Below are 144,179 nucleotides of genomic sequence, written 5' to 3' on the forward strand. Positions count from 1 at the left end.
CACTGACGAGTCAGACGGACGGAACAGTTGTCTGATGCAGCATCACTGATGAGTTATAGACGGACGAAACATCTGTCTGATGCAGGTTTATTCATTATTTGTCTCTACTGTATGTAATTCTAAATTCAAAGATGGTATTCACTTGTATGTCGTTTGTACAATATTACACACTTTTATATCAAATTTACGAGCACAGCTACCTTTATTTTTTAGAGGAGAAACTGTTTCTCTAGATAACCCGTTGAATTGTTCAGTATACTCCAACAATGAATAATATGCTTGGAACCGTTTACAGAACCAAAATTGTTTGCTTATTTACTTGTTTGTCGCCCGTTGATAAATTTATATATCTCACAAAACAGATAAATAAATTAAAACCCATAAAAAAATAGTTTTTATTATATCAATAAATATATTTCAATACAAATTAATAAGTTGACATACATTGACCCCGTTCAATTTATCTAAATGTTTATATATATAATACACATTTATTTACGGTATGTAAGTCATAAGTATGTAATTATATATTGAAAAGATAATTTTATAAACTGAATGTCGCATGGCGTATAATGTTGTTCATTAGGTATATATTGAAAAGGTATTTGGAAAGTTTTCAAAAAAACAACTCCTTGACGCCAACGATGTCGTGCAGGTATATCTATCGCCTTATGCAACTTAACCTTGCAATAACAGTACTGTACATTTCATCAAAATATGATAACTTCAACTGAAGACAATTAATTTTGAACACCCCCCATAAATAAGATATTTGATATCACATCTTTAGTGACTACAATAACTCATTAACATATTATCATATATCGATGTAAATAATACAAGAAAATGTTAAATTTAAAAATAGAAATTTCGGATATCTTCTACTTGACCTTAAGAATAACAAATTAATATATAGAGACTTAATCATCTGATATTTTTCGTTTTTTTTTCTCTAATAATATTTACGTGTTAAAGTACAAACCAATTGATGTCTGAACTGTTTTCATTGCTAAGTACTTCAATAGATATGTTTCGTTTCACACTCTGTTAAACTCAAACACTATTCGTTTTACGAATGAATAACGTTGTGTAACATTTTCAAGAGAACAATTTACAGCAACACACATTATCTACCTAGTCGTCCGTACCGTCGACAGGCTGCACCATACATTTAATTTTCTTTTTAAAACGTTTCTTAGTTATAAAGTAAAGATCTGAAGGATTCGCATTGACCACTTGACCACATAGTCGTGCAGATAGCTCCGTCACTTACATGGTCAGTCTCTCTTACCCGATATGACATGAAATAATACGATATGATTTTATCTGCCTGCCCAAGTGAGTCTCCGTGGGTATCCAGTTTTGTATCAGGGTGCTTTTCCGATCGGGAAAGACATCAAAAGGTTGGTATATTTTTTTACAATAAAAATGCGACTTGTTCATTGCTCGTTTATATGCAACGTGTTAATGTCCCCGACGTTTGATTTTTATTGCCTGTTTCTCTTTTAGAGAACGTATCATTTCTTACATTTTTCAACCTAAGTTTGACATTCAGATATCATCGATGGAACGGAAGACGCTGATACACATTGTTGTGATTGCATTATACTTAATTTGATCAATCTTCAGTATACTATTGTTATTTTTGTGCCATTCACCGTATTTAAATATCTTCAGCCTTTCACTATGTAAGGGAATGTACTAAACGTGTTTTAGCCGTGACAGGAGTCAAAGTGTTTGTTTTTGGATATAGGCTAACGCTAACAAGTTTTGTTGTATTCTGTTATTAAAAGAACGTGTTTAGTGAGCTTCTCTTATTGGATTCTACCTCTAGTGTTTTTCTGAAGTTGGAGATGTACTTTTAGTGTTTTTTTTTCTGCCATTATTATCATGTATTCATTAAATGCTTTTGTGTAAATACAGGGACATTTTGTACATTTCTGTAAGCAGCGAAATGTGGTTGCTGCGTTTCTGTAAATTGATATAAAAATTGATTGTTTTTCGTAGATTGGTTGTATAATGTATACGTTTAGTGCTTTTTACTCAACACCGGAATATGTTTCATTTATTGATGTAAATGGAGAAATGTATTGCGTGTTTGTTTGAAATTGGATAAATGTGTTTATTGTATTTCTTTTATTGAATAAATATGTATTGAATTTCTGTCTTTGGATAAATGTTTAGTGTATTTCTGTCATTGGATAAATGTTTAGTGTATTTCTGTCATTGGATAAATGTTAAGTGTATTTCTGTCATTGGATAAATGTTTAGTGTATTTCTGTAAATGGCGAAAGATTGTGCTTATTGTGTTTCTATAAAAAGGAGAAATGTATTTCTATAAATAATGTGTAGACGTTGGTAGTGTTTATTTTATTTCTGTATAGGAAGAAGGTGCTACTTGTATTTCTGTATTTGGAGATAAATATTTAAGTATTTGGAAATAATGTATCTTTCTATATTGGTGGTATCATGTATGCCTTTATCGATTTTCAGTAAAAATATTTAGTGTATTTCTGTAAATGTTAGTATTTGTGTAATTAGATGAATGTGTTTATCGCATTTATGTGATTGGAGAAATGTGAATATCGTAATTCTGTAATTTGAGAAAAGTATTTATAATATTTTTGTAAATTGAGGAATTTGTGTCTCGTGTTTCTGTAATTCGAGGAATGTTTTTATCGTATTTCTGTAATTTGAGGAAAGTATAGTATTTCTGTAAATTAAGGAGCGTGTTAATTGTATTTTTGTTAATGGTGGAGGAATATGTTTCATGCTTACAGTTTCCGTTTCTATTTTTCTGAATTTTACGTCAAGAAATTGTACATTGCTGTTTGCAAATGAAACTAAGACCATAGTTTTGATTTCATGTTTATTAGCTTTACGTAAAGTTATTCTTAAATTACAATGATGCTGGCACTTTTATTCAAAACAATCTCAATAGATAATCTATCACACGGTGGTTGTATAATGGTTTGTGTACTTCAGGCTCACTTTCTCTCGCTCACATGGTGAAAAAGACTACATATTACATTGTTCCCAGCAAGTCACTAGTTTGTGAAGAATCGACAAGCGAAAGACATGTATAGATTTTCCTTGTTTAAACGCACGGGGTTTTAAATAATCGTTTTGAAAAAAGTATAAGAATATGTAAAAAGTCAATATACATAGAGATTCACGCCATGCCGTCATTGTTCCCTGCAAAAGATGAAAGACAATGTACTTTTCAGTGCTGGTCGTGTGAAATTCGCTTTAATCGATCGCGTCATTGCATGTCCACGTATCAAACACTCAAAAAACGGAAGTTCCTGTGGGGAGCCTTTCTCACGACGCGCAAAATTATCTCGGTTGGGGCTTTGAACATGTTGAATTCCAAGCTCAGTTTGACATTCAAACGTTTCATGGGGATAATTCTTTATAAGATACGATGGTAATCGCAGCGCAATCATTTCTTTTATTGTTTACTGGGAAGCCTGTGATTTTGCCTATCTCATTGGCTTGACTTACAAGAGTACGAGCTGTCATGTTTGCCTTCGTTTCGTTTAAATGTCGGAAGACGAGTACGGAGTCACTGATCTCATCATGTCAATCATTGCTAACGAAATCTTTAGTAATGCGGATTATTCCACCATAAAATATTGTTAACCAACTGATTGATTTCTACCTGCGGTTCAATAAATTGGATGATCGATCACCTCTCTAAATTTTCTATTTCACTATTGAAAAGGAAATCGAGATTAGTAAAGGTTCCCCGAAATCGGCAATAAAAAAAATCTAATTTCTCTGATTAGTATAAATCGTTTCATCTAAGTTCTCGTCATCCTTAAATTGTACGTAAACGTTAATGTTCTTTGTTTTCGACAACATGCAACCTTGGTGGTAATTTTAGCTCTTTTTAGTTTAATTAATATTTACATAGGGTTCTTATGAATGTAATTATCAAAAAGACGTACTTCTTCGGCTGAAATTTGAATAAATACATCATTTTTCATCGCGATACAAGATCTACATGTCTTCTGGGTTAATATACGCTGTTGTACAGTGTTGTTCGTTTTGTCAATGACAAATTATAAAGGATAAATAATTGATATCTTTATTTTGAAAACGTGACATAATTCGTACTTTTGTGCAATGTAAGATTGTATAAAACTGTATATTAATATTTCGCTTTTATTAGTTATGACATCGTGGGACGGTAAAATTAATTACCATTTTAAAATTCCAGACGATAAAACCGTCTATATTCCAGCTGTTATTGTAGAAAAGTGAATTAGCATAACAATATATACAACATAGTTTGCCTTAACTTTAGTGTGTGCATTGGTGTTCTGTAATACATCGTCATATCATATTTCTATCACAAGCACAGTCATCAATCAGATGTTTCTTGTTCCACCATCATCATGATAATCTTCTAATATTTCTGGGATTAAAACCAAATGATAATGGCTTTGCAATTCTTTCTTTTCGATTGAAGAAAGACATCATCAGACTGACAAAAGTATGGTTTATCGATATTCATGTCTTGTCTTTCTGTAATTACTTATATAAAGGATGGGACAGAAATGAGTGGTGTACTTTTCTCAGTATCAAGGTAGGTCAAAACCCAGTTAGATTTAACATGAAGCCAAAAAGTATAATCATATTTTTACCGACTTAATTTATTAGGATCTTAACCTCATAATTAATTTCCAAGTTTATTCACTTATAACTTATAAGTTCGTTATTATCTGTGTTCTTTTCTTCACCACAGTGCAAACATACGGATTACATGGCTGATATAGAAACCGTCCAAATGTCATATGAACCAAACTTATGGTAATTTGTCACACAGGAAACATGACTTCAATTTTCATTTCAGTTCCCGAATGATGTCTGAGATCATCCGAATTCTTAATCCGAATTATTCTGACCTTGCGTCGTTCTGATCGATATACTGAAATAGAACGTCAGAATAATCCGGACTAACGGTACCTCTGACATTAGCGATAGGAAATCTTATGTGTAACACGTGATCAGACAATATGCAGGAAACGGCCATGTTTTACTTTCAACAGGAAGGGAGAGATACAGTGACGTAAACAGACAGGATATAACTCAAATTATTTCACTCTTCAGAGGAGGGCGACAAGTATGGAGACTCGTGTATCAGAACATCGACTCTGATATATAGCAATATAACGAGGCAGGTTTCGTGCTGAATAAATACTTCGGAACCGCATTGTTCTTTGCGTGCAATTTTCCTACAACCAAATATAGAGAAAATAATTTGTCTGAAGAATACAGTAGAATATAAGCGACATATCTTCTCGAGCGATCGACATGTTTTCTCGAGCGCTCCAATTTTATCATTTATAGAGTTTGAAATATCTGCTCGATTTTCTATGAATTAGTGACTTTAAACTCGTTACGATCGTTTGATGGTAAGTAAAAGTAATTCATATATATATATATATTGGTATACTTTACTAGTCTATATTCATAAGAAGGTGGTTGTAGAGAGTCGGTTATAGTTATATTGTAGAGCGCTCGAGATTACATAAAATAATAATGTTTATGACCTTACTTTACCACAATAGAACGTCCGATATGACAGACGTTTGTGCTCTATTCTGCAGTGTTACATATAATTTTTAAGATTAAATACTTTTTCTTCTGTAAACTTGAACATTGACTCGTTTAACTAGCGTTCGTGTTTTTTACAAGATTTAAAAGCTGATTAACCCGTATTTTCATTTCTGTCAAAAGCTAATTTTTTATGTTTGGTGTAGTGAGTGATGGTTACCGACAGTCCTCGTATTGTTGTTTAACGTTGTTTAATTAATCTAACTATGGTATATTATCGACTACACTCATCTCATCCACCAGGTATACACTATCTTCATAAAGACAAGGAATTAAGTCTGAGGTGGTAGTTTAACATCTGTTCCATTCATACTAACACATTCAGAAAGTTTATACTGTTTAATAAGTTCATGCGCTTTGTAGCGATATTAAGTACGAGGCAGATCCACATGTGACCATACATAGGCATCCCAGGACTGTCGACAACAATGGCCCGATCAGAGCGATGAATAGGTAAGTTTGAAAAAATGGAAGGCCCAAGATGTACATTTGTCTATGTTTCGAGTATGGGAATCGTGTTAAATTTCTAATTTATTTTCGAAATTTGAAAAAGGTTTGAAAAACCCTTCACTATACTCCCCCTCTACCCCACACCGAAGGTCGTACTTCTAAGGATTAACATTAACAAGAAGAGTTCGAGAAAACGAAAAAAATGAAAGGCATTCAAAATAAATAAAAGGCAAAACTAGGGACTTTGGAGACACCAGAATAATTATCAGTGACCAAGACGTTTGTTAACTCAGTTACTTGTACGAGATCATTAAATGGAGAGAGAAAAAACAAAAACAAAACAAAAACAAACAAAAAACAACAGAAGGACTTACAAAGTTGTACAACCCATAACATTAAAATTAAAAGCACATGAATTTAATTTCTCTATTTTTCACAACAAATTTAGTTGAAGAGGGAGTTTTTTAACTGCCGTATTTAAGGAATTTCTTAGTTTATGTTTTAAATTAATTACATAAAAATTCAGAATCTTGACCTACCTTAAAACTGTGGAAGTAAAATATCTCGTGTGCAGTTCAGTGAGACAGACTTCAGGGGGAAAACACGTGACAGTTGTAGACACACCCCTTTCTCATGACCTACTTCTGTTATTGATATGAAGCCCTCTTTGAGTCAGCCCTATTAAAGGTAGGTATGTAAGCCTTCATTAAAGGTGTAAATATATTCTTTCAGGCCAGGTGTGCGACTTTACAAGGAAGCTATACAATTAACATGTGTGACCATACATCTGAGAAGTGCCAACTCGAAACCCGTTTTTTTTCTCCCAGCAGATGTTTGACCCCATAAATAGACAAGATAGACAGTGTGAGGTTAAGTCTACAGGCAGTGTCAGAACACGTCTGAGAAAGCCTCTAATGATGTTACAGTGAGATATTCCATATTGTTAAGACAGGAAAACCGGTGTGTGTAACATCCGTAAAACCTTTGGTCACGATTTCCCGGTTAAAAAGTGCTCGTTTCAGTTTAATGTTTTTAAAACATACCTGCCAGACAGCGAGTAACAAAAAAGGCACTCGTTACCATGATTATCTTGCCATAGAAGTTTACCAGGAACGGAGTTAAGTCATACAATGACCGTTTTCTTCCTTTACAATGACCTTCCTCCGTTACCACGACCTTCCTCCTTTACCTCGGCCTTCCTCCGTTACCACGACCTTCCTCCTTTACCTCGACCTTCCTCCTTTACCACGACCTTCTTCCTTTACCTCGACCTTCCTCCTTTACCATAACCTTCCTCCTTTACCATTGCCTTCCTCCTTTACCACAGCCTTCCTCCTTTACCAAGACCTTCCTCTTTTTACCATAACCTTCCTCTTTTACCATTGCCGTCCTTCTTTACCTCGACTCCTTTACCTCGACCTTCCTCCTTTACCACGGTTTTCCTCTTTTTACCATAACCTTCACCTTTACCATTGCCTTCCTCCTTTACCACAGCCTTCCTCCTTTACATCGACCTTCCTCCTTTACCACAGCCTTCCTCCTTTACCTCGACCTTCCTCCGTTACCACGGCCTTCCCCCGTTACCACAACCTTCCTCCGTTACCACGGCTTTCCTCCGTTACCACATCCTTCCTCCGTTACCACATCCTCCCTCCTTTACCATGGCCTTACCCCGTTACCACGACCTTCCTCCAGCCTTCCCACATAACTTTTCAGTATCAGAACCATGCAGTAACCGTGTGGCTTAAGGCTGGAGAAGGCCATGGTGAAGTAGGATGGCGGCCATTGTATGGTGTTTGTTCCTTGTCATGTCCTTTCTACATAATTTACACTACCAGTACTACACAATGGCAACCATCATACTTTACCATGTGCTTACCTGAATCAACCTTACCACGTCCTTACCCCAACCTACCTTACCGTGTCCTTACTATAACCTACCTTACCATGTCCTTACTCTAACCTACCTTACCATGTCCTTACCCCAACCTACCTTACCATGTCCTTACCCCAACCTACCTCACCATGTCCTTACTCCAACTTACCTTACCATGTCCTTACTCTAACCTACCTTACCATGTCCTTACTCCTTACTAGCTATCCCCAACCTTTGTGTCGCCTTACCCCAACCTTACCATGACTGTCCCCCAACCTTTGTGTCGTCTTACCCCAACCTTACCATGACTGTCCCACAACCGTTCTATCGCCTTACCCCAACCTTACCATGACTGTCCCACAACCGTTCTATCGCCTTACCCCAACCTTACCATGACTGTCCCTCAACCTTTCTGTCGCCTTACCTTCACCTTACCATGACTGTCCCCCAACCTTTCTGTCGCCTTACCTTCACCTTACCATGACTGTCCCCCAACCTTTCTGTCGCCTTACCCTCACCTTACCATGACTGTCCCTCAACCTTTCTGTCGCCTTACCCCAACCTTACCATGACTGTCCCTCAACCTTTCTGTCGCCTTACCCTCACCTTACCATGACTGTCCCTCAACCTTTCTGTCGCCTTACCTTCACCTTACCATGACTGTCCCCCAACCTTTCTGTCGCCTTACCTTCACCTTACCATGACTGTCCCCCAACCTTTCTGTCGCCTTACCCTAACCTTACCATATATATCCCCCAACCTTTCTGTCGCCTTACCCTCACCTTACCATGACTGTCTCCCAACCTCTCTGTCGCCTTACCCTCACCTTACCACGACTGTCCCCCAACCTCTCTGTCGCCTTACCCTCACCTTACCATGACTGTCCCTCAACCTTTCTGTCGCCTTACCCTCACCTTACCATGACTGTCCCTCAACCTTTCTGTCGCCTTACCCTCACCTTACCATGACTGTCCCTCAGCCTTTCTGTCGCCTTACCCTCACCTTACCATGACTGTCCCCCAACCTCTCTGTCGCCTTACCCTCACCTTACCATGACTGTCCCTCAACCTTTCTGTCGCCTTACCCTCACCTTACCATGACTGTCCCCCAACCTCTCTGTCGCCTTACCCTCACCTTACCATGACTGTCCCCCAACCTCTCTGTCGCCTTACCCTCACCTTACCATGACTGTCCCTCAGCCTTTCTGTCGCCTTACCCTCACCTTACCATGACTGTCCCTCAACCTTTCTGTCGCCTTACCCTCACCTTACCATGACTGTCCCTCAGCCTTTCTGTCGCCTTACCCTCACCTTACCATGACTGTCCCCCAACCTCTCTGTCGCCTTACCCTCACCTTACCATGACTGTCCCCCAACCTCTCTGTCGCCTTACCCTCACCTTACCATGACTGTCCCTCAACCTTTCTGTCGCCTTACCCTAATCGTACAATGATTGCCCCAGCCTTTCTGTCGCCTTACCTTCACCTTACCATGACTGTCCCCCAACCTCTCTGTCGCCTTACCCTCACCTTACCATGACTGTCCCCCAACCTTTCTGTCGCCTTACCTTCACCTTACCATGACTGTCCCTCAACCTCTCTGTCGCCTTACCTTCACCTTACCATGACTGTCCCCCAACCTCTCTGTCGCCTTACCCTAATCGTACAATGATTTCCCCAGCCTTTCTGTCGCCTTACCCTAATCTTACCATAGCTGTCCCTCAACCTTTCCTCGCTTTACCCTAACCTTACCATGACTGTCCCCCAACTTCTCCATCGCCTTATCCCCTTGCTCTTGTCGAAACACTCGGACGACAGAATTATGAAGATTTTTTTTCCAATATGATAGAAACAATCATTTATAAATGACAGGTATCGTACTGATAGAACCTTTCTGAATGTGTGACATTGAATTATCATGTTTACTTGATTGATATCGATACTGTTGTTACAGATAACATCACAAAAGAGTTTGTTGACAAATAATCACACTGTGGACTTTTAATTATACGCCGATATAATTGTGTGAATTACACGATTAACAGTCGGATAACAGACATCGACAAGAATGAAAAGTTAAGATAGAAATAAAGTTCCTTCCTCTATTTAATTATCATTATCAGAAACGAATGTCATTATAGGGTTTTCTCATCTTACAACGAAAACATGTCGCCACGTTTCTGCATCCTAACAATCTTTACGTTAAATAAAAAGAACAACACAGGCACTTTTCCAGGAAAGATAAACTATCATTACTTGTAAATAGCATTACGGCGTTAAAGGATTTAACGAGATGAAAAGCAACAATTTAATTTCACTGTGAGTTTTGCCTGCAGCAAAGGTTAGATGGGAAATGTTCGTCTCCAGTACAGAAACATGTAATTACTTAGGAGATTTGTCTACTTTCAAAATTACCGCGAGCGGACAATGGTACGTATAAATCAGAATTACGTGGTAGTGACGTAATGGTGACGACACGCCTTCGGCATGGTTATTAAATCACGACACTTCCGTTATCAACAACTTAAATTGTATTATTGATCCTTAAGCATAATGAGAAAGGGAAGTTTTAACTTTTGATATGTTTGTTGAAGCATATACTTATACGGTAAAATTACTCTTGTGAAAACCGACAGATAATTTTTATTTCTTTTGAAAAAAAAAATTGGTTTCGACATAATTAAAAGAAACTTTAATGCCGAAATAGTCATTACTCTTCAGCTTTGTGTTTAATTTTTATAAGGGCAATTTGTTTTATCTCGAATTTGCATAAAAGATCATACGAATTGTAAAAATGCCTTCATTTTTCTTGTAACATTTTCCATGGCATAAGGAAGAAGTGTCATGTTTCTGACGAATTGGAAAAGTATATGCAAGTCTGAATTAGTGTGGTCTATACAAGATAATGGTGACAAAATACCAAAACAACCAGATTGCGGCGGCTGTAAAACCGATAATATTCTCTCAAGATAAAAAATGGGGAGTTAAGGATCCTCTGTCGCCTGTATGTGGTTCTGTACCATATATCGCCCGAACGTGGAAAGAAACACCATTATCGACGGAAGTGAAGAAGAGAAATGTAGGAAATAATAAAACAAAGTTAAAGCCACGATGACGGAGTAGGACACGTGTTTGGATAACACGTGTAGTGAATATAGAGTACGAGAGAAGGGAGTAAAACAGGTGAGTAGTATAATACCAATAACAGCAAAGAAAATGAAAATACAATTTCTGGATACTATCATGACTGAGATAGATATACATGTAGGTAAAAACAGCTAACGGAACATTCCAAAACGAAACAATTACTCTGGTAAAGAAAAGTGAGGATCTACTTAATTAGATTAGAGAATATAAAAAAAACTATGAAATGGCAAAACTGCATAGTTGCACGGTCAGGTAAAAACGAGATTTGTTCCGTAACATAAGCAACTTGCGTAATAATGACGCGTTCTTGGGTATAAATGCCAGTAACGACACGACCCGAAACGACAGAAAAAAAGTAAGATACGAAGCTAAAGAGGAAATTTATCTTTAGTGCACGCAGGTCTCTGTGGCCAAGGAGAATAGCAAAATTGAGGAAAAACTTTAAAACGAAGAAACATCAGGAAAGTTAATGCAATGAAAAAACCCAAAGTAAGACAAAGAAAATCCAGACGGTAAAAAGACGGAGTAAGACAAAGGAAACCAATGTGGTAAAACACCCAAGTAAGACAAAGGAAACCAATGTGGTAAAACACCCAAGTAAGACAAAGGTAACCCAGGCGGTAAAAAGGTGGAGTAAGACAAAGGAAACCCAGACGGTAAAAAGACGGAGTAAGACAAAGGAAACCAATGTGGTAAAACACCCAAGTAAGACAAAGGAAACCAATGTGGTAAAACACCCAAGTAAGACAAAGGTAACCCAGGCGGTAAAAAGGTGGAGTAAGACAAAGGAAACCCACACGGTAAAAAGACGGAGTAAGACAAAGGAAACCCGGGCGGTAAAAAGGTGGGGTAAGACAAAGGAAACCCGGGCGGTAAAAAGGTGGAGTAAGACAAAGGAAACCCAGACGGTAAAAAGGTGGAGTAAGACAAAGGAAACCCACATGGTAAAAAACCCAAGTAAGACAAAGGAAACCAATGTGGCAAAAAACCCAAGTAAGACAAAGGTAACCCAGGCGGTAAAAAGGTGGAGTAAGACAAAGGAAACCCAGACGGTAAAAAGACGGAGTAAGACAAAGGAAACCCAGGCGGTAAAAAGGTGGAGTAAGACAAAGGAAACCCAGACGGTAAAAAGGTGGAGTAAGACAAAGGAAACCCAGGCGGTAAAAAGGTGGAGTAAGACAAAGGAAACCCAGGCGGTAAAAAGGTGGAGTAAGACAAAGGAAACCCAGACGGTAAAAAGGTGGAGTAAGACAAAGGAAACCCAGACGGTAAAAAGATGGAGTAAGACAAAGGAAACCCAGGCGGTAAAAAGGTGGGTAAGACAAAGGAAACCCAGGCGGTAAAAAGGTGGAGTAAGACAAAGGAAACCCAGACGGTAAAAAGACGGAGTAAGACAAAGGAAACCCAGACGGTAAAAAGGTGGAGTAAGACAAAGGAAACCCAGACGGTAAAAAGACGGAGTAAGACAAAGGAAACCCAGACGGTAAAAAGGTGGAGTAAGACAAAGGAAACCCAGACGGTAAAAAGGTGGAGTAAGACAAAGGAAACCCAGACGGTAAAAAGGTGGAGTAAGACAAAGGAAACCCAGGCGGTAAAAAGGTGGAGTAAGACAAAGGAAACCCAGACGGTAAAAAGACGGAGTAAGACAAAGGAAACCCAGACGGTAAAAAGGTGGAGTAAGACAAAGGAAACCCAGACGGTAAAAAGGTGGAGTAAGACAAAGGAAACCCAGGCGGTAAAAAGGTGGAGTAAGACAAAGGAAACCCAGACGGTAAAAAGGTGGAGTAAGACAAAGGAAACCCAGACGGTAAAAAGACGGAGTAAGACAAAGGAAACCCAGACGGTAAAAACTGTTGAGGAAACATGCCCTTGCCAAGAATCTTCAATTAAAATATTCGAAATTCTTAAATATTGATACGCACTTGCCTATCAAGTTTTCAATGAAAACAAACCGTCGGATTGACGCTGAGAGTTAATGAGATCGATCCTGAATCACCAAAGAAAAACCAATGATCACTGGAACTCTCTATGAAAGGAGTTAATCATTACACGACATTAACAATACTATTAGGAGAGGTGGACTACTTTACGTACATAAAATACTCTCAGCGAAAAAAACAGTTCTTAAACTTAATAAAAAGAATTTAAGAAAACATTTTCAACGAAATATCACATATACAGATCAGACTGCGGGACCGAAAAGACCAGCAATTGAAGACCACGTTTTACTGGCAGTCTCAAATATGGGAAACTCCCATTGCTGGTTGTTGGAAACTTAAAGTACCCGGATATGAATTGGTATACATGGAACACAATAAGGGACAGATAACACAGGAAAACAGCAGTACTCTGTTTACAAGATTAACGGGACTGCACATTAACGGGACTGCGACTGCACCATCTTTCCTCGCTGGTTTTCTTCCTGAACATATTTGCAATCTCACTAGGTATAACTTAAGAAACGCAGATCAGTTACGACAGCCAACTTACCGTCTTCAATCTATGTGTAACTCATTTTTCCCTTCTACAACTGAACTCTGAAATGGATTAGATGAGTCTTTAAAAACTGTTGGTTCACTGAATTTGTTTAAAACAAAACTATGCACAATAAGCACCAACAAGCTTAAATCGTGTTTTTATCATATGACCCTCGTCAGCTAAATATTCTTCATTGTCGTTTGAGAAATAGAGCAAATTCACTCAATTATGACCTGTTCAGAGCTAATCTCACGAACTCTGCATCTTGCTCCTGCGGGCATCCTCCGAAGACTCCTTTCATTACTTACAACACTGTATCAACTATATACAAATTCGTAACACCCTATTTACCGAACTGTCGTGGTATCCGGGTGATATTTCGATAAACGTTCTTTTAAACGGAGACGTAAGGCAAAGTTCAGCTGAGAACTCGCTTTTAGCTAGAGCTGTTCAAAAATTAATTGATGTATCTGACCGATTTGACTAGTTATCTGCCTTCCCAACTTTTCCTCCTTTGTACTATATACTCCTTTCTTCCCTCCTTAGCTACCCTCCTTCCTTCTCGTCAGTCCTTCCCTTTTGTTTCAATCAAAAATTATTACTATATATATACTGTTACATTGCTTGTTGTTTAAGTATTGGTGTATAAACTATGTAATGGAGAGGGCTTTATAAGTTGGTAAAACTTGTGCCCAATTCTATTGTACGAACTTTCTGCAATGAAATAATTATTAAATAAAAAACAAGATAACTTTTTATGACAAGTCATAGGTAGAGAGGAAATGACATACTAAATATATAGGACTTGTTCGTACCCAACAAAGAAAATACAATATCGTCATTGGAATACCACAGCCTATTAGGGACGAGTAAACATTACGTATTATTGGGAAATCAAGAAATCTGTAACCATCAGATCCGTAACTAAGAAACGCTACAGCAAACTTAGAAACAACAAATGAAGAAATGCGTAAAATCGATTCGGATCCAAACTTGAAGAGAACAATAAAATTTGTGAAAACTAGCAGATAATCAGGAAAATAAAACACAAATAATAATAATTGAACGAAATGAAACAATAAACACACATTTCTGGTCGAACTTGGAAAAATAGATTGAAATTCCCACTGTCGAAACAGGTCATACAAACTCATGACCTTGATGTGAATACTACTGACCCGGATGTGAATACTTCTGACCTGGATGTGAATACTTCTGACCTGGATGTGAATACTTCTGACCCGGATGTGAATACTTCTGACCCGAATGTGAAAACGCAGCATAGCAATTTGAGAAAATTACCAAAGGATTTCGAACAATTTTTGGCCTTTAAGGTTCATTTAGACCCAAAGATGATGTAAAAGTATATAAACTTAAAATAAAAAGTGTAGAAATTGGAGACCTACCAGAAAACCCACTTGATACTACAACGGAAACATCACTACAGGCAAAATGAAAGCAGACTTTGTAACTCCCTTAACACAGATAGTATTTGTAACGGAAGAGGAATGTGTAGCTCCAATCCTGTCAAATAAAGAAGTAAAGACATCCATTCCTTATTTAGACCGGTGAAATTGACGTCACGATAACGATAAATTTAAAACCTAACAATTCACCAAGATTACATCATATGCATCGGGAATTATTTTTAAATGTAAACAGTATAAGCATTCCCGTTTATGATCATATCATATCAAACTTTTAAAAGAGGAGTTCTTCCCAACGCATCGAAACAAGCGCCGGTAATGTGTAGTATATATACAAAGGGGAAACAGGACTATTGCTGGAAACCATCGACCTGTCGGCTCTACATTGGAAGCATGTAAAGAAAACGACAGCTCGAGTATACACCAACAATTTCGTGAGAGCAAACAATGTTTTTTTTAAAAAAAAAAAAAAAAAAAACAATATCGATTAAAATCGGGGAGATCAATGTCACAACAGTTTCTTGAAGTTCTGGACAAATGGATCTAAGCAATAGACAGAGGATTTCGGATTGACTGCAAATTCATGGACTTCCAAAGCATACAAAGCCCTATCATCGTCTGGCAAAACAAGTTAAAAGATTTCTGACAATTTATCAAGTTGGTTACAAATTTTCTATATGTAGGAAAACAATGAATATCTCTAAATGAAATGAATTCCGAATGCTGCATCGGGAATTCTCCCAAGGATCGGTTCTATGACATTCTCTTCTTTTCGTAATATTTGCTAGTTAGATACATGTTAGCGTTAGATGATAGAAAGATAGTTAAGAAAAAAGAAAATAGCAAAGACGCGGAGATTTTACAGAAAGACTTGGATACCATGGGTGTCTAGAGCGATACTCCGTTATGAGGAATACATCCAGATGATCTTAAGCACATGCACATCGACCGTGAATTGAAAAAAAAACAGGAAACACCATGGGGACATCTACTGTAGTAAGAAACAACCTCCACAAGAACTAACGAGGAAAACAGTATTGGCATATCTATCAATTCGAAATTTAACTTCCAAATTCACATAAGCAAGAAAACTTAAATAAGCTAATACACTTTTTCGCCCTTTCAACAATATGAATCACAAACCATTTCCGTTATTCCGGTAAGAACGCACTTGCATTAGACCAATTCTGTTTGGGTTCCGTTTAAAACAAAGGTTATATGTATAATTGATGCTGTGCAATACAGAGCAACGAAGAGTTAACCGGGAATGTATGATATACTCTTCCCAGAGAGACTATCACAACTAAACCTTCAACGTTAGACTTACAGAAGGATGTGAGGGGATATGGTTGAATTTCATAAAACGATACTTGGATTTATAGGATAAGAATTTTGCAGTTTTGTAAAGTTATAGAGATTTAGCATCAATGCACATCAACCGATGAAACTGCAAAATGTCAATGGACGAAGCATGGAAAAAATATAGCAAACTTTAGTATGCACGATAGAGTCCGATGTATGGACGATAGAGTCTGGTGTATGGACAAATGAATCTGGTGTATGGACGATAGAGTTCTGTGTGTATGGACGATAGACTCCGGTGTAGGGACGATAGAGTCCGGTGTAGGGACGATAGAGTTCTGTGTGTAAGGACGATAGAGTCCGGTGTATGGACGATAGGGTCTTGTGTATGGAGGATAGAGTCTGGTGTATGGACGATAGAGTTTTGTGTGTATGGACGATAGAGTCCGGTGTAGGGACGATAGAGTCCGGTGTAGGGACGATAGGGTCTGATGTATGGACGATAGAGTTCTGTGTGTATGGACGATAGAGTCCGATGTATGGACGATAGAGTCCGGTGGATGGACGATATAGTCCGGTGTATGGACAAATGAGTCTGGTGTATGGACGATAGAGTCTGGTGTATGGACGATAGAGTCCGGTGTATGGACCGGTGAATGGACGATAAAGTCCGGTGTACGGACGATACCGCGCGGTGTATGGACGATATAGTACGATGTATGGACGATAGGGTCTGGTGTATGGACGATAGAGTCTGGTGTATGGACGATAGAGTTCTGTGTGTATGGACGATAGAGTCCGGTGTAGGGACGATAGAGTCCGGTGTAGGGACGAGAGGGTCTGATGTATGGACGATAGAGTTCTGTGTGTATGGACGATAGAGTCCGATGTATGGACGATAGAGTCCGGTTTGATGGACGATATAGTCCGGTGTATGGACAAATGAGTCTGGTGTATGGACGATAGAGTCTGGTGTATGGACGATAGAGTCCGGTGTATGGACAATAGAGTTTTGTGTAGGGACGATAGAGTCCGATGTATGGACGATAGAGTCCGGTGAATGGACGATATAGTCCGGTGTATGGACAAATGAGTCTTGTGTATGGACGATAGAGTCCGGTGTATGGACGATAGGGTCTGGTGTATGGAGGATAGAGTCTGGTGTATGGACGATAGAGTTCTGTGTGTATGGACGATAGAGTCCGGTGTAGGGACGATAGAGTCCGGTGTAGGGACGATAGGGTCTGATGTATGGACGATAGAGTTCTGTGTGTATGGACGATAGAGTCCGATGTATGGACGATAGAATACGGTGTGTGGACGATAGAGTCTGGTGTGTGGACGATAGAGTCCGGTGTATGGACGATATAGTCCGGTGTATGGACAAATGAGTCTGGTGTATGGACGATAGAGTCCGGTGTATGGACGATAGGGTCTGGTGTATGGAGGATAGAGTCTGGTGTATGGACGATAGAGTTCTGTGTGTATGGACGATAGAGTCCGGTGTAGGGACAATACAGTTTTGTGTATGGACGATAGAGTCCGATGTATGGACGATAGAGTCCGGTGAATGGACGATAAAGTCCGGTGTACGGACGATACCGCGCGGTGTATGGACGATATAGTCCGATGTATGGACGATAGGGTCTGGTGTATGGACGATAGAGTCTGGTGTATGGACGATAGAGTTCTGTGTGTATGGACGATAGAGTCCGGTGTAGGGACGATAGAGTCCGGTGTAGGGACGATAGGGTCTGATGTATGGACGATAGAGTTCTGTGTGTATGGACGATAGAGTCCGATGTATGGACGATAGAATACGGTGTGTGGACGATAGAGTCTGGTGTGTGGACGATAGAGTCCGGTGTATGGACGATATAGTCCGGTGTATGGACAAATGAGTCTGGTGTATGGACGATAGAGTCCGGTGTATGGACGATAGGGTCTGGTGTATGGAGGATAGAGTCTGGTGTATGGACGATAGAGTTCTGTGTGTATGGACGATAGAGTCCGGTGTAGGGACGATAGGGTCTGATGTATGGACGATAGAGTTCTGTGTGTATGGACGATAGAGTCCGATGTATGGACGATAGAATACGGTGTGTGGACGATAGAGTCTGGTGTGTGGACGATAGAGTCCGGTGTATGGACGATAGAGTCTGGTGTGTGGACGATAGAGTCCGGTGTAGGGACGATTGAGTTCGGTGTAGGGACGATAGAGTTCGGTGTAGAGAACTATGTACAGTAGGGATATAGCCATAACTAGATGTGAGCCCCTCGGGTCCTAAAATTCAGAGTTTTGGTAAAGCACATTTAGATCATTCCGTCAACGGAGATATATGATTCGGCACGTTGTATGACATCCGCAAACATAATCATTGTACCCAACAACAAAGTGATCATAGTGACTTACATTGTTCGATATCACACATTTCCTGAGAGTTACAGGTACATTGCAGGATATCACCCTTACTACAAAGTTATTAAAGTATGATACATTGTTCAATATCTGCAAATGTTATTTTTGTTCTTCACTACATAGTTACCAAAGCTAGGCATATTGTTCAATATCTCACATAAGAACAGTCTTTATTATTTTACCGGACTTCTCAATATATTTAAATCTGCGGACCATGTTCCTATCCCTGCAAGGGGCCTCGTCTCAATTTGATATTTAAATGAGCTGGCCGTGGTCCTGTACATACAATACTATCTGCTTATCAGAGCCAGTGAAGTCATTGTCTCCCGCACACCTGCGAGGTGTTCCCGTCTTTGTCTTACCTGTATACCGCCAACACTACCAATGTTTAAAACACCTTTATTGAAAATTCCACTTTGAAGTCCCTTTAAAGGATTAATGTATGAGAGAAAATAAGGACGGAGTTTTCAAGTACTAATCCGATTTCAACTTGTGTATTTTGGCCACGAACAATACATATTCAGAAGAGCTAGAGGCTAAGGAAACATTCCGAATGACACATTAAATAGTACGCATTCTGTGTTAATACTATTTGTAGTCACACTGTAGACAATACAGTACCTACTGTTACATTGTATACGATACAGTATGGGACTGTCACAATGTAGACGTTACGGTACTCGACTGTCACACTGTAGACGTTACGGTACTCGACTGTCACAATGTAGACGTTACGGTACTCGACTGTCACAATGTAGACGTTACGGTACTCGACTGTCACACTGTAGACGTTACGGTACTCGACTGTCACAATGTAGACGTTACGGTACTCGACTGTGCCATGGCGGATACAGCAAACAGTATTCGAGTAGCACTCGACTATTGTAAAATTGTAAAGTTATATAAATCACACTGACTTTGAATCTTTATTATTCGAGAGCCATGAAATACTTTATTTGTTTGGATTTGTGAAAAAAAACACCTTCCTTACGTACAACTCAGGAGGCCGTCAAAGTTAAATTCCTCCGTTGTCAGCTGGCAACTCGTTATTACTGTAAACATGTCGATATTCATTTGATATCGCGATGATTGTATTTTAATGAGTGAAATAGAACATACAACATATAACTTATGATGGTTGTAGATAGTATAGATCGTTATACATTTCCGATATAAGTATATAATATATTACCTATTTATGTTCCTATGACAGATTTTGTTTTCTTTAATGCAACGTAACGTAGCCAACAGTTACACTATATCTACGTCATTAAGTGATGACGTCATACCGACCGTCAGTTGTCAACAATACACCGGCAAAGACGCTTTCCATAGAATTATCGTCGGTTAACACCGAAATAGTACTTAGTTGTCATCTGGCGCGTTCATTTAGAAACCAATCTTCACAAAACCCAAGCTATCAAATAATGACGGCAAAATAACACAAGGCTTGTATTTAGCATGCCTCTGATTTTTCATAACGAGTTGTGAAAGAGATATATCCCTACAGTATCTGTAAAAATGACATGTAGTTATACATCAGCGACATATCTGTTGTCCTTAGTTATCACAAACAAAGCATACGAAATGACAAACATTTTATCAGTGAGATATGTAATCAACATACACGTGTTGACGTCAGTGATGATACAGGCAGGTTAACACGGGTGATAGCGGGAATATCTCGTGGATTATCAGCAATGTCTCGTTTATCTCGATGTGATCGATTGCTGACTGTGATAAGATACTGATACCCATACTGATTTGGTCAAACGATAATGTTTAAATAATCATTTTGATGTTACCCGTACATAATGGGGAAGAAAACGTAAGCGGATGAATGTTACGAAACTCTGACGTTAAAGAAAAGTGGACAACATTAGATGGTTCCTACGATACCCAGATACAAGGAACGCACAAAAGGGTGGCTGTTACGATACCAGATATCAAGGGAGACATAACACTATAGGGATATTGTGTGTTCGGGAGGTGGGTTTAAACAGTAGTAGGTAATCATGCGGAGGTGGGTATAAGGAGGAATAGGGTATGATGTGGAGTAGGGTATGATGTGGAGTTGGGTATGATGTGGAGTTGTGTTTGAAGAGGAGTAGGGTATGAAGTGGGGTTGGGTATGAGGAGGAGTAGGGCTTCATGTGGAGCTAGGTATGACGTTGAGTTGGGTATGAGGAGGAGTTGGGTATGATGTGGAGTTGGGTATGACGTGGAGTTGGGTATGACGTGGAGTAGGGTATGATGTGGGGTTGGGTATGACGTGGAGTTGGGTATGAGGAGGAGTAGTGTATGATGTGGAGTTGGGTATGAGGTGGAGTAGGGTGTGATGTGGAGTTGGGTATGAGGTGGAGTAGAGTGTGATGTGGAGTTGAGTATGTGGTAAGTAGTGTAGGATGTGGAGTTGGGTATGAGAAGGAGTAGGGTTTGCTGTGGAGTTTGGTATGACGTGCAGTAGGGAATGATGTGGAGTCGGGTATAAGGAGGAGTAGGGTATGATGTGGAGTTGGGTATAAGGAGGAGTAGGGTATGATGTGGAGTTGGGTATAAGGAGGAGTAGGGTGTGATGTGGAGTTGGATATGAGGAAGAGTTGGTTATGATGTGGAGTTGGGTATAAGATGGAGTAGGGTTTGATGTGGAGCTGGGCATGACGTGGAGTAGTGTATGATGTGGAGTTGGGTATGATGTGAAGTTGGGTATGAGGAGGAGTAGGGTATGAAGTGGGGTTGGGTATGAGGAGGAGTATGGCTTCATGTGGAGCTGGGTCTGATGTGGAGTTGGGTATGAGGAGGAGTAGGGTATGATGTGGAGTTGGGTATGAGGAAGAACAGGGTATGATGTGGTGTTGGGTATGATGTGGAGTTGGGTATGACGTGGAGTAGGGTATGATGTCGGGTTGGGTATGAGGAGGAGTTGGGTATGATGTGGAGTTGGGTTTGAGGTGGAGTAGAGTGTGATGTGGAGTTGAGTATGTGGTAAGTAGTGTATGACGTGGATTTGGGTATAAGGAGGAGTCGGGTTTGACGTGGAGTTGGGTATGAGTAGGAGTTGGGCATGATGTGGAGTTGGGTATGAGGTGGAGTAGAGTGTGATGTGGAGTTGAGTAAGTGGTAAGTAGTGTATGATGTGGAGTTGGGTATTAGGTGGAGTAGGATATGATGTGGGGTTGGGTATGAGGTGGAGTAGAGTGTGATGTGGAGTTGAGTAAGTGGTAAGTAGTGTATGATGTGGAGTTGGGTATGACGAGGAGTAGGGTTTGATGTGGAGTTGGGTATAAGGAGGAGTCGGGTATGACGTGGAGTTGGGTATGAGTAGGAGTTGGGCATGATGTGGAGTTGGGTATGAGGTGGAGTAGAGTGTGATGTGGAGTTGAGTAAGTGGTAAGTAGTGTATGATGTGGAGTTGGGTATGAGGAGGAGTAGGGTTTGATGTGGAGTTGGGTATAAGGTGGAGTAGGATATGATGTGGGGTTGGGTATGAGGTGGAGTAGAGTGTGATGTGGAGTTGAGTAAGTGGTAAGTAGTGATATGTGATGTGGAGTTGGGTATAAGGTGGAGTAGGATATGATGTGGATTTGGGTATGAGGAGGAGTAGGGTATGATGTGGGGTTGGGTATGAGGTGGAGTAGAGTGTGATGCGGAGTTGAGTATGTGGTAAGTAGTGTATGATGTGGAGTTGGGTATGAGGAGGAGTAGGGTTTTCTGTGGAGTTGGATATGACGTGCAGCAGGGTATGATGTGGAGTCGGGTATAAGGAGGAGTAGGGTATGATGTGGAGTTGGATATGAGGAAGAGTTGGTTATGATGTGGGGTTGGGTATAAGATGGAGTAGAGTTTGATGTGGAGCTGGGCATAACGTGGAGTAGGGTATGATGTGGAGTTGGGTATGATGTGAAGTAGGGTATGAGGAGGAGTAGGGTATGAAGTGGGGTTGGGTATGAGGAGGAGTAGGGTATGAAGTGGGGTTGGGTATGAGGAGGAGTATGGCTTCATGTGGAGCTGGGTCTGATGTGGAGTTGGGTATGAGGAGGAGTAGGGTATGATGTGGAGTTGGGTATGAGGTGGAGTAGAGTGTGATGTGGAGTTGAGTATGTGGTAAGTAGTGTATGATGTGGAGTTGGGTATGACGAGGAGTAGGGTTGATGTGGAGTTTGGTATGACGTGGAGTAGAGTGTGATGTGGAGTTGAGTATGTGGTAAGTAGTGTATGATGTGGAGTTGGGTATGAGGAGGAGTAGGGTTTGCTGTGGAGTTGGGTATGAGGAGGAGTAGGGTGTGATGTGGAGTTGGGTATGATGTAGAGTTGGGTATGAGGTGGAATTGGGTATGGTGTGGAGTTGAGTATAAGGAGGAGTAGGGCATGACGTGGGGTTGGGTATGAGGAGGAGGAGTAGGGCTTCATGTGGAGCTGGGTATGATGTGGAGTTGGGTATGAGGTGGAGTAGGGTATGATGTGGAGTTGGGTATGAGGAGGAGTTGGGTATGATGTGGAGTTGGGTATGACGTGGAGTTGGACATCAGGTGGAGTAGAGTGTGATGTGGAGGTGAGTATTTGGTAAGTAGTGTATGATGTGGAGTAGGGAATGATGTGGAGATGGGTATCAGATGGAGTAGGGAATGATGTGGAGTTGGGTATCAGGTGGAGTAGGGTATGATGTGGAGTTTGATATGAGGAAGAACAGGGTATGCTGTGGAGTTGAGTATGTTGTAAGTAGTGTATGATGTGAAGTTGGGTATGAGGAGGAGTTGGATATGAGGAGGAGTAGGTTGTGATGTGGAGTTGGGTATGAGGAGGCGAAGTGTATGATGTGGAGTTTGGTATGAGGTGGAGTTTAGTATGACTTGGAGTTGGGTATGAGGAGGAGTAGGGTATGACGTGGAGTTGGGTATGACGTAGAGTTGGGTTTGAGGAGGAGTAGGTTGTGATGTGGAGTTTGGGATAAGGAGGAGTAGGGTATGATATGGAGTTGGGTATGAGGAGGAGTAGGTTGTAATGTGGAGTTGGGTATGAGGAGGAGTAGGGTATGATGTGGAGTTGGGTATGAGGAGGAGTAGGTTGTAATGTGGAGTTGGGTATGAGGAGGAGTAGGGTATGATGTGGAGTTGGGTATGAGGAGGAGTAGGGTATGGTGTGGAGTTGAGTATGAGGAGGAGTAGGGTATGGTGTGGAGTTGGGTATGAAGAGGCGTAGAGTATGATAGTAGACACTCTTTTCAACTTCTTGACCGTCTATAGGTCTTCAAAGTCATTCAAATTACATTTCACTAATTATCACTTTGAAAACGCCCCAGAAAATTTATTCTGAATTATCCAGTCTTTGAAATTAGAATAGAACAATAAATTCGGGACTTTGTGTGATATACAGCAGCGGTACAGAAAGATGAATCAGATTATTACAAACCAAGATATGTTATAAAGTCAGTCAAACGGAAAGATTTGCAATCTTGATAAATTAAAAATCACATCTTTATTAAGAAAATATCCATTTTATATGATATATCGTTGTTATCATTATTGCGAAATTCATAAAGCGTTATCTCAATATTTTTCTTTATTATCAGTGGAGTGTATATGAGTCGGTGATGTTTATCTGGGGTGTGAATATGATGTGTATATATGACCATCTCTCTACTCCATTGGTTAAGACGCAAAGTAATTGTTACCAGTAGTTGCGCATAGCTAATTCTATATTTTAAAAGTTATTTAAATATGTCTAGTTTTCATATTGAAGAAAACATCCTCTTTTCATATTTCTTTCTAACACCAGAGTAAAAGTATGCAGAACAATTTTGCAAGATGAAATTGTTGATTAAATCTTTGTGAGATTATCTTCACTAAGCATCTATTAGAAAACTGCATATCACGTTTGAGATAAGAGAATTGTATTATAATTTGTGGGTACGTTTGTGTCCATATCGCCATTTACTACACCCGTCCTACAGCTGGGGTTCTGCTTTTCAGAAAAACGTCCCGTAAGATATTAATATTGTAGATAAAAAAATGAAAAGCATGGGAAAGTGTTGATAGATCTTCCTCCATGAACGTTTATCATTTTGTAAAAAAGAATGAAAAGAAAGAATAATAGAATGAAAACATCATGAATTCAAAATCTCATCAAACACGAAAATTGATCAAAATTCGTGATGTTCCGAAAATAATTTATGCCAGGACAAAAGTAAACCAATTGAAACTTGGAGATGTGTGTACTTGCGATATAAAGATATTTGTATAAAAGATATCTTATACAAAATTAGATATATCAAACATAAACAGCAATACTTTCTTTCTTAAATGGATGGAAACATCTCTACAACTTGGACACAGCGTCTCCGTTGAACATATTTAAAGAAGAAAAAGCCAAAGGTGCCACGAATAAATATGTCCGGGTCAAAAGGCTGTCTCCTAAGAGTCCATTCGGATCTTTTGATTCAGCACTGAATACCGACGTCACGACATTATTGGACATTAAATTACTTCTGTCACGTTTTTCTAGAACTTTACAAGTATTCCCTTGTGCATTCATATCGCTACCATTTATGATAACGCCACATTGAAAAGCTTGCAGAAGAGTGTGTGTGGTCAACACAGTTGTTCTAGTCTGCCCATGACAACATCACCATATATTTTCATTCAAGGAAAAATATCTTTTTTTTTAAACAGTAAATACTCGTACTGCTCCGATGAATAATAATCACTCTGTACACTTACCATTTTAACACTATAGTAAACAAGTATCGTTCGAACATACACATTACCAGCTTGAAACGATTTGCCCTCAATATAACTTGAGGTCGGTCTCTCTATATCACCGGAAGTGACGAAATGGTATTGAAAAACGAACACGTCAAACAGTTGCAGCTCAAGGTTTCTGTAAGTAACGATATCTTATGGGTCCAGTCTTTAAATATATTTGTCAGGGAAATTAAATGTTCATTTACAAGCATTTTTTTTTAATGGTTCGTTCACTTTTTGAAGTGTTTCTACATCAGGAATCGACTGTTTGGGTTTCGGTAAACATGTCATCAAAACAAACAGTTTCATCGTTTGGTTGTGTAAGGCTACAGATTATCTGACCCGTCACCACGGACAGCAAAGAAGATGAAGAATGTTTTAAATATCCTGTTTGTACATAATAAAAAAGTACAAATAAACAAACAAAATGTGAAGTTTGGAGAAGTACAGTATAATATTGTCATGTAATGTCACAACGTGTAAAGTCGGAATAATTTCAACAAAAAATCAAACAAACAAGACATGCAACTGTAACTCCGAAATGTTAAAACCGATAATTTAGTCGTTACATGATATTTAGCAATCGTGTGTTTGGTTGTTCAAAAACCATCTTGGATTATCGATCGGGTCTAAAGGAGAGACCAGGATGATATTACACAATTTCAATTAATTTTTTAAACATTTTTTTTTCATAATGGACACTACTCATCGACAGAAAAGTGTGTTATTTATGCTGTAAGGCGTGATCGGTGCTAACCTTATCAATATTTACCATCTCACGGAACTTGGAGGTCTTAACCCAAAATCGAATAGTTCTTGTTATAAAATAGCCAAAAAGTGGAATGTATACGTAACAAAGATAATGTGTTGTTTCATACAGTTTCAGACTCATTATAAGCATGAGATTTTCATCTCGCTAAAATTACATAGTCGAGACACACATAATTTTAATCAATGGAAGTTACAGAGCTCAACCACATCCAGTTTCAACTAACTAAAATCATATTGCTGAGTCACGTGTGTTTTCAACTCTAACAAAAATTAAGGAACCGACAGACAAACAATTTGAACTGACTAAACTTAAAACGGTAAGACACATACAGTTCCAACTTAGATTTTGGGAAAGCAATTATAAACTGAGCCGAGACACGTAAATTATCCTCCTTAAATTACAGAGCCGAAACACGTGATATCATCCCCCTGAAATTACAGAGTCGAGACACGAAAAATCATTTTCCTTTAATCACAGTGCCGAGACATGTAAGGTCATCCTCCTGAAATTACAGAGCCGAGACACGTGATATCATCTTCCTGAAATTACAGAGTCGAGACACGAAAAATCATTTTCCTTTAATCACAGTGCCGAGACATGTAAGGTCATCCTCCTGAAATTACAGAGCCGAGACACGTGATATCATCTTCCTGAAATTACAGAGTCGAGACACGAAAAATCATTTTCCTTTAATCACAGTGCCGAGACATGTAAGGTCATCCTCCTGAAATTACAGTGCCGAGACCCGTGATATCATCCCCCTGAAATTACAGAGCCGAGACACGTGATATCATCCTCCTGAAAGTACAGAGCCGAGACACGTGATATCATCCTCCTGAAAGTACAGAGCCGAGACACCTGATATCATCCTCCTGAAAGTACAGTGCCGAAACACGTGATATCATCCTCCTGAAATTACAGAGCCGAGACACGTAATACAATTTTCCTCTAATAACAGAGCCGAGACACGTTATATTATCATCCTCAAATTACAGAGCGGAGACACCTAATATCATCCTCCTGAAATTACACAGCCGAATCACGTAAAATATCTTCCTGAAATTACAGAGCCGAGACAAATACTGTTTTCGGAACTCACTATGCAGATGCGATTTCGATGTCTTTTCCTACCCAAAAAGCGGACTTAAGACTCCATCCAGCTCACCTGAATTTTAGAAACGGGAAACACGTAAGTAGAACATCTCTTATACGTAAATGTAACCGTTCTGCTCTGAAATGAGCATTTGCCTGTGTGTTTTTCATTTCATGGCGACAATCGAAGGTTCTTGACACTTTGCAGACGAGAAAAGGAGACTACCATTGAAAAGAGTAACGAGCTCTCGCTAACCTGTGATCTCTTTGATAAAGATAAAAAGGAATCACATGACATCATGCAAGTATTGGTCGGTGAGTTAAGTGTAGTTCCTTATTTATCTTCCAATGAAAGCTCTCAGGGATGTAATATATATACAGAAAATTCAGAGAAGATGAATGAATAGAGAACGAAACCGATGCAGTTCAAAGATGAGACAAATTTAGTTTACACCGTGTGCCGAGCAACCATTCTAACCATGCACAGGTCCCACTTTCAATATACGTATCTATACTCGGAATGAGAAGTGACGAAAGATATGATATCGAGTAGATAAAGGACTTTGTCTGAAAATAGTTGTACAGTATCCTGTATGCTTGTGCTCGGTTTAATACAAGACATAAAGAACCACGTTGTAATGACCAGTTCTGGTCTGTGTACAGAACCCTTGAACTCTATAAAGCACTGATATATCATCATCAACCAAGCGATTGGTCAGTTTATGTCACGATAAAAATTTAGACCATGACGAAATTTCTGCCACTAAAGATAAATAACCGAAACCTAAAACAAGTTTAAGGCTGTCTATTCTCCAGCACGTTTAGATTTATCCTACCTACACTGAGGACCGCGTGAGCTCTTACCTGGTGTAAATGTTATCGTGTTTACGGTTCTATTAATTAAGACCAGGTGTGAAACATGTGTGATATGTTTCACCACGTCTGTAAATCCCATGTTCAGCGTTTGTTTATTCTGTCACCGTGTGGAATTACCATATCAAATCGGACACGGAACACACGGACCCTGCTCAGGGGTCCTCACGTGCTGCTTTCTAAGGGAGATCACTGTACAGGATACAGACACGGAGATAGTTACTGAGCGAATTGATGAGAGAATCACTGTATAGGATATAGACACGGAGAGAGTTACTGAGGGGGTTGTGGAGAAAATACACTGTTGGGGATACAGACACGGAAATAGTTACTGAGGGGGTCGTTGAGAGAATCAATGTACGGGATAAAGTCATTTGTACGGGATACAATCACTAAGGGTCACTACACGGAATACAATCACTGTACGTGATACAATCACCTGTACGAGATACAATCACCTGTACGGGATACAATCAAATCACTGTACGGGATACAATCACCTGTACGGGATACAATCAAATCACTGTACGGGATACAATCACCTGTACGGGATACAATCAAATCACTGTACGGGATACAATCACCTGTACGGGATACAATCAAATCACTGTACGGGATACAATCACCTGTACGGGATACAATCACCTGTACGGGATACAATCAAATCACTGTACGGGATACAATCACCTGTACGGGATACAATCACCTGTACGGGATACAATCACCTGTACGGGATACAATCAAATCACTGTACGGGATACAATCAAATCACTGTACGGGATACAATCACCTGTACGGGATACAATCACCTGTACGAGATACAATCAAATCACTGTAAGGGATACAATCACCTGTACGGGATACAATCACCTGTACGGGATACAATCAAATCACTGTACGGGATACAATCACCTGTACGGGATACAATCACCTGTACGGGATACAATCACCTGTACGGGATACAATCAAATCACTGTACGGGATACAATCACCTGTACGGGATACAATCACCTGTACGAGATACAATCAAATCACTGTAAGGGATACAATCACCTGTACGGGATACAATCACCTGTACGGGATACAATCAAATCACTGTACGTGATACAATCACCTGTACGGGATACAATCAAATCACTGTACGGGATACAATCACCTGTACGAGATACAATCACCTGTACGGGATACAATCAAATCACTGTACGGGATACAATCACCTGTACGAGATACAATCACCTGTACGGGATACAATCAAATCACTGTAAGGGATACAATCACCTGTACGGGATACAATCACCTGTACGGGATACAATCAAATCACTGTACGGGATACAATCACCTGTACGGGATACAATCAAATCACTGTACGGGATACAATCACCTGTACGGGATACAATCACCTGTACGGGATACAATCAAATCACTGTATGGGATACAATCACCTGTACGGGATACAATCACCTGTACGGGATACAATCAAATCACTGTACGGGATACAATCACCTGTACGGGATACAATCACCTGTACGGGATACAATCACCTGTACGGGATACAATCAAATCACTGTAAGGGATACAATCACCTGTACGGGATACAATCACCTGTACGGGATACAATCACCTGTACGGGATACAATCACCTGTACGGGATACAATCACCTGTACGAGATACAATCACCTGTACGGGATACAATCAAATCACTGTAAGGGATACAATCACCTGTACGGGATACAATCACCTGTACGGGATACAATCACCTGTACGGGATACAATCACCTGTACGGGATACAATCACCTGTACGGGATACAATCACCTGTACGGGATACAATCACCTGTCTGTACGGGATACAATCACCTGTACGGGATACAATCACCTGTACGGGATACAATCAAATCACTGTACGGGATACAATCACCTGTACGGGATACAATCAAATCACTGTACGGGATACAATCACCTGTACGGGATACAATCACCTGTACGAGATACAATCACCTGTACGGGATACAATCACTGTACGGGATACAATCACCTGTACGGGATACAATCAAATCACTGTAAGGGATACAATCACCTGTACGGGATACAATCACCTGTACGGGATACAATCACTGTACGGGATACAATCACCTGTACGGGATACAATCAAATCACTGTAAGGGATACAATCACCTGTACGGGATACAATCAAATCACTGTACGGGATACAATCACCTGTACGAGATACAATCACCTGTACGAGATACAATCAAATCACTGTACGGGATACAATCACCTGTACGGGATACAATCAAATCACTGTAAGGGATACAATCACCTGTACGGGATACAATCACTGTACGGGATACAATCACCTGTACGGGATACAATCAAATCACAATCACCTGTACGGGATACAATCAAATCACTGTACGGGATACAATCACCTGTACGAGATACAATCACCTGTACGAGATACAATCAAATCACTGTACGGGATACAATCACCTGTACGGGATCACCTGTACGGGATACAACTGTACGGGATACAATCACCTGTACGGGATACAATCAAATCACTGTACGGGATACAATCACCTGTACGGGATACAATCACAGCACTGTACGAGATGCAGTCGTAAGAGAAACAGTGACGGAGAGAATCACTTTATGGGATACACTCGCGAAAAATATGACTAAGCTGGTGGTGGAGAAAAAACTGTAAGGGATGCAATTACTGGGAAAATCATCGTACGGAATAAAACTCGAAGAGATATACGGGATAGTTAGAAAGAGAATCAACGTACACAGTAAAAACCCAATAAATTATTGTACGGGACGCATTCGTAAGGGAAACAATAACGGAGAGAATCTCGGCGCGGATCGTGGAAAGTAACACTGTGCGGGATACATTCATCGCGAGTCACTACAAATCCTTGTGGTATATGATCGTGTGAGTAATTACCACAAGGAATGCAGTCTTGGGGAAAATATATATAATCAGTATTATTATTTATCAAAACAGCGAAAGCTATTAACATGTTATTTCTGCGACATAAAGTTAGAGTTATCAGAGAGAAACAACGGTTTGACACAGGAATTATCGAACGCCTGAAAAAAATGGTAACTATATCACACATTACTTAAGTATATCACTAATTACTTAATTTGAAAATAAGATCATTTAAAATGCACATGTACAAAAATGTAATAACAGAAGGTTAAAGTAAAGCTTACAACATTATTTATAGGGAACTACACGAATTAAGAAAATCGACAAATAAGTTTGAACTACGCATTATTCCAAGCTACTTTCACTGATAACGATATGCATGTCAGTCATTATAATGTAACACAATAAGAATATTTATTGGTTGGTATTTAGTTCATGTTCCACCTTACATGAATAAATCTATGGGGTTAAATCTTTCATTGTAAGAAAATAAATATCACCGAATTCGTTGTATGAATTCAAAGGTGTAATGAATTTGACATCACACAAGGAGACTTGAGATGACTCAAAATTTATTCAAACAAGTAAAGCAGAGGTTACCATCTATACAGTTTATTTACCAATCCTCAAGGATTCCACCTGTGTGGTTGGTCGTATGTGGCAGCAGTAAAACAGGACTATTATGTCATTACTACAGCCAGTTAGGGGGCGGGAGGAGGGGGTGGGGTAAACGGAAAAAGACGAGGGAGACACTTTTTATTAACACAATAACCAATTATCACAAATTCTTGATGACTGACTGGAGTGGAATTTGTGTCTTGTATCAGTTGGTGACAGATGTGTTACCAGTCATGTAACTTGTATAAACATATATGTTCACGGGTGGGATTAACGGTACTGATAAAACACACATCCAGTGGCTACTCTTTCTAAATCGTCCAATAAAAATATTCATAAACACTCCTGATATTGAAATTTCAACTAAACCTTAGCTGGTTGCCTCACCCTGAGATCTGCTGATAAAACTGGGATTTCTCGCATATTACTGGATGCAGTTTTGTCACGTGTTTTTTTCATTTTTTTTTTGTCTTCTGTACTTGCCTCAAAGTGTATGTTCATTAGGGTAACTACGTATCATTAACACACATCAGGTAAAATACATAGTTAAGACAATATCCCAATGTATGTCTACAATGAACTAGCCAATTAACATTTTTGCATTAATTGATAAAAGAGTACCTATATGGTTAATTACGGTGTTTATTTACAGTACACCCCTAACCCTATCTGTAGACATATAAAATGCTGTTAAATACAAAGAGATATGTAAGACATCCAGATGTAACGTTGCATGTTTATGTATCAGTAAAATTTCAACGATTCGCTCCTGCAGTTATTTTGTTGATGTTGGCGTTGTGAATGACACCCAATGGCGCCACCTATTGCTTCCGATATAATTAAGCTGTTGATGTGTATAAAGTAATTAGTTTTTGAAATGTTTTTTTTTTTAGAAAATGTTTCCTTATAAAATGTAAAAAACAAGGATTGTTATATAAGATTCATTTTCTGTACCTGTATGTATATTTACAATAGGATAACAACATGTTTTACTTGGTGTGCTAACGTACAGGTGCAGAAAATGCGGATGTCTTTCTAATGATATACATGTACATAATACCGGGGATGGGAGTGTCTCTACAGGATATTAACGAATTTCATATCTGTCAAGAAATAAAGACTACACGAAAGAAACTTTTATAAACTGTATATCTCTTAATTTTTCTCTTTCAAACAGTATATAAAATCTTCTTTGATATCGATATTACTGAAGAAAGTCTTACAATCCAGTTGTACACAATGGTTACGACATCTAAAATAAGGAGCTGAGACCCGTGTGAAACCGTTGACTTACAATTACATGTATTCCTATCCCCACCAGTGACATACCTGCCTCACACAGGTGAGTATTAAAGCCTTAGTTAGCGATTATTCGCACCTGGATTGGATATCGTCTGATGTTTTTGCCTATATATTCACTAGATATGGGCTAACCCCGTGTCCTCGTTTGGCCCACACCGTGAGTGTACCATAAAGATAACTCGAGCTTTCGGCTCAACATATGAACAATAAATCAATAGATTTTGGCAGGTCTTGCTGTGTTCTACCAATGTCCCTAGTACAGCTGGAACGCTCATCTTGACATTTTTTTTCTTTCACCTCAAATCTAACCTTTAGGTGTCGGTCGTTATCTCAACAAGCAGAGTTTGATATATGATATCAAAATTGAAAAATACCTTATCAATGTAAAAGCGTTTGGTATTTTTTCGCCAGTCATAGCGAAGAGTATCACAACGATGTACAGAATAAAGCTCATGGAAGACAGCGAACACACGTTCTATATTCCAATGTCGAGTTTTAAGTTAAATATCAAAGAAATAGAAAAAAAAAGTTAAAAAAACAGTTAAACTCAGAACATAAACTGACATTTTAGAAGCGAAGTGCGTACATTCTAAGAGTTACCACATCTCCCCCCCTTCCTCATGTAAGTTTATTCAAATTGACTTTTAGTCAGTTTGGAGCTGTAAATCTCGAGCCATATAACTTTGTTTTCTTCTTAAGGTGTTGAAGTCATTTAAAAGTTTTCGGCTACACACACCGTTTTAGACAGCGAATCTGTTAAAATGAGGAAGTGTTCAAGTGGTCGTATAAACCTGACCCGTCACTCAACAGCTGTAGCGCGCACGACACAAACATTCTATATATACTAACGTGATTTGGCTTTCTATGTTGACAGAAAGTGTACATTCACACATTCATTACTTGTCAACATAGTTTTTAATTCAGTTTACATATAAAATGCAATATGTTATACAAGTGTATTAACGCTAATGTTATGGAGTCAAAACAGCTAACACGGAACGATGGGTTTTGTATCCGTTTGCAATTAGAAGTAGAAAACTTTACAAATTTAAAAGAACAGTAGTATGTAAAAATTACAAAAAAAGAAACATGGTTTTCCAATGGCACACATTTTTATTGACATTTAAATAACAATAATGTATTTTACAATGGGAGAGACAAAGATGATGACGTTTACATTCAGACGAGTTAAAAAGAGAAAAATGTTGTGACGTTGTGTTACACTGAGAGAGGTAATGTTGTTGTGACGTTGTGTTACACTGAGAGAGATATGTTGTTGTGACGTTGTGTTACACAGAGAGAGGTATGTTGTTGTGACGTTGTGTTACACAGAGAGAGGTATGTTGTTGTGACGTTGTGTTACACTGAGAGAGATATGTTGTTGTGACGTTGTGTTACACAGAGAGAGGTATGTTGTTGTGACGTTGTGTTACACACAGAGAGGTATGTTGTTGTGACGTTGTGTTACACGGAGAGAGGTGTGTTGTTGTGACGTTGTGTTACACTGAGAGAGGTAATGTTGTTGTGACGTTGTGTAACACAGAGAGAGGTATGTTGTTGTGACGTTGTGTTACACAGAGAGAGGTATGTTGTTGTGACGTTGTGTTACACACAGAGAGGTGTGTTGTTGTGACGTTGTGTTACACAGAGAGAGGTATGTTGTTGTGACGTTGTGTAACACAGAGAGAGGTATGTTGTTGTGTTACACACAGAGAGGTATGTTGTTGTGATGTTGTGTTACACAGAGAGAGGTATGTTGTTGTGATGTTGTGTTACACAGAGAGAGGTGTATTGTTGTGACGTTGTGTTACACTGAGATATGTTGTTGTGACGTTGTGTTACACAGAGAGAGGTATGTTGTTGTGACGTTGTGTTACACTGAGAAGTGTGTTGTTGTGACGTTGTGTTACACAGAGAGAGGTGTGTTGTTGTGACGTTGTGTTACACAGAGAGAGGTGTGTTGTTGTGACGTTGTGTTACACTGAGAGAGGTATGTTGTTGTGACGTTGTGTTACACAGAGAGATGTGTTGTTGTGACGTTGTGTTACACAGAACGAGGTATGTTGGTGTGACGTAGTTGTGCTACACAGAAATGCATGTTGCTGTAGTGTTGTATTACGCGTGTAAGTATATAACACATATTAATGAATCTCGTCAAGCTAAGTAGAGACTTTTTCATGTGATATTAACCATGTTTTTTGTGTTTTTAGGGCAGTATCATTTCCGTTAATGTTCAGTAATCAAATAAAGGAAAACATTTGTTGTGTCACACGAAAATACCGTGATCAATATAAAGTATTGCTGTGCGGAGAGGACATTTGGTACCTCAACGACTTTAAAACCTCTCTGCTGTAGTTATAAAACGGTCCTGGGTCACGAGAATACTTTGCTGTAAAGCGTCTTGTGAATAAAACTTCTTTAGGGAAAATTACGTCACTAACTTAAATAAGGACATTAATTTTAGCCATTACTGCACTAATTAAAGACTAATGTGGCGTGCACTTGCATACGATGTTGATCAGGCTGTATGGTTCAATCCCTGTGGTTCAGCGCGGGTAGCTCTGACAATGTAAACACCATATCGCTCGTCTATAAAACATTTGATCACCTCTTATCACGACCAGGAACCATTTCCAGGTCTTCTTCACTTAGGCTACTTCCCTGTAATAAAGGTTCGGAAGTTATCATCAATACTAACTCAACATATAATTGATTTTTCGTTTACAGTCCTTTCCGCCCCTTTTTTCTCTCTAACATCTATGGCGTGTCAAACGTTGATGAATTATATAGTAATGTTTTGTATTTATGTTGTTGATATTGAATAACTTGTTATTTATTTTCCATGTTTCGATATTCTTCTTGTATCAAGTCACAATAAGAATTTCGAAACACACAACACGAATAAGTAATATACAACGTGAAGTATTAATTTCTTTATTAACCCTCTATCATTTTAAACATACTCGGCTTTAAAAAGAAAACAAGAAAACGCTACCATATCAACATAATTGTAATTCAATCTCAAATTCAATAAAATCAGTGTAAAATATTATTTACAAGGAGATTCCTTAAAAAGTACAGGAGAATACAACCTTATATCATATCTTTCAAAATTTTATTTCGTAATGCATAATAATTAGGACATTTTGAAATAAAATGGATTCCACCTTCGACAACTTTTAAATACAAACGGTACAAACTTTGAAATTTTTCTGTATTTCAGTATCGGCGTTTATCTCGATTTAAGTTTCGGGTTGATAGCCTAATTTGAAATATAAGGATATATATCCAACAAAATTACTGATATTATAATCATATAACGTGGATAATATAAATTAAATCCCCATGTAAATTTATCATAGTAATATTTGAATCGACTTCCTCGTCGCAGCGCCGTCAACACGTCTGAAGTCCGTGTGGGTTAATATCTGAGGCTGATTGTCGAAGCATATTGGTGTGGTTTTATAAGATATGTGTCTAATTAAGTTATCCTGTCATTAAGAAATCTGATTCATTACCACTCTCGAGGAAACGACGTATTATTAAAAAGCGCATTTTGTATGTAAACATAAACAGCACAGGGTAATCATCCTATTATTTTCGTCAAACGTGAACAGTTCGTTAAACCATGTACAAATCTATGCTTCCTCAGAACGGATCCTGTCAGGACCATGTACATGATTCCATCAGCTCTGTTGATATTTACCGTCTCTATTCAAATAAGACAAGTGACAAAAACGACGTAGTTTGACGTCACGCCGTTCTCTGTAACCGAGTCACCGCACATGTCTAACATAGATGTACTTACACTGCCAAGAGTTATCTCCCCGATGCCGCTATTGATAAGAGTTATCTCCCATTTGATCAATTCGCTTGATCAGATTCGACCTTCCCACCTCAAGATCGCCATTCCGTGAAACAAAGTCATCGTTTTAACATTAGTTTTGGCAGAGTACAGAAACTCGATTGCACAACATAATAGGCGTGAATCTGACGTTCGAAATAACGAAATGAAGCAAAACGACTATCATGTGAAGTAGTGCATTCTGAAATATGTATGAGAAAAACATCGTGCGGCATTAAATTCCAGAACTGATCTAGATACAAAATACCAAAGGTAATAGGTGAGACCTCGGGCCGTATGCCAATCCAGGTGGCATTTTGTACCTGTCATTAACCGATCTACTTAAATCATCTCTGTCAAATACTCGACCCTGTAATCTGTTTTATAATTTAGAACGGAATATGTTAGTCACCAGCTTCCTGGCGTCTGCTTTGTACCACCATGTATAACGTATTTCTTTGATATAGAATATATATTTCTTTTTCATCTGAAAATGAATTGTACATACTAAAATCACTAAAAAAAGACTGTGGACACCTGTTATATTAAATGTTAATTGTTTTTTTTATTAATAATATTACACATAGAATTGATGATTTACTGTTGTAAGCCACCTTCTTATTTGATGCTTCAGTTTCGTATCATTTCTCAGAATCTACATCAGAACATTAGTAGGGTGCACGTGTTTCTCCTGATGTTTGAGAGTCGTGTACGTGCAGGATGAAGGATGCGGTGAGGACGTATCATGTTGAGTTCCCAAGACCAACTCGAAGATTATAGCATATCTATCCATATCGGTCCAGAGAATTATGCAAATTTTATCGACTTGTACCACAGTGACAAGATCTGTATTTTCTTCATTGCTCTACCGTGATAGACCGTTAAAGACGTTCAACAGGCCCCGGTACTGCTCCACGCGATTAAACATCGCACGCCAACCGTCCGTACACCTGCGAGATGTGATGTAGTGGCAAATAACGCTGTTTAGATGAAAAGTCTCGACGTGAGACCCACAAAAAGACTGCTTATTTTGGGCGATATTGCATGAATGTGCCACTCCAACACTGGTGAATGTCTGGGCGCTAGCAGGAGAATGTATGTAAGTGTTATCTGTAAGCATCTGTGTGGGAGCAGCGCCCACACCACCCCGCACTCCCGCGAAACATGTCCATATCTCCCATATCCATCTGTATAAGTTGTAGCATTAAGACCCTTGCATGTCTATTTGAACACCTCGGTAACGAACCCAAAGATATAACAGGGAACTGCACGTGGTGATGGACTGGAGTCCCGGATAAGTTGTCGTTCTTTGATGGGGATTCTCGACAACCTTCGTATTGAGACAAGAATATAAACTATTTCCTTGTGTTAATCTGAGAACCAGGTCTGACAGAATGGATGCACACGTAAATATATTTAGAAAAGCATTCACTTTATCGCGCTTTTTCTAAATATACACATGTTCGTGTTTTGCACAAAAAAAACACTGGGCTAAATTAACGACACGAATGTCTGTGGTGACTAAACATGCAGGTGTATGGTGCCCGCGTTGTTGCGTGGACGTATCTTTCTATATACAAACTCAACCTATCGTCCGCCAGCTTTTCTCTATAACCTTGACATTAGACAGAAAAGATATGTAAAACCCAAAAATGCACGTGACAAGTTTATGAATGGAATAGGTTGCAAATGTCACAACTGACTCTAACCTTTGACCTCGCAACCTTATAAAACTTCTTGGGTGATCAGTACTACAGAGATTATTAATTAATGAAAAAAATATTTTGAATATCTAATATGCAGAACACATTTGTTACTGTGAAATTGACAAAAGCAATCAGTCATTGTGAAATTAGACCTACCTAGTAAGTAGATGTCCTCATCACTGGTAATGAAGAGGTAAACAAGGGCAAGAAATGATGGAATAGAGCAAAAATAACATTTACATAATTTAATTTAAGATAAACAAATTTACCTGTACAATGGTGGCTTACCATGCTTTACATTACAACACAACATTTTGAAATCATTAATTAAAACATTTTTTGTTTTTTCATTTCTTTTCGTTTTTAATACAATTTTTAACTCCCACGTTTATGTCCTGGCGTGGCAATCTCGATGGATGCACTTAAGCACAATAAACGATTATTTTTTATATTGCATTGTCCAAACTGGACAATCTTATTTACGACCCTATGTTGTTCCCATTAAAGCTGACTGTACAGCAGAGTTAGACTTTGAGTTGGAACCATCGAGCCTTGTATCTTCATCTTGTTGTCCTTGTACAAACGTAATATGAGACAGGCAAAGATAAGACCAACGATTCCTTATTTTGCTTTCATGAATTCCCGAGTTGTTTAGATGGCCGAGATGTGTTGCTATCACTGCCACCCCTGGTCCTAGTTGAGCACGCCAATGCTACTACAATAGTTTTATCTTTTATTTTCAGGAATATATGAGAAGCCAGAATCCCGTGTGCCTCTACCATTCTCTAGAATCGTTTTAAAATGTAAATTAAAACCAGGCGACTGTTGAGCGGGGAACCCTCGCTACCGTGAATTGATGTAATAGTTTAAGAGCCATACTATTGATCTGCTATGCGGAAGTAGAAAACCTATTATTTTAAAATTTTCATATTTTTGATGTGTTATAATAGAGGAACACAGATACATGGGGAGGCCTGCTACTTTGATATGGTTGTCAGGGCCCGCTTATCCTCTGTAATCGGTATTTTAGCTCAGGTTAATTTTAGTACCAAAATTGTCAATTCTAGTTACGCAATTCTTGCAGCTTGCATCTGACAATCAAAGTGAGATTTTCGTGGGTAATTGACGGGTTTCACTTTACTTGCTACTTAAGACGGGTAGTTAGAACAAGATTATATATTTAGTCGTAAATGAAGATTTTGCAAAGAAATACTGAGAAATGAGGTTCCTAAAGGAGGTCCAATTCGTGCTCGGGGGTGATAAATGAAAACAGAAATTGTTTCCTCAAGTGTAGTCTATCCCATTTCAGATCAATACCTTTAGAATACTTTAAAAATCGTAGAAAACGAAGACTTGGAAAGTTGTCTATAATTGGAGGCTGCAGATAGCTTTGGAAAAATAAAAATATGTCCTACAAAGCAAGGAAGCGGAGACCGTAATATTTGCGGACGTTAGATAAATGAATGATTGAAATCAAGTAAAAGGTAAAAAGGAACACTGCGTTAATAGGCCTTACTGAACCACCAAAAAGAGGGAAAAATACTGATGTTTTCATTCAAAACAAAACGAAAAAAATACCAGACCATCGTACATTTAAATATAAGCATGTTAAAAACATGTATCATTACTTGATAAAATCATAGTTTTTTTAAAAAAAACTTCCGTCTCATCGGGTGTACGAAAGCTATTTTCATATTGCACAATCTCCATGTTGGAGAAACATGGCGAGGGGAGACAACTCTTTATGTTAAATCTAGAATGTGCAAAGTTGCCCTATCTATATGATAATACCAGATATATACAACAATATCAGTGATTTTAAGTGTCTTATTAACACATCTACTTTCTCCAGAAAAAAGATCCGCCTAGAAGTTTTTCTCGCTTGAAATAAAAGTTTATTTTCGCAGTGTTTAAATTCACCTCACAATACATCAACTATCTCAGCTTTAGCATCAAAATTTGGTCCACATTTTATTTTCGCCGTACTAATGAAAAGGCGAAAGAACAACTATAGTGAAAGGTTCTCTGTGCACAGACTTCTGTGATTGTTATAACATGAGTGAAGCTCATCATTTTCGATTGGAAACACCGATCACTGAATCTGTCGCCCCACATTTGCGATCCGGATTTTAAAACTCGCCTACCCTTTGTTAACTCTTCTCAAACCGGACCAAACCCAATAATACGCTGCAATGAGTTACTGGACTATCTCTAGTAACAATAAACTAAACTGAAAATATGATTGCTGCATAAAGTCACGTGACGTATTATACACCAATCAAAGTTCGATAACTCATAACACGAGGCATATAAATAATAATTTCAATGTATTTTATATTAGTTTTGTAAAGTATTCATCAATATCTATATAGAACAGGATCTAAGAACGCGAGGAGAAAATAGGCAGTAACGATGCTGGTACAATTACACTTTAACAACCAATGTAGAAAGGCACACTCAACAGAATAACAAATTTAAACAATTATTTATATTAATGTGACAAGTTTACGATTCAGAATGAAGTTCTACCAGTATATCTGACAGATGTATTCCGAAAGTGGCATTGCTAATTTAAATACTGACAGATTCCAATGGTCTATGACTCACGTGTCGTCATATAACACCGCGTGACGCCATAACATACATTTCCTCAATTTTGATTGCAACACAAGGTCGAATAAACAGCTTTCCTCTGATAAATCGTCCGTCTATACATCCGTATCGCACGTGAATAGTTGTTTCTGACTTAGGTAAAACCCGTGAGAAGCTGAATAGTCTGAGTTTTAATCATTTAAGGTACTTGTCTATTCACTCAGTATCGATTTGCTATTTCGAGTTTTGCTAGCAGACATGTTACGATCTTGAGATGTACAGCATTACAGATCCAGCCGTATTGTTAAATTAATATGTTTTATACCGGTTGCTCACATAATACAGCGTGATGGTTCCTCTCACTGGAAACACTGAACGTCCCGATACGTCCGACATTTTACAGTTTCTGGATCTGGAAAACGGAACATGTTACAAATTAGATTACGTCGATTATAGCTTAATTGTAAGTCTTAATCTATGTATTAGTCTCTTAAATGATAATCCAAACCACTCATCTTTTCTTTCATTTTGGTCACACTTTCTGGTATTTTATAATTTTCCCTTAATTAAACCTAACGACGTATCTCTTACCTATCTTCAACCATGTAGTTGCATGTTTTCCATTAAAAGTTTCTTTTTTATCGAACTTAATTCTCCTATATAATAGTTTTTTTTTTCAATTCCGTCTTTCGACCCATTCTTGCGGCGTTCTCCGTGTTATATGTTTAATTCTGTTTCCTCGCCGTATAGTACGTCCCTGTGGGACCAGCTATAGCGTACAGGTCGCTGGAGGCCTGCTGGTTAGTGCACGGAGAAAATAACTTACTCTGCATAATGACAAAATACCACTTAATTTATCAAATTGCGATATATCAAATTATTCTCACATTATGAAATAGAGCATACTGAAACTCAACACTACTCCTATCGCTATGGGAACATCAACTTCAGACAATTCGCAACCGGAAATTAAACGAAAACAAACTATTTGATTTAGCCTAAAGTATCTAAGTGTTTTGTCCTGGGCCACTGGTGAGTATATCAGCTATATATGTCGGAGACTGCAGTTAGTATATCAGGAAACGAACTACTCGAAGGATTTAATGTTTTATCCGGGTAACCGGAAGATACTGCTCCCATACTGGTCTTTGGAAATTTATGCGTGATTCGCCGGAAGTATGTGGCACAATGCAATAGCAGACTATATCGTAACTTTTTACGGCTGGCTCATAAGAGCGTATTACATTTACTTCTTAGAATATTCAAGGAAATGTCGATAAATATAATTTTCATGGCCTCAAAATATGTCTACTGTAAAATGGTTAACTTTCGTTTATTTTCGTTTGTCTTCTAAATGACTATCTGGTCGAATGTCAACTAAAAAGATTGAAACGAAGTAAAGACTAGACATCGTTTTACCAAGCATTGACAATGATACTTTGTAAATTACGCATTAAAAACATATATATGCTTCCTTTGAAAATCTATACTGATTTTTCATCATCGTCGCCGTCGTCACCGTCACCAGGTACAGTATGGTTGTGTCTAATATTCCATGAAGTTAGGGATACGCATTCTTTGTGACTGTTTTCAGGACAACCTCGGGTTTGGCCAGAATCGTTTTGGGACATGATTGATTGGTTCTGGGAGTTCTCGTATCCATGGTCACTGATCACCTTATCTAAATCCAAATATACCTAACCTCCTGCTTTGATCCCATCCTTTACTCTACGCAACCCAAATCCCTCAGATCGTATCCCATCCCTCACGCACACCAGCCCCTAACCCAACATTTATTCAACCATATACCCAACTCTATCTCGAACCCTTGCCCCATCCTCACCAATTAGTCTTTACACCTTAATCATAATCCATCCACACATGTGTCTATCCAAACCCCAAATCACAAACCCTAAATCTTATCCCGTCCTTTACTCATCCCATCCCCTCCCCAGAACCTTATCTAATCTTTTAGTCAGTTCAACCCCTACCCCAGAGCTTATCAGTTTGTTTTCTCAACCCAAATCCTACCCCAGAGCTAATTACATTCTTTTCTTAGCCCAACCCCTACCCCAAGCCTTTATACCATCCTTTTCTCAACCCAACCCTTACCTTCATACCTTTTTCAGCCCATACCTAAATCTACCCCTAACTTCATTGATACCCCCGCCCTTATCTCATCCCTCACCTAGCCTTACCCCTACCGATGACTTCGTTAACTATATGGCTGTATTTTTGGTTGTGTTCTGATTGGTCGAAATACTTTTCACAGATAAATACTTGGTCAAGTATTCACTCAAATTTGCATATCAGGTTAACGAAGTTGCTATAGAAATAGAACACGAGAGATTTCCGAAATGATTTCGCAAACCTCAAGTGAGAAATCATTAACCTAGGCCTAAAAATAAACACCGGAATTCCTTTGTCAGCCAATGAAATTTTGCATGACGTCATATGTACAACTTCCGGTGTTCCTCTACGAGTCACAAAGATGGACGGGAAGAGAAGGTTCGCTACTTTAATATGAATTGAAGTGAAATTTTATACTATTGTTAAAATGTGCATATTTGTGGAATATATAATGAATTTATATTCATATTGAATAAATATAATTTTTGTTTCATATCAATGTTTTGTTTTGTTATTACAGTGAGATAATGAGAGGCGAAACATACAATAAAATAATCATAGACTTATGATATAATAATTATATTATTATTGGAATATAGGGTAAATCATACCACCATCCCTTATCTCATTCCTCATCCAGCCTTACCCCTACCGATAAATTTATTCATACCGCTGCCCTACCCTCTCCCACGCCAAGCCTTACCCACACCTATAAATTTATTCAATACCCCTAGCCCTGCCCCGCCCCTAACCCAGCCCCTCCCCTGTCCATATTTCCATGCCTATCCCTTACTATGACCTCCCCAACCTCACATGACTTACCTAGTACATGAAGCCGTGGTAACCGGTCAGCACAGTTAAGTTTATTGTAAAGTGACCATAAAAAACATCTTAATAAGTGAATGAAGCACATGGCCTACAATAAAAAAACATTATGTAATATTAACGTTTTTCACGCTCTACAAGCACAAAATGTGCATGGGTTGTTCCGTAATAATGTTCTATCATTTTCTTAGCCATATCTATTGTACTCAGCGGTGTATCGCAATGATGGTTTATGGCTGGGAAGACGGAATATCTCGTGTGCCGTCTCGGATAATAGTACAATGATTTTCTTCATGGTTGCCGTGATGTTTGCTTCTCAGGTTCTCGTGTGTAGTCATTTACAAGCATGTCAAACACCCCGTATCGATTCTTTCCTAGAAGATTATCAAAGAGGCCCCAAAGGGAAAAGTCCTGAAAAGGATAAGACATTTTTGTACACTTCTCTTTCTAAGGCAAAGTTATATCAGTGTCATTACTTCTCTTGTTTAAAATACGTATTTGTCTGTTCAATAATCAACGCGACAAATGTAAAAATGTGATTATATTGGCTAATTAAATGAAAGGCGATATACCGAAACATCACGTGCAGAGCAATAAACATGTCCATTATTTACTCATGACAACCTTACCATTTTATTTAGATATTAATACATACTTTGCTACAATTATAACAAGTCAATGATTACTTTATTATCGCGATTTCATTCCTTTATTTATGATTTTAATACGCTCTCATCCCTACATTATCTTATGCAGCGCACATTGGATTCAACCAGGTGACCGAGGTTCGATTCCTGATTGAAAGCTTCCCATCCACATGGTCTTTCTCTTGGTACACCAGTTCTCTTACCCTCTCCGCCTTCCCTTCCTCTCCACCACAATACATCCCGAATACTCCATACATCATCTCCAGAGTGAATAATTGAAATGGATATGTACTTTTTTAACTTCAAAGTTAATGTCAATATAGTAGTTATGTCCCTTTGCCGGAAGTCATATTACGTCACAGATTGAGTGACATTTCAGCCTCCAGCAGCATAAAAAATGAGTTCTTCACACAGCAATAATCTTTAATTAGACAAAGTAGAAGTCGTTTTATTGTTGTGCTGGAAGGTTCATTTAGTTACTTACTTATATTTTTGTTTTCTTTAATGGACTGAATGACTTCAAAATTTTGGCAGAGAGAGATTCAGCTTCGAAAAATGACTGTTGCGTGGTTCCAAACTTAGTGCAGATGCTCATATTGAGTCCCGCCTAAGCCTTGCTATTATTGGCGTCCGTTCAGCGTTCTGTGGCCCTGTATTGAAGTTTGAAGTTAACCTAAATATGATTTCGTTGATAATGTTGAACTTAAGCGAATCGTAAAAGACAATCGATCATGTTCTGCTGCTCTAGCACAAGGCTTGAAATTACAATTTCAGTCAACATCTACTTATGAACAATAAGTTCAAGGATCATTGTTAAATGTCTTGATGTATACTACCATTGATTATCTAGTGACAACTATTTAGTTTAAACAATATCTTTATTCAATATTTAACAATTAAACACATGCGTTTGATTCGTACGGAAAAAACATGCTTAGACAATTACTTAAGGATTAACTTTCTGTATTGTTTATCTCAGGATAACTTCAATCAAACTTGAGTAAATTGTGTAAACCTCGCCTAGTTCATTTTATCCTCCGATAACCTAAACAAACAAAAAAAGTTAACCCTTCTGTTTTTAGTTTTTCTTGATTTGAAAACAGTTTCACTTTCATCCATTCCAAGGTTACAGACAATAAAGGACAAAACCATTCAGCTTGCCGGCCTAAAAAACACCATCATTGTTTGAAACATTGATTTTCGTTTGCTAAAGGCAAAATTCAAAAGTTTAAAAGGTTCGACAAAAGGATGTTCTTTCTTACAGACTGTATTTCTTGGAAACATTTTGAAAACGCCCAATAACCAAGCCTTGTGTGTGACACGATGACGTTATGCGGGAGAACTTTATTCATAGCATAAAATATGAGAGAGACTATCTTTATCGATGTATAATGATAATAAACATTTCAAATGTTAAATAACAACGGGTTAAAACTACATAAGACATAAGTCTTAACTGACAACAAGATACAACTATGGTTAAAGAAACATAAGTCATAAGTCTTAACTGACAACAAGATACAACTAAGGTTAAAGAAACATAAGACATAAGTCTTAACTGACAACTAGATACAACTAAGGTCAAAGAAACATAAGACATGTCTTAACTGACAACTAGATACAACTAAGGTCAAAGAAACATAAGACATAAGTCTTAACTGACAACTAGATACAACTATGGTCAAAGAAACATAAGATACAAGTCTTAACTGACAACTAGATACAACTGGGTTAAAACTACATGAGGTGTTATAAATCTAATAAAATGAAATCACACTTCGGGTACATTTTTATCACAAGACTCAGAAAAGTTAAATTTTGAAAAAAAGCCACCTCTAAATTCAAAACGTGGAGGACAAAATCAGATGGAGGCAGCCATTTTTCTGTGCGATTTTCGATTCATTACGTCATTGTCCATATGACATCACAGTCGATTTCTGAATGAAATACGCTCCCGTGTATAACACAGGATACATAGGTATACAAATTTGTGTTCAAATTATGTGTATGAAGAAGTGCAATAGGTCGATTATTTTCATCATTGAAAGATCAAAGAATTCTAAAAACACTCAGTGCAAGGTGTTTAATATTACAAATGTAAGGGGGAAAAAAAACAATGCTTGTGTTAATTCGTGCAGTTAACTTAAAAAATTATCGGAACTGCTTAAAAATCTGTTTTGAAATATCTTTTTGTGCATATTTTTTTTTTTTTTTTGTTTTTTGTTTTTGTTTTTGTTTTTATTTGTTTTTTTGTTTTTTTTTTTTGTTTTTCAGACCGGAATATGATTATGTTCGAATGAAATATCCTAGTACACAATGACATTATAATGCCCGTATATTGTACCTATTGTAGTCGTGTTGGTAAGATGTTCACATGGTACTGCGGTCCTCATTCTTGGTTCATAGAAAACGTGATATTACAATAACAAATAATACATAGTAACATGTGTTTAAATATTTCAAATGTTCAAAGTCGATCATAGAAAAAAACTTTTACATGTAAACATGTTATCATAGATTTCTAAGCCTATACAGGAGATTAAATTATTGTGTTTTCGCCTGGAAGATGCCTATATGCGGTGTACAGAAGAATCTTCTATTTAAATATGGAAACCCTTCTCAGGCCTCCACAAATTGCCCAATTCCCCTCTCCGCAAAAGCAGTCCACTGATTTACTGTCGGAGGGTTTAAACGTTTCAATCTCATACCAATTTAGATTATATTCAATCGCAAAACATATTTCTAAATTCCATACCTCCACTTTGATTTATTGAGATTCCTGATTATCGGCTCGCCCAGGACGACGGTTCTAATGTACGCGCGGGACATTTAGCTATAGATTTTCTTGGAATTTCCGCGTGATCCCGCTTCATGTTAAACGGGAATACTAAATAATGGGTTTCAAATATGTTTCAGAATGGTGATGGTTATAAAAAGAAAAGTTAAACGATAGTTTTTTACTTTTTCTTACAGTTCGTGAATATTTATGAATGTTTTTGTGCTGAATTCGTTTAGAAATAAATCCATGATTTTAGAAATAGCGACAATGAAGGAGAGAAGTATAGAATCCAGCTTGTTATTTTCATTGTATATTATCATTGGCAATTCTCCATTTACTGTGAAGTACATCTTCAAATTTGAATAACAGAATCTTTTAACTTAACCAGAGATCGAACAGTCTGGTAGATGTACGACACAAGAGGTCATTTTCTATTTTACATGAGATAGAATGGTGTAATTGTCTTGCCGCTTATTTTTTTTTCATTTCATTCATGTTTAAAGAAAGTAAAGCTGAATATAGATGAAATACCAGTGTCAAGAGAAAAGTAAATTTACTGATACTACACCGGACTTATCAGATCGACATTAAATTCTATGAGATACTACAGATGCGTATGAAATTTAGATTATCGTATCCTCTGCACGCAGAACAAGAATAAGGCAACCTTCTATCAAGAGATCACATTAGTCGCCTCAAATTATTCAAAAATTGAAATGACCACGTGACCATACAACTTGTCTAAAATATTAAAGTGGTCGTATTAGAGGCCTCAAACGATCACATGGTCACATCGGTTGTCTAATATGATCACGTGATATAATTTTCTACCTCATAAATCCTGTTATCATATCGTTCTAAGTGGACACAGGATGTTGATATTTTTTTTCTCTAAACCTACTTTGTTGTAGAAGGAAATCGAAGAGACGAGATCAGTCTTAAACAACGGACCAGACAGTGTTAATTTACACAGAATATCGTCATTTTATCGAATTTTAGGGAGCGTTTATCTGTGATTAACACAAGATATTAAAATATAAAAAGGTGATTTGATCGAATTTATTGTTGATTTATCTTTGAACGTCAAGTAATCAATATTGTAATTATGTCACCTGTTACAAAACTTGTAAGTAAACGTGCATGGGAACGGTATTGCGACTAAAGGCTATCAACAGTTATATTGGAAGGAAAATGTGATAACATGTTGTGTACAAATGTGTGGGAAGGATTTTTTGATAACATGTTGTGTATACTTGTATAAGAAAGGTGTTGTGATACCATGTTGTGTACACGTGTATGGGATGGAGTTGTGACACATGTTGTGTTCACGTGTATGTTACAGTGTTGTGATACCATGTTGTGTTCACGTGTATGTTACAGTGTTGTGATACCATGTCGTGTACATGTGTATGGGACAGTGTTGTGATACGATGTTGTGTACACGTGTATGGGACAGTGTTGTGATACCATGTTGTGTACACGTGTATGGGACAGTGTTGTGATACCATGTCGTGTACATGTGTATGGGACAGTGTTGTGATACCATGTTGTGTTCACGTGTATGTTATAGTGTTGTGATACCATGTTGTGTTCACGTGTATGTTACAGTGTTGTGATACCATGTTGTGTACACGTGTGTGGGACAGTGTTGTGATACCATGTTGTAAGCACGTGTATGGGACAGTGTTGTGATACCGTGTTGTAAGCACGTGTATGTTACAGTGTTGTGATACCATGTTGTGTACATGTGTATGGGACGGTGTTGTGATACCATGTCGAGTACATGTGTATGGGACAGTGTTGAGATACCATGTTGTGTTTACGTGTATGTTACAGTGTTGTGATACCATGTCGTGTACATGTGTATGGGACAGTGTTGTGATACCATGTTGTGTTCACGTGTATGTTATAGTGTTGTGATACCATGTTGTGTTCACGTGTATGTTACAGTGTTGTGATACCATGTTGTGTACACGTGTGTGGGACAGTGTTGTGATACCATGTTGTAAGCACGTGTATGGGACAGTGTTGTGATACCGTGTTGTAAGCACGTGTATGTTACAGTGTTGTGATGCCATGTTGTGTACATGTGTATGGGACGGTGTTGTGATACCATGTCGAGTACATGTGTATGGGACAGTGTTGAGATACCATGTTGTGTTTACGTGTATGTTACAGTGTTGTGATACCATGTTGTGTACATGTGTATGGGAAGGTGTTGTGATACCATGTTGTGTACACGTGTATGGGAAGGTGTTGTGATACCATGTTGTGTTCACGTGTATGTTACAGTGTTGTGATACCATGTTGTGTACATGTGTATGGGACAGTGTTGTGATACCATGTTGTGTACATGTGTATGGGACGGTGTTGTGATACCATGTTGTGTACACGTGTATGGGAAGGTGTTGTGATACCATGTTGTGTTCACGTGTATGTTACAGTGTTGTGATACCATGTTGTGTACATGTGTATGGGTCAGCGTTGTGATACCATGTTGTGTACGTGTGTATGGGACAGTGTTGTGATACCATGTTGTGTACACGTGTATGGGACAGTGTTGTGATACCATGTTGTTTACACGTGTATGGGACGGTGTTGTGATACAATGTTGTGTACACGTGTATGGCACGGTGTTGTGATACCATGTTGTGTACATGTGTATGGGGCAGTGTTGTGATACCATGTTGTGTACACGTGTATTGGACAGTGTTGTGATACCATGTTGTAAAACATGTGTATGGCACGGTGTTGTGATACCATGTTGTGTACATGTGTATGGGACAGTGTTGTGATACCATGTTGTGTACACGTGTATGGCACGGTGTTGTGATACCATGTTGTGTACAGGTGTATGGGACAGTGTTGTGATACAATGTTGTGTACACGTGTATGGGACAGTGTTGTGATACAATGTTGTGTACACGTGTATGGGACAGTGTTGTGATACCATGTCGTGTACATGTGTATGGGACAGTGTTGTGATACCATGTTGTGTTCACGTGTATGTTATAGTGTTGTGATACCATGTTGTGTTCACGTGTATGTTACAGTGTTGTGATACCATGTTGTGTACACGTGTGTGGGACAGTGTTGTGATACCATGTCGTGTACATGTGTATGGGACAGTGTTGTGATACCATGTTGTGTTCACGTGTATGTTATAGTGTTGTGATACCATGTTGTGTTCACGTGTATGTTACAGTGTTGTGATACCATGTTGTGTACACGTGTGTGGGACAGTGTTGTGATACCATGTTGTAAGCACGTGTATGGGACAGTGTTGTGATACCGTGTTGTAAGCACGTGTATGTTACAGTGTTGTGATGCCATGTTGTGTACATGTGTATGGGACGGTGTTGTGATACCATGTCGAGTACATGTGTATGGGACAGTGTTGAGATACCATGTTGTGTTTACGTGTATGTTACAGTGTTGTGATACCATGTTGTGTACATGTGTATGGGAAGGTGTTGTGATACCATGTTGTGTACACGTGTATGGGAAGGTGTTGTGATACCATGTTGTGTTCACGTGTATGTTACAGTGTTGTGATACCATGTTGTGTACATGTGTATGGGACAGTGTTGTGATACCATGTTGTGTACATGTGTATGGGACGGTGTTGTGATACCATGTTGTGTACACGTGTATGGGAAGGTGTTGTGATACCATGTTGTGTTCACGTGTATGTTACAGTGTTGTGATACCATGTTGTGTACATGTGTATGGGTCAGCGTTGTGATACCATGTTGTGTACGTGTGTATGGGACAGTGTTGTGATACCATGTTGTGTACACGTGTATGGGACAGTGTTGTGATACCATGTTGTTTACACGTGTATGGGACGGTGTTGTGATACAATGTTGTGTACACGTGTATGGCACGGTGTTGTGATACCATGTTGTGTACATGTGTATGGGGCAGTGTTGTGATACCATGTTGTGTACACGTGTATTGGACAGTGTTGTGATACCATGTTGTAAAACATGTGTATGGCACGGTGTTGTGATACCATGTTGTGTACATGTGTATGGGACAGTGTTGTGATACCATGTTGTGTACACGTGTATGGCACGGTGTTGTGATACCATGTTGTGTACAGGTGTATGGGACAGTGTTGTGATACAATGTTGTGTACACGTGTATGGGACAGTGTTGTGATACAATGTTGTGTACACGTGTATGGGACAGTGTTGTGATACAATGTTGTGTACACGTGTGAGGAACGGTGTTAAGATACCATGTAGTGTACGTGTGTGTGGGAAGGTGTTGTGATACCTTGTTGTGTACACGTGTATGGGACAGTGTTGTGATAACATGTTGTGTACACGTGTGTGGGACGGTGTTGTGATACAATGTTGTGTGCATGTGTATGGGCCAATGTTGTGATACCATGTTGTGTACATGTGTATGGGACGGTGTTGTGATACAATGCTATGTACACGTGACATTTTATGTGTACCTGGTTTGGTACAGATATAATAAGATTGTCCCAGGATTATGTTTACTTTCCTATATATAACGGTTTTTATTCTAAACAGGCTGACAGGAAATATCGAATTGTACTCTTTACATTTCAAACAGAAGAGCGCTTAGTTCGTGCCATAGCGCTACCAATCGTCATTATTCCTTGTCAAACATTTACTTTCCTTAATTTATGTGATTTCTTTTACAACCCTGGTGATAGAAGGTGTCTGGTTACAAAATTGCAAAATTTCCAGGATCATCTAATCAGAATTGATGAACACGTCGGTTGGAATGTAGGAATTCCGTTTATTTTTTGTTGAATTCCCAAGGATTCAATATAACGGCAACCTAGAAAACTACAACACGGATATTGGGCAGGTTACATTTTTGTCCACTTCCGGTTTGAAAGATATAGTGTTCATGATATTTGGCTACATTCCAAATGTTACATTTCCAAACGACATTCAAATCTACAAGATAGTCTTCCTTTGGATGATTTGTGACGATTTTAACTTCCATATCTTACAGAAAACCACCCATTAAGCGGAGACATCACATTGCTAAGCACAATTGAATTATACACTAAAGTATCCTAAACAATACCACATGACTGAGGCAATGGGGTTTTGATAGCGATCCTCGACCCTCTCTTCCATGTAGTTATCCATTTATCACAGTTTATTGTCTACGTTTGTCTCCGTGGACCCGCTTACATCAAAGTCGATTTTTCAATGTACAAGCCATAGCTACGATATACCCTCAACAGCGAGCATTAGAAACATTCAATCCCGTAATGCCCCCGATACGTCACGATAGAGGAACGGATTTGAAATTTACACGTTTTTATATTTTTTTCTGGATACTAACCTGCAAAACAGCTTTCAGCGATTAGTCAATTATTGCGGACGATGTGTCTGGGGAGGGTTCATTGTGGCCGTCGTGTCTAGGGAGAGTTTATTTTACTACGCGCCGTGTCATTCTAGAAGAGAGGTGTGCCATGTTTGTTCTGAGGCTTCGAAACTTGCAATGGTGGATAGAATTACTGACTGACGAGAGATGAACCAGCGGAGGTCCAGGACGAATATCACTCGGGTTTGGTGGCATATTTCAGACACCAGTTATTTTTTACCATTGGCATAGACATACGGGACACTCCGTTCACACAAACTTCAGTGTCTGTAAGCAAACATCCCATGAAGTATTTAATTTACACACAACCAGATGCTTTAGGAGATTTTAGGAGGGAACCGAAATGTTATTTCGGAAATGTTCTTAGGATGGGTATCATTACTATGTAACATCGGCTTCCTTTGTTTGGAATAGTCGCCTTGATTGGGTATGTTACAAACGAACAATATTGTACTAATCAATTTTCATAGCGATAACATTTCATTTCTTATATACCCATGGTAAATTTGTGGCCAAAATAAACGTATAAGGGATCCTAAGCGATCATATCAGGGAATATTCATGATTATTATATATGATAGTGCGGACCGTTTGCGATATTTCAAATTAAAACTAAGAACCGTTCGTGATTGTTTATATTGACACAAAGAACCGTTCGTGATTGTTTATATTGACACTAAGGAGCGTTCGTGATTGTTTATATTGACACTAAGGAGCGTTCGTGATTGTTTATATTGACACTAAGGAGCGTTCGTGATTGTTTATATTGACACTAAGAACCGTTCGTGATTGTTTATATTGACACTAAGAACCGTTCGTGATTGTTTATATTGACACTAAGGAGCGTTCGTGATTGTTTATATTGACACTAAGGACCGTTCACGATTGTTTATATTGACACTAAGGACCGTTCACGGTTGTTTATATTGACACTAAGGAGCGTTCGTGATTGTTTATATTGACACTAAGGACCGTTCGTGGTTGTTTATATTGACACTAAGGACCGTTCGTGATTGTTTATATTGACACTAAGGAGCGTTCGTGATTGTTTATATTGACACTAAGGAGCGTTCGTGATTGTTTATATTGACACTAAGGAGCGTTCGTGGTTGTTTATATTGACACTAAGGACCGTTCGTGGTTGTTTATATTGACACTAAGGAGCGTTCGTGATTGTTTATATTGACACTAAGAACCGTTCGTGATTGTTTATATTGACACTAAGGAGCGTTCGTGATTGTTTATATTGACACTAAGGACCGTTCGTGATTGTTTATATTGACACTAAGGAGCGTTCTGATTGTTTATATTGACACTAAGGAGCGTTCGTGATTGTTTATATTGACACTAAGGAGCGTTCGTGATTGTTTATATTGACACTAAGGACCGTTCACGGTTCTTTATATTGACACTAAGGACCGTTCGTGATTGTTTATATTGACAAGAAAGAACCGTTCGTGGTTGTTTATATTGACACTAAGGACCGTTCGTGATTGTTTATATTGACACTAAGGACCGTTCGTGGTTGTTTATATTGACACTAAGGAGCGTTCGTGATTGTTTATATTGACACTAAGGAGCGTTCGTGATTGTTTATATTGACACTAAGGAGCGTTCGTGATTGTTTATATTGACACTAAGGACCGTTCGTGGTTGTTTATATTGACACTAAGAACCGTTCGTGATTGTTTATATTGACACTAAGGAGCGTTCGTGATTGTTTATATTGACACTAAGGACCGTTCACGGTTGTTTATATTGACAATAAGGAGCGTTCGTGATTGTTTATATTGACAGAAAGAACCGTTCGTGGTTGTTTATATTGACACTAAGGACCGTTCGTGATTGTTTATATTGACACTAAGGAGCGTTCGTGGTTGTTTATATTGACACTAAGGACCGTTCGTGGTTGTTTATATTGACACTAAGGAGCGTTCGTGATTGTTTATATTGACACTAAGAACCGTTCGTGATTGTTTATATTGACACTAAGGAGCGTTCGTGATTGTTTATATTGACACTAAGAACCGTTCGTGATTGTTTATATTGACACTAAGGAGCGTTCGTGATTGTTTATATTGACACTAAGGAGCGTTCGTGATTGTTTATATTGACACTAAGGAGCGTTCACGGTTGTTTATATTGACACTAAGGAGCGTTCGTGATCGTTTATATTGACAGAAAGAACCGTTCGTGGTTGTTTATATTGACACTAAGGACCGTTCGTGATTGTTTATATTGACACTAAGGACCGTTCGTGATTGTTTATATTGACAGAAAGAACCGTTCGTGATTGTTTATATTGACACTAAGGAGCGTTCGTGATTGTTTATATTGACACTAAGGAGCGTTCGTGATTGTTTATATTGACACTAAGGAGCGTTCGTGATTGTTTATATTGACACTAAGGACCGTTCACGGTTGTTTATATTGACACTAAGGAGCGTTCGTGATTGTTTATATTGACACTAAGGACCGTTCGTGGTTGTTTATATTGACACTAAGGACCGTTCGTGATTGTTTATATTGACACTAAGGAGCGTTCGTGATTGTTTATATTGACACTAAGGACCGTTCGTGATTGTTTATATTGACACTAAGGAGCGTTCGTGGTTGTTTATATTGACACTAAGGACCGTTCGTGATTGTTTATATTGACACTAAGGAGCGTTCACGGTTGTTTATATTGACACTAAGGAGCGTTCGTGATTGTTTATATTGACACTAAGGAGCGTTCGTGATTGTTTATATTGACACTAAGGACCGTTCACGGTTGTTTATATTGACACTAAGGACCGTTCGTGATTGTTTATATTGACACTAAGAACCGTTCGTGATTGTTTATATTGACACTAAGGACCGTTCGTGGTTGTTTATATTGACACTAAGGACCGTTCGTGATTGTTTATATTGACACTAAGGACCGTTCGTGATTGTTTATATTGACACTAAGGAGCGTTCGTGATTGTTTATATTGACAGAAAGAACCGTTCGTGATTGTTTATATTGACACTAAGGACCGTTCGTGATTGTTTATATTGACAGAAAGAACCGTACGTGATTGTTTATATTGACACTAAGGACCGTTCGTGATTGTTTATATTGACACTAAGGAGCGTTCGTGATTGTTTATATTGACACTAAGGAGCGTTCGTGATTGTTTATATTGACACTAAGGAGCGTTCGTGATTGTTTATATTGACAGAAAGAACCGTTCGTGATTGTTTATATTGACACTAAGGACCGTTGGTGGTTGTTTATATTGACACTAAGGACTGTCGTGATTGTTTATATTGACAGAAAGAACCGTACGTGATTGTTTATATTGACACTAAGGAGCGTTCGTGGTTGTTTATATTGACACTAAGGACTGTCGTGATTGTTTATATTGACACTAAGAACCGTTCGTGATTGTTTATATTGACACTAAGGAGCGTTCGTGATTGTTTATATTGACACTAAGAACCGTTCGTGATTGTTTATATTGACACTAAGAACCGTTCGTGATTGTTTATATTGACACTAAGGACCGTTCGTGGTTGTTTATATTGACACTAAGGACCGTTCGTGGTTGTTTATATTGACACTAAGGAGCGTTCGTGATTGTTTATATTGACACTAAGGAGCGTTCGTGATTGTTTATATTGACACTAAGGAGCGTTCGTGGTTGTTTATATTGACACTAAGGAGCGTTCGTGATTGTTTATATTGACACTAAGGAGCGTTCGTGGTTGTTTATACTGTTATTGGTGATTGTTGGCGATAGTTTGATTTCAGTGACTATTGGTGACAGTTTACATCGATAACAATGACATCAGGGAGGATACTGACCAGACTACAACTTGATCATGCAACTTACAATTAACAGTCATCTAGTGAAAAGTTTACATGAAAACATATTTACATATTATAACCAGTTTATGGTTACATATGTACGGCAGCGGTCGTCTATAGGTCTAACCGACAAATTAAACTGCCATTGAACATATCCATTCTCACCTTCCCCTATAAAATTGTTAGAGCCTGTGGACATTCAAGTCTGAAATGCCTCTTAAGTATCATTATTTCCGATCCTTCATACTAATAATCACCGGAAATCATCACCGCTCGAAATCGTGGATTTTTTCCCCGGAATCAGTTGTTTTATAATTATCACTGTTGTTATAAACACCCATACGTGTTTCCGTAGAATATCAGTCTGTCATATGTCCGTCCGTCCTTGTAATAAGCTATCGATAATATTCCGTACCCAGCGATAACAACCCACAACGCCTGATGATATCGGTCCGCACCCACCGATATCGGTCCGCACCCGCCGATATCGGTCCGCACCCACCAATATCGGTCCGCACCCGCCAATATTGGTCCGGACCCACCAATATCGGCCAGCACCCACTAATATCGGTCGTACCCACCAATAACGGTTCGCACAACAGAAATATTTGAATCGATATATCAATTGATTCAGAATTAATTGAAATGAAAATAATTAAAATGAATTGTTATTGATTGTATTTTGTGAATCTTCTGTAGTGTTCGGAAAACGCGATCTCTGGTATATACAATACCTTGTAGCAAAATGGATTGCATAAAATTGTGTAATGTGAAATTCAATTACATTGATATCTAGCGAAGATATCAATATGATAATGTTATCATACAATATGTGCCGTGTAACCACATGTTCCATGTAACCTTGAGTGACGTGTTACCCTGTGTGTCGTATAATCATAGGTATCTTGTAAACCTATGTGTCGTGTAAACCTGTGTGCAATTTAACCATATGTATCGTATAATCATATGTGTCGTATAATCCTGTGTGCCGTGTAAACCTGTGTGTCGTGTAATCCTGTGTGCCGTGTAAACCTGTGTGCAGTGTAACCCTGTGTGTAGTGTAACCCTGTGTGTCGTGTAACCCTAAGTGTCTAGTAAACCTGTGTGCAGTGTAAACCTGTGTGTAGTGTAACCCTGTGTGTCGTGTAACCCTAAGTGTCTAGTAAACCTGTGTGCCGTGTAAACCTGTGTGTCGTGTAACCCTAAGTGTCTAGTAATCCTGTGTGCAGTGTAAACCTGTGTGTAGTGTAACCCTAAGTGTCTAGTAAACCTGTGTGCAGTGTAAACCTGTGTGTAGTGTAACCCTGTGTGTCGTGTAACCCTAAGTGTCTAGTAAACCTGTGTGCCGTGTAAACCTGTGTGTCGTGTAACCATAAGTGTCTAGTAATCCTGTGTGCAGTGTAAACCTGTGTGCAGTGTAACCCTGTGTGTCGTATAACCCTAAGTGTCTAGTAATCATGTGTGCAGTGTAAACCTGTGTGTAGTGTAACCCTGTGTGTCGTGTAACCCTAAGTGTCTAGTAATCCTGTGTGCCGTGTAAACCTGTGTGTCTTGTAAACCTGTGTGCAGTGTAAACCTGTGTTTCGTGCAAACTTGTGTATCGTGTAATCTTGTGTGTAGTGTAACCTCGTGTGTAGTGTAACCATGTGTGTCGTGTAATCCTGTGTGTAGTGTAACCTCGTGTGCCGTGTTTCCAGTTTTCGTATAACTCTTTGTGTTGTGTATACCGAAACCTTTTGTAATATCATGTAACGTTTTGTAGGTTAAATGTTTTTTGTGTGTTTTTTTCCTGTCACCATATAGATCTTGTAACGTGGGTAATCGTGTGTCCTTCGTCTCTGATAATTAAGTCTCGCACATCAAAGTTTGCAGAATTACAGACTTTACCCCAGCTATTCCTTTTTCTGATTATCATTATTACAAAGTAACCGGTAATACGTATGTATTAAATGTGTAATAGTTGAAATCTTGCATTTTAATTGAATGAAAACCATTGGTCGGGATCTTCAACGTTGGATACAGACACAGTATTATAGATGTACATACTGTCAAATACAAATTCCGCTGGCAGTGGCCGGTGACTACATTTAGCCATTACTGGATTTTGGTATTACATTCTATATCTTTCATCAAACCATAAAGAGTTTACATTGTTAGCAACACCGGAAGCCGCAGCACGGTTCCATGTTTAAAACTATACGATGGGTGGTCGGGTGGCGCAGTGGTAACGCACTCGCCTTTCACCTTGCCGACCGGGGTTCGATTCCCGGAACGGACGTGAAAAGGGGTCACCTGCCCGACCAGGTGGATTTCCATCGGATACTCCGGTTTCCTCCCACATTAAGACCCCTCGCGCGCTTACATCCGGGCTAACAAGAGTGATTAATGTAAGTTGACATAACTTGTTTCGCAATTGTGGTTAAAATAAATAAAGTTTATATTACCTAAACCGCTACGGGACCGTAAATTTATCGACTGTTTGCTTAAAACCGTAAATTTATCGACTGTTTGTTTAAAACATGCCTTCGTGTGGTCAGATCAGTTGTTGCCGTAAACGTTGCTGATACTTTTCATAAAAGCAGTAAGCTAGATTTTCATTTAACGTTGAGGGGATTATATTGATTGCATCTAGGTGTGCAAATAAAGTCCAATTTCTGATTTGGCAAGACGACCGTCTTTTTCTGGCTCCTGGTTTTCTGCCACATTTCCACTTATAACTTTTGCTCTGTTTCAGCGCATCAAGGTGAAAAAATGACATTGCCACTAAAATGGCTGCCAAAATGAGGCTTAGGAGTGGTCAAAATTTAAATATTAAATATATGTAGGTGACGTATGGCATCTGGAATACCATGGTGTGTCTGTTTTCTGATTGGACAAGATGGCAGATCAAAGTTTTTCATTTTATAGACGTACTCGCAGTTCCCTGCCAATGTCAAGCTTATTGTTTTAATTTTATAGATGTACGTCAGTCTGTGCCGCAGATCCTCCTTATGTTGAAGTTTTTTAATGACCATGACTGTAAGATTAGTTCGAGTGATTTATGCAAAGGGTTACGTTACAATTCATATTTGCGTTATATTGTTACCAAGCCATAACAAAAAAAGTTGTCAAAGTGTGGCAAAAAATACACATATCATCAATTGTATCGATATGGAAACCAACATGATAAAGCAGAATTAACCGTAGGTAATGTGCGATATCGTTAACAAGTCAAATGTAAACGAACAGGACATTGAACATGGCGGAATGCTATCAGATAAAGAACTGTTTATACTTCGTGTCATTTCCGAGTAAATATAATAACTCAGCTCTTCCAAAACACCTTCATATGTATAGGGTATTTATTTATAAAATCCCGAAATCATCTTGATTGATATAAAAGAAGAGTGTGTTTGAGATGTTGTTCTGCTGTGAGTAACCACGTCTCTGTTATATGTACATGCTCCATGTCAAACATACAATGTGTCTAGCAGGTTTTTTAAAATTTATCATATATCTTTAATCAATAAACATGTCTCCAAGTGTCGGAATTATTCACTACTTATCTAAGGTTATCATTGCATGTCAACGCACATGCATTTCATCTACACGTGCGTATAAACACTATGATAAATGATACATATTGTACACGGTCGCGATAGCTACATTTGTTATCGTCCATGATTTCGACTGGAACGGGACCACACCCGAGCTATTACAGGATGGGGGAGGGGGATATGAGCAATGACGATGGGGAGGGGGAAGCACGTGAGAGATCAACTCTGACGTCATCAGGTGATTGTTATCGGTGTTTTACATTCACAACTTATGTAAGCAATGTGTTCAATGTACGTTATTTATCATGAAACCTTGCAAATGCTGCGTACGCGAATAGCATGTTCGTACATAAAAATGGAGGATATTTTTTCTGATTTTCAGCTATTTCTATTTTCTGGTTATTTTTATCATCGGTACACGTATTCGGCAGCTTTTTATTTACATCTTCATGCACTCTTCAAAGGTAATTCGAGAGGATAAAAATCTTGCGTTCAGTTAATCAAAAACGATATTTTTTTCCAACATGATTACATCATTTAAATTTTTGCTCCAGATAGCATGTATATCATTTCATGCAGAACGATAGATTAGTCCCGAAGATATATATACCAGTTAACTTTCCCCTGTAAATTCTCATTAAATCAACTGTTCATCTACCGCCTACCGATACCTAGAGCAGGATTAATGAGCACATATCACCATCTCACACTGTTGGTCATAAGTAAATTGATAGCATGATGATTTTCATCGAAAGTAAATCAATTAATATATAGGACATCACACATGTCTCCCTAAAAACTGAATCAACCCGTGATACTACAGTAAATTGTTTTCTTCAGTACTGTAGTGTGTGTAAGTCTCCCTACACTTCATCAACCCGTGATACTACAGGAAATTGTCTTCTTCAGTACTTCTTCAGTGTGTGTAAGTCTCCCTACACTTCATCAACCCGTAATACTACAGGAAATTGTCTTCTTCAGTACTTCTTCAGTGTGTGTAAGTCTTCCTACACTTCATCAACCCGTAATACTACAGGAAATTGTCTTCAGTACTGTAGTGTGTGTAAGTCTCCCTACACTTCATCAACCCGTGATACTACAGTAAATTGTTTTCTTCAGTACTGTAGTGTGTGTATGTCTCCCTACACTTCATCAACCCGTGATACTACAGGAAATTGTCTTCAATACTGTAGTGTGTGTAAGTCTCCCTACACTTCATCAACCCGTGATACTACAGGAAATTGTCTTCAGTACTGTAGTGTGTGTAAGTCTCCCACACTTCATCAACCCGTAATACTACAGTAAATTGTTTTCTTCAGTACTGTAGTGTGTGTAAGTCTCCCTACCCTTCATCAACCCGTGATACTACAGGAAATTGTCTTCTTCAGTACTGTAGTGTGTGTAAGTCTCCCTACCCTTCATCAACCCGTGATACTACAGGAAATTGTCTTCTTCAGTACTGTAGTGTGTGTAAGTCTCCCTACCCTTCATCAACCCGTGATACTACAGGAAATTGTCTTCAGTACTGTAGTGTGTGTAAGTCTCCCACACTTCATCAACCCGTAATACTACAGGAGACTGTCTTCTTCAGTACTGTAGTGTAAGTCTCCCTACACTTCATCAACCCGTGATACTACAGTAAATTGTTTTCTTCAGTACTGTAGTGTGTGTAAGTCTCCCTACCCTTCATCAACCCGTAATACTACAGGAAATTGTCTTCTTCAGTACTGTAGTGTGTGTACGTCTCCCACACGCTGTACCAAACTGTAGTTTTCTATCGTATATTGTCTGGAAGTCTTCCTAGCACAATATCAACACGTTGTATTCTGTTGTACATTTGCATCAACTATAGTGTATTAGGGCATTGATTACACGGCTTCTTGCTTAGTCTGTGAGGGCCTCCATAACACGGCAACGTAATTAGTCTGTGAGGGCCTCCATAACACGGCAACGTAATTAGTCTGTGAGGGCCTCCATAACACGGCAACGTAATTAGTCTGTGAGGGCCTCCATAACACGGCAACGTAATTAGTCTGTGAGGGCCTCCATAACACGGCAACGCACTTAGTCTGTGAGGGCCTCCATAACACGACAACGTAATTAGTCTGTGAAGGCCTCCATAACACGGCAACGCACTTAGTCTGTGAGGGCCTCCATAACACGGCAACGTACTTAATCTGTGAACGCCTCCATAACACAGCAACGTACTAAGCCTGTTAGGGCCTCCATAAAACGGCAACGTACTTAGTCTGTGAGGGCCTCCATAACACGACAACGTACTTAGTCTGTGGGGGCATCCATAACACGGTAACGTACTTAGTCTATCAGGGCCTCCATAACACGACAACGCACTTAGTCTGTGAGGGCATCCATAACACGGCAACGTACTAAGTCTGTAAGGGTCTCCGTAACACGGCAACGTACTTAGTCTGTGAGGGCCTCCATAACACGGCAGCGTGCTTAGTCTTAGTCTGTGAGGGCATCCATAACACGGCAACGTACTAAGTCTGTAAGGGTCTCCGTAACAAGGCAACGTACTTAGTCTGTGAGGGCATCCATAACACGGCAACGTACTAAGTCTGTAAGGGTCTCCGTAACACGGCAACGTACTTAGTCTGTGAGGGCCTCCATAACACGGCAGCGTGCTTAGTCTTAGTCTGTGAGGGCATCCATAACACGGCAACGTACTAAGTCTGTAAGGGTCTCCGTAACAAGGCAACGTACTTAGTCTGTGAGGGCATCCATAACACGACAACGCACTTAGTCTGTGAGGGCATCCATAACACGGCAACGTACTAAGTCTGTAAGGGTCTCCGTAACAAGGCAACGTACTTAGTCTGTGAGGGCCTCCATAACACGGTAAAGTATTTAGTCTGTTAGGGCCTCCATAACACGGTAACGTACTTAGTCTGCGAGGGCCTCAATAACACGACAACGTACTTAGTCTGTGAGGGCATCCATAACACGGCAACGTACTTAGTCTATGAAGGCCTCCATAACACGATATAGTACTTTATATGTAAGAGCCTCCATAACACGGTATGTACTTTGTATGTGAGGGCCTCCATAACACGGTATGTACTTAGTCTGTGAGGGCCTCCATAACACGGTATGTACTTTGTATGTGAGGGCCTCCATAACACGGTTACTTACGTAGTCTTCTACAACACCATAAAGCGTCCTTAATATTTGAGGTTCTCCACAGCACTATAAGGTCCATGGTCTGTGAGAGCTTCCATCTAAGAATTGATTTTGCTTTGCTTTTTTAACCTGCATATAAGTTTATTAAAACTTGGGGTAAAATATAGCTTGAACGATATACTTCGATGCAGGCACAAAAACGAAACAAAAACAAAAAACAATATAGAAAAAAAGATAGATAGGTATTTACACTAGCCTCATGAATGAATAATTCCGTAATTTCAACAGAACGTCAAGTACATGTGCTCCATATGTTGTGTTTGTTACAGAAGTAAGTAGGTGGTATGTAAAAAGTCTCCGTAACAGTAAGGTTTACTAAGTCTTAAACGGCTTCCATAAAATCACACTGGAGGCCACCCTGACAGAAATGTGTGCTAGTGATAAATGAGCAATCCTGCTTCGTTTGAAATTAGTTAAATACTTATCCTAGAGAAATGAACCATCTGCTGTTGAACAACGTTTGTAAATTTTTATTATAACTTCCCTCTGAATAAAAAATGGGCATCTTAAAGTTTTACTGCATAAGAGAATATTTGCAATGATTTTTTATTCTTTAAACAGATCTTTAAAGTCTTCAGGGTTAACTAATTATTAAAGACGAAATCTGACAGCCTAGGTAAAAGATCTGAAGAACAGCATCATATTTAAGATTTAATATGAAAATATCACCATTATATTTCACATAATTTTCTTTTGTATTTTAGTGTAGAGGTTGAAAATTCCAAATGCTTCATAACGCACAAACGACGGGCAAAGAGAAATCTCAATATTCGTTAGAGGTGATTTCAAATATACCGATTTTAGTGTAGAAAGTGGGTGATTCGACCCGCGTTTAACAGTATTTCAACGGTTGTCCTAACGCAGGAGGGGTTCTATCTTACAAATAAGGTATAGTGTTACCAAGGTTGTACTGACAAAACTCTTATGAATGGATGTGGTTCCATTAAGACTAAGGTACAAGGTTATCCAAGTTGTACTGGCACAACACTCTATAAATGGAGGTGGTTCCGTTAAGACTAAGGTACTGTGTTACCCTGGTTGTACTGACACAACACTCTATAAATGGAGGTGGTTTCGTTAAGAATAAGGTACAGCATTCGATAAATGGATGTGGTTCCGTTACCACTGAGGCAGTGTTACCCTGGTTGTACTGGCACAAAACTCTGTAGATAGATGTGGTTCCGTTAAGACTAAGGTACAGTATTACCAGGGTTGTATTCTCACAACATGCTATAAAATGGAGGTGGTTCCGTTTACACTGAAGTACAGTCAGTGTTGGATTGGGGTGTTTTTCTGCGAATTAAGGACTACGATTGTCTGACGAAATTTGTAAATACAAACGGGAAAACAAGGATTTACATTTTATAACCCAAACACTGTACGAATGTTGAAAAATGCTTCCATGAGCGAAAAGAAACTGTATTCATGCCGATAGATTCAATACATTGTACGGTCTAAAAAAAACACGCGAAAGTCGTCGGTGAGTTCCGAAGAAAATAAGAAGAAAAAAAATGAAATATTCGCAAGTTTTCATGATTGTGTAGTCAATAACCACAAATAAAGCACGAATCCATGAAAACATACCCACGAATCGTTCTGGTAGGTCGGAAACAATGTAACTATGACGTGCCAGGGAGGCATCGGACTACAACAGCTGTCAATTTCAAAGGAAACTCAGATTTTTTATGTGTCTTGAAATCGATAAGTACAGAAAATTGAATATGGCAGAAGAAAGGAATTCTGACAGCTCTTGGAATCAATCGAGTTTTGTTGGTAAAATGTATTCACCTCAATATTGTATATGTCCAAATGATGATCCTTATGCCACATAAGGAAGGATCAATAAAATGTTTGTATGAAAGGAGAAAAAAAAACAGAGATTTCATACACATGTCTAAAGTAAGTCACGTGACGGTGTGACACAAGTGCTTTGATAAATCGCTTTAATCAATAAACCTTGCACAACGTGGATTTACGAGGGGAAGGTGGGATATCTTGGAATTATTCATTGACAGAAATTAAAATTCTTTCCGTTCTGACAAACTGCGCAGCAGTCTTGCACACCGATCCGTATAGATTTGATCAATCTACAGTGATTTGCGTTGAACATAACATATGAACAGTACCAAGCGAAACATGCCTTTAAGACTATGATCGCTTTTGGATCAATGTAATTTTGATGTTCAAACTTCTTCCATAATACGAATTAAACATTTAAGTGAGAACATATTTTAAATGGCTGTTCGATCTAAATGTAAGTATTCCGAAGGCCAACTAGATATATATTTACGATATCGTGCATGGCTACCAAAACTGCCAACTTTCGAGAAACTAATGTTGATGATGGAGTGAACTTACAATGGTGTACAGTGTATAGCAGATGTAAATAAGATACCATCTCGCAGAAATTATTAAAAAAAAAAAAAAACAAGAAAGAAAAAGAAGAAATCGGACGGGTCGGTGTGTTATATGATATCATATAAAATCCTCATATCCTTAGCATTTTCATTAATTGACAATTATGTTAGATGTTAACAAATGGCACATAAAGATACATTTTTGAAAATTTAAGATATAGTAAAACTCATAGATAAATATTCCCTTGATTGTTTTAGGATACTTGATATGATTACGTACCAGGTTGACATTACTAGTTAAATGTTAAGTTGACATCCTACAGTTTAATGTGTAAATTATACGACAGAATCACATTAACCATGCTCAATGTAAAGTACTACACATTATTTATACATGTAAGGGTTATTACTTTTGATAACAGCATGCATTTCCTCTAAACACCTGTGGTGTATATCTCACAGCTTTTACATGCAATTTTATCGATTGAAGCACACCAAGGATATTTCTTAACGAAATGAAAAAAATCGAAACCCAGGTCTGCTTTAAATCAACGTCTTGTGCATACAACGCACCGACTCTTAATTCTGTAAAAACACTCAGATCAATTTCTAAACCATAGCGTCACTAATTCCAAAGTTTATTATTCAAGACGAAACTATAAACACGAACAAGGTAGATGGCGCTTCCCCCTGCCAATAACAACTAACATTCGGACGACCTCGGCTCTCACCATTGCAAGAAAGGTCAAGAGGGAAAACTCTGTTTGCCAAGCCTGTTGTTCCAATTCGGAGTATTTTGATCTATTTTCACCGTAGGAGCGAACATCGCTTATCAGTTTGACGCTTGTAAATCGGGAGGATCGCCGTGGGGATATCTTATAATTATATATCAGAAATCTTACTTATGCAATCTGCTTAGAAAAGAAAATTCATCGATATGCGCTCAGTTATGAAAGATTACATGTTTTTTTTTCTGCATAATACTGTTGATACATATTCATATCATATTAAAAAGTATCATCGATATGGATGCATTGAAAAATGCACTATCAAATTATTGATCAGTTACATAAATATTACTTCAAACATGCCCTTATTTACTTACTATGATAAATTAATTTTCATCTTAATGCATATCATATCTATTATTAACATATATTTAAACGGTTAAACAAATCCATGGAAGTTGAGAGGTATGAGGGGTGCTGGGTTGGATGTTGTGTGAGATGAGGTGTACTGAGTTGGATGTTGTGAGAGATGAGGTGTACTGAGTTGGATGTTGTGAAAGATGAGGGGTGCTAGGTTGGATGTTGTGAGAGATGAGGGGTGCTGGGTTGGATGTTGTGAGAGATGAGGGGTGCTGGGTTGAATGTTGTGAGAGATGAGGGGTGCTGGTTTGGATGTTGTGAGGGATGATGGGTACTGGGTTGGATTTTTTGAGAGATGAGGGATGAGATCTCAGGCGAGGGATCCTGGTTCAGTCCTCGGATAAAGGAATATGAATTCGATCTTCGGCGAGGGGTCTTAAATTTCCCTTCCCAGATGAGTGATGTCGGGTTCATTTTTCGGATGTGGAGTTCTTGATTTAGTCCCTGATAAACGGTTATGAATTTGGTCCCAGGATGAGGGGTCTTAGATTCTGTTCCCGGACGATTCATGGTTCCGTTCAGCCTCGGATTACGTGTCCCAGGATGAGGGGTTTTGGGTCCTACCTCGAACAATACTTTCAAATAGCAGGCTTTCCCAAATCACACAATTCTAAGTTTTCAGCTCATTTAGTACACATATTTGACTCTATCTTACCTAAATCATTAATATCATATTGATCTGATTAATTTGTAATTAGTATTATTCTATTTAATTATTAAACTTTAATGATAAACATATCTTGAATTATGGAATATGGGAGGTTTCATTACATGAACATTTATTTATATTCGTACAATTATGTAAAATGATGTTGATACCAGGAAATTCTAGCTGTTTAAAACTTATTAGTTTTATTTTCCCTCATGCAGTGGTACATGGTAAAAATGCAATTATCTGATTAATTTTGGTTGTTGAATAAATTGCATTTTCCAGAGTTCCTTAATAACTTAGATTTTACAAACTACCAGGAAACGTTCACAGAGAATCATATTCATATCAGCAAATCTTATTGCATAAAATTATACATATGACAAAACAAACAATTAAGACTTCAATTACAGTTTACTAATTGGAAACAACACACAACTCATACAAGACACACAATTACACGTACACATTCACACTCCCACCCCCACCCACTTACGCACACCCACACCCACACACACACACATGCGCGCGCGCACACACACACACATTCACCATCATTGGTAGATCATACAAGCTACACAAATAATTATATACACACGCACACACCATATTATCACCAGTTGACCATACAACTCCATAGTGATTGATCCATTCATACAATACGCAAACTCTCCAACATTCACGGACCTGCATAAATGCTGACTCAGCAACTATATAAAGCAAATAAAAACAATATTTTTTTTATTATATGAGGGTTTAACTAAATGTATCGACATTTTAAATGATATTATGAACTTACGTTTTCGTTATCATCAAACGACAAAGCAGATTTACCAGTTATTTTATAATTAGATTTAAAAAATAGTCAAAAATATAATTGATGTAGTGTCTAGAGTCGGTATAATTCAGTGTCTACAGCCAGTATAATTCAGTGTTAGTGTCTACAGTCAGTATAATTCAGTGTCTACAGCCAGTATAATTCAGTGTTAGTGTCTACAGCCAGTATAATTCAGTGTTAGTGTCTACAGCCAGTATAATTCAGTGTCTACAGCCAGTATAATTCAGTGTTAGTGTCTACAGCCAGTATAATTCAGTGTTAGTGTCTACAGCCAGTATAATTCAGTGTCTACAGCCGGTATAATTCAGTGTTAGTGTCTACAGCCAGTATAATTCAGTGTTAGTGTCTACAGCCAGTATAATTCAGTGTTAGTGTCTACAGCCAGTATAATTCAGTGTTAGTGTCTACAGCCAGTATGATTCAGTGTCCACAGTCGGTATAATTCAGTGTTAGTGTCTACAGCCAGTATAATTCAGTGTTAGTGTCTACAGCCAGTATAATTTAGTGCTAGTGTCTACAGCTAGTATAATTCAGTGTTAATGTCTACAGCCAGTATAATTCAGTGTTAGTGTCGACAGCCAGTATAAGTCAGTGTCTACAGCCGGTATAATTCAGTGTCTACAGCCAGTATAATTCAGTGCTAGTGTCTACAGCCAGTATAATTCAGTGTCTAGAGCCAGTATAATTCAGTGCTAGTGTCTACAGCCAGTATAATTCAGTGTCTACAGCCTTTATAATTCAGTGTTAGTGTCTACAGCCAGTATAATTCAGTGTTAGTGTCTACAGCCAGTACAATTCAGTGTTAGTGTCTACAGCCAGTATAATACAGTGTCTACAGCCTTTATAATTCAGTGTTAGTGTCTACAGCCAGTATAATTCAGTGTCTACAGCCAGTATAATTCAGTGTTAGTGTCTACAGCCAGTATAATTTAGTGCTAGTGTCTACAGCTAGTATAATTCAGTGTTAATGTCTACAGCCAGTATAATTCAGTGTTAGTGTCTACAGCCAGTATAAGTCAGTGTCTACAGCCGGTATAATTCAGTGTCTACAGCCAGTATAATTCAGTGCTAGTGTCTACAGCCAGTATAATTCAGTGTCTACAGCCAGTATAATTCAGTGCTAGTGTCTACAGCCAGTATAATTCAGTGTCTACAGCCTTTATAATTCAGTGTTAGTGTCTACAGCCAGTATAATTCAGTGTCTACAGCCAGTATAATTCAGTGCTAGTGTCTACAGCCAGTATAATTCAGTGTTAGTGTCTACAGCCAGTATAAGTCAGTGTCTACAGCCGGTATAATTCAGTGCTAGTGTCTACAGCTAGTATAATTCAGTGTTAGTGTCTACAGTCAGTATAATTCAGTGCTAGTGTCTACAGCCAGTATAATTCAGTGTTAGTGTCTACAGCTAGTATAATTCAGTGTTAGTGTTTACAGTCAGTATAATTCAGTGCTAGTGTCTACAGCCAGTATAATTCAGTGCTAGTGTCTACAGCTAGTATAATTCTGTGTTAGTGTCTACAGTCAATATAATTCAGTGCTAGTGTCTACAGCCAGTATAATTCAGTGTCTACAGCCTTTATAATTCAGTGTTAGTGTCTACAGCCAGTATAATTCAGTGTCTACAGCCAGTATAATTCAGTGTTAGTGTCGACAGCCAGTATAAGTCAGTGTCTACAGCCGCCGGTATAATTCAGTGCTAGTGTCTACAGCCAGTATAATTCAGTGCTAGTGTCTACAGCTAGTATAATTCAGTGTTAGTGTCTACAGCCAGTATTACTCAATGTTATCAAGACATCCCACAGGAACTGTATCAAAATGATCATTATTCGAATCATCAGCATTATTTCGTCAATGACAAAATGGTATTATTAACTTTCTCGAATTGAAAAGTTCAGAGATAAGAATTGAACCTATTTGTATAATGTTGTTTTTTGTCATTAAAGTATTTGGAGTAATGAAGGAAATGAGAGAAGGTTCAGGATTGTTCCAAACATGACATGCGCATGACTTCAGGAAAGAATCTTCAATCATGATTATAAGTTCTAGATGGAGGAATATCTATCAAAAAAAAAAAAGAACTTGGGAGTTCGGGTGATAATGCGTACGGATGGTTCAATGATTATTAACAGGTTGTCTGGTCTAAGATGGTTTATCATTTAATACATCATAATGTATTTTTGTTTATGATCCCTTAATTTTTATTTCTCAAAACAAATTTCTTGGTGTAATTTAAAACGTGACGTTCCATCCCGTAGACCTGTTATAACTATCATTGTTTCTCTTTGTACATGTTCTAATGAATTTTCGTCCGCGATGGAACAATCATCCCAAACGGATGATTCATATCCAAGTGTAGGTCTAATATGATAAAGATATGCAATTTCTAAAGACTTCTGTCAACTCTAGCGTTTTAACATGCGTGAAATATTTAATATTTTACCTTATTTGTCAAATGTATTATTTATATGTTCGCTCCAAATACCCTGAGCATCATATCAGTTAACACTGAATTTTCTCTGAACGAGAATTTTTTTTACTTAGGGGAGAAATGTAAAATGTTATTTCTTTGTATTTTTTTAAATTTTGCTTTTAAAAATCTTAATTTTGTTTCCTAATTTGTTGTGTATGAGCTTCCTATTGGTAGGTTCTCATTTCAGTCGATACGTTTTTAAAACCTCATCGAAAATACCATGAATTCCATTCACATCTCCATCGCAAATGCTCTTCTTCAAACCTACTTATGTAAGTAGGCCCATAGTGTAGAAACAAGCTCAAATAACATTCTCTCCTTGTGTTTTTTAACAGTTCCAATTACCATTCTCAAATAGGACTTAGCTGTTTCAGTCGGTCCGGCCAACTAATGGAAACGCTGAAACAATATTTGAAATTGGACCCCGTTCCATTCTGCGTAGAAAGCAGTCATTACAATTGCCAAGCTCTGGTCTCTATGTAGGTAATTAGCGATTTCATTTCAGTTTCCACTATCTCGTAGAATCAATTAGGAGGTTTCGAGCGCGTGACATTTCCAAATATTGGTGATATTTTGCAATCAAATTAATGATGTCTGCTAAAGAGCTATTTTTTTGTCGTAGAGATAGGGTTTGTTGGATTTGTGGACCACGGTAATGGTAACACAGAACTTGTACTGTTTAATTAAGAAGGAAAACGACTAGGTCTGCCTTACTTTGGTGTTCCAATCTTAGCGACATTTTATCTTGGTTTTTAATGACACACGTAATTTTATGGATATTGCATTCCGGTGTGTGAATTAAACCAGCTTTATTGTATAATTACTTACGTCATTTGTGTTTATCACACTGGGTGACGAACAAGGTCTACTAAAAAAAATCCTATGTATAAATGACTTCATTTGTTGATGGACCGTGTTAAACAGTAGATAACAGGTACATAATACCTTATATATTATTGTATATTCTTTACAACACCAGTCGGCATATTGACAACATTCAACCACCAAAATAGATTGATCAAGGTCAAACAATAACCTATATGTTTACGATGTCTTTTGATGTAACAACAATTGTTTATATAATCATACCTCATACTACGTCGTTTTCCAGTAAACATGTATACCAGCGATCCGTAAAGCCTCCAAACTGAATCAATGAAGAAGTGAATTAATTATACTTGACCTTGCAATACAAATTTAAGAAGACAGCAAATTGAAGCAAAAACACGCGGCTTGAAACTCCAATGCTACTATAGTGAGGAAGAAAATAAGATTTATAACAACATAAATACAGTTATCTTTCCCTGCTTAAACTTGGATGGGCTCCTGGTTTTTTTAATTCCGTGGTTTAAGGTTGCGTTTATGACGTACTTAATCCTTCTTTAGAAAGAGAATTATTCTGTCAGGCCGGATTATTGCTAAACGCTTCCGATATTCAGCCTTGAAGAAAGTTTACAAGCGCGTCTTTGTTCAAGGTCTAAGAATTTCACCTTGAATTTTAACCGCATAACGTGAAAACCTAATTAAAATCACAAAGGAGTTGTCTTTCAATTGTCATAATTGTCATTGTCTCGCTGTTGTTATAGTGACCAGGATTGCACAAAAAACTACATGTCTCACCACTGCTGTCAGAACGACTAGGACTGTACAGAGACAGGACTTGTCTCGCTGTTGTCATAGCGACCAGGATTGCACTAAAAAAAACTACTTGTCTCACCATTGCTGTCAGAACGACTAGGACTGTACAGAGATAGGACTTGTCTCGCTGTTGTCATAACGACCAGGATTTCACTATAAAAAACTACATGTCTCACCACTGCTGTCAGAAAGACTAGGACTGTACAGAGACAGGACTTGTCTCGCTGTTGTCATAACGACCAGGACTGTACAAAGACAGGACATATTTCTCTGACGATGTGAAAAATAAAAAATTATCGACCTGTTTTATCATAAGAGATTTTCATAACATTTTCACATGAAATTGGTGGTTCAGTGTACCTGTTTCCGGACCTGTCATCATTCAACATAGAGATATGGGAAAGTTCCTTTGTACGTAAATTTAGGAACAAACAAAATGTTGTTGAATTGCCGTAGCACTGAAGTTCTTATGTTTTATAGGTTCTTTTTCACATGGCCGAGCTTTCCCCTTTCTTGATTGGCCGATTCTTAATATTCCCACATTGCTCAAACATCATATCAATCCTAATTCAGCGCTCCGTGCTTATAAATATCATACATTTCTAGTTCGTATCCAGATATAGTGACAATGGACTTTCCGTGACGTCATCCAGGTTGATATAACAATCAAACAACATCAGTTCGTATCTAAATATAGTAACAAGGGACTACAGCGTTTGCCGAGGACATTAGGCGACAAGATGGCGGACGGCGCAAAATACGACACAAAAATGAGGATTAATTTTAAAGTGTATTGGAAGAAAAAAAATCAAATTCACAAGACGGACAACAGATAAATCAGTGAAGACATTTCGTTCTTAGAAGGAGTCAACCATTTTGAAAATATTTCAAGCGCTGATTTGGATTGGTCATTGTGTAAGTGTTACTGCTTTGTGTCTGTAGTGTTAATAAAATACATAATAATGAAATGTTGTGCTAATTCTGACAATTGTACACGTTTACCGCGAATTATGATTCCGGATGAGCATTTGGATGATAAGTATATTTTGTTACAATGCTTCGTTTTGTATATATCCTTAATGTTTACGTTCTCATCAATTGGAATTTTGCTCTCCTACACAATCATGTATTAGCGTAAAATTGGTTGAATTTCAAACATATACAATCACCTACATGTTTCCATGCGAATATGACTTAATTTCCCGAAGCCGAAGGCCGAGATAAATATTGTGTTCGATGTTAGATAAATCATCATATTCAGCCAAAAAAAGGTCCATGACTGTTGAAATTCACCCAGCATTTTAAAATCTGAAAAGAGAGATAGCAAAAAAGATTTCCTATTATTTGCGAAAGCAGTGACTTATAAAGCATTCCTACAATAAAATGTACTGGCCGCAGGTTGGTGGTCTTTCTCTGGGAACACCGTCTTTCCCCCAACAACCAAACCTGGCACGTCCTCGAATGATCTTGGCTGTTAATAGGACATAAAGCAACAACCAGGGAAAGAGAAAATAAAAAATAATATGTAGCCTTGCTGCTAGTGAAAAATTCTCTTTTTCGCATTAACTTTTTATTTGTTTGAAAATATGGGTAATACTCCTCGATTTATAAGGCCGTCGATAAAATTCTGCGTTAAATCAGCGGAGCGACATTTTTATTTTCAGGACGAGTCAATGAAATTTTGTATATCTTAAGGGCAAGTCAATACAATTCTGTATATTTTAGGACGAGTCAATAAAAATATGAATATCTGTAGGACAATTCAGTACAATTCTATAAATTTTAGAACGAGTCAATAAAATTTTGCATTACAGATCAACGTCTTTATCTTCAGGACGAGCCAATAAAAAAATATAATTCTGGAGGACGAGTCAATAAAATTATGTATATCTCAAGAACGAGTCAATACAATGCTATATACATTTTGGAACGAGTCAATAAGATTTTGTATTACCGATCAATGTTTTTATCTTCAAGACGAGTGGATAAAATTTTGTATTTCAGATCAATATCTTTATTATTAGGTAAAGTCAATAAAATTCTGTATTGCACATTAACGTCTTTATCTTTGGTAGGAGTCAATAAAGTTCTTTTTATCTTTAGGACGAGTAAATAAAGATATGTTTATCTTTAGGACGAGTCCGTAAAGTTATGTTTATCTTTAGGACGAGTCAATAAAGTTGTGTTTATCTTTAGGACGAGTCAATAAAGTTATGTTTATCTGAAGACGAGTCAATATAATTATGTTTATCTTTAGGACGAGTCAATAAATTTATGTATTTGTTAAGGGTGAGAGAGTCACCATCTTCATGATAAGCATTGAATTGAATCCGATACCTTCTTTTAATTTAAAATTGAGACAAAACACTTGGTTGAAATAAACCTATAATATCAATGTATAACTTTAATGATAGTAGACACAGGTTCGGTTGAGGGTGTCCATAATTTTATGACGGTGGATCAACGATGTATTCTTAAACATTTCTAAATGGTTAAGTGGCCTTTTTAAATAAATAAAAAAAACGCCGCTGGTTCATTACGATTTTATACCGACTGGTTATTTAGGTTACATTGTTTCTAAACCCACATTTCATTGCATTTTTATAAAACAGATGTTCATTTTATATTACCATGGTTACGCGTTATTTCGACACTTTACACCAAACATATGTCTACGAACGTGTGAAAATATTCTTCTTCTCGCTCTCCGAGATACTTATGATCTCCAAATAGAGCCCCGCACAATCTTATCACAACCACAGGCACAGTAGCTCTAACTTACTGAAGTGTTAGGTCTGCAGTGTTTAAATTGACGTACAACACCACCATGTGGGGATGATCTCCTCAACATTCGGCATGAATTAATCCATATTCAATGTTTTCTAAATTACACTTACTTAGGCAAATCCTAAAAATGCACACATATCAAATATATATGAAATGTTTAAGTTAAATTGAAATGCTACAATTATATCTTAAAATTTATGACAGGTTGATCCTTCACTCAAATAAAATTTGTTTTGCTTTAAATCAGTCATGACATCGCTAGATAAAACAAAACTATAAGAGCGAAGGAAACGTCTAGAAAGAAGCTAGTGTAATAAGTGTGCTGCTGGTCTGGGTGTATCGCTGTAAAGAACAGAGACGATAGGCGGTACCTATCTACCCGGGGTATATCATACGGAGGCCATCACATATTCATAAACGATGATTGATTTATCTCATCTACCAACAGAGGACGTCAGCCATGTTGGAAATTTGTCACCCAGACATTCATCCTCGGATTACTGTGTTTTGTAGATAACTTGGCAGTTCTGTCTGCCTCCCGCCGATTCTGAAATCGACTTTTTTAAATCCTGGAGTCCACCCGAGTGTGCGAAGCCCATCAGGAGACGCCTCTTCGATAGTGTTCATTCCTCACGCGGACGTTATTTGATCAATTGGGGCTAAATCCTGTCATGATAATACCTATATGACTACACAATGCTTAATGACTGATTGTCATGACCTTTTAACCCTATGTCAATATCAGGTTTGGCCACCTGTATTCGCCAATTGAAAGACGATCGGTCACGTGACATGCCGAACAATTCCAAGCTGATGTAGCGGCATTGTTCGGAGTCTGGTAACCATGAAAGACCATGGCAGTGAATAAATTGCTATTTTGACATCTGGTTATTGATACGGGGGTTTAGGATACTGTATACATGTAGGTGTGATATACATGTCCAGTGTTTCGTGTAAATCGTGAATGTCCTGTAAAAGGTTTATGGAGTCAAATTTAACAGAAACTGTCAATCTCACATCCTGTGCACGTGGTTATTGCTGCAGGTGTACCCGAGACTGATGGATATTTATGGATTAAAAAAAACCTACACATTACCATTCCTTAAATTCTTTAAAGGTTTTATAGGATAAGTAGGCGATGCAACATCCGCTATGTTTTGTGTAAACGTTGATTTCGCTTGGTGATCAGTAAAAGAATATAATGGCGTATTAGATATATGTTAATCAGGTTTTTAGCTAACACGGTACAAGGCCGATAAATCTGACAAAGTTACTTCCCTTGTCTACAGATATACTGGCGCCGCATTCAAGGTCTGACTATTAACAACCCCGCCGTCATTTATATTTTGACGTTGATTTCGGTTGATTATCATTTGACTACGGTGAAGCCAATTCTGTATTGAAGTTAACGATTCACACGTTACTGCTGGGTGTACCTTCTTGACAAATACACCGAATAGTAACTGTCCATTTCTCTTGGGTTGTGCCGGAGTCCTACCATCGATATCTGTATCTTTATTTTCAGTCAGACATGATATAATCATTCAGTGTGTATTTACCCACTGTTCGCTTTTTTAATCTTTGTTTTGTCATTTTTCCTTAGCGCGTATGCGGTGGTCATTATGTCGCGTCTAAATCAAGGGAGAGAACTTTTGATGAAAGGTTGGTCATTTTTCCCCAATTCGTACCTTCAGTCTGCGAGTGTTACAAAAATAGAATTCATCAGTACTTTTAACTTATTTTTATCATTACCGTTTCTTAAACCATACACGTAAAGATAGTTCACGTTGTAATTTGTGATTTTGTAAATCAAGACATCTGATCGGAGTATATATTGAGTTTTATCTCAGTGATGTAAACAATTCAAGGAGTTTTAGTCCTGCAAAGGGTGGGCGTGTCTCCTTTGATTCACGAAACCAGAATGATTTCCTATTGGTCATTGATATGCTTTAGTGGTGAAATCGGATCTGTCTGCCGTTCTTTCAACAGGTGTAAAAGATATCTACAGTACAAATTAGACGTCTTGTAGAAAAAAAAGGATAAATGCTGGTGACGTGATAAGCTTACTTAGCACGCGATATTCGGCAGTAGGTTTGTAGTTTTATCACGCTGGAGCACACCTGTTCGCATTAATATTATCGCTTGGGTCAATTTAAAGGTAGACCTCGTTTTGATATCATGCCACATGTACATGATTAGTAAACGTATTGCTGCAATTTAAGAATATTGAAGTGTTTCAACTGACACAGGGTATATTATGGGCCTCCAATCAGCATAGGTACACGTTCCTGCTGTGACACGAGGTGTTTTTTTAGTCGAATTAATTCTGTCTTGACTGTTATATAAGACTTAAAGTGATTTTAATGTCCAATATTAATGTTTGTGTTTCGTAGTGGAATAAGTTATATATATATTTATGCAGCCAATCATCATTGTCCATTCTTGAGCTATCTTAGCTCCATGTCACATTTCAATATCGGTTCTGTGACGACGAATAGGATAGTCTACCACTGTATATTAATGGATTTCTTGATACGTACATTCGGCTGTTAGAACAAAACCTGAATATAAAACAAATCCGATATCATAATATCGCTAAGAATCGGACATAGCATCACTGATCAAGTGACAACAATTATTAATACATCGCTTGAAATATCAACCTAGATCACAATATTTAGTAGTTGGTTAGTTAGCAACATGAATTTACTCTCCTGAGATTTCTGTGACTTTGGAACAAACATACGGATATTATTCACTACGTATGGTGGTAATATTTGGCATTGTTTACCACGCGAACTAACAGTTTAATTTACTTACAAACATCCAACGTATGAACGATGTCATTTTGCTTTGGACCATCCTGGAAATCCACCACATATAGGACCTAAGTGATTTCTGCTCGTGTTTGAGTATATGTATTCATATTTCAATTAAAGATACAGCAGTATAGATGTTATCTCGACGTATCTCTCGACTAATCGGGACAATCGTCAGACAAAGTGTGACGTGTGAAAGGTGTCCAACTCAACATCGACCTTAAGTAACTTCGTGTTTTAGTGAGCACCTCTTTGTCTTTTATCAATAAAAATAAAATAGCCTCCATTTTGCTTTCTAATGTTAGCCTTTCTAAGTAGTCAAACGTGTAGCAATGTTTTGAAGTGAAAATAACATATAATTCTAATTGTGCACCATTTAATCATTTGAATACTTTCGAATAATTTAGTGATTTTTTTTTCGTTCGTAATGAATATATGCGTGTTGTTGCAAAATTATCTTATTATCATTTTTCTGAAAACGACGGTTTTATGTAAATTAATCGACTTATTGATATCATTAAAAACAAATTCACATATTTCCAATGGGTTCCTTCTATTACGATATCACCGTCTCATACATGGAATAGTTTTTGTGTAACTCTTCATAAACCTACAGATGGTATTCATACAGCCGGGTTTCATTATTTTTCAGAGCAGAAAAATGTACCGAATAGTGTTTGCCAACAGGAGTAGTGTGTGAAGCGGAGAAATTCAATAGTTGGAGATAGTGTTATACAATGGTGGATTTATATATGTAACCAATTGTTATCCACGACAGCTCTAATACAATGGATACAATATCGTGTTTTCTAATTAACGATATGGCCGTATATTTTCCGGAATACTTCAACACTATAAAGACATTTTCCAGCATTTTAAAAAAATAAATGTTAAGTTTACGTTGAAATTTTTAAGAGGTTTGTTCAGGATCTGGAAGAATGAAGATGAATACAATATGAATTGTAAGGTCCGTAGTGAATATGCCTTGATTGATACCTTCGTGTAAGCCATGATACAAGTTCTATAGAACACACATGTCAGTAAACTAGCTCGTTTAATGTTAAAGTACCCAATATTCTCACTTTCTTTACATCTCTCTTAAATTAAACCCTTCCGTCGCGACACCTGAGTTTTTATTCTCCCTTGAAGACATCTTTCAAGGACGATGGGCGTGTCTCGAGCGTGCATAAAATTGGATTATATCAAAAGAGAACTCTTCATGTTTTGTGTGATTATGCTAACTGTAAGTGTTGGCTGGAATGCTGGCATTAATCCCTCGCCAAGTCTTTAGTTCCATCGGTCACAAAATGATAGTAAGTCTGTATTGATAACGACTACTCGACTGATAATTGGTTGTATGACCCTTATATAAGCATTACTCCTGTTTCTTTACTCAAATAAATCGGTATTTAATTTAATTTTTAACGTTTTAATGAATACATATTTCTTTTTCCATTCTCAACATGGAGTTTGAATTACACAATAACACGACGAAAGACATTTACTGTCATAGAAACTAGTTGCTTGATCGACGGAAAAAACACAGTAACACCGAGCTCATGGCAGAAGTTAACAAATATTCATCTTTCATCCTTTTCCTTGTCAAAATTAACCGGTGTCATGCCCTTAATTCTTACTGTTCTGTTGTCGCGTTGCCCTTTGTCCTGGTCAGTAGTTACTATTGCCGTGTTCCCTTTTGTCCTATAATGGTCACTATTGCCGTGTTCCCCCTCCTCCCTTGTCCAAGTCAGTCGTTACAGTTGTCGTGTTCCCTTTTGTCCTATAATGGTCACTGTTGCCATGTCCCACCCTCTTCCCTTGTCCTAGTCAACAGTTACCGTGTTGCTATTTGTCCTGGTCAACATTTATTGTTGCCGTCTTTCCCTTTGTACTGTCAATTGACATGGTTGCCCTTTGTCCTGGTCAATGTTCACTGTTGTTGTGTTCTCTTTTATCGTGGTCAGTGGTCATGTTGCCGTGTCCTTTTTGTCCTGGTCAATAGTTACCGTGTCCGTGTTCTCCTTGTCCTGGTCAATCGCATGGTTACGGAAATTCTATGATATATTTAAATCATTTTTACCAGATAGATCATTACCACACGGTGTTTTCATTTTTCTGTGCCATGATTTACTCCAATACATTTTTTCATTAACGACTGATATTTCCTTAGATCCGAAATGACACATTTCTTTAAAATCACGTAAGGCTGTATGTACTCAGATATACCAACTCCGAACTCCGAACTACCTTCTTTCACAATGTTGTCGGATATATAAATCAAGGTATCGACCTCAATTAAAGGTAATTACTGTTTGCTAATTTTTTGCACAGATATGCTTACAATTTGACAAGTCATGCGCCCTCGGCAGCATCAGTTACGTGATGTAAACGTTTTACAATTTTATCGTTAGCTTTACCTTTGATCATGTGACAATGAGCTGACCTGACGTGATGTTCAGTAGATGACAAAACGGTCACCATTGGTGTTTGATCCTCAGTAGATGTGTTTTCTTCATCTTGATGAAAAAGATATCGATGGTTCCACCGGAAGTCGCGTCTTTTGCATCTTTTTGCAACATGTGCAACGGAGGAAGTCGGCTGACTTTACGTGCGTGGTTTTACGGGAAATTATACGAGATAATCACATGCCTCCATGATCACACAGCGTCAGTCGGAACAAACGGTTTCCCAGAGGCTTTCAACTCCGTAAATTCATTCAGACTCTATTGTTTTATTAACTATGTCATTCTTTTAACATCAATTCTCCTATGAAGCTAGGGTTTGTTAAGGATCCATTGTGTTAAGAACTTTACATGCTATATTTCCGCTGTGTTTTGAAATTTGGAGTTATTAATTCCTTTGCGCTATAAAATTTTGTATAATATGAAACAATATTCCATTGAACTTATTAAGTCCATGAAATGTATATCCATTGGCATTTTTGTAAAATTTAGTTCCATTGAACTTGAAAAATTGTGCATATATTTGAACTTGGAAAATTTGAACTGGTATCTTAAAGTTCAGCAAGGATTAGAAATTTTGTGAAAGATTGTTTCTCTGAGATTGTAAATTTAATGTAACAGAGATCCATTCGACAGGGAAAGTTTGTTTAGTATTGTTTTTGTTATCTTGGAAATTTCATGAACCATATAATTCCACTGGACTGAAAAAAGATGCAAAACATATTTACTTTGGGTTTGGAAATTTCACGTATATTTGTACATACTGTAATATATATCAACTTGATTTGGGAAATGCAACACAGTCCCATTCGCCGTGGAAATTTTGTGAAATATAGTGCGTTTTGTCTTGTAAATTTTAAATAATTAGTTCCTTCTGGCATTGGAATTTTGTGAAATGTAGTTGCTGTGGGCTAGGATGTAATATTGTTCTATTGAGAACGGTAATGTATGATATAGTTCTATGGCGTTTGGGTGACATATTTCTTCGTGGGCTTGGAAAATATTTTGTAGTGTAGTTTCAATGAGTTTGAAGCATGTAAGATGTCCAAGCGGACTTGAAAGTTTCGTGTAAAATAGCTCTATCGACATCGGAAATTTCGTTGATCATAAAGTATTTCTATTGATTTTGCTGCAATGAAAACACCTTAACTTCAAAAGAACTTGAACATATCAATAAATCATTTCTATGAGAAGAAAAACGAGATATAGTCATGCGTAAGCGTCGTTGGGTTTGGTGGGGATTTATCGCAGTGCCGTTGTTAGAGTGATGATAAGTGTCCTAGTACGCATGGTATCGTGTCACGAGAAAATCACGTGATAAATTGCTCCGCTCGTCCTGTTCGTCGATTAGCAGCGGACACGCAATCCTACATGTATCCAAAATTAAGATAAAAGAAGTGCAAGTGAAATATAGATAAGAATTATTTATGTTTATAGATTGATTTTCAAGTTTTATTATCTGTTTTATATCTACAAGTAAAGGCACCAAACATAAAACCCTGAATATGGTCCTGACAAATAGTGTCTGGAGGGTCTCCTATTGGGACAGCAAGATGATACAATATAGTGACAATGGTCCTGGTGAATGGTGTCTGGAGAGTTTAACTGGTAGGACAGCAAAATGATACAAACACAATATATTGACCATGATCTATATTTGAAAGGTTCAAAACATCTTTTTCATTACAAAGCACAATAGCAGAATTGTAAAAGAACAATGGCGTTACTTCCATTTCTATCTTTCCATTTCTATCATCGGTGTAGCAATCATTTTCACTTGCCATTTTTTTTGTAATCACTACATAGCATAACAAGCTGGCAAATGCGGCATTGTGAAAAAAAACATCAACGAAAAGAGTCTATTACAAATGTAATATAGCAATCTAACATTAAATTACAGCGTGTAACTTTATTTGTAATGCTATTGAGTATATATAATATATCGGAGCGTACTCTTGGCATTCGCTGTTTATCTAGAGTACACATCCGCATTATTGCTCAACAGCATAAAAAAGGGATGAAAGTTGATCATTAAATAAATATCTGATATTTGCAATTGAATCGATTCTTCAATCGATAAAGGTTTGTATGAACATGTCAGTTTTGATCTCTATTTATTTGGTGCTGCGATTGATGAGAAATGCTACATACGTCTTTAGGATTTATCTATATTGTATAGCAATATATCACCTGATGTTCAAATATCTGTTCCCGAAGAAAAAGTCAGACTGACGGAAATATCTCGACATTATATGTTCACCTTAATCACTCAGGTAGCATCAAGTGGGATACCATTCCAGGAGTAGTTTCTCTTTCATCTCCCACTTTCAAGATAAGAAAGATTTGCATGATAACACGCAAACGCAAGTGTACCGAGAAACACCTGGAATTTACTTACCAGGTAACGTCGCAGTGCGGCCACAACACCCGTAAACAGCTTCGAAACAATATTCGGAACGACGAAAAAAAAAAAAAGACAGACAGACAGACAGTAATTAGATAGAAGTGCATTGTATAGATACTTCAGGAAAACCTTTAGTGATAACACACTTCCAAGTACTACCAAGTCAGTGTCCTATTACTCTTCCAAAGCTAATATCCTGTAACATTTCCAAGAAAATCGAATCACTGTCGAGCATATATACCATAGCACTGTCAAGCAAACAGTACCCAAACACACAAATATCCCGTTTCACTTCCATGCAATTTTCTCGTACCATTGCCGAGCAAATATTCTGTAACAATTGCACAACAAATATTCCAAAACACTACCAAGCAAATATAGCTTATACGAAACACTACCAAGCAAACATTTCATAATCCTACCAAGCAAATATCCCGTAACCCTACCAGGCAAACATTCCGTAACCCTACCAAGCAAATATCCCGTAACCCTACCAAGCAAATATCCCGTAACACTACCAAGCAAATATCCCGTAACCCTACCAAGCAAACATTTCATAATCCTACCAAGCAAATATACCCTACCAAGCAAATATCTCGTAACCCTACCAAGCAAATATCCCGTAACACTACCAAGCAAATATCCCGTAACCCTACCAAGCAAACATTTCATAATCCTACCAAGCAAATATACCCTACCAAGCAAATATCCCGTAACCCTACCAAGCAAATATCCCGTAACACTTCCAAGCAAATATCCCGTAACCCTACCAAGCAAATATCCCGTAACCCTACCAAGCAAATATCCCGTAACCCTACCAAGCAAATATCCCGTAACACTTCCAAGCAAATATCCCGTAACCCTACCAAGCAAATATCCCGTAACCCTTCCAAGCAAACGTCCCGTAACCCTACCAAGCAAATATCCCGTAAACCTACCAAGTAAATATCCCGTAATCCTACCAAGCAAATATCCCGTAACCCTACCAAGCAAATATCCCGTAACACTACCAAGCAAATATACCGTAACACTACCAGGCAAATAAGTAGATACAGTAAAACACTAGAAAATAAACTGTACCGTTTCCAAACACGAAAGCTGAAAATCTACAAAACAAATCAACCGGAACGATTCCAAATTAGAATACCTTAAATTCGCCAAACAAATTAACTAGAACGTTTCCAAATAAGGATAGCTTAAATCTATCAAACTGATCAACCTTAACGCTTCCAAACAAATACATGAGGATAACTTTTAAACATACACTAGAACTGAATGAACAAGAAAATGACAGATACTTTTTTTGTTGACACGGAGGATAAGACTAGGTCTGTGCTGCTTCACCGACTACATCTGCGATGTCAGATCAGGATAATGTTCAACACCAAGCATAATAACTTTACCAGAAAAGAAATGTCAATGGGTTAAAATGCCGACAATCACTTGAAACTTTGTATTATAGGTCTTTCTGTCAGCTGTCTACATAGGAAAATTGAAATTAATTCTCGGAAACACTATCAAACAAATACACAAGATAAAAACGAAACATCTTGAAACTGTAATAAAACCAATTATCGAAACACCACTAATTACAAACAGCGAAAGACTACCAAAAATACACTTACTGACACGCTTCTGAAAAGATACACCGAAACACTAACAAATACATAATCCTAAACACCACCAAATATATTCGGAAACTAAACCACGGATATACTCCGAAACACTAACAAATACGTAACCCTAAACACCACCAAATATATTCGGAAACTAAACCACGGATATACTCCGAAACACTAACAAATACGTAACCCTAAACACCACCAAATATATTCGGAAATTAAACCACGGATATACTCCGAAACACTAACAAATACATAATCCTAAACACCACCAAATATATTCGGAAACTAAACCACGGATATACTCCGAAACACTAACAAATACGTAACCCTAAACACCACCAAATATATTCGGAAACTAAACCACGGATATACTCCGAAACACTAACAAATACGTAACCCTAAACACCACCAAATATATTCGGAAACTAAACCACGGATATACTCCGAAACACTAACAAATACGTAACCCTAAACACCACCAAATATATTCGGAAACTAAACCACGGATATACTCCGAAACACTAACAAATACGTAACCCTAAACACCACCAAATATATTCGGAAACTAAACCACGCATATACTCCGAAACACTAACAAATACATGATCCTAAACACCACCAAATATATTCGGAAACTAAACCACGGATATGCTCCGAAACACTACAATGGCGCATTGAAAGAAAACCAATGAAATACATCGAAACTCTACAAAAAACATACAGAAACGAAACACCACAAAATCATACGGAAGTGAAACTATAAAAATAACCCGAAACACTACAAAAACATACAGAAACGAAACTATAAAAACCGAAACAGTACAAAAACATACCGAAATGAAACTATAAAAAAAACCGAAACGCTACAAAAACATACGGAAACGAAACTATAAAACAAACACCAAAACTCTACAAAAACATACAGAAACGAAACTATAAAAAAAACCGAAACAGTACAAAAACATACGGAAATGAAACTATAAAAAAAACGAAACACTACAAAAACATACGGAAATGAAACTATAAAAAAAACGAAACACTACAAAAACATACAGAAACGAAACTATAAAAAACCGAAACAGTACAAAAACATACCGAAATGAAACTATAAAAAAAAACCGAAACAGTACAAAAACATACGGAAATGAAACTATAAAAAACACCAAAACTCTACAAAAACATACAGAAACGAAACAACAGAATACACCGAAACACTACAAAATATACGGAAACGAAATCACTAAATTACACTGAATATCTAATAAACCATACGAATACGAAACCATAGAAATACACAGAAACACTACAAATATATTTACGGGGAGAGAATCACCTCAATGGATTTGGACTACTACCAATTACATTTTATAACGCTCCTAGACTCCATGTGATTTTTTTTATGAAATATGTACGTTTTTTTATCTCAACGTTCAGAACGAACAAACTGATTTACGGAAAACTGTATCTCTTGCGCTAGGCCATTAACGATAATAAACAATCGGTTATCAACTAAATGTTCAGGCTTCTGGTTACATTGAAGTAAACCATCCCAAGGTATCGTCGCACGACAATCATGCCAGACCTTGTTAGCTTTGTGAGTTTAGTTGTTTAGGTTGTAAGGTTTAGTATATGGCCGGAGATTTAACATCATCAAGTCAAGACACGTCACTGGTCATCCGAAAGTTTGCGTATCTAGTGATTAGCATTGTGTCAATTTGCTATGAATGTTGGTTTTTGATTACCAAAAATGTACTGAAGTCTATTTCAAAATCTACAATCGTCAGTTGAAATATGAAAATGATCATAACAATATGCACATAATATTGTCGTAAACATGGTAACTGACCCAATATTTGACAGCCGGGTAGTCGATGTATAGCAATATCGCACACAACGCTCCTAAGATATGCGCATAAAAGCGTTAGAAATTACCAACAACAATTATTAATTTCAGTGTACAAAGTGAACAAAAAGTTTTTATTTCTTTTTTTAATTTCATATCTATATAACCCAATGTATACCATTCATATATACATCGTGATGTGGTGTCCAATTCGTTTGATATATAGAATTTATCGGTGAAAAATATCACATTTGTAAATTTGTGAAATCAAGTTTTGCATTTTAATGCAGTAGTGTAGATGATGTCAACATATAGTTGATTTAATTAAAATCGTGATGTCAAGTACACAGAGGACATCCGGGGATTCTTTTCGATGTCGTCTGAAATGGTTCAATAAGGTAGGCGTATTAACAGAGGATAAAGATAGTGATACAGACTGAACGTTGGTGTAGGAACACTTGATCACTTACAGCACTGTTAGACTGGTGATTTGGAAGTCCTGGTTCTTAGTGAAGCCAACAGGGGGAGGGGGTGGGGGATATTGGAGAAGATCAAACATTGTATGACACCGCTACGTTGTAAACTTTCCGAAGTAAATTGTGCAAGATGATGGATATATTCACTGAATTTTTATCAGTACTACCATTGAAGCTGGATATTCAAAATACTATGTGTTTGATGTCGGAAAACACATTTTTTTTCAAAACTAGCATGACATGTTTATTTTTGGTGAATAAACACGGGGACGATATCGAGACGGTTTCTCCAATTGCAACACCAGAAATCTTACCATATCTTTGATTCTTATTCAACAAACTTATTTCCCACCAAACGTAAAGATACTTCATTCAAAAAGTTGTCAAAGTTATCATTTTATGACATGTGAAAAACAAATTAGAAAAATTAGAACATGATTGACATAAGAGACAATCACACCATTGTCCGGCTGGCATTTTCACACATGATCACGGGTTACATCAGTTCATCGAGTTTGATAAGTATTAATGGCACATGAGAAAACACATGTTAATGTTTGTACCAGTGATATGGTCCCGACGCCAGCGACATTTTCATATATCTCACTGTTCTCAGGACCAGCAGCTTCAACACATAGCGACCATTGTTTCGCTGAGACATAAAAAACTTCACCGAGTCAACCAGGTATTAACCTTTCAACAGTCGTCCTACAGCATAATTACCAACGTAATTAGCTCTAATTCACACGTCAGCCGTAATTACCATTTATAGAGTATGATAAGGACAGAGGTCAAATTAATAGCGTTTTAAACAGACATTATACACAACATGTTGTATGGGAGAGTCATATTTTCTCAAATGAGAACGAAATAATGACATCTCCCCTGTCTATATTAAATATAGCACAGCTATCAACTGTTTTAAATCATTCTAATGCTATTAATTTACTCAGATATGTACAAATAACGCCTATAAATGATCACATAAACGAGATTACGACTGCTTGTGGATCACTAGGTTCCATGTCAACAGGAGTGCACCCGTTATACCGACTGCAGTCCTTAAGTACAATACATCCATGTTATTTTATCCATCGTAACGGACTACATATCTATATTCAACTCAAAATAAAAGTTTTATTCGGGATTTTAATTCTGTAGACGCAAGTCGTAAATATGGTAAAGGATAGTGTGGAGCTTGTCATCAGGATGTCACCTTTTTACTTTATCTATTTATGTGGTACTTATGTATCAGATCACCGGTCTCACACCCGTGTAGCCTCATACCTCCTCGAGATATCTACCAAGATCGTCAATTCAAAAACGGAACTCTTTTATGTGTTTTGTGGTAATAGAATCGGGTTGCTTTCTTCTAATTATTAGCTATAGTAACAACGGGCATTTACGATCTAACAGGTACTTGTGGGGTATAAATGAGAAGGCAATTCTCTTTTTAAGAAGGGGTATTTATTGGCAGTTAAAGGGAGAAAAATACAAAGTGATGCGGGACCTCAATTAAATATCAATCAAAAACTCTAAATGACAAGGTTATGGGGTCGACGTCTACGAGGAGCAATAAAATGCAGACCACGTGACCAAAACGTTGATATCTGAGAACACCTGCAGAATGTAAGGTAATACATTTAAAGTCTAGAAAGAACCTGTAATTAGTCAAGTTTTTTTTACGTAAAATTCCTTGAGAATGATATTTGGATTTTTTGTTGGTTTAAGTGGTGTCTTACTAATTGTGTCACCCTACGAATTGATTAGTATATATCAATACACTGTACTGTGGGTTTTTTTTATTCTAATTAATGAACATATTTAATCATTGTTGTCTAATCTGATCATATACTGTTGATACAGGACAAAGTGAAGTGCATGCCTTTGGCTTCAATGATAATTTGTTGAGGATGAATTCCTCCAAAGTATAAACAAAGACACAAACGTTTCTTGTGAGTTGTTCCCCGTCTGTACCGCTCTCGTCCCTCCTTTCTTTGTTTGTGTTTACGGCTTCCTTAACTCTCTTTGATGGAAGGAAGATTTTCAATTTCCCTGGGTCACACATACCGTGTGAAAAATATACCAACTGGCACTTAGCTAAACATTTTTATAAGCTACAATTACATCGGAAACATTCTGAGAGGAGAGCGAGAAGATGTTTTTAGAGGGTTTCTTACTGGATGTAAAACTCGTTGGAATTTAAATTGAAACCTCACAAGCCCGGTAATTACATTGGAACGGGATAAGGTTTAGGTTGTATGTTAAATTTGACATAAATCAAGAACTTGGAGTTGAATCACATGGCCCGATCTTAAAACCTTCCACCTGTCTGTGCTGGCTGGATCACTGACATGCTTGTGTTCTCTATATATCTCCTTCGTTCAAACAAAACTAAGATATTGATTTTTTTAAACGTGACTAACAGATTCACAAGATATACATGATACCACGGGATGTATACAGTCTAATGTAGTTTTAGAAAAAAAGAAATGTCTTAAATAATTATAAGATGTCTGTCTACACACAAACGTTTGTGTAATCCACTGAGGCGCTTTTGATGTACAAATATACGGATATACAGACGAACGGCGAATGATTCTCAAACCGGAAAAGCGAAAGCGGAAGTTATTTTTGTATATATATTTTTCTTCGACTGTGTAGTAATTTGTCATACAAGAGATCCGGATTGGATTAAAGCTTCCGAACTTTACTATAAGCCTGTACATACTATATGATGATGTAAACAGGGGGAATACTAAAGCATAATATAAACTGATTGTGTAATCGGAACTGACAGTCCCGTTAAGACGAATACAAACTATTAACTCGGATATCCGGAGGAGAAAGCGTTATCTGCGTCGTAATAGTGAGGGCAGATAAAGTAACACAATAGTCACGAGGTGTGAGATACAGAATCGGAAACGACTAACTGTATATCGTACCCGAAAAATCTTGCACGTAGTGGCTAATATCTGCCATTGAAAGTCGTGTTATGACGTCACACACAGCGGTGTTACGGCCACACCTCCGGATGATGAGCCATCAAACAGTAGTTCCGACTTTTTTCAAAAGATGAAACATTTCCGAAACGTTCTCACTTTAAAACATGTACATAATACAACATACGTCGACAGGTGAAGCCGCTGTGTTCGGCAGGGCATACACTTTAAATAAATAGAATTCGTATAGCTCCTGTGAAAACATAAAGATATGTTACATATAATGCACACGTGTTTCCGTAAAGTAGAATCGCTGTGCTTACGTGTAGAACGAGCTGTGTGACCAACAAACGGTCCTTACGAAACCGTTACTGACAGCGGGTAACACAGTTTTACTGTCGCCTTCAAAAGACTACAGCTGGCTATAACATTCAACATTTAGAGGTAAATAATAGATTCATACAACAAGACTTTGTTCAAGTGTCGCTCTGAAAATAAAATTGTGTAATAAGTACAATAAAGATGCAAGACTTTTAAGATGCCCAAGTATCTCCTGTAAACACACATTGCTGCTTAACCTCGTTGTTAGATAATGATAAAACACCAGATTTTCACCTCTGATGGTTTTAGAAAAATATCAGCTGACACCAAGGGAGGTAAGTACGATACAAGACTTGAAATTTTACCGAGATCCAGGATAACATCACTTACCACACACTCAGATCACATATAATCGCATACCACACACTCAGATCACACACGGAAAGGTATCACAGAAACTAGATTACAAATGTCCGCCAAATATAAACATCGATCGCAATTTCCCGAGAAACACCAGAACGTACTTCACACCCTTAAGAACACGCCAAACAAAAAACGTATGTATGAACACACTGCTGTCAAACAAGAAAGTGTATATATCACACACCGTTCACAGATGTCCGTCAAACAACGACACATACCACACACACCACGATCGCTACCTTCCGTCAAACACGGGAACACATCACACGTGTTCCGCTCACAGCTGTCTATGAAACACGGGAACATATCACATATGCAAATCGCAACTGCCCTTCAAACAGGGAAACGTGTATATGACATAGCCTGATCGCAACTGTCCGTTAAACATGGAAACCTTACACATCGATTACGATTGTCCGTCAAACATGGAAATGTATATCACAACCCAATCCAAACTGATCACCCTAAGTACAACTGCCCGTCAAACACGGAGACGTATTCCGATATGGAAACATTTCGCAAACATCCTAATAATTACTGTACATCACTTCGATCACAAAAATCCGGATCATTCGGCAAAAAATTTGGATATAGTAAATATCGTGTATCTATCACAATTGTCTGTCCGCGATGGCAGCGTAGATGTATCACACACCTTAATAATAAATACCCGTCACATACCAAAACGTGTCGCACACCCCCGATAGCAAATGTCCCTCGCATGCCTCTACGTGTCGCACACCCCCGATAGCAAATGTCCCTCGCATGCCTCTACGTGTCGCACATCCCTGATAGCAAACGTCCTTTACACGCCGTAACGCGTCGCACACCCCCGATAGCAAATGCCCTATACACGCTTTAACGTGTCGCACACCCCCGATAGCAAATGTCCCTCGCATGCCTCTACGTGTCGCACATCCCCGATAGCAAATGTCCTTTACACGCCGTAACGCGTCGCACATCCCCGATAGCAAATGTCCCTCGCATGCCTCAACGTGTCGCACATCCCCGATAGCAAATGTCCCTCGCATGCCTCTACGTGTCGCACATCCCTGAGAGCTAATGTCCTTTACACGCCGTAACGCGTCGCACATCCCCGATAGCAAATGTCCCTCGCATGCCTCTACGCGTCGCACATCCCTGAGAGCTAATGTCCTTTACACGCCGTAACGCGTCGCACATCCCCGATAGCAAATGTCCCTCGCATGCCACTACGCGTCGCACACCCCCGATAGCAAATGTCCTTCGCATGCCTCTGCGTGTCGTACACCCCCCGATAGCAAATGTCCTTCGCATGCCTCTGCGTGTCGTACACCCCCCGATATCAAATAACCGTCATACACTTTAACATGTCGCGCATCCCTGATAGCAAATGTCCCTCGCATTCCTCTACGTGTCGCACATCCCTGATAGCAAATGTCCTTTCAACGCCGTAACGCGTCGCACACCCCCGATAGCAAATGTCCTTCGCATGCCTCTGCGTGTCGTACACCCCCCGATAGCAAATGTCCTTCGCATGCCTCTGCGTGTCGTACACCCCCCGATATCAAATAACCGTCATACACTTTAACATGTCGCGCATCCCTGATAGCAAATGTCCCTCGCATTCCTCTACGTGTCGCACATCCCTGATAGCAAATGTCCTTTACACGCCGTAACGCGTCGCACATCCCCGATAGCAAATGTCCTATACACTCTTTAACGCGTCGCACACCCCTGATAGCAAATGTCCCTCGCATGCCTCTACGTGTCGCACATCCCTGATAGCAAATGTCCTTTACAAGTCGTAACGCGTCGCACATCCCCGATAGCAAATGTCCTATACACGCTTTAACGCGTCGCACACCCCCGATAGCAAATGTCCCTAGTATGCCTCTACGTGTCGCACATCCCCGATAGCAAATGCCCCTCGCATGCATCTACGTGTCGCACATCCCTGATAGCAAATGTCCTTTACAAGCCGTAACGCGTCGCACATTCCCGATAGCAAATGTCCCTCACATGCCTCTACGTGTCGCACATCCCTGATAGCAAATGTCCTTTACACGCCGTAACGCGTCGCACACCCCCGATAGCAAATGTCCCTAGTATGCCTCTACGTGTCGCACATCCCCGATAGCAAATGCCCCTCGCATGCATCTACGTGTCGCACATCCCTGATAGCAAATGTCCTTTACAAGCCGTAACGCGTCGCACATTCCCGATAGCAAATGTCCCTCACATGCCTCTACGTGTCGCACATCCCTGATAGCAAATGTCCTTTACACGCCGTAACGCGTCGCACATCCCCGATAGCAAATGTCCTTCGCATGCCTCTGTGTGTCGTACACCCCCCCCCCACCCCCCCGATAGCAAATATCCGTCATACACTTTAACGTGTCGCGCACATGCCCGTCACCCACATGAATATTACGTCACAAAGAATCTCAATAGGTCACAGGTAAATCGGTCACATTTACCAATTAGTCAGATATTGTATCACTGAAGGGAAACATATCACTGAAAGTCAATATGTCACTGAAGGTCAATGTATCACTGAAGGTCAATGTTTCACTGAAAGTCAATGTTTCACTGAAGGTCAATATATCACTGAAAGTCAATGTTTCACTGAAGGTCAATGTTTCACTGAAGGTCAATTTATCACTGAAGGTCAATCTATCAATGATGGCCAATGTATTAATCAAAGTAAATGTATCAATGTGTCAATTTATAAGATGTTCAGATGTTTTCTTAGGAATCCTACTCACCGTCCACAACCATCCCGACCGTCCACAGCCATCCCGACCGTCCACAACCATCCCGACCGTCCACAGCCATCCCGACCGTCCACAGCCATCACCACCGTCCACAACCATCACCACCGTCCACAACCATCCCAACCGTCCACAGCCATCACCACCGTCCACAACCATTACCACCGTCCACAACCATCACCACCGTCCACAACCATTACCACCGTCCACAACCATCCCAACCGTCCACAACCATCCCAACTGTCCACAACCATCCCCACTGTTCTCAATTATCACCACCGTCCACAATCACCCCACCTTCCACAATCACCCCACCATCCATAACCATCCCCACTGTTCACAACCATCCCCACCGTCCACAACCATCCCCATTGTCCACAACCATCCCCACCGTCCACAACCATCCCCACTATCAACAACCATCCCCATCGTTCAATACCATCCCCACCGTCCACAATCATCCAACCGTTCACACCCATCTTCACTGTCCACAACCATCCCCACCGTCCACAACCATCCCCACCGTCCACAACCACTCCACCGTCCACAACCATCCCCACCGTCCACAACCATCCCCATTGTCCACAACCATCCCCACCATCACCAACCATTCCCACCGTCCACAACCATTCCCACCGCCCATTACCACCCCACCGTCCACTACCACTCCACCGTTCACAACAATACCCACCGTCCACAACCATTCCCACCGCCCATTACCACCCCACCGTCCACTACCACTCCACCGTTCACAACAATACCTACCGTCCACAACCATCCCCACCGTCCACAACCATCCCCACCGTCCACAACCACTCCACCGTCCACAACCATCCCCACCGTCCACAACCATCCCCATTGTCCACAACCATCCCCACCATCACCAACCATTCCCACCGTCCACAACCATTCCCACCGCCCATTACCACCCCACCGTCCACTACCACTCCACCGTTCACAACAATACCCACCGTCCACAACCATTCCCACCGCCCACTACCACCCCACCGTTCACAACAATACCCACCGTCCACAACCATCTCCACCGTTCACAACTACCCCCATCGTCCACAACCATTCCCACCGCCCACAATCATCCCCACCGTCCATAACCACCCCCCCCCCCCCCGTTCACAACAATACCCACCGTGCACAACCATCCACACCATCCACAACCATCCCCACCGTTCTGAGATTCAACTGTTACAATCTTAGACCCCAAGCATTTTAGCTCCTGAAGATGTGATACATTGTGTGTTATTGCGCACACCGTTATAGATTCTCTATGTCATCGTGGACAGATTCCCCTACCTTATCTCTATCTGTAGATTGTCATACTGTGTGGGATTTTGCTAATTAGAGATTGGAGCTGGACTAAATATAAACTCATGTCTCGGTCAGTAATAAGTAACGTAACAACTGAGCCAGAAGTCATAAAGTAGAGGTTTATTGTCAATGTAGAGAGATACAATAAAAGTTACAATGATACGGTAAATAAAAAAATCTAATTAAATAAGTTTATTATGTGTAAAATGGGCCGATGTTAGAAAAGATAGCATTTCTATATAAGCAATATCTCATGTACATATGTTAATGAATTAAATTTGATAGACCTCTTTTCACAATGTTCAACTTGTGCGTGTATGTAAAAGCACCATACAAACTAAGTTATGGAACAATTTAATATTTATTGTTATTTTAATTGATATCAAAATTACTTTTTTGATCGGGCTACAATAACTACTTCTAAAGAAATATCATTGATAACATCAACGTTACTCCTCCACAGCGAGAAAGTTGAACAATCAATTAGTCTACTCCGAGATATCATCAACATTACATTCAATAAGGTGGCAGCCACGACCTGATCTTGTTGACCTTTTCGACGCTTGACTGCGCATGCACTGTGATGTCGTCAAATTTATACGACAAATAAATACAAAAAAGTCACGAAGGTTGAGCGATTTTCATTTCCCTCGACTTTCAGTAAGATTCGAATATCTTACCAAGCGAGGCCTCTGAGACGTTGAAACTTGATATTCATTGTGAATTCGATCAGTCAGACTGCACGCAGAGTTATATAACAACAAAAGACTGGATATAAACGGAGCTCCCTTCACAGTCTTCTACACAGCAATATACAAACGAGGCCCTCTTTGGCGCTGCTCGCATCAATTGACAAAATGGAAATGAGCTCGAAATCCAAAGCCTGGCTTGTTACTATGTACCAGTCTACTGGCGGTTTGTTGTGAAAAATCGTCTCGGTCAAGAAGTACCAAGCTTGATGTTTGTAAACGTGAATGAGAATTAAGATTTAGGCGACGAAATACATTCTCTGCGTATGGTTGTAACTATACGTATTTATCATATCATTGATACAAGGATAGTATATGTCGTAGTGTCTATGAAAGTGACAGCGATGCTACACGAAGCCATCATGTTTGTACTGATGAAATGTTTGTCATCAGCACTAGCGACTTGGAGATAATTGTTACGTTGATGTTGCCTTTCATATCATCAATACGATGATTGTTATCATAATTTTCATTGGTTTTCATCACGCATATCGTTAGTAGTATATAATTTGTACATGTCGCCGACAACATGAAAATTTTATGTACACAGTTTTTTCGCGCTTTTCCTATCCTCTCGGTCTGTATGGTTATTCATTTTTGTTCTGTTGGGGACCCCCTAGAGTCCACTTCTATCACCCTGAAACCGAACAAAACGCTATATATAGACACTGATAATATCTATGTGATGCTTTTGATACTGCATCGATGTAGTAAAGCCTGCGATAACGATAGTTGTTTTTGAGGTGTGTATAGATACCGCAGTATCAAAGATATTGTAACACCGTGTTTGATGTATAAAATATCCGTCATTTTTATTTTACAACGGCGTGATCGTTTGAAATGTGCAACTACCGAACACGGTGAATTGTGCCCGATTTCCTCAAACGTCTACCAGTAAGGTCATTCTCGTCAACGTTAAATTTCTTCCGAGGTACACTTTTTTTCAATCCAAGGGAGGCAACCCATACGCTTTTAACACCACGAGAATTTAGTCGGAGATCTAAATTTTCACTCCGTGTAAATTCAAAAAAGGGAAATTCTCAAAAAAAAAAAAAAAAAAACATAAATAAATAAATAAAAAAAAATATTCTTTAATAATTCTGTGTAGTCAATTGCTAAGTAATTGTACAGTGTACATGGTTCACTTGAAAACGATGAATGGGAGAACCACTTTTCCAGTCGGTATCGGAAATCGAATACATTTTGTAGAACGTCTGTGAGAGATGTATGAAATGTTATGCATGCTTCTATGAAATCATTTTACCTTCTGTATTATACGGTGTAAATATATAACCAGAAAACTCGGTAAAGTATATGTTTTATCTTTACACTAGACATGCCAATTTCAGATTGCGCAGCCTTACAATGGCTGAGGGAGAATTGACAATCGCATGTTTCTCTACCTATTCATCAGCCTCACCTTCTATAACTAAAACCCCTTCCGTGCTGGCCTTTTGTCTCTGTCGACTGAAAAATCTATTTTCCCTTCAAATCATGTCGGAATATGTAAAAGTTGTGCAATATGATTTGATTGACAGTGAACCCCGCCCATCTGAAAGTGTGCTTGGCGTGTCAGTGTTACAGGCGCAGTTTAAGCAAGAGACCAAAAGGGCTTAAGCAATCCATCCCATTATTAAATGGCTTTGTCAGAAAAAATAAAAATAAAACAAATAGCACAGTTTTTTTGACAAAAACGTGTAATAATGTTTTCAAGCTTCAGTATAATGAACTCTTCTCAGCCTTTGTTTGTTTGTTTTTTTTTTTTTTTGAAATGAAAAGAAAATGATGAACGAAAAAATGAAAGCAAAATTAAATTCTACATTCACTTTAAACTACAATGTCATAAGATTTCTAAGACATTTGACACTAGTTTTCATGTCGACATCAGAATATCAAAACACATCTAGATCGTTTACAGTAAATTTCCATAGAATTTGAACTATTGAAAATCGCCTGCAATGACGCTTAACAAGAAATAGAACACTTGATTTCAATGTACTCGCCTTTCAACTAGACGTCCGAGGTTCCTCGTACGGGCGTGTCATCTGCCCGAGCACGTGGGTTTTCTCCTATTTCCTCCCATCGTAAGGCCCCTCGCGCGCTTCCATCAGAACAACATTGATTAGTATAAGCTCATAGTAATTGTTGTAAGATAATTCTAGTTTATATCTATATACAGGGCTTCCTCGCACTTTGCACTCATCAATCTCTCTTAATTGGATTAGTAGCAAGTTGAATTTATGGTCAAACGATGGTTTCAAGATGTCGGCGAAATCGGTGTAGCTTCCCGAGGTTGTGTGGAGATAGAGTCTCGATTTTTTACTCCATTATCTGTCATTTCCGGTTCGAAGAGAATTCACGAATTTTCCGATGAAAATGACACTGAGAGGCTACCGTATATCTGTCTGGGAACGATGCTTTCCTTCGAAGGACGCACGCGGATAGGCTTTCGTACTATTCTTATGTAAATTGCAGCAGTGGCTGTTTGGATTGCGTGTGTTGAGGGTTTGCCGGGACATGACAATCTGCGTATTCGCTGGGACATCATCAGGACTGTAAATAACAATGTGTTCGGAATGGAGAAGGGGCAAATTTAATGGAAGCACATGCTAGATAATTTGCACCAGCGAGCGCATCTCCGTACGTTGTTTAAGACGAAACGGCGACGCCATGGCATATGAAATTACTAGGCCCGACTTTTCAGGGAAATTATCTTTTACCCTTCAAAGGAAAAAAAAACACACTACGATGGATTTTCGATCCAGTTCCAAACATGCTTTCAGCAGATAGTGATAATGGTGGAAATCATAATGATATAATATTCATTCGTTAATGTTGTAAGATTAAAAAACAAAACAAAAACAATTATTACATTTAATGAAAACGAGATGTGTAATTTTAGATATACCCTATCATAGATTTTTATATATGCCTGCTTCGACAATAACATCAATGGAAAATTTCCTATCATGAACTTCAGATATCTCGAAATTAACCTTTCACGGCATATATATAATCTGGTAAGTAATATCAACGAAATGGTCCAATATTGATACTGGATCCTCACAAACAAATGTTCGTTGGATGCGTGTTATAGGAACAGATATATGATGAACATAAATTACACGTATACATAGAACATAAAACAAATACAAAGGTATAAAGATAAATCGAGAGTTGTGGTGTAATTTAGGGTGTCTCGATAATTTTCTTGGCCGATGGAGGCCGAAGGCCCGTTATAACGAACAAAAAACATCCTTATTTTTTTGTATATAAAATGGTGATTCAATTAAATATATAAAAAAAATTTCATATCAATTGCGGTATGTTTCGCATTGTAATCCACTTATACTTTTTCATTTCAGTAAGTAAATTTAAAGTACGAGTGTGTTGTTTGGAGATTTAGGAAGTGAATATAATGTACGAGTGTGTTGTTTGATTGGAGATTTAGGAAGTGAATATAAGGTACGAGTGTGTTGTTCGGAGATTTAGGAAGTGAATATAAGGTTCGAGTGTGTTGTTTGATGGGATATTGAGGAAGGAATATAAGGTACGAGTGTGTTGTTTGATTGGAGATATAGGAAGGAATATAAGGTACGAGTGTGTTGTTTGATTGGAGATTTAGGAAAGAATATAAGGTAGGAGTGTGTTGTTTGATTGGAGATATAGGAAGGAATATAAGGTACGAGTGTGTTGTTTGATTGGATATTTAGGAAGTGAATATAAGGTACGAGTGTGTTGTTTGATTGGAGATTTAGGAAGTGAATATAAGGTACGAGTGTGTTGTTTGATTGGATATTTAGGAAGTGAATATAAGGTACGAGTGTGTTGTTTGATTGGAGATTTAGGAAGGAATATAAGGTACGAGTGTGTTGTTTGATTGGAGATTTAGGAAGGAATATAAGGTACGAGTGTGTTGTTTGATTGGAGATTTAGGAAGTGAATATAAGGTACGAGTGTGTTGTTTGGAGATTTAGGAAGGAATATAAGGTACGAGTGTGTTGTTTGGAGATTTAGGAAGTGAATATAAGGTACGAGTGTGTTGTTCGGAGATTTAGGAAGTGAATATAAGGTTCGAGTGTGTTGTTTGATGGGATATTGAGGAAGTGAATTTAAGGTACGAGTGTGTTGTTTGATTGGAGATTTAGGAAGTGAATATAATGTACGAGTGTGTTGTTTGATTGGAGATTTAGGAAGAATATAAGGTACGAGTGTGTTGTTTGATTGGAGATTTAGGAAGGAATATAAGGTACGAGTGTGTTGTTTGATTGGAGATTTAGGAAGGAATATAAGGTACGAGTGTGTTGTTTGATTGGAGATTTAGGAAGGAATATAAGGTACGAGTGTGTTGTTTGATTGGAGATTTAGGAAGGAATATAAGGTACGAGTGTGTTGTTTGATTGGAGATTTAGGAAAGAATATATAAGTGTGTTGTTTGATTGGAGACGAGTGTGTTGTTTGATTGGAGATTTAGGAAGGAATATAAGGTACGAGTGTGTTGTTTGATTGGAGATTTAGGAAGGAATATAAGGTACGAGTGTGTTATTTGATGGGATATTTAGGAAAGAATATAAGGTACGAGTGTGTTGTTTGATTGGAGATTTAGGAAGGAATATAAGGTACGAGTGTGTTGTTTGATTGGAGATTTGTTTAATTAAAGATTTAGGAAGGAATATAAGGTACGAGTGTGTTGTTTAATTAAAGATTTAGGAAGTGAATATAAGGTACGAGTGTGTTGTTTAATTGGAGATTTAGGAAGGAATATAGGAAGGAATATAAGGTACGAGTGTGTTATTTGATGGGATATTTAGGAAAGAATATAAGGTACGAGTGTATTGTTTGATTGGAGATTTAGGAAGGAATATAAGGTACGAGTGTGTTGTTTGATTGGAGATTTAGGTAGGAGTGTGTTGTTTGATTGGAGATTTAGGAAGGAATATAAGGTACGAGTGTGTTGTTTGATTGGAGATTTAGGAAAGAATATAAGGTACGAGTGTGTTGTTTGATTGGAGATTTAGGAAGGAATATAAGGTACGAGTGTGTTATTTGATGGGATATTTAGGAAGGAATATAAGGTACGAGTGTGTTGTTTGATTGGAGATTTAGGAAGTGAATATAAGGTACGAGTGTGTTGTTTAATTGAAGATTTAGGAAGGAATATAAGGTACGAGTGTGTTGTTTGATTGGAGATTTAGGAAGGAATATAAGGTACGAGTGTGTTGTTTGATTGGAGATTTAGGAAGTGAATATAAGGTACGAGTGTGTTGTTTGATTGGAGATTTAGGAAGGAATATAAGGTACGAGTGTGTTGTTTAATTAAAGATTTAGGAAGGAATATAAGGTACGAGTGTGTTGTTTGATTGGAGATTTAGGAAGGAATATAAGGTACGAGTGTGTTGTTTGATTGGAGATTTAGGAAGGTATATAAGGTACGAGTGTGTTGTTTGATTGGAGATGTAGGAAGGAATATAAGGTACGAGTGTGTTGTTTGATTGGAGATTTAGGAAGGAATATAAGGTACGAGTGTGTTGTTTGATTGGAGATTTAGAGTGTGTTGTTTGATTGGAGATATAGGAAGGAATATAAGGTACGAGTGTGTTGTTTGATTGGAGATTTAGGAAAGAATATAAGGTAGGAGTGTGTTGTTTGATTGGAGATTTAGGAAAGAATATAAGGTACGAGTGTGTTGTTTGATTGGAGATTTAGGAAAGAATATAAGGTACGAGTGTGTTGTTTGATTGGAGATATAGGAAGGAATATAAGGTACGAGTGTGTTGTTTGATTGGATATTTAGGAAGTGAATATAAGGTACGAGTGTGTTGTTTGATTGGAGATTTAGGAAGTGAATATAAGGTACGAGTGTGTTGTTTGATTGGAGATTTAGGAAAGAATATAAGGTACGAGTGTGTTGTTTGATTGGAGATTTAGGAAAGAATATAAGGTACGAGTGTGTTGTTTGATTGGAGATTTAGGAAAGAATATAAGGTACGAGTGTGTTATTTGATTGGAGATTTAGGAAAGAATATAAGGTAGGAGTGTGTTGTTTGATTGGAGATTTAGGAAAGAATATAAGGTACGAGTGTGTTGTTTGATTGGAGATTTAGGAAAGAATATAAGGTACGAGTGTGTTGTTTGATTGGAGATTTAGGAAGGAATATAAGGTACGAGTGTGTTATTTGATGGGATTTAGGAAGGAATATAAGGTACGAGTGTGTTGTTTGATTGGAGATTTAGGAAGTGAATATAAGGTACGAGTGTGTTGTTTAATTGAAGATTTAGGAAGGAATATAAGGTACGAGTGTGTTGTTTGATTGGAGATTTAGGAAGGAATATAAGGTACGAGTGTGTTGTTTGATTGGAGATTTAGGAAGTGAATATAAGGTACGAGTGTGTTGTTTGATTGGAGATTTAGGAAGGAATATAAGGTACGAGTGTGTTGTTTAATTAAAGATTTAGGAAGGAATATAAGGTACGAGTGTGTTGTTTAATTAAAGATTTAGGAAGGAATATAAGGTACGAGTGTGTTGTTTGGAGATTTAGGAAGGAATATAAGGTACGAGTGTGTTGTTTGATTGGAGATTTAGGAAGTGAATATAAGGTACGAGTGTGTTGTTTGATTGGAGATTTAGGAAGGAATATAAGGTACGAGTGTGTTGTTTAATTAAAGATTTAGGAAGGAATATAAGGTACGAGTGTGTTGTTTAATTAAAGATTTAGGAAGGAATATAAGGTACGAGTGTGTTGTTTGGAGATTTAGGAAGGAATATAAGGTACGAGTGTGTTGTTTGATTGGAGATTTAGGAAGTGAATATAAGGTACGAGTGTGTTGTTTGATTGGAGATTTAGGAAGGAATATAAGGTACGAGTGTGTTGTTTAATTAAAGATTTAGGAAGGAATATAAGGTACGAGTGTGTTGTTTAATTAAAGATTTAGGAAGGAATATAAGGTACGAGTGTGTTTGATTGGAGATTTAGGAAGGAATATAAGGTACGAGTGTGTTGTTTGATGGGATATTTAGGAAGGAATATAAGGTACGAGTGTGTTATTTGATTGGAGATTTAGGAAGGTATATAAGGTAGGAGTGTGTTATTTGATGGGATATTTAGGAAGGAATATAAGGTACGAGTGTGTTATTTGATGGGATATTTAGGAAGGAATATAAGGTACGAGTGTGTTATTTGATGGGATATTTAGGAAGGAATATAAGGTACGAGTGTGTTATTTGATGGGATATTTAGGAAGGAATATAAGGTACGAGTGTGTTATTTGATGGGATATTTAGGAAGGAATATAAGGTACGAGTGTGTTGTTTGATTGGAGATATAGGAAGGAATATAAGGTACGAGTGTGTTGTTTGGAGATTTAGGAAGGAATATAAGGTACGAGTGTGTTGTTTAATTGAAGATTTAGGAAGGAATATAAGGTACGAGTGTGAATATAAGGTACGAGTGTGTTGTTTGATTGGAGATATAGGAAGGAATATAAGGTACGAGTGTGTTGTTTGATTGGAGATTTAGGAAGGAATATAAGGTACGAGTGTGTTGTTTGATTGGATATTTAGGAAGGAATATAAGGTACGAGTGTGTTATTTGATTGGAGATTTAGGAAGTGAATATAAGGTACGAGTGTGTTGTTTGATTGGAGATTTAGGAAGGAATATAAGGTACGAGTGTGTTGTTTGATTGGAGATTTAGGAAGGAATATAAGGTACGAGTGTGTTGTTTGATTGGAGATTTAGGAAGTGAATATAAGGTACGAGTGTGTTGTTTGATTGGAGATTTAGGAAGTGAATATAAGGTACGAGTGTGTTGTTTGATTGGAGATTTAGGAAGTGAATATAAGGTACGAGTGTGTTGTTTGATTGGAGATTTAGGAAGGAATATAAGGTACGAGTGTGTTGTTTGGAGATTTAGGAAGGAATATAAGGTACGAGTGTGTTGTTTGATTGGAGATGTAGGAAGGAATATAAGGTACGAGTGTTTTTTGATTGGAGATTTAGGAAGAAATATAAGGAACGAGTGTGTTGTTTGATTGGAGATTTAGGAAGTGGATATAAGGTACGCGTGTGTTGTTTAATTGGAGATTTAGGAAAGAATATAAGGTACGAGTGTGTTGTTTGATTGGAGATTTAGGAAGTGAATATAAGGTACGAGTGTGTTATTTGATTGGAGATTTAGGAAAGAATATAAGGTACGAGTGTGTTGTTTGATGGGATATTTAGGAAGGAATATAAGGTACGAGTGTGTTGTTTGATTGGAGATTTAGGAAGTGAATATAAGGTACGAGTGTGTTGTTTAATTAAAGATTTAGGAAGGAATATAAGGTACGAGTGTGTTGTTTGATTGGAGATTTAGGAAGGAATATAAGGTACGAGTGTGTTGTTTGATTGGAGATTTAGGAAGGAATATAAGGTACGAGTGTGTTGTTTGATTGGAGATTGAGGAAGGAATATAAGGTACGAGTGTGTTGTTTGATTGGAGATTTAGGAAGGAATATAAGGTACGAGTGTGTTGTTTGATTGGAGATTTAGGAAGTGAATATAAGGTACGAGTGTGTTGTTTAATTCAAGATTTAGGAAAGAATATAAGGTACGAGTGTGTTGTTTGATTGGAGATATAGGAAGGAATATAAGGTACGAGTATGTTGTTTGATTGGAGATTTAGGAAAGAATATAAGGTACGAGTGTGTTGTTTGATTGGAGATTTAGGAAGTGAATATAAGGTACGAGTGTGTTGTTTGATTGGATATTGAGAAAGGTATATAAGGTACGAGTGTGTTGTTTGATTGGATATTGAGGAAGGTATATAAGGTAGGAGTGTGTTGTTTGATGGGATATTGAGGAAGGTATATAAGGTAGGAGTGTGTTGTTTGATGGGATATTGAGAAAGGTATATAAGGTAGGAGTGTGTTGTTTGATGGGATATTTAGGAAGGTATATAAGGTAGGAGTGTGTTGTTTGATGGGATATTGAGAAAGGTATATAAGGTAGGAGTTTGTTGTTTGATGGGATATTTAGGAAGGTATATAAGGTAGGAGTTTGTTGTTTGATGGGATATTGAGGAAGGTATATAAGGTAGGAGTGTGTTGTTTGATGGGATATTGAGGAAGGTATATAAGGTAGGAGTGTGTTGTTTGATGGGATATTGAGGAAGGTATATAAGGTAGGAGTGTGTTGTTTGATGGGATATTGAGGAAGGTATATAAGGTAGGAGTGTGTTGTTTGATGCGATATTGAGGAAGGTATACATGGTAGGATTGTTTTGACTTTGATTTGGTTTATTTTCCCTGTACATAACACTACACCAGCTCGTACAAAACTTTGTACATAAGAAAAGCGAAGTACATTATCCAACAATCAATTTTCTATTTGAGATTAAAAAAAAACGTGGTGGCTTCAGCTTGTGCGGCAGCAGTACCAAAAACACGACCTGTGGTGCCGAGCTGCAGCACCGAACTTTGGAAACTGTACACAGGGAGGGAGTGACTCACTTCTCGGCATCACCACCAGATCTGACACAGAGAATGACAAATGAAGGCTTAATGGCGGGGAAGCCTTGACGTCCTCTCCATATTTGGAATGTAGATTATGTACAAGAATGTCGCTTGTCTTTCAAAGATACCATTAATCTAGTGTTTTCTCAGAAACGGTTTATTTTTATTTCAAAGCTTTCTTATGGAATTAAGTCAAGGGAAAATCAGAACCGACTGTAGTTAGGTGAAAGGTTTGTTAGAAATACACGGGTTGACAAGATGAGAGATGTAGTCGACCGTTGTTAGGTCGAATGGCTAGTGAGAGCTTAACTAGAGGGTTGACAAGGTGAGAGATGAAGTCGACCGTTGTTTGGGTGAGAGGTTAGTGATAGTAACACAGGAGGGTTGACAAGGTAAAAGATAAAGTTGTTTGTGTGAACGGTTTGTGAGAGTTACACTGGAAGGATAACAAGGTGAAAGATGAAGTCGACCGCTGTTTGAGTGAACGGTTTGTGAGAGTTACACTGGAAGGTTGATAAGGTAAGACATGTAGTCGACCGCTGTTTGAGTGAACGGTTTGTGAGAGTTACACTGGAAGGTTGATAAGGTAAGACATGTAGTCGACCGCTGTTTGAGTGAACGGTTTGTGAGAGTTACACTGGAAGGTTGATAAGGTAAGACATGTAGTCGACCGCTGTAAGGGTGAGAGGTTAGTGAGAGCTTAACTAGAGGGCTGACAAGGTAAGACATGTAGTCGACCGTTGTTAGGGTGAGATGACAGTAAGAAATAAGACAGGAGAAAGGGTTATTGTGAAATACATTGGATTATAGTCATTGCTAAATGTTAAACTACGTAACATTTATTATGTACCTTGTGAACGTGATATGACAGAGTTGCACTGGACGATTGACAAGATAAGAGGGAGAGAGTCAGTGAGAAATATGTTGGACGGCGGTTACTGTAAGAAGTGAGATACACAATGGATGACAAGTTATATGATCGATATCCAGGTAAGTTGTTACCAGGAGATCTTAGAAAGGTGAACAGGATAGTTGACAAGGTGATAAGTTGGTGAGAGATATTCTAATCTGTCTACCTACCTACCAACTTACCTAAATTCTTACACTACCATATCTGCCTCTGGTTTGAAACTTAGAATCAAATAAATCTTAGCGACAAAATAACAAACCTCAATTGTATTCAGAACGACGATTTTGTAGAGAAAGGGGTCAGTATGTAGTCCTCTGTATCGATGAGAAGTTAGTTTATATGCAATCTACGGTTGTAAATGTTAGACTCATTCCTAGGTATGATGTTAAGGTGAGAGGTTAGCTACACGGTTGCTAGGGTGAGAGGTTATAGAGAGATACAATATACAGTTGTTAGGATGACAGGTTAGTACACGGTTCACTGGACGTTTGTCAGGGTCAGAGGTTAGTGAGAGATACACGGTATGGTTGTTATGGTAATAAGGTATTGAGATATTGTTGACGGTTTTGAAAGTGGTTGGTTGGTATGGTGAACGTACTTCATTGATTGATTGATTGATTAATTGATTGATTAATTGATTGATTGCAATGGTTGACAGTAGTTTTAACTATCGATTAGCTGTCATTTGTCAATACAGAAAAAAATTCATTATTTACAATTGTTATTGTGTTGTTGTTCGACCATGATTCATTATTGCATCAATTTTCATTACATCATATAGTTTACTTCCTGCCTAGAATTTAGGGTATCTTTACTTCTGATCAAATGTTTGTTTTGTCTGACTCTACGTCACGCACGCTGTAGGTATGGCAAACCTTAAACGTCTTTGAAACAATGCCAAAATTTAACATGCAAATTACACCGTATGACTCGATAGTGAACTCAGGAATGGCCGCAGCATTGTAACGAGCACTTGTCCGTACAACATCACTACATGACGCTATCGTCTGCACTAAATCTCGTCTTTACCATTCCGGCATGGAGGGACCGTCCCGAGAACAAATTCCGTGTGGAGACACGCGGGACTGTATCGGAAGCAAAGGCATTATCTCTAAGAAATAATTTTAGGAGAAATTACGGTCTTGAAGTCAAACAAGGACACTGTACTCAAGTTACGCGGTTACTACTGTTGTCCTACAATTGCAATTTAGATTCATCCGCATGGTTTATCTTACAGACTATTACATTTCGAGGTCATACATATAGCTACTTGATGAAATACTTTTTTCAGAACCTACCTTTCACCGTAACGGTCCTCGTCGTGTGCCATTTATCGTCCGTCAACACAACGTTAGTTTTATACCGCCATCGCGTAACTGTCGATTCTGAGGTAGACATAGACACAACACAACGTCAGTTTTATAGCGTCATCTCGTGACTGTCGATTCTGAGGTAAACGTAGACACAATACAACGTTAGTTTTATACCGTCATCTCGTGACTGTCGATTCTGAGGTAAACGTAGACACAATACAACGTTAGTTTTATACCGTCATCTCGTGACTGTCGATTCTGAGGTAAACATAGACACAACACAACGTTAGTTTTATACCGTCATCTCGTGACTGTCTATTCTGAGGTAAACATAGACACAACACAACGATAGTTTTATAGCGTCATCTCGTGACTGTCGATTCTGAGGTAACATAGACACAACACAACGTTAGTTTGATACCGTCATCGCGTAACTGTCGATTCTAAGGTAAACATTGACACAACACAACGATAGTTTTATACCGTCATCGCGTAACTGTCGATTCTGAGGTAAACATAGACACAATACAACGTTAGCTTTATACCGTCATATCGTTAAAGTCGCTATTGAAGTCACTAACGAGAACAATATAAATATGATTTTTTTATTGCCATAGACAAAAAGATGTCGAAGTCTACAGCAGCAGGCGGCTGATTAAATCCAGATATAAATGGAGAAATAAAGAAATATGTACAGAATTTCATGTTTTCATAACGAAGACCGTGCAGATTGTCTTTAAAGTTGCGTGTTCAAATATGGCAAACAGATGCTTTGGAAATTACGTTTGAGATTCTAGCTCCCGCTTTCACGCCGGCTAGTCTCGCCTTGGACGAGGCTTCACAGACTTCGCTCCCGAGAGTGCTTAATTTATTTAGAAAGAATAGGAATTTAATGAAAACTCTTCGTGGTGTAAATTGTTTGTGTTTTCCTGGAGGCCATGTATGTCAAGCACGAGTAAAAATAAACAAGTTTGTTTTCTAGGTCCTGAAATAAAACTAGGTGTTGTCGGATTTTAGATAAAAAACATACTACATACAGTTAGCAAAAAATTAATGCGCTCAAAATTTCGGTCAATTTCGGACCTATCTGCTGGCGGCTAAAATTTCTATAAACGTCTAAACGATTGTCTCTGAAAATTAATATCTCTTGGGGACTATATGCATGAACTTGTCTTGTATGCTCACAAATAATGCGTGTGTACGGTTTGTTGAAAGAAAATGTATCGACAATCTCTGGGCTCGTAAAGAGATGGGATGACGCTTTCTGAAACCAGTTATGAATATAAATAATGCTTCATATTAGAGACTTGTCAGAAGAACCATTTCTGGGATCATTTGGTTCTGACTTTTAAATAAATTCTACATCTGTACGGACTGCCATGGCTGGTAAAGAGACATCGATGAACAAGGGATTCCTGCAGTCAAATCAAGATAATGTCGGTTTCATCTTCTCTAATCTAAATCCTAACCGTTACCGGTCCATGAACTAGTGAATTGTGTAAATACTTAACACTTCTTGTCTGATTTTATACTCACACGCGTAATTTTGACAAAATGTTTTTTTTCAAATCCAACACGAGAAAAAGAATCAGTTACCGATACAATGTCAATCGGATAGCTACACAAACAGGCAAAGGACCAAGGTCATCCTAATGGTCATCTACAGACAAAGGACCAAGGTCATCTTAATGGTCATCTACAGACAAAGGACCAAGGTCATCCTAATGGTCATCTACAGACAAAGGACCATGGTCATCTTAATGGTCATCTACAGACAAAGGACTACGGTCATTCTAATGGTTATCTACAGACAAAGGACCATGGTCATCCTAATAGTCATCTACAGACAAAGAACTATGGTCATCATAATGGTCATCTAAAGTCAAAGGACCATGGTCATCCTAATGGTCATCTACAGACAAAGAACCAAGGTCATCCTAATGGTCATCTACAGACAAAGGACCAAGGTCATCTTAATGGTCATCTACTGACAAAGAACCAAAGTACTGGTTCAGTAAGCGGATACATCAGTCACTGGTTCAGTAAGTGGGTACATCAGTCATTGGATCAGTAAGTAAGAACGTCATTCACTGGTTCAGTAGGTAAGTACATTAGTCACTGGTTCAGTAAGTGGGTACATCAGTCATTGGATCAGTAAGTAAGTACATTAGTCACTGGTTCAGTAAGTGGGTACATCAGTCATTGGATCAGTAAGTAAGTACATTAGTCACTGGTTCAGTAAGTGGGTACATCAGTCATTGGATCAGTAAGTAAGTACATTAGTCACTGGTTCAGTAAGTGGGTACATCAGTCATTGGATCAGTAAGTAAGTACATTAGTCACTGGTTCAGTAAGTGGGTACATCAGTCATTGGATCAGTAAGTAAGTACATTAGTCACTGGTTCAGTAAGTAGGTACATCAGTCATTGGATCAGTAAGTAAGAACGTCATTCACTGGTTCAGTAGGTAAGTACATTAATCACTGGTTCAGTAAGTGGGTACATCAGTCATTGGATCAGTAAGTAAGTACATTAGTCACTGGTTCAGTAGGTAAGTACATTAGTCACTGGTTCAGTAGGTAAGTACATTAGTCACTGGTCCAGCAAATGGGTACATCATTAAAAGTCTTTCGAGTTCAGATGACCACAGGAATGATTTTACATCTTTTAGTAAATGACCTGGACTAGGCTGATTGAAGATTTGATTGAGTTAGTAACACACTTTTTTATATTGACGTGTGTGATATAGAAACATTACCGGAACATTAGTACATATCATAAGCGTACTAATCCCTTTAAATCTTTCACACCAGGGCAGGTAACAAACTGTTACAAATTCCCTGATTACTGTGTTACAGACCAGGGGAGGTCCATATTCACCGCGACTGTAACAAAATTCACTGATTCCTGTAGTCAACTAAACACTACACTATCTGTTAAAGTTTCGTTTCCTATTTTTCAATCTGTCGGTGATTACATTATCCTGCCTTCTGTATATCCGATACACGTAGTCCGAATCATATTTCTTTCAATTCTGTTCGGCATCATCGAAGTGTAAACGAGGATAATGATGGAAGATATCTGGTGTCCCACGGATTCTAATTAGACGAGATCTCACCGTCATTTGAGATGTAATGAAGTCATTCCAAATCTTGTTGCTGGTGGTCTGGTGGAACTAGATATAAGGCCTGTGTATATGTGATCTTCAATTAAGCACACAAGCGAACTAGGCTCAGATTAAAAGTACACAATCTGCTATTCTGCGATAAGTTATCAAAGTGATCTTTTTATGATGATAGTAAAAATAAAGGGACACATTGATGTACAATGAGCCGGGAAACACATTAGAAACAACAATACTGTGTTTCCTTTAATGATTAAATTTTCTTCTTTAATCATACGACTTTCTTCCCGACTAAGCTATCCTTTTTTTAATATTGTCACTTCCCGTTATTTATGTCAATTTCCTCTTAAGTGTCTTTCCTGTTAAAATGGATATACCATTCCTGCCAACTGAAATATGCTTACACTGTGTTTCTTCTCCGTAATATCAGTTTCTTTTGAAAACATCTGCGTTCCCTCCCATATCATTTATATGTATTACCATTGTCTAAGACATTGCCAAACAAATCAGCTGACACGTAGCCATAGATGTACATAGACAGAAAGGATAAATGTAACTAGACGTGCTCTACACGGACGGCAGTAGTAAGTGTAATTAGACGTGTTGTAAACCGACGGCAATGGTAAGTGTAACTAGATGTGCTGTACACGGACGGCAGTGGTAAGTGTAACTAGATGTGCTGTACTCGGACGGCAGTAGTAAGTGTAATTAGACGTGCTGTACACCGACGGCAATGGTAAGTATAACTAGATGTGCTGAACAAGGACGGCAATGGTAAGTGTAACTAGACGTGTTGTACACCGACGGTAATGGTAAGTGTAACTAGACATGCTGTACACGGACGGCAGTGGTAAGTGTAACTAGGTGTGATGTACACCGACGGCAGTACTAAGTGTAACGATTCGTGCTGTATACGGACGGCAGTGGTAAGTATAACTAGATGTGCCGTACACGGACGGCAGTAGTAAGTGTAATTAGACGTGCTGTACACCGACGGCAATGGTAAGTATAACTAGGTGTGATGTACACGGACGACAGTGGTAAGTATAACTAGATGTGCTGAACAAGGACGGCAATGGTAAGTGTAACTAGACGTGGTGTACACGGACGGCAGTAGTAAGTGTAACTAGACATGCTGTACACGGACGGCAGTGGTAAGTGTAATTAGATGTGCTGTTCACGGACGGCAGTAGTTAGTGTAATTAAACGTGCTGTACACCGACGACAGTGGTAAGTGTAACTAGAAATGCTGTATACGTACGGCAGTGGTAAGTATAACTAGGTGTGATGTACACGGACGGCAGTGGTAAGTATAACTAGATGTGCTGTACACGGACGGCAGTTGTAAGTATAACTAGGTGTGCTGTACACGAACGACAGTGGTAAGTGTAACAAAATGTGATGTACACGGACGGCAGTGGTAAGGGTAACTAGATATGCTGTACAAGGACGGAAGTGGTAAGTATAACTAGACGTGCTGTAAACCGACGGCAATGGTAATTGTAACTAGATGTGCTGTACACGGACGGCAGTAGTAAGTGTAATTAGACGTGTTGTAAACCGACGGCAATGGTAAGTGTAACTAGATGTGCTGTACACGGTCAGCAATGGTAAGTGTAACTAGATATGCTGTACAGGGACGGCAATGGTAAGTGTTACTAGATGTGACATACATAACGGCAATGGTAAGTGTAACTAGATATGCTGTACAGGGACAGCAATGGTAATTGTAACTAGAAGTGCCGTACGCGGACGGTAGTGGTAGGAGTAACTAGATGTGCTGTACACGGACAGCAATGGTAAGTGTAACTTAGTGTACTGTACACGGACAGCAATGGTAAGTGTAACTTAGTGTGCTGTACACGGACAGCAATGGTAAGTATAACTAGGTGTGCTGTACACAGACGGCAATGGTAAGTGTAACTAGATGGACAGCAATGGTAAGTATAACTAGATGTGCTGTACACGGACGGCAGTGGTAAGTGTAACTAGATGTGCTGTACTCGGACGGCAATGATAAATATAACTAGACGTGCTGTACACGGACGGAAGTGGTAAATGTAGCTTAATTTGCTGTACAAGGATGGCAGTGGTAGTTTTAACTGGATGATCTGTACACGGACGGCAGTGAAATCTGTAGCGGAATGTCCTGGTTGTCTACAGTAATTTGTAAAGACGGATCGATGTGTTATACTAAGACTGCAGTAGTAAACACAATGTTTGTAAAGACAGACATGGCCTGTAAGGACTGTGGTTTATATATAGACGGATGTCAAGACGTAAGTGATATATGAAGGCTGCGTTGGTATGTTTAAACGTATGTAAAGACAGATGTGTTATATAAGGACTACGGTGGATTGTTTAGACGGAGGTCTAGACAGATGTTATATACACGAACTAATGTGGTGTACACAGACAATTTTGTAAAAGACGGACATGCTTTCTAAGGAATACGGTTGTAAACACAGACGGATGTAAAGACAGATGTGCTATGCACGAACTTCAGTGGTATATACAGACAATGTTTGTAAATACGGACATGCTTTATAAGGACTGCAGTTGTATATATAGACGGACGTAAGGACAGATGTGTTATATAAGGATTACGGTAGTATGTTTAAACGGATGTAAAGACAGATGTACAATACACGGACAGTGGGTGTACTTTTATCTGTCGTGTAACAATAAATTGTAATGAACATTTATCTTGACCAGAGCTGGACTGTGAATCCTTTTTAACAGCCCACACCTAGCCAACGCATAGATATCTACGCTGTGTGTTACAGCTCTCCTGAGCATATGTCATCATTAGTTCTCTAGATATTCCCATGCCTAGTCGACAGATAAAAACATTAAACTCTTTACCGTTTTTTTTTTATAATGTCACACAAATTACCATCTATTGTTTGGCGGGAATTGTGTCTATATCTAAGCGAAAAGCCACAGTTTCGAATTTTTTCGTTAAGTCATGACAGTTCGCTCCGTCTTAAAGCCGCAGATTCGGCTATGTAACATGACTTCGCGGCTTTGATCCCTAGTGTCAGACATCTATTCTCACAGGTTATACTCTACGACACAGTATCCGTTTGAAAGTATTTCATAGCCTGCTGGTATTGAATTGGTTCCACAAGACCTGCATGTCACATGGTTCGTTTTTATACCGGCAAACCGAGATGTGTATGCTGGATTAATATGCGCAAAGATAAATATTCTTGATCAACTCTTCTGCTCCAAGTTGACCCCTTGCTAGTGACGTATCATTCAACGCGAGGCACGTGGAAAAACTACTAATGACAATACCTTCACAACCTTATCAAACTTCAGAGGTAAGTGGCACTGAAAGATCAGGACATTCTGTTAGAAAGGACCACAGAGTGTTTATGTGGTGAACGAGTCACTATGAAATTGTTATATATGATAACGAATGTTAAACATTCTACATGTAACGCGAGTGAATTAAGTCGCTATCCGTTTTAAATAAAATGTTTATACTTGTTAATTATTTATCGACATTCAGCTTTTATACTAATTTCCGAGAACTTAGCATAAGGTAATTTTTTTACAACATGGAAAAAAATCTTTCTGGAAATCAATCCAACACGTTTATTGAATTTGGAGCTTTAAGTGTCCATCCTTCTAGAGTTATCGCCCCTTTCTTTGTTCCGTGATACTAGATTTAAATTGTTAGCGATGCAATAAAGAAACGTTTGAGGACCACAATAAAGGACAAGCGCTTTCATAAACTTTCATTTCCATGTCATCTGAAAATATGGAATCATTTGAAAACCTATCGTAACTCATATTGGTTACTAGAGCTATTATTCTACACGAGTAACTCATCTTTATTTGATAAAAACGGCGAAACGCAGGTCTGCATTGTCTGACTACACGCATCAGCGCAATGAAATATCACTTCTGCATAGGAATTTCTGTGGAAGGATATTTAGATATTAAGTTAAATTCCCATCAACGATCACTTGTTTTAGATAGACGTATTAGGGAATGTGTTTATCAACGACAGTAAATATTAATTAGGAATACTCACTTAACGGTGCTTTATCGTCGAAAACACGAAACCATTATAGGATGCGGCAAACCCATTTTGAATTTGGAAGTCTGGCCCACGCATATGAATGCAATCATTCCTTCAGAGCATACTCTTACCTTCCGCTGTTAAAGACTTAATAGCTTTTGACTAATCAACACCAATGGTTCCTTATTCTTAAATGTATACTTTTACAAACTGTGATAACACAATTACCATTGACGTTGTCATTTGATAGCTCATTTGCGTGAGATTTTAATCTCTCAGTCGTATTTTTTCAGCTCACTTGAAAAAAACAACGCTTTTCGCTCAAACGTCCGATTAAGCTGGTGCGGGACAGGTGTGGAAATAAAAGTGCCAGTCCGCTCAGCAAACGCTCAAGTTTGTAGAGAATGGGGTGTCATCAAGTACAGGCTTAATCACTAGTAGTCAGTGATAAGGATTTCAAACTTTGTGTCGAGATATAGATTGTTTCTGTTTGAATGCTGCTGATCAACGATTCATCTTCCTTTGTATTATCCCACTGGGTTTAGGAACTTGCATGAGCGTTTAATATGAAACACACAACAATATAGTTTTTTTTTTTTTTGAATCATCATTATATTTGTGTGATTACAAGGCCTTGGTACAGATATCCAACCTTCGGTCATCATGACCTTAGACTCCAAGGGACTCCATTGTCGATTGGTATGTTGTGATATGACGTGTCTCTAGCTATAGGCGTTGTATCCATCAAGCTTTAAAGCGTTGTTACCTTTGCATCGTATTTGTCAATCACTAACTTGTTAAAAATCAGCTACACTTTGTTATGATGATGTAGAAACACATCTAAAGTTTTAGTTTATATATCTTTTTGGCTAACATTACCTTCCAGACTATATAACTCTGCTTCGATATCTTCCGCGTAAAAAAAATTGGCTCGATTGCATATTCATGTACTTAGAGTCAGACACTGAAATAGCCTGTGTCACTTGGAATGCCTTAAATGACATGCAAAGAGCTTATTAGAGATCTCCCGAAGACAACTAGATACTGGTGTTTTTCATAGTTCTAACGCAAATGTCAGTTCCGATGTCGAAAGAAAGAGATCGACGGAAACCAAAGAACTACCATTTTGTATTGCTTCTTTGTTGTCGTCTGGGACATTGCTGTTTGAAAACCTTCTTCAACCACGACAGTGCCATGTCACTCCAATAAATATTCAAAACTAGCCACTGTTGCTACTTCGCATCAAAAGAAACTTTACACACCGACGTCCATGTAACTGATTTCCCTGTGGCCACTGACACAATGGAAACATCCTTCCTACATGAGTTTAGGTTCTGTTTCTGGTGTGCCTAGTTCCCCCCTCCCCCTATGAAAGCATCACTATCCCTTTGGATCCCTTATAGGGAATGTACCATAATTCTTATCACTTGTCCGGTCTTCTCTGGAATATGGATTTATTTTTTCAGCTAGATTGGACAAGTTTGAAAGGGTTCAAGGAAAAGACCGTCTGCAATATAAGATAGGAAACCCTGTATATGTCATTAATTACGGGACATCCTCAAAAAACTTGGAACAGCAAGGAACTCTACTCATTTTAAAACTGGCACTCTGGAAGTTTGGTACTGGATACACTAATAGATTGCAACCTAATGAAACGTAAACTAATTATTTCTCGTGAGGTTGAATCACCGACTTCACTGGAAATACAAGCTCTGAAGATCCTTTAATACACTGATACATCTTTATCACAGGAAACATTCCAGACTCGTTCATACACTAAAACACTGATACATCTTTATCACTGGAAACATTCAAGGCTCGTTCATACACTAATACATCTTTATCACTGGAAACATTCAAGGCTCGTTCATACACTAATACACTGATACATCTTTATCACTGGAAACATTCAAGGCTCGTTCATACACTAATACATCTTTATCACTGGAAACATTCCAGACTCGTTCATACACTGATACACTGATACATCTTTATCACTGGAAACATTCCAGACTCGTTCATACACTGATACACTGATACATCTTTATCACTGGAAACATTCCAGACTCGTTCATACACTAATACATCTTTATCACTGGAAACATTCCAGACTCGTTCATACATGATACACGTTCATACACCATACACTATCATACATCTTTATCACTGGAAACATTCCAGACTCGTTCATACACTAATACATCTTTATCACTGGAAACATTCCAGACTCGTTCATACACTGATACACTAATACATCTTTATCACTGGAAACATTCCAGACTCGTTCATACACTAATACATCTTTATCACTGGAAACATTCCAGACTCGTTCATACACTGATACACTAATACATCTTTATCACTGGAAACATTCCAGACTCGTTCATACACTGATACACTAATACATCTTTATCACTGGAAACATTCCAGACTCGTTCATACACTAATACACTAATACATCTTTATCACTGGAAACATTCCAGACTCGTTCATACACTGATACACTAATACATCTTTATCACTGGAAACATTCCAGACTCGTTCATCATACACTAATACATCTTTATCACTGGAAACATTCCAGACTCGTTCATACACTAATACATCTTTATCACTGGAAACATTCCAGACTCGTTCATACACTAATACATCTTTATCACTGGAAACATTCCAGACTCGTTCATACACTAATACATCTTCATCACTGGAAACATTCCAGACTCGTTCATACACTAATACATCTTTATCACTGGAAACATTCCAGACTCGTTCATACACATACACTAATACATCTTTATTGGAAACACAGACTCGTTCATACACTAATACATCTTTATCACTGGAAACATTCCATACATCTTTTCACTGGAAACACACTCGTTCATACACTAATACATCTTTATCACTGGAAACATTCCAGACTCGTTCATACACTAATACACTGGAAACATTCCAGACTCGTTCATACACTAATACATCTTTATCACTGGAAACATTCCAGACTCGTTCATACACTGATACACTAATACATCTTTATCACTGGAAACATTCCAGACTCGTTACATCTTTATCATGGAAACACACTACAATACATCTTTATCACTGGAAACATCCAGACATACACTAATACATCTTTATCACTGGAAACATTCCAGACTCGTTCATACACTAATACATCTTTATCACTGGAAACATTCCAGACTCGTTCATACACTGATACACTAATACATCTTTATCACTGGAAACATTCCAGACTCGTTCATACACTGATACACTAATACATCTTTATCACTGGAAACATTCCAGACTCGTTCATACACTGATACATCTTTATCACTGGAAACATTCCAGACTCGTTCATACACTAATACATCTTTATCACTGGAAACATTCCAGACTCGTTCATACACTAATACACTGATACATCTTTATCACTGGAAACATTGCAGACTCGTTCATACACTAATACACTGATACATCTTCATCACTGGAAACATTCCAGACTCGTTCATACACTGATACACTAATACATCTTTATCACTGGAAACATTCCAGACTCGTTCATACACTGATACACTAATACATCTTTATCACTGGAAACATTCCAGACTCGTTCATACACTAATACATCTTTATCATACACTACACATACACTAATACATCTTTATCACTGGAAACATTCCAGACTCGTTCATACACATACACTATCATGGAAACACATCTTCATACACTAATACATCTTTATCACTGGAAACATTCCAGACTCGTTCATACACTAATACATCTTTATCACTGGAAAACATTCATACACTAATACATCTTTATCACTGGAAACACAGACTCGTTCATACACTAATACATCTTTATCACTGGAAACATTGCAGACTCGTTCATACACTAATACATCTTTATCACTGGAAACATTCCAGACTCGTTCATACACTAATACTCGTTCATACACTAATACATTTTATCACTCGTTCATACACTAATACATCTTTATCACTGGAAACATTCCAGACTCGTTCATACACTAATACATCTTTATCACTGGAAACATTCCAGACTCGTTCATACACTAATACACTAATACATCTTTATCACTGGAAACATTCCAGACTCGTTCATACACTAATACATCTTTATCACTGGAAACATTCCAGACTCGTTCATACACTAATACATCTTTATCACTGGAAACATTCCAGACTCGTTCATACACTAATACATCTTTATCACTGGAAACATTCCAGACTCGTTCATACACTAATACATCTTTATCACTGGAAACATTCCAGACTCGTTCATACACTAATACATCTTTATCACTGGAAACATTCCAGACTCGTTCATACACATACACTAATACATCTTTATCACTGGAAACATTGAAACATTCCAGACTCGTTCATACACTAATACATCTTTATCACTGGAAACATTCCAGACTCGTTCATACACTAATACATCTTTATCACTGGAAACATTCCAGACTCGTTCATACACTAATACACTAATACATCTTTATCACTGGAAACATTCCAGACTCGTTCATACACTGATACATCTTTATCACTGGAAACATTCCTTCATACACTAATACACTATCATACATCTTTATCACTGGAAACATTCCAGAAACTCGTTCATACACTAATACATCTTTATCACTGGAAACATTCCAGACTCGTTTACACATACACTAATACATCTTTATCACTGGAAACATTCCAGACTCGTTCATACACTAATACATCTTTTATCACTGGAAACATTCCAGACTCGTTCATACACTAATACACTAATACATCTTTATCACTGGAAAACATCGTTCATCATACACTGACTGGAAACATTAAACATTCACCAGACTCGTTCATACACATACACTAATACATCTTTATCACTGGAAACATTCCAGACTCGTTCATACACTGATACATCTTTATCACTGGAAACATTCCAGACTCGTTCATACACTAATACACTAATACATCTTTATCAGTGGAAACATTCCAGACTCGTTCATACACTAATACATCTTTATCACTGGAAACATTCCAGACTCGTTCATACACTAATACATCTTTATCACTGGAAACATTCCAGACTCGTTCATACACTAATACATCTTTATCACTGGAAACATTCCAGACTCGTTCATACACTAATACATCTTTATCACTGGAAACATTCCAGACTCGTTCATACACTAATACATCTTTATCACTGGAAACATTGCAGACTCGTTCATACACTAATACATCTTTATCACTGGAAACATTCAAGGCTCGTTCATACACTAATACATCTTTATCACTGGAAACATTCCAGACTCGTTCAGACACTAATACATCTTTATCACTGGAAACATTCCAGACTCGTTCATCTTTACACTAATACATCTTTACTAATACATCTTTATCACTGGAAACATTCCAGACTCGTTCATACACTAATACATCTTTATCACTGGAAACATTGCAGACTCGTTCACACACTAATACATCTTTATCACTGGAAACATTCCAGACTCGTTCATACACTGATACATCTTTATCACTGGAAACATTCCAGACTCGTTCATACACTAATACACTAATACATCTTTATCACTGGAAACATTCCAGACTCGTTCATACACTCGTTACACATACACTAATACATCTTTATCACTGGAAACATTCCAGACTCGTTCATACACTAATACATCTTTATCACTGGAAACATTCCAGACTCGTTCATACACTAATACATCTTTATCACTGGAAACATTCCAGACTCGTTCATACACTGATACACTAATACATCTTTATCACTGGAAACACACTGATACACTAATACATCTTTATCACTGGAAACATTCCAGACTCGTTCATACACTAATACATCTTTATCACTGGAAACATTCCAGACTCGTTCATACACTGATACACTAATACATCTTTATCACTGGAAACATTCTTTATCAGACTCGTTCATACACTAATACATCTTTATCACTGGAAACATTCCAGACTCGTTCATACACTAATACATCTTTATCACTGGAAACATTCCAGACTCGTTCATACACTAATACATCTTTATCACTGGAAACATTCCAGACTCGTTCATACACTAATACATCTTTATCACTGGAAACATTCCAGACTCGTTCATACACTAATACATCTTTATCACTGGAAACACAGACTCGTTCATACACATACACTAATACATCTTTATCACTGGAAACATTCCAGACTCGTTCATACACTAATACATCTTTATCTTTATCACTGGAAACATTCCAGAAACGTTCATACACTAATACACATCATCTTTATCACTGGAAACATTCCAGACTCGTTCATACACTAATACATCTTTATCACTGGAAACATTCCAGACTCGTACATCTTTATCACTGGAAACATTCCAGACTCGTTCATACACTAATACATCTTTATCACTGGAAACATTCCAGACTCGTTCATACACTAATACATCTTTATCAGTGGAAACATTCAAGGCTCGTTCATACACTAATACATCTTTATCACTGGAAACATTCCAGACTCGTTCATACACTAATACATCTTTATCACTGGAAACATTCCAGACTCGTTCATACACTAATACATCTTTATCACTGGAAACATTCCAGACTCGTTCATACACATACACTAATACATCTTTATCACTGGAAACATTCCAGACTCGTTCATACACTAATACATCTTTATCACTGGAAATTCATCTTTATCATTATACACTAATACATCTTTACACTCGTTCTTTATCACTGGAAACATTGATACACTAATACATCTTTATCACTGGAAACATTCCAGACTCGTTCATACACTAATACATCTTTATCACTGGAAACATTCCAGACTCGTTCATACACTATACACTAATACATCTTTATCACTGGAAACATTCCAGACTCGTTCATACACTAATACACTGATACATCTTTATCACTGGAAACATTCCAGACTCGTTCATACACTAATACATCTTTATCACTGGAAACATTCCAGACTCGTTCATACACTAATACATCTTTATCACTGGAAACATTCCAGACTCGTTCATACACTAATACATCTTTATCACTGGAAACATTCCAGACTCGTTCATACACTAATACATCTTTATCATCATTTATCACTGGAAACATTCTGGAAACATTCCAGACTCGTTCATACACTAATACACTAATACATCTTTATCACTGGAAACATTCCAGACTCGTTCATACACTAATACATCTTTATCACTGGAAACATTCCAGACTCGTTCATACACTAATACACTAATACATCTTTATCACTGGAAACATTCCAGACTCGTTCATACACTAATACACTAATACATCTTTATCACTGGAAACATTCAAGGCTCGTTCATACACTAATACATCTTTATCACTGGAAACATTCCAGACTCGTTCATACACTAATACACTAATACATCTTTATCACTGGAAACATTCCAGACTCGTTCATACACTAATACATCTTTATCACTGGAAACATTCCAGACTCGTTCATACACTGATACACTAATACATCTTTATCACTGGAAACATTCCAGACTCGTTCATACACTAATACATCTTTATCACTGGAAACATTCCAGACTCGTTCATACACTAATACACTAATACATCTTTATCACTGGAAACATTCCAGACTCGTTCATACACTGATACACTAATACATCTTTATCACTGGAAACATTCCAGACTCGTTCATACACTAATACATCTTTATCACTGGAAACATTCCAGACTCGTTCATACACTAATACATCTTTATCACTGGAAACATTCCAGACTCGTTCATACAGATACACTAATACATCTTTATCACTGGAAACATTCCAGACTCGTTCATACACTAATACACTAATACATCTTTATCACTGGAAACATTCCAGACTCGTTCATACACTAATACACTAATACATCTTTATCACAGGAAACATTTCAGACTCGTTCATACACTGATACACTAATACATCTTTATCACTGGAAACATTCAAAGCTCGTTCATACACTGATACACTAATACATCTTTATCACTGGAAACATTCAAGGCCTACTTATCATTAAAAGAAATTTTCGATGTAATCTTCCACATCTTAGTATGGACAACACAAATATCAATCATGTAACATCACACAGACATGTAGGTGTTGATATCTACCCTAACCGATACTGGACTTACTTTGTAGTCAGTATCATTTCAATGACATGCACAAGGCTTGCTGTGTTACCGAACCTTAAATTTCTGGTTGGGTGTAGCATCTTAGATTAGATGTTTTTCTAATATGGGATTCTCTATCAAATGTCCTTATTAATAAGCTAGAATTAGTTCGAATAGAATCAACAATAATAGTTACCGGGGCAATAGAATAAGTACGAATTTGTTATATAAAGATACACGTTGGGGTACGTTAGCAGAACGAAGGAAAAAAACATAAGATAATTAACCTCCAAACCATGGTTCATTACTATGCCAAGTCGTCTCTTTCTAACATACTCCCAAGGAGAAATTCTGAATTGTATACTCTTAGAACTAAGCAATCAAATCAATCGCGACTAACATCAGGATACGCGTCACCTTGTCGACAGTAGATCTTTAACAAATGAAGTAACGAAACTCTCAAGGGTGCAATACTGCCAGTATTTTGTTTTAATTTGGGAGAGGAAAACAATCTGACATCGAAACAAGGCTGGGACGTCACTCCCCGTAAATGTGTTTCGTGTTAAAAACAAGGTTAAACGATAAACCTTGAAAAAAACACAACCAAAGAATGCTCATAATCTTTAACACATCTGCAATCAACTATGATTTACAATTACACCACCGAATAAGTAAGTTCGGAAAATCATTTTTGTTATATATTCATAGTTTTTAAATACTCAGCTTCGATACAACGCTTTGTTAGTGTGAGAGGAGGGATTTCCCCCCTCCTAAAAACCTCCATTGAACAAAATATAATATATAACATGTCTGATCTACCACTGGAACATGCGTAACAAGAGACTAACCTACAAGCTGATGGGAAGATTGGGATAAAAATATCCTGGACAAGACATATGATCACATCCACTGCCCAGTGGACGAACCATCAGCAGCCAGACAGACAGCGCTAATGTGTTTTAGGTGTGATAAATGGCTTGTCACAACACTCTCCTGTCTGGCATGGAAATTCGGTTTCGCCGTATCTGGTTTCTTTAATATCTGTTGTAATACCTATCTATCTTTGGCATGTTACAGACGGATCATAGAATTACATAAGCTCCCATTACAATCACCATCCTCAGCAATCTCGTGTCTACATTTTCTAGCCGGTTTATTAATGTATTCGGCTACAGGAGACACATCACATCCATATGTAGTACTTGGCATGTCAACCGTCCCTGAAGCTTTGGGATCTGTCGTGACATTGATCTCCTATAGCCGGTTAGAAGAATTATATCGGGGTGAGATTATTAAGTATACAACCCTTGGAGGAGCCTCGGTTTGGATATTCAAGAGTATTCACCTACTATGTGGAAATAATGTGCGTATTCATAGATGGAGTCTGTAATTTCCTATGATAGATGTACATCAAGCAAAAGTGTACAACATTACAAGGATTTCTGATATAAGGTATATTAACTACCTCCAGAGGTAGGTATGATGTATTATAACTGGAGGCTTCGGTATAAAGTAATTCCGTATTTTTTTCGATGTTGCCGTATTAACCATCCCGTAGGGGGTGACCTTTATCATACCTTGGTTAAGGTATTTGTAGTCTGTAGATAGACTGGGGCGATAGCATTTGTTTAATTGAGTATAACTTGATAACATTATGCACAGGTGTGCTATATTGACAGATGAAAAGCTGGAACATGGCGAGAGACCTAGATTCTTATGAACCCATTTAGCAGGTGTTGACGAGATAGACACCGTTAAACATTGGTAATGATATTGTGGCATTGCTTTATTGATAAAAAACACCTGCACCTACCGTGTATCAACTTTGATAAAATATTGACATCAGCTACATGTGCCATTCCTACACAACTGGCAACAGAATGCTTATCTATGTTCTTTAACGATTTAATGAAGGGTAATTGTGAATGTTTAACACTAGAAACAGTATTTGACAATGCAAATACAAAACAAATAAATGCAATAGCTTATATGAATCACTACTCTCGACACAGATTGAAGAGCGTGTGGTGTCTTTCTGTAGGAGAACACTAGGGTACCCGTAGAAACCTGCAAGGTCGCCATGATGACCCCTTACTTTTCACGTCCGATCGGAGTACCATGATGAAAGGCCAGTGTGTATATTTCTCTTAGTAACGTACAAGTTAACCAAGGCTTGAAACAGAAGGATATACAGCCAGTTATGTTTAGGTGATGGGGTGATCTGTTTGCTAGATGTTATCCCTCCAGATCATCAAGGCTTCCGTGTGATTTAGATTTTCAGATATACCAATTACTTTCGTAGTCAAACCAAGCCATGACAAATTCTAGCCAACGACTAGGATGATAAGGACTTTTCATTATTATAGAACTAGATGTAACTCCATCTGATGTTGACCTGCTGTTACCCCTACCCGTGTGTACTGTAACAACCGTAGGGCGATGTCTCTTGAGTGAGGCTGACACCCCAAGCTGGGGATATCACTGATCATATCCAGTAAGAGTGGGACACATTCCTGTGTCACATAGCTCCGGGGTCTATCAATCAAAACTCCGTATATATGTATGGAAGCTCACAGGATAATAAAACGTGCATCGTAACAAAGCGCCTCTGACAGTATGTATGGAAACCCGCCAGTATGTATGGAAACCCGCAGGATATTTCAGTGTGTATCGTTGTATAACACCTCTGACAGTATGTAGGGAAACCGGCGGGATACGTCAGCGCCTTTTTTGCAAGTTACGTATAGGCAAAATCAGATATAGACTACATGTAAATATTTCGGATACCATGGAAATAAAAGTAATATCTCGTGATGCACAAATGGAGGTTAAATGGAGGTCATCATAACATATTTGGAAAATCATACGTATCAGTCTGTTATAGGTGCTGTACTACAGGAACAATATACCAAACAATACCATGTCTTCGGGTCGTGTTTTAATTACAAAACTTAAGATAATTCTTTTACCATATTAGGTGTTGTAGCTGTCGCACGTGCCTTTATATAATTATATTATCAAGTAAAGGAGGTCACCCGAAGAAAGCACTTCAGATCTCCGGACAGTAAGATATGATATCATATCAACCAGCGCATTCTGTCTGAGTGTAACGTCTACCGGTAAATCTGAAGTTAGCCAGGTCAATATTAAACCCAGGTCCGAAATCGCAACTATAAATCAAGCGATAAAAATATTCAATCTGGTTTAATTATCAATTCCATAGTATTAATCCATATCAATAACAGACAAATAAATATGAATGATTGTAAATTTGAAACCATTCTGTCCTGCTAATCACTGAAATCTACACTGAAGTAGTAATTCTGTCGAGGAACATCTGCTATATTAACAGTTTAGTGACATATCCAGATCATAGTTCTAAATATTTTCCGTTGTGTTATCGACAAGAAAAAGGAGAAAGACATTTATATCTAACAACCTGATGTGACAAGTGTGCGTGTTTTGGCGTTGTAAATTCCAGGCATTGACACTGGTATCTCCGTAATGCGGGACCTCGCTGTTATAAATTCATATGAATCCATGCAATAAACATGTTTGAAAATACCAGCTATTGCTTAATACGCGCTTTGATAAATATATACTTTGATTAACAAGATTAATGATTTTAATCAGTTAGCGACCCGTTGGTTAAGCCTCATTGTCACGGGAAACGCCGCGTTACGATCGTGAATTTTATCAGCGGAAGTGTTGATATATCTACAGCACAACAAGTGGATGCATACTACAGTGCCCTCCGATATTTTGAGATTAGGTCCGGATCACAACCCCCTCCAGAATGATACATTCGTTTGTTGCTTTGTTTAAGACACGATATGATAATTTATTAGAATCTAAATAGAATGTGCCTCCGCTGAACTGACAGTGTTTTCCATGATCTTAGATGTTCCGAAATCCAACCCAAACCAAGACCATGTACAACAATTCAAATCCATTCCATGTGTACAGCATAGAAATGTGGGTTATGATGACGTGTTTGCACGAAATTTTCATTACTGCGTGTGATAGTTTAGGAATTTTACAATGTGCAAAACATTTTAGGAATTTTACAATGTACAACATTTTAGGAATTTTACAATGTACAACATTTTAGGAATTTTACAATGTACAACATTTAGGAATTTTACAATGTACAGCATTTTAGGAATTTTACAATGTACAACATTTTAGGAATTTTACAGTGTACATGTGAGAACATGGCGTTTGATAAACAAAAATCCTATATATTTACTAAAAAAATGTATATATTTTTTGGGGTATTTTTTCCCAAATCAGAAAGTGCATGCTCCAAAAAAAATGTGGTTTTCCCAATACCATCTCACACCAAGAAATTTAAAGCCCTCCATTTCCGATTTAAGGATAATCATTCCTTTTTACCTTTATTATTTTACAAATTCATCTGTGAAATAGTATTTGATGATACTTGGTAGAGTAACAATCTAGACTGAGAGACCTCCATTGACACCTGCTACATATCTATTCCCGTTCACGTTTTTTTACGGCCCCTGGGAAATATATACTGTATCATTATTAGGTTTGTAACATTCGCATTTAGATGATAAACAATGACGACTGTTTGTTGACTGAAATAAGTATAACACTCTGCTTATCAATATCGACATTTGTTCTTAAAAATAGTTATAAAGATATCCGAAAACATCGGTTTTTTATTCTTATAGTCCTACTTTTGTCTGTAAAGTTGTTAATTTGAACAGTAATCTTACCCTATAGGAAATAAACACTGATGGTCATATCAATAATAAATGTTGTCATGATAGACGAAGACTAACTGCGGATGATACGGTCCGAACACGCGATCCGTCATTTATAATTCAACATCCGCTACCGATGTCACTGGGTGCGTTAAAATCATGGAAAGATAACTCCACAGACCGAGTTTCTCGTGCACACATTTCTTTTTCCGTTCTGGAAGTTTTTTTTTCCAGACAGTCTTGCTTTTTACAGTGTTTGACGAGATGCAAGTGGTCTGTACGGGAACTTACACACTGGCGCCAAAGTAAACTTAAACTTTGTTTAACCTGTCGCCAGGTTGAACATAGAATTAAGCTTGTTGTTTTATCTTGTGAAATGTGACACTTGTTCAATAATTTTCTATCCCCTCTATAGGTTTGGTGGGGATTATACGGTGGCACTCCGCTTACACAGACCAAACTAAACCTCAGATACACGGATTGGGTGACGTATGTGTCATATGTAATAGGTGGATCAAAAGGACAGGTATTGGGTACCGTGACAAATCGGAGTAATTAATTCACCCTCTCATAAATCCCCAGGCAGATCCTCATCATTAATCTCACTCGTAACACGAACACTTGTCATATAATTTAACTCTACATTTATTTCAGAATAAAATTTAACTTTTTATCCAAAACGAAATAAATGCTAGCTTAGTCTGTGTAGGATATCAAGATTTCTTAATGGTTTACATAAATGTCTGATTGTTTTGACCCGATACAAACGCCCGTTCCCTTGAGAGATTCAACAGGGATTTATTTCCAGCTTTATGACATAATTTTCCTATTAAACGATTAATTCACGTTAACTGTGTATGAAAGACTGCACATTGCGTTGTTTGTTCTGCTTACGTAATCAAGATGAACGAAGAAATACAAAGCAATTATCACAAAGTAATCGCTTGCAAGGACATTTGGAATATCTTTATACATCAATATGTGTTTAAAGACCTGCAACTTTGATGTCGGATTGTTATTATCATATGATATTACACACTCTAAATCGTAATTTCATTGAAGTGTCACTTTCGTGTAAATAACTTCATAATATCCGTTAAGTCGCCTTTGAATGTATTTTTGTATGACAATAAACTAACTCTGTTAGACATTGCAAACATACACCGTCGTACAGTGAACTGTCCGGGTCACGGCACCTATTTTACATTTGGCAAAGGATATCAAAATAGTCAACATGGTGTTTTGCAACCCCCCGTTCAAAGTGGCAGTGTACATAGTAACTGAAACATAGTGCGATGCTTCAGATTAAAACAAATATTAATTTTTCCTGATCCGATGGTTTTCTAGAAACATGAGATTATTCTATTTGAAAAAAAATTGACTCCTGTGACCTTGTAAACATGTTTATATGAGGACAATTCGAAGCATCCATCCCAGGTACCTACTGGCCAAATATGAGTACCTATTGTTTTATGGAGTTCGACGAGGAGATTTTCAAATATGTTTTACATTTGGCCCGTGTGACCTTAGAAATAAATCAAGGTAGTTTCTAATGGGTAACTTTAAAGCACACCATTCTAGGTACTGTTGGTTAAATATCGGGTATTCTGGAACTTTGGAGGAAATTCTCAAGTGATTCTATACATATTTGACTCAATGTGCTTTTAAAAATAGTTTAAGATCATTTATGATAGAACCTTTGAGTCATTCCATCCCAAGCGTACACTGGCAAAATATATGAACTCTCAGTCTACTGTGACTTTAGAAGATCCTTACAGATTTTTTGTCATATTTGACCCCATATGAGATTGAAATTATACTATTCCTGCAAGGAAAACATCATGCGGTCCCACCCAGGTACCTCCTGGGCGGATATCAGTACCCAGTTATTTCTGATTTTCTAGACTGATTCTTCAACATACCATTTGTAAACTGAAAATATGTGTTAAAACGAAACGGACCCATTACTCATACACATACTTTGTACTTTTGGATATGTAACGTACAATTTGAAATGAAATAAATTTTATATTAATGACAGAGTTTGACTGAAGATGAAAGTTCAAAATATTACTGTAAACTGTACTTACACCAACTGCTTACAGTCCAAGAAATTGTTTTCGGAGATATCATGGTTTTGATTTATCGAGGTAAAACACTGGGCCAAGGGAGGTAACTCGTATTATTTACTTTTTACTTTAATCTCAGACACGAGTACTTGTACTTACGGATATATATTCACATATTTACAATATCAAACTTAATTTTGATTATTGAAGTAGCAATTCATGTCCAGCTGTTTCTAATATGTAGAAAAAGAAAAGTATGCAATATGTTTGCAACTGATTTGAATGTGACAATCTGACAGTTTCATCATTGATGTATAGTGTGTTCTTTTTTATTTTAAAAATAATCTCTTAAGGAGGAAAGCCGCTGGAGCTAGAAGGAGGTTATAATTCGGTCTTGTAATTGTTTAAAACTGTCACAGGAATTAAAAAAATTGACGAAGGGGACCCCGATACTTTCACTTTTTAACATCAGAGATAAGTTAGAATCTGACCACCAGTGGAACCCTTGAATCTCAAATTCAGAAACATGTAATTGCGATTGCCAGCATGTGAACGATTCTTATTCTTCATCGCGCCAATGCTTATGAACATTTGATTAGAATGGAATGAGTTGTCTCCGAGAATGCGTGAATTAATTTTAGAAATAGATAATAAGACAGTTGATCTGCGATCATCCAAAACTATCCCACGCGACCCCTTCATACCATATTCGGCCTCAGGTGAAACTCGCACTATCGCTTATTTACAAATAAATAAGTGATTGTGCGATTTTCACCTGGAGCCGAGGATGCTTTCACACAAGCAATAGATGTGCATAATATGGGCTTGAATGGCCCATGAGAGCAGAATATATTACATGGTAACCAACGTGCTATAAAACATGTGACCTTTGACCTTCATACCAGAAAAGCTGTATGCTTCCATACAGCATACAAAATGAATGGACGCGTAACTGTGATTCTGTCTTATCAAAAGGTCATATGATCACTGTCCTGACACCAAATCCTACTCGAGCAATCTGCTTACGACAGAAAGCATTGCACAGGAATCAGAGTTGATAGTTTGACAGTGCAAAATGATCCACATAACCAATCACCCCCTAGTGGTGTCATTTAACAAATGTTCACCTTGATAATTGATAATAATGATAATAATAATAGTAATAAATTGTTTTATTTAGACAGGGTTACCTATTTAGACTTCCGTCTAGTTTACAATATGGCCCTGATAAAGACACACACAAGAATATACAAGGTAACACTATAAGAATTTACACGACAACACATACCTAGAAATAGGATACATAAATAACCTGTATATATAAGTAAGATAATAAGTAAATTGTAATATATCTCCATATAATTGTCGATGTCGATTACAGATATACAATATAAAAGTGATATCACAGTTAGAATGCAGACCAGAAAGCAGGTGATTGGGTAGCCCTTACATAACGAGGTCTCCGGCTGCGATTTATAAATAAATTTATGTTTTTAAAATATAATGACATTGCTTTATAATAACAATCAAGAACAATAATGTGTATAACATAGATATAATTCAATGAAAGCAATTTCACAGGATACAGATCAGAGAGCAGGTGCTTGGGAAGCCCCTACCTAACAAGCTCCCTGGCTGTAAATTAGACAGAAAGTACATTGTAGTAATTAATTTAGTCAAAAAGGTCAAGTATAAAATATATGTGTTAACGATTTTGGACAATAAGTATCTTGTAAGACTTTGATTAAAAGTGTACTAGGTTGGTAAACTAAAATATTTGCTGAGATACAGCTTTTTAAAAGACTGAATACTAGTAGCATTTCGTGTCACATCAGCTAAATTGTTCCATAATGCAGTACAAGTATATTTAAAAGACTGTTTAGTAAAAGCTGTTCTACATTTGGGAATGTACAGTTTCTTAGGTGTTAATGAATAGTTAGTCCTGGTTGAAACCTGACTGACTTAGGTAAACAAATGTAGCTTTAAATAACCATGAGCCTCGTCACTAAGAATTTTGTAGGTTAGTACACATTTTCTAAAGTTATAAAAATCAAGAATAGGCATCCATTTCAAACTCTTAAGGAGTACGGTGGCTGGAGTTAAAAAAATCTTAACGTCTAAAATAACTCCTGCAACTCTTTTGAGTTTGAGGGGTTACTCCAAACAGAAGAACACTACATGAAATGGGGTAAATAGATGGTCGTATACACTTTTTTGGATACCTCTGAGGGCATGAATTTTCTTAAACGTTTTAAAAATCTAATTTTGTTTGACAGTTTTTCACCAATGTAATCAATATGATTGCTCCAAAACAGGAAACTATCTATAAAACTCCAAGCAATATAACACAATTTACAGTTCAATGATAATTTCATAAACTTTGATACACAAAGTTTTGAGAGTTTTTGGGATGAGTCAATCAGCATGCACTGAATTTTTGCTAGATTAGGACTCATTGTATTTTAGGTCATCTACTTAGATGATAAGAGGAGGTCTATTTTTTTTTCTTTTTAGTATCGATCCTTGTGGGACTTTAACAATGCTTATATTATGGAAGCTGATCGTACAAGTTTGAAATTAACTGCTTGACTCTGTCTGATAAGTATGACCTAAAACAGTTCATGTAATGTTCAGAAACACCGTAAGCCTTAAGATTATGTAGTAACACTTTGTGGTTAACGGTATAAATTTTTGCGTAAATCTAAAAATAAAACACCTGTTAATTTACCGTCATCAGTATTTTTGGACCACTGATCAATTCAACCGGTAAGGCCAGTTTCTGTTGAATGGTTAGGTCTGAAACCATATTGAGAATATGAAATTAATTCATTTGATGACAAATAGTCGTAAAAAGAGTTTTGTATATGTCTAAAATTTTACTGACGTCGAAGAGGATAGATATTGGCCTGTAATTATTGACAGAGGTCATGGCAACAGATTTAAAAATAGGGGTGACTTTTGATTTTTTTCCAGACAGAAGGAAAAGAACCAGTAATGATGGACTTATTGAAAATGTATGTTAACGGCTCTATAATTGATACGCCTAATTTTAATAATTTGACAGAAATTCCATCAAGACCAGTAGTTTTTCCATCATGTAGTTCAGCTTCATGTTTCCTTACAAAATCACATGCGAATAATGTGACAGAAAACGTATTACCTGTAATAATCATTATCTAAATTTAGAAAACTTTAATCAAACTTACTTCCTATTTCCTATATTGCAAAAATAATCATTAAAATCATTTGAAATATTTTCTTTACTTGAAATATTTTCTCCATTATTAGGCTTTGGGTAGTGAGAGGGAATATACATAAAACAATCATCTTCCTTTATTCTCCTCTCCTAACACATAAGAGTTACAGTAAACAAGGGAGGCAATCATGTACTACAGTTATCGAAGTTACCTCCCCTTTGACCATCTGTGGGTGGTTTACAACAGCTACCTATAAGTGTATACATAATCCCCCTCCCCCCCCCCCCCCCCCCCCCCCCCAACAAAGCAGAATTGGATCCTCCAATTTACGTAAAACATCCACACAACTATAGTTAAAACAAACGATTAATCGTGATGGGAATTTGAGTTATAGGTACTTATACATCATATGGAATAAATCTAATACAGATTGAAAGCCTCAAAATTCTATGATATTCATTTGAATTTGTACTACAAAAAGTATGAAATATATAGAAAGGAATATAGATCAACCCAGATGATTCCTTGACAAGCGAGATGTGGAACTCTTACATGTAACATTCTCAATGAAATGACATATTATAGTGATAAGACATGAAAACCCATTATAATGAACCAGAAATCTGGTACCAAGAATTTTCAGACTTACACAATATCTCATTAAGATGTTCAAAATAACCAGGCATATTCAATTCTTATCAAAACCGCATTTTTCTGGGCATTAAATTTACTTCCAACATAGTACTGCTTTTAATTCCATTCAAGTACAAAATGATGTCCATATAACAGTTAAAGTTAATGATACTCAGGCATTGATATTCCATGCTATTGCAAGTACTTCCCATTATATGATCAGGATTGGATCCATTTTGAAGAGAGAAAAAATCCGTTGATTAAACCATTAATAAATGAAAAATATTTTGAAACACGACAAATTATATGATTTCTGACATTTGATTGTCATGGTTACCTACTGAAAAAATGCTAAAAATGCAAAAATACTGCTAATTCCAACCTAACACTACAACTTTCCAGAAGAAATTCAATTCTGAACACCTATCTTACAATCAACAACAATGTCATGGTAACAAAGTACTTACATTTCAGCAAATTCCAACTCGGAAATTCTGAATAATATGACCACATGTAAACACTATGAAAAGTTCACTTCCTGTAAAGCTAGTTTTTGGTGCGTAAACACAGATTCGAGACTGCCCAAATAGTAATCTCCAACACAAAGCTAAAATATTAACCTGAAAAAAATGAAATCCCACATTGTCCACTTTAACATGACAGGACCAATTTTAGCAAGGTTTTTTTTTTCATTTTTGATAAAAAAAAAAAAAAAACCTTTATAATGGGGTAATCTAATGAACAAAAAAAATCACCCATGGCCACTCCGAGAAAATGTGTGCTGCTACCTTCAACTATCTTCCTTTATTCTCCTCCGAACACATGAGAGTTAAAGTAAACAAGGGAGGCAATCATGTAATACAGCTATCGAAATTACCTCCCCTTTGACCATCTGTGGATTGTTTACATACAGCTACCTATATGTGTATACATAACAGATGGTAAGAAATCTTTAATCTTTTTCCACATATTTTTGGAGTTGTTCGGACATTGGACCATAGCATCAGCAAGGTAATTGCGTTTATTTTGTTTTATTTTGGTTAAAACTCTGTTATTATTAGACGTTCTAGCCTTATCATGAAGGTAATCACGTGAGTGCATTTCGCTGAATACATTATCATTAATACAATTTTTCAGACTTAGCACTTACACGTTTTTCTTTGGAAGGCATATATTTATCTATGACATAAAAAAAACAATTGTTTAGAAAAGTGTCCCATGTATCGTGAATGCTGTCGAAAACCTCAATGACGAGCCATGGTATTTTCATCATGTCAGCTTTGAGTTCATCAATATTGACCCTTTTGAAGTAATTTTTACGTGTTCATTATTTGAATGAAATTTTCGCGATTTCCTAATACCAGACCAAGTGATGATCATTTATTCCTAAAGGGATAAGTCCGGCCTCTGTACAACATAAGGATTCGGATGTGTAAACATGGTCAATTAAAGTTAATTAATTGACAGGAAAGAATGGTATGTTTAGCAACTGTGACTTTGGTGTAATAAACTTTCATCAACATTCGTCTTTTATCAGCGAAATCCGCAAAGGATCTGCCACCACCGTATTGTCTTCGTTGTTCCTTTTATCAATTAGAATTGTCTATGTCTTTGCAATACGTCCCAATAATCAAATGTATGCGACAAGAGACCAAGGAGAACCTTCATTATACCTACTTCTCAAGAAATACGAGGGCTTTTTTCATTTTCTCTTAACTACATAATATGTGTCAATGATTGTTTCTTCCGTTTGCAGATAATATTTCATCAGAATGCCATCAGCATTCCAGAAAACCGAGGTTTTAACCTTTCAAGTTGATGGAACAGTAGTTGCCTTCCTTGACGGGGGTGAACCAGGATGCTTCCATTATTTAGCATGTTGTATGGCCTGGGGTTAAATGATGGACACACGTTTCACCCATAGTCACAAACCTCTGCAGAAAGAAAGTTAGCAGGATCTGCCTCTAAAAGGTTCAGATTAGCACGCGAAAAAATCCATCTGGTATGCTCGATCAGAAGCCTTGGTACCCAACGGGCGGAGAGCTTTCTCATTGCAAGATCTTCCCTGACAATGGAATGTACTCTTTCCTGTGAAACCAATACTAGGATTGCTACAGTGACAGGCCTGACGGAACGGTCGTCACCCCCAAGGATCTGCTTGCAACGCTTAAATTCCACCACACATCTTTTCAGTGTAGCATATGAAGGGACATCCTTCCCCAGTGTTGTTACTACATCAGTATGTATATCCTTAAGTGCTAGACCTTTCTTATGCAAACATTGAATCACTGCTCTTTCAGCGATTTTGTCCACTTAGCAAGTCACTTGGCTTGTTCACTTAAGAGTGCTGCCCCTTCGACATAAACTGAACAAATGACACCAGTCTTCGTTCACAAGCTTAAATAGTCAGGGAAAAGTAGAGCTGAAAAAAGGACATCCCAGCTTAATTTCTTCAATACAAGGCTCACAACTAATCGATCAGTCCTATTTTTAATTCGTATTTTGGCGAGTGTGAAGAAAGACAAAAGCAGCGATCAAAATGAACTAATATATTAAGACACATGCCATATTTACTCAATATTCCGAGCCATTTATTGAAATTTTAAGACTTTGTATTAAAGCTATGTTCACCTGACGTTGACTTTTGCTGACTTTTCTGCACGGCAATATTGTTTCAAAATCTAATGGCAATTTTTCCGATCAGTCAAATAATTTGTATTGCACAACTAGGGACCAAAGGAACCTACAAATGACATTTGATACTGATCTATCCAGAACTTCTACAAATATTGACAGCAAACTGTTATTGTCAATATCTAAGATGACTTTCTGTCAGTCATTTTGTTTATTTTTTTTTCGAAATCCACATACCAATATTAAGTCATTCATCCTGTATACATGTACATCTAAAGAAATATTTTTAACAAGAACCGACAAGGACCAGGGCTTAGGTGAACAGCCAACCATCTGATAATGACGGTTTACTAAAAATGAAAATCAAGAGATTCCAGAAGGATCATGGCGCTAACCATTGTTAGGTCTTTATTTCAACTTCAAAAGATTGATATTTTTTCTCTTAATTATACAAGTTGAAAATTCCTTTGAATAGATAGCTGTTATCATCTTAAATTTTCAAGTCGAAGATGGTTACCTGTGAACAGTTTGGTTTCCTTATCAATCCCAAAATCTATACAACTGGGGACCAAGGGGATACAGATCAAAACTTTCATTGTCAAAATTCAAGACTGCCATCCGTCAGCTATTTTGTTTATCTGATCAGTCTAAAAGCACATCTAGGCACCAAAGGAACCTTAATACGAAGTATATAAGAAAGATCCATCCCGTCCCCCTCAAGAAATTCCAAGATGGCCGCTTGTTTTTCAGAGCAGTCCCAAAATTAAATGGCAAGACAATGGACCAAAGAGAACCTACATAAGTATCATATGTTATTATATATATTATTTCAACAGAAATATCGACGTCAAATACCAAGAGAGCCGCCATTCGGTTATGTTGTTTTACCAATCAATCTCAAAATGAACTCTACACGACTTTAAGGACCAAGGTGAACCTGCAGATGAAACTTGAGACTGATCCATCCTGGAATTCTCATGAAATACCAATAACAAACAAATAATGTCAACATCCAAGATGGTCGCCTGTCGGCCATTTTGTATTTCAGACTAATCTGAAAATATTGGAAAATGGATATTTAGGGATAAAACTACATCTGAAAGTTGAAAATGATCCATCTACTTCTTCTTACGAAATAGAATCACAAGATGGATGGACAATGTGATGTGAATAGCACACCATGAAGGAGGGCTAAAGATTATTTTATTTTTACTATATCACTCATGTGAATTAGTCCTTTGCTTCTGATATGCTGGGATCTGTGTTGTAATGGTTACATAGTCTGCCATTACAAATAACAGTATAAATGTGGGATCATTGAGTTAATTAGATAAAACCACAGAAACAAAAGAGTATTTTTTAATACAATTTTTATTTGTTACTACACTTGCTAACATGTGGTATTCATATATTTACCGAAAACATCAATTTCTGTTCAATCTAAAATAACAATAACATACACATGCAAAAACGAGTGTTTGAAAAATACTTGACTGATGCATATGATCTGTTTTAGGTTTGATATAGTTTTGTACACATTTTTTCAAATTCAAATCACAAAGATATGTTAGAAAAACCTGAAGGAAATGCATAGCTTTTTATATATTTTTAAAAGTTGTCTTAACACATGTGCATCAATCAAACATAATAAAAATAAATGTATATAAGCGTCTTGATCCTCAAGTCTGAAATGAATTTGTACTTTAACAATTATCTTTTTAATTTGTCTATACACCAATACCAAACAAGATTAACCCACAGCACATGAAGCTAAGGGAACGTATATGTTCACGCCCCTTCACAATTCACTAAAATTTTTACTATTTCGTTATTTCTAATTCAATTATGTGTTGATGTTTTTTCAAACTCTAGAGAAGATGACAATGCAAATGCACAAAAGCGTTGATATATATTAACATTGAAATACACTATCTTTACAATATACAAGTAATATTCTATAATTAAGAAATGAAACAAATAAAAAAGAAGTTGTCATATGTAAAAAAGAAAAAAGAAAAAGGAATTGCACAACAAATTTGGGTGGTGTACATATAGAAGTGGTGCTGATATATATAGTTTTGGTGATACTAAATGTTCAAACATTATTTTGTTATAACCTTCCGTCAATGAAAACTTCAGGGTAACAATTATTAAAGAATCAAATTTGTTTTCTTTTTCATATTGCAATTAAGACAGCACAAATTTTAAAAACAAATTTCCATTTACATGTAGAATGCTTTGACCAAATTAAATAAGAGTTTTTTCTTTTGTTGTAAATATCTTGTTTGATATAAGGTTTAACAAGTTAGTACCTAAACAGGTGATTTAAGCGTGTGTTGTGTTCTATATTTCATGAACAATTTACTATAAAAAAAAACTGATTTGGAGCATCACATTCGAGTCTCAAAATTTAAAATCTGATAAAACATTGGTCAAACTTTAAAATCATCTAATCATGCTCCTTACCAATCATCAAGTCATAATATAGACTTTCCAAGTCACTATTTTATTCTGGTTTAAACAAAACTTACATTAATGATGTTCCTATCTTCATCCAACTTATACAAAATTCCCAAACATCTTTTTATCAAGGAAACATCATTGTCAGTTGTTTTTATCTTTTGCAAGGGAAATAACTCCTACTTAATCAGTCATTTCAACTGAACAAGTCGGAAGGAAATGACCCATTATGGATTTTAAACCTGATGTTAATGGCAAAATATTTGCTTAAACACATGATTGGGCCAAATGTAGAATGTTTCATCCATTCCCTTACAGTGATGAAGCAGTCTTTCATGTGTTCTAAAAGAATGAAAAAAATTATGCCAATAAAAATACCTTTGCAATTCAAAAATAAAAAACTTTGATAAAACAATATAATTAGAAAATTCTTTTAAAAAATAAAAGTCACAGGATACAGTTCTGATATATTCCTCCAAATTAAACAATTCATTGGCATAATTTTTTCTTTAAAATCCTTCCAATAGAATGACCCATTGATTGTATTAGATGAATCTATTCTATAAACGATAAGTTAACACTACACATAGATCAAGTATAATTCCTGTTCTACCGAGTGTTAAATGTTAAACACACATTTTCTCAATACTAGCAAAAAATCTTAATTTCAAACCACTAGCTTAAACACAACGCTCAATCAGCTCTCAGTCATTCATAAACATCAAAATATCTTTAATTGAGTACCAACATATGTCCAGTACAATATTACTGTTACATACATTGAATGTTTCCTGTTTGACTACAGATTTAATTATTGCCCTTGTTATTACAATTATTTGCTAAACTGGTTTACTAAATATGAATTTAGTTACATAATTACAATATGTGCTAAACCTGTTTGCTTCGGCTCCAGAATATAATTATGGTTTACACTTTTAACCTTCAACTTTATCAAAACATGTGCGAGCATCAATTCTATCACACCAATAAACATGTCAAATTTATAGCAGTCACTCTCAATAACAGCCTAGCACATCAAAATTTTAATGTATCCAACAATACTTTTTATGTCAATTTGCATAGATTATACTAGGCGAATTTGATAATGTTGTTTCCTCCAACAATTAATAAACCAACCCATTGTTACAGACGTGGGTTTTCAGTAATTGTAATGTTTCTTAGTTTTTTAACACTCGTTACTATAAAACATTTTTATATTTTCAATGCTTTGATGCAACTTATTATTGAACTACTATCAAAAGATTATATTAACAAATTCCCACATATATTCATTGTCTCCAGCTATTGTGCTCATGATCCAATTCATTTTTAATTAAGAAGGTATCTTTTAATATTGAACATTACCCAACTTAAGGGATTGAAGCTTGGCTTACGCTTAGATAAGATAACATTCTTAGCTTCAACAACTTATATGGGAGTAAAATTCTAAGGTTAACCAAACATGCCTCAAATAGGTACACGCAAATACATTTTATCATTCGAGCATGAGAGCAATCTACAGCATACCAGCCATACTTCACTGGCATTCTATCAACCATGTTAAGTTAAGATAGAGTTAACAAAACATACACAATTGGAATGAAATATTCTATTTTCATGATTTCTACAGACATCAAAACACTATAATTTATAGATCAATTCCTAAAAGATTTCATTACTTGTATTAAATTGAGAATTCACATACATAAATCGAACATCCTGACAGTATACAGATTAGTGGTAGACACATATTCTCCCTTCATAAACAGGAAAACCTGGTCCTACATCGTGTTACATTAACTGATTGACACTGCTGTACAGCTGTATCTGAGGGTTCAATCAATCTTAGACATCAACATATTTAGAAAACTTTGATGACTATAAAATAAAAAAGATGCCTTCTAGAACAGCAGTCATATATTTGGCCTTACAGGATTGAATGTGATCCCACAAAATCCATCATTATGATAATATATGATTCAACAATGTACCTTTAGCTGTAAATGTATATCCATGAAGAAAAAATATCAATATTTGTACAGTTTGTCTGCCTTTACATTGCATCACCGCAATATGGAGAACTAACATAATAACACACAGGCAATGAAACTTCCACATTGATATACAATATGTGTGGTCATTATTGTCATCCACTGCTAGATGTAATAATGTATGAGAAGTACATTGTGGTTGTTAAGGCTCAGATAGACCTGTCTACAGAGAAAAGCCCTTCATTAAAAATATCCTAAGTTTTGAATCTTTATAAACAGATTTGAATCTTTATAAACAGATCTATATAACCGTGCGTATTGAAGGAGTTTCACATAATGTATAAATATAGTTTGAAAATGTCCATTCTCACACACAATTTCCAAGATAGAAAATCTATGTTGATTTCTTATACCCGGTATGTAAGTTGTACAATGGTTTCTGTGGCAAGACCAGTGAACTTGTCCCCATTCCAGACATATCTTAGGTTCACACACTCCGTTTTTATTGCACCATGTTTACAGTGCATCTATCAAGTAATTATATATAATAACTATACATTGTTTCAATGTAATCATAAATGGGATAAAATGTGATTAGTAACGAAAGACAAAATATTGCATGATAAAAATAACCACTACAAAAACAGAGGCACAACATTAACATCTACACATTTTCCCTCAAAATTTTCTTGCACTACACAAATATGAAAAATAAATAAAAGTAGTTTTTGTTATAACAAAATTTGTTTAATCTTATAAACAAACATTATTTCTATAAAAAAAATTTCCTTTTTTTATCTCTCTCTTTATTTTATTATTTCATCAAAATATAAGAACGAAAGCAATAGGGAAACAAGTCTTAACATTTAGTTACTTTTGTTTTTTCTAACAATTTTTCTTTCTTTCTCTTATGCCATGGAAAAATAAACATTTTTTTCAACCATATGTCGAGCTATTTATATATAAATTCAGGTGTTGTGCAAAATGTGTATTCCATAACAACACCTCAGGTACTTAAATTCACTATATCCATACATATATGTAGACCTTTTGATGTTATCTCATTAAGTTATAATTGGTTATGTTTATTAAATATACTTCACAATTAATACATGTCTTCACATTCTCACACATATCTAACATGTATTCATCACATATCATACACAGTTACATACCATCATAACATTGTATCAGGTCACTCAACAGGTAACACACAGGTGTGTATCAATAAGCATTTGATTAACTGTATCACCATCAACCTGTTTCCATGGTAACAAAGCCCACTCTGTGTATGGCATTCAGACACACAATAATTCTCTTAACAAGTTTCATTAAAATGTTAACATTTAAAAAAAAACCATTATCACAGTTGGTAAGCCCCCATTTAAAATGTATGGATTACATTCCTAAGCATATGTGAAGGATGTTTAAAAATAAAACAGGGATTAGTAGAACATATCATTTCAAGATGTAGTAACATTTGTAGTAATTTTTAACTGTCAACAACATGTATTGAATTGCATCCCTGCTTTTAATTTATTTGGGTAAATGTCAGCTCGGTGATTTTGTCTTTCAGGTAAAAATGATTAGTTAACCTATTTACAGGCGTATGTACTGCAAAACTGTGATATGTAGTTGAGAGCCTCGATAAAAAGATCCTGATTAAACTCTGGTCTTCATAATTTCTCATCAATTCCCTAAACATGTGAACATCAAATCTTTATAATATATAAAGCCAATGTGATTATGACACATTGATATATTGCTAAACATATTGCATTATCTAACACATGTGGAGCACTGATGTTAGTTATAGTGTTCTATCAAGTCGTACAAGTCAGACATCAGAATTAGGCTAAGGATACTGATAAAAGGCTATAGCACCCATTATCACCATGTAACATACAAAGGCAATTTTTTCAATGGCCCCAATACCAGGCTTTTGACATTCTGAAAAATATCCAGTTCATTACACATGTATTTATACATTAATCACAAGTCTTCATCACAATTAATACTGAACACATTTCTGACCACCTCCTTCCATATCAAATGCTTCTTCTCTTGACTTAAAACAGATCCAATACAATCCTATTGAAATCTCCAACTCCTCAATATCTACTCTCGCTGAAGTGATGAAGGGAACTACTCCTAGGAGTAATGGAATGCTATTATAATTATTCTTTTTCCCTCAATGCCTGCATATTTAAACAATTGAACACTTCCCTACACCACATAGCTCCTCTCCCATGTCACTCACCTAAAAATCACTCTTTTTAAAGATCTCTTAACTACACCATCAGCCCTCCTTTTTTACCTCCATAATAACTCCTTCCTAATATATTCAGCACCACAATCATCTCTTCCAGGAGTTCATCATTTCATTGTGACTATTCCCATGGTTCCATTTGTTTCATCTCTTCTCCTGTAGGTCACATAGCTACACCACCAACCATTTCCTTGATCCAGTAACTATGCAATCAACTCTCCTCTGGAGCTTGAGCTACACAATCAACCCTTCCCTGGATCCATCAGCTCCACTACCAACATTTCTCTGGATCCCATAGCTCAAAAATCAACCCTCCCTATATACCTGTTTCATCATAATGTCTCTCCATATCCTGTAGCTCTTCAACAAACCCCAACTGGATCCATCAACTCTACAATTAACATTCCTCTGGATCCATCAGCTCCACAATCAACCCTTCCCTGGATCCCACAGCTCCACAATCAACATTCCCCTGGATCCCACAGCTACACAATCAACCCTTCCCTGGATCCATCAGCTCCACTACCAACATTCCCCTGGATCCCACAGCTACACAATCAACCCTTCCCTGGATCCATCAGCTCCACTACCAACATTCCCCTGGATCCCACAGCTACACAATCAACCCTTCCCTGGATCCATCAGCTCCACTACCAACATTCCCCTGGATCCCACAGCTACACAATCAACCCTTCCCTGGATCCCTCAGTTCTACAATAAACCCCCACCTTTTATCTAACAGCTAAACAAACAACCCACTCCTGGATCCCTCAGTTCTACAATAAACCCCACCCTTTATCTAACAGCTAAACAAACAACCCACTCCTGGATCCCTCAGTTCTACAATAAACCCCCACGCTTTATCTAACAGCTAAACAAACAACCCACTCCTGGATCCCTCAGTTCTACAATAAACCCCCACCCTTTATCTAACAGATAAACAAACAACCTCCCCCCCTGGATCCCTCAGTTCTACAATAAACCCCTACCCTTTATCTAACAGCTAAACAAACAACCTCCCCCCTGGATCCCTCAGTTCTTCAATAAACCCCTATCCTTTATCCAACAGCTAAACAAACAACCTCCCCCCTGGATCCCTCAGTTCTACAATAAACCCCTATCCTTTATCCAACAGCTAAACAAACAACCTCCCCCCCTGGATCCCTCAGTTCTACAATAAACCCCTATCCTTTATCCAACAGCTTAACAAACAACCCTCTCCTGGATCCCTCAGTTCTACAATAAACCCCTACCCTTTATCTAACAGCTAAACAAACAACCCACTCCTGGATCGCTCATTTTTACAATAAACCCCTACCCTTTATCCAATAGCTGATCAACAATCATATCTTCCCTGGATCTCCTTGCTATTACAATAGATTCCATTAGTTTCTTTTATACCTGAGATCTCAATCATCATCCCTCAAGAAGATCTGCAGTGTTTAATTATCAAATCCTGCTATAACTGTAACATTATTGAACCTTCCTCTGGCAACATTATACCCTATATAACATAACAAATTGACAATGACAAAACATTCACTACAAAATCTCCATAGAAGAACTGCT

The 144,179-nt window shown here is 37.7% G+C and overlaps 2 protein-coding genes across 2 annotated transcripts; one reads left to right on the forward strand and one right to left on the reverse strand.

Moving 5' to 3' along the window:
• Nucleotides 1–20,878: 20,878 nt before the first annotated feature.
• LOC132548951 (mucin-3B-like) lies at nucleotides 20,879–91,757 on the reverse strand. The gene is made up of 3 exons (XM_060212852.1): nucleotides 91,397–91,757; nucleotides 21,755–23,956; nucleotides 20,879–21,495 (listed from the first exon to the last, which is right to left on the reverse strand). The coding sequence occupies exons 1-3, from the start codon at nucleotides 91,755–91,757 to the stop codon at nucleotides 20,879–20,881; spliced, it is 3,180 nt and encodes a 1,059-aa protein (XP_060068835.1).
• A 1,480-nt stretch (nucleotides 91,758–93,237) lies between these two features.
• LOC132548952 (mucin-2-like) lies at nucleotides 93,238–94,710 on the forward strand. Its single transcript, XM_060212853.1, has one exon. The coding sequence runs from the start codon at nucleotides 93,238–93,240 to the stop codon at nucleotides 94,708–94,710; it is 1,473 nt and encodes a 490-aa protein (XP_060068836.1).
• Nucleotides 94,711–144,179: the final 49,469 nt, after the last annotated feature.

The sequence above is a fragment of the Ylistrum balloti genome, unplaced genomic scaffold (genome assembly GCF_031769215.1).
Source record: "Ylistrum balloti isolate Yb309-2 unplaced genomic scaffold, AGI_CSIRO_Ybal_v1 Utg370038, whole genome shotgun sequence".
In the NCBI taxonomy this organism is placed as follows: domain Eukaryota; kingdom Metazoa; phylum Mollusca; class Bivalvia; order Pectinida; family Pectinidae; genus Ylistrum; species Ylistrum balloti.

Bases quoted from the DNA above. Each gene is read 5' to 3' on its own strand.
- LOC132548951 (XM_060212852.1), bottom strand. From the start codon at position 91,757: ATGCGAGGGACATTTGCTATCGGGGATGTGCGACACGTTGAGGCATGC. The intron at 23,957-91,396 runs GTATTTATTATT...GAAGACCTATAG, and splicing joins CACGTTTTGGTATGTGACGG to ACGGTCAAGAAGTTGAAAAG. The intron at 21,496-21,754 runs GTCAAACCCGAC...ACTCCACATCAG, and splicing joins CTACTCATACCCAACTCCAC to ACCCAGCTCCACATGAAGCC.
- LOC132548952 (XM_060212853.1), top strand. From the start codon at position 93,238: ATGTCACTGAAGGTCAATGTATCACTGAAGGTCAATGTTTCACTGAAA.